Genomic DNA, 106,275 nt, shown 5'->3' on the forward strand with positions numbered 1-106,275 from the left:
CTTAACCACTGCGCCACCCGGAAAGGCGTTCTGATGCAATGTCAATGAAACGTTACAGACACAACATCATAAACAACTAGTCAAGCATCTGCAGACCAGTGAGGAGGAAAGACTATATAGAGAGCAATAACAACTATCTCGTTATTTTTTTTACATTGGCGTTTCAGTCATTTAGGGTTAAATAGGGTTAAGTGCCTTGCTCAATCAACAGAATTTTCTCCTAGTCAGCTCTGGCATTCGAACCAGCAACCTTTCGGTTACTGGTCCAACACTCTTAACCGCTAGGCTACCTTTGTGCCCCCGTTATATCAGATAGACATTTTCAAGAAAACCAGGGATAGAGCAGGCTATTAGTAGTAACATTATTAATTGAAACAATCACATGCTATACCTGTATTATATTCCATATTTTGTTTAAATCGACAGTTGAAGTCAGAGGTTTACATACACTTAGGTTGGAGTCATTAAAATGTGTTTTTCAACCACTCCACAAATTTCTTGTTGACATCATTTGAGTCAATTGGAGGTGTACAAGTGGATCTATTTCAAGCCCTACCTTCAAACTCAATTCCTCTTTGCTTGACATCATGGGAAAATCTGAAGAAATCAGCCAAGACCTCAGAAAACATACCTCCACAAGTCTAGTTCATCCTTAGGAGCAATTTCCAAATGCCTGAAGGTATCACGTTCATCTGTACAAACAATAGTACGCAACTAATCAGACAAAACTAAATGAAACAGAAAAGGGGATCGGTGGCAGCTAGTAGGCCGGCGACGACGACCGCCGAGCGCCGCCCAAACAGGAAGAGGCACCATCTTCGGCGGGATTCGTGACATATACAGCAGTATTGTTCTTTTCCATAGAAGATCTACGGTTGGGTAAGCTCCTTCCTGTTTGGCCCTGTCTCCCAACCCCTGTGTCTCGATCCCCTGTAATTATGCTGCAATAGCTTATGTGCCGGGGGCTAGGGTCAGCATTTCTTATCTGGTGTACTGTGTGTTCTTAGGCATGCTCCCACTAATCCCCCTCTCCGTGTCAACCCTCCCGGACGACCTGAGCCCCTGGTAGTGCTGCTGGTCCAACTGCAGCTGCTGACCCCTAGCCTCTGCATTCCTTGCTCTTTGGGTTGTTTTTTTGACTGGGTATTTGTAATGCAATTTGTGACAACTGCTGATGTGAAACAAAGGGCTTTACAAAAATACATTTGATTGATTAATAATGAAACCCCATCATTGGCTAAAAGGAGTTCACCAAACATTTACACCGTTTTCAGGCCTATGTACTACTTGCACCTGTCTTGATTAATGGGAGTTCCACTTCTCTCTTTTGTTGCAGCTTGGTGAGGAGCCCAGGAGCTTTTCTCTGTGCACAATGTACCTGTATAAGCTGCCCACATCTTGCCAGCCCATATCAGTGTACCTACCACCAAGTGTCATCATGAAACGATCACAATAGTCATGCATTTGTAACAAGAACAGTGAGTGTTACGTTGGGGTTGTATATCCTTGTTTTGCAAATATAAATGGTTAGCTGATCTGGACTTCATTCTAATGTAAATGATTCTCTTGGATGACTTAACATCCCTCATTATCAATAACTACCATCCACATGCAATCCACCACCTCTTTTCATTCCTCCTCAATCAGCATTTGTACATGGATCAACAAAGTTTTTTTTATGTATTTCCGATTAATATTTCCTTTTGTCAATAACCGCTTCTATACATCATGGCAACATGTTTGATTGAAAATCTTTAAACATGTCTATAGACTTTATGAAGGTTATGGGGGTGATGCTGTTGTCTATCAGATTACATATATTATGCCACTATATTATGAACTAGCACCACGGATGGAGGGGGAGGAAAACAGATGTCTTCTCTCTACCACACCTTCAGCAAGTCATCCAATGTTTGCTTCATAAACAATTGTTGCATCTAAAATAAATACATCATTCATTTTGTTTCTAATGTTGTTTTTTTTAATGCTAGATGCGAGTAATTTAGCAGTTATATAATCAAATCAAACTTTTTTGTTACATGCGCCCGAATAGAACAGGCCTTAACCAACAGTGCAGTTCAAGAAAGAGTTCAGAAAATATTTACCAAATAAAGTAAAAAAAAAATAGAAAAAGGTAACACAGTAAAATAACAATAACAAAGCTATATACAAGGGGTACTGGTACCGTGTCAATTTGCAGGGATACAGGTTAGTTTAGGTATTTTGTACAAGTAGGTAGGGGTGAAGTGACTATGCATAGATAATAAACAGCGAGTAGCAGCAATGTAAAAAAAATGGGGGGGAACAATGTAAATAGTCCGGGTGGTAAAATAGTATTTTTGTCCTAGACTTTGCGTTCCGGTACCGCTTGCCGTGCAGTAGCAGAGAGAACAGTCTATAACTTGGGTGACTGGAGTCTTTTGGGCTTTCCTCTGACACCGCCTATAGGTCTTGGATGGCAGGAAGCTTGGCCCCAGTGATGTACTGGGCCGTTCGCACTACCCTCTGTAATGCCTTATGGTCAGATGTCGAGCAGTTGCCATACCAAGCAGTGATGTAACCGCTCTTGATGATGCTTTTTAAAGATCTGGGGACCCATGCAAAATCTTTTCAGTCTCCTTCACGGCTGTCTTGGTGTGTTTGGACCATAATAGTTTGTTGGTGATGTGGATACCAAAGAACTTGAAACTCTCGACCCGCTCCACTACAGCCCCATCAATGTTAATGGCCCACCTTTTCCTGTAGTCCACAATCAGTTCCTTTGTCTTGCTCACATTGAGGGAGAGGTTGTTGTCCTGGCACCACACTGCCAGGTCTCTGACCTCCTCCTTATAGGCTGTCTCATCAGGCCTACCACTGTTGTGTCATCAGCAAACAATGATGGTGTTGTAGTCGTGTTTGGCCACGCAGTTGTGGGTGAACAGGGAGTACAGGAGGGGACTAAGCACACACCCCTGAGGTGCCCCAGTGTTGAGGATCAGTGTGGCAGACGTGTTGTTGCCTACCCTTACCACCTGGGGGTCAGGAAGTCCAGGATCCAGTTGCAGAGGAAGGTGTTTAGTCCCAGGGTCCTTAGCTTAGTGATGAGCTTTGTGGATACTAGGGTGTTGAACGCTGAGCTGTAGTCAATGAACAGCATTCTCACATAGGTTTTCCTTTGGTCCAGGTGGGAAAGAGCAATGTGGTGTGCGATTGAGATTGCATCATATGTGTATCTGTTGGGGCGGTATGTGAATTGGAGTGGGTCTAGGGTCTCCGGGATGATGCTGTTGGTGTTAGCCATGACCAGCCTTTCAAAGCACTTCATGGCTACCGACGTGAGTGCTACGGGGTGGTAATCATTTAGGCAGGTTACCTTTGCTTTCTTGGGCACAGGGACTATGGTGGTCTGCTTGAAACATGTAGGTATTACAGACTCGGTCAGGGAGAGGTTAAAAATGTCAGTGAAGACACTTGGCAGTTGGTACGCTTGCTTTGAGTACGCGTCCTGGTAATCTGTCTGGCCCCGCGGCTTTGTGAATGTTGACCTGTTTAAAGGTCTTGCTCACATCGGCTACCAAAAGCGTTATCACACAGTCGCCCAGAACAGCTGGTGCTCTCATGCATGCTTTAGTATTGGTTGCCTCGAAGCGAGCATAAAAGGAATTTAGCTCGTCTGGTAGGCTTGCGTCACTGGGCAGCTCGCGGCTGGTTTTCCCTTTATAGTCCGTAATAGTTTTCAAGGCCTGCCACATCCGACGTGCGTCAGAGCCGGTGTAGTAGGATTCAATCTTAATCCTGTATTGACGCCTTGCCTGTTTGATGGTTTGTCTGAGGGCATAGTGGGATTTCTTATAAGCGTCCGGAGTAGTGTCCCGCTCCTTGAAAGTGACAGCTCTAGCCTTTAGCTCGATGCGGATAATGCCTGTAATCCATGGCTACTGGGTGGGGTATGTATGTACGGTCACTGTGGGGACGACGTCGTCGATGCACTTGTTGATGAAGCCAATGACTGAGGTGGTGTACTCCTCAATGCCATTGGATGAATCCTGGAACACATTCCAGCCAATGGTAGCAAAACAATCCTGTAGTGCAGCATTTGCGTCTTCTTCCTGTTGGCAATGCCTGACAACGCACCGGAAACGGCTCCGCCAATATGAAGAAGGCTTGGAACGTTCACGTGTACAATATTGCTCAGAGAAAGAGATTTTTGTTTAACAAGTAATACAAACAAATCTAGATTATTGGATCCCCTGTTTTCAATATTTCAGCACCACAAGGATAATGACACAGCCTTTTTCTAAAATGTTTTATGAGATTGGATAACACATTGGGAGGGATCTTCGACCATTATTGTCTTGTTGGAAGATTCACTTGCGGCCAAGTTTCAGCCTCCTGGCAGAGACAACCAGGTTCTTGGCTATGATAATATGACACGAAAATACAGGTCTTGGGGAGCACACACAAGCGGTGGTTTTGGCCTTGGAAAGAACAAGGCATATGCAGGAAATACCCTAATCCCTAACTATAAAATATGGTGGTGGATCTTTGATGTTATGGGGCTATTTTGCTTCCACTGGTCCTGGGGCCCTTAAAGTCAACGGCATCATAAACTTTACCCAGTAGCAGGACATTTTAGCCCAAAACCTGGTTGCTTCTGACAGGAGTCTGAAACTTGGCCGCAAATGGATCTTCCAGCAAGACAATAAGCCCAAGCACACATCAAAATCCACAAAGAAAGTGTTAATTGACAACAAAATCAACATTTTGCAATGGCCGCAGCCTCTGGACTTGAACCCCATTGAAAGCCTTTGTTTTGATTTGAAAAGGGCATTCAATAAGCGCAGACGTAGGATATCAGGGATCTGAAAGAAATGTGTATGGTGGAATGGTCTAAGAACCCTCCCAATGTGTTATCCAATCTCATAAAACATTTTAGAAAAAGGCTATGTCATTATCCTCGCACGGGAAGGTTGTTGGAGTATTGAAAACATGGGACCCAATATTGTTCAACAAAATCTCTTTCTCTGAGCAATTGTATTAGTATAAAATAGTATTCTTTTTTGAGCATACAACCTACCACAGCATTTAAATGATTATTTTTATTGTATTTTTTGCTCATCTCTATCAAGGGATCCAATGATTCCAGACCCCATTGTATGTCAGTTAGCAACTTTACATTGCCCTTTTTGGGTGTACATTTGCAGCGCCTACAGGCAAAAAGTGACTGAAGTTGCAACATTTCTGGTAATTTACCCCCAAATTACCAGGTTTTCCAGAAATGCCAGTTGGAATATTCTCAGAATTAGGAGGGAATAAGAAGGAAATCTGGAATCCTCGAAACAGGATTTCTGGAAAACCTATACATTTTGGGAAAGTTACCCGAATTTTGCAACCCTGGTCCGGCAAGAGCAGAAGTAATATGCAGAAGAGTTCATTGTGGTTTCACAGACAACCAGACTATGCTACTGGAACCCATCAGCAGCCTTGTATTAATAGATCCCAGTGTTCATGAGCAGCATTGTTCCTGGTGTTTGCTCTAGTTCTACGCCTATTTTACTGTCAAGAGTATGTCGTAGGCGTTAGCCCGAGGGCAGCTCACACACTCCTCTCTATCTCTCCTCACTGACAGGGCTCCAAATCTCTCCTCTGTATATTCTCTTTCTCTTATAGTCTTTGAACCCTAAGAGCTTCCCTTGTTCTTGCACAAACAGACTACAAATGACCACTGGTTAGTGCGTACACACTCTCTCTCTCTCTCGTAGTGGTAGTGTTGCCGGCATATGAGAGTTTATAGTCATAATTGCAGTATTACTTTATTAGTCCCAGTTCCAGCAGGTAATCTCTGTCTATTTAGACTCTGATTGTATTCTCAGCATCATAAACTGTGTACATAGTGAGACTCAGGCTCTCTCCTGCCATTTAGATGCAATATGATCTACCCCCTGCACCCCCCCCCAGAGAGAGAGGAAGAGGGGAGGTGACAAAAGAAGGGAGCTAGGTGAAAGAGTGCACAGCAGAAGATGAGTGAACACAGAGTGGCCTCAGAGGCTTGGAACTGTGGGAGTCTTATAGGAGATTACTTCCATATTGCTCTGAGACTCTCTTCTCTGACATAAGCTGTGTTTCCATAAGAATGCCTGACCCTTCTCACACACACGCACGGACACACACATTCACGCAAGCACACAGACATACACATTCATGCATGCACACAAGCACACAGACACGTGCACGTAAGCACACTGGATGTCTTCACAGATCAACCTGTACCCGAATACCCAAGACCCAATAGTAGTCTCAGGTATGTGTAATTCTAACGGACTTGTCCAAAAGGGCCCGTACAGATCCGAACGTAACTGCTGCAGTAGACAGAGAGCGAGAGGTACATCTTATAATTTATGCTGCTGCTCTTGTTTTTCACAAGAGTGGGGCGTGGTGCGTTTAGCTTGTTGATGTTGTTGGCCAATCATAAGTCCTCAAAACCGCAATAGGCTACCGTCATAGAGCCTCTGTGTCTTGCAAAAGTTAGGAGATATCTAATCAATGGAAGATTTAATTCCGTCACTTAATTCAAAGTTAAAGGAGAAGGATAGGCTACAACAACCAAGAGCCAACAGGAGCCAACAGGGACTAAACAAGTCTATACAGAACAGGTCTAGTTGTCCTCGGGTCTAGTTGTCCTTGCATATCAGGTCCGGGTGGGAAAGCCCCAGGTCCATTTTAGAACGGGTATAACTTATGGCACCCACAGATAAACACACACACACCCACACACACTACAGTACAGAATCCTACCACACACAGTGTACTGGAACACACCTACACCCATACACACAGAGCACATTCCCGAAGAGGCAACAATAAATTGGTTCAAAAGATCGAGCACAAGTGGCAAAGAAAGAATAACAGGAAGTTTGAGGAAGAAAAGAAAAAAGAAAGGGAAAACACATTGGAACAGGGAGACAGTGAAGAAGCAAGAAAAGAAGCGACAGCAAGAAAAATCAGAGGGAAGCAGAGAAGATAAAAGCTGAAAGACTAAGAGGATTGATACAGCGAGAGCGCTTTGTATGTGTTCCTTGTGCTATGTGTGGGATCGGTGTAAGGCGTTAAGGAGGGGTGAGGAAGCGAGTGGGCATTGAGGGTTGGAGAGAGAACGGGAGCTCTGAGCAGCCTGGTGGGTGGAGGCGGCGGAGAAGAAAGGCCTTTCCCTCAACCACCGAGGAGAGTCACCGGAAACCTCCATCAGAGAGAGAGAAAGAGAGAGAAAGTGAGAGAGAAGGGAGGGGGAGGGAGAGAGAGAGAGAAATAAATAAATAAAAAGAGGTAGTCCCATCGCCCCCTCTAACAGTCAGAGAGAGAAGGAGAGAGACAGGAAGAGAGAAAAAGAGAGACGGAGAGAAAGAGGTAGCCCCATCGCCCCCTCAGACAGAGAGAGAGAGAGAAAGAGAGGTAGTGCCATCACCCCCTCAGACAGAGACAGCGAGAAAGAGAGAGCGAGAGAGAAAGAGAGGTAGCGCCATCGCCCCCTCAGAAGACAGAGAGGGAGAGAGAGAAAGAGAGAGAGGTAGGCCCACGTATCGCCCCCTCAGCGAACAGTATCAGGGCAGGAGAGCCTGCATAACTAGCCACCCACAGAGCAACAGTAACCAGGAGAACCCTGCTTCTATCCTCTCACTCTGCTGCTGCCAATACCATCACCATCCCATCCCTCCTACAGCAAATCAAACAAATCAAATCGCATTGGGTCACATACACGTGATTAGCAGTTATTGCGGGTGTAGCGAAATGCTTGCGCATCTAACTCCGACAGTGCAGTAATATCTAACAAGTAATATCTAACAAATTACACAGCATGTACCCAATACACACAAATCTAAAAGTAGAAATGAATTAAGACTATATACATATGGATGAGCGATGTCAGAGCGGAACGGACTAAAATACAGTAGAATAGTATAGAATACAGTATATACATATGAGATGAGTAATGCAAGATATGTAAACATTATTCAAGTGACTAGTGTTCCATTCCTTAAAGTGGCCAGTGATTTCTAGTCTATGCCTTTTGGCAGCAGCCTCTAATGTGCTAGTGATGGCTGTTTAACAGTCTGATGGCCTTGATATAGAAGCTGTTTTTCAGTCTCTCGGGTCCCAGCTTTGATGCACCTCTACTTACCTCACCTTCTGGATGATAGCTGGGTGAACAGGCAGTGGCTTGGGTGGTTGATGTCCTTGATGATCTTTTTGGCCTTCCTGTGACATCGGGTGTTGTAGGTGTCCTGGAAGGTGGGAACTTTGCCCCCGGTGGTGCGTTGGGCAGACCGCACCACCCTCTGCGGTTGCGGGCGGTGCAGTTGCCGTACCAGGCGGTGATACAGCCTGACAGGATGCTTTCAATTGTGCATCTCAACCCAACAGACACAGTTTCAAAACAGTACACTTTCTGCTTTCTACACTAACCCACATTAGATAACGGTTCCATACAGGCATTTGTTTTAAGGTGGGACGGGTATAGCACGAGTACTGTACTTTTCACAACGATGCATGCTCATTTTTAACCCATAGACATCCTCTAACTCATAGACAGCTAAAGTTCAGTGTTAATCATCATTGTGTCCTGGTGAATTGGGCTTTCTGCCATAACAGAGATACATTACCTCGCTGTAGCCAGACAACAGACTCCAAAGTGTTATCTTTGCCCTTGGATTAAAAATCACAATACATAGAGAGAGGAAGATAAGGAAACATAAAACTGATATTGACTGGGAAAAGACAGTGAGACATCAACAGATCTTACGTCTGAAGTGTGCTAGTGAGGACAAACACACACACACACACAGACATGCACACACACACACACACAAAGGGCTTCCCCCAGCAGTAGCAGCTGGAGGCGCCTGCTATCACGCAAAGGTATCAGAAGAAAAACACCTCAATAAAAAAAACACCTCAATAGCAGACCTCTATGTTTTTGTGTTTGTGGTCATGGAGAGGCGAAGATGAGGAGGAGTAGAAGAGGATAGGAGCGCCAGGCTGGATAACAGAGGGGTGGGGGGCATTAAGGTCATGGACTATTTATGAAGTCTTATCAAGAGATTCTTGTTACATTAGTTACAGGCAGGGGGGATACATGGAGGAGGGAAAGGGCAAGGGCGGATGAGGGCGAAGAAAAATCACTTCTGGTGATAATAGATTCCTGTAGAGCTGGGGGTGGGTTGAGAAGGGCTTCCCCGACTGACAATGTGCTAGCGTTACATAAACTAGGGTTTCACACACCTACACACTGACAAACAGACACACATACTCAATCACACTCGCTCATACACACACCTACACACTGATACACACACACACACACACACCTAAATAATAAAAGATGAATCTAAAGCACACCCACATAGAGAACCGTTATATAAACACAAAATAGGCATACAGTAACTTATGTACAGTACCAGTCAAAAGTTTGGACACACCTACTCAGTCAAAGGTTTTTCTTTATTTTTTTTACTGTTTTCTACATTGTAGAATAAACGTGAATACATCAAAACTATGAAATAACATCTGGAATCATCTAGTAACAAAAAAGTGTTAAACAAATCAAAATATAGTGGCTACTTTGAAGAATCTCAAATATAAAATATATTTTGATTTGTTCAACACTTTTTTGGTTACTACATGATTCCATATGTCATTTCATAGTTTTGATGTCTTCACTATTATTCTACAATGTAGAAACTAGTAAAAATACATCACACACACACACGATCACTCTCTCACACACACACACACACACACACTCTCACACACACACACACAGGGTTAATAGCAATGTTTGCTTGCAGTGTCTCCATGGGCCCTCCAGCTGAGGGTGGCATTCTCAGTTTGTTCTCTCTTCCTCCAACTTTGCTCTCCTTTATTATAGATGAACACTGCAGCCCCTGGTTCCTCTAGTCCTGGTAAAACACTGTGCACCAGTGTGTGTGTGTGTGGGGGGGGGGGGGGGGGGGGGGGGGGGGCTGGGTAAAGATCAACGTGTGTTCATTGCTCTGGAATGAGGAAACAAATTGGTTTGATTTCACTCCTCCGCTCCGTACCCTGTGAGATTTTCGAAAGCAACTGTCAGAACGCAGCTGTGTCACTCACACACCCTTAAGCAAGCATCCCTCGTGTGTGTGTGTGTTTGAGAGAGAGAGGTATGCTGGACTATTAATCCCCCAGACCACAGCTGGCAATGAGGAACGTCTGACACGACCTACAGAGAGAGCAAGAGAGGGATGGGGAGGAGGAAAAGGTGATCCATTTGGGAATCCCACCTACATTCTCAGTAAATAAGTGAGGACCAGATCTGTGAGGCTGTGTCCAGTCAGAACAGTAGGTTAAAGTCTACAGTAGCCTCCAGATTTCCTCTCTCTGAAACACCTTATATCTACTCTCTTTATGTGATGCTCAAAAGTTTTTTTTTACTACCAGCTATTGACATCGTATAGGTTTGTAGTTTGATTTAGCCTCTAACAATAATTATTGTTAGAGGATCAAGTGGAAACCTTTACCCTTTCCAGGCTTTTCCTTTCTCCTGCACGTGTTCCCATAGTGCTCAGCTCCTAGCCACAACATGGGGGAAACCTAGGTCTGCCCTCATTCCCAACCTCCCCTAGTGTGCGCACACACACACACACACACTCCTCCTCCCACCCATCCCTGTTTATCTGTGTCAGTTATGTAAAAAGCAGCGGTGAGGAGTATGGGAATGGTCCCTGGAGACGAACGTTGTCATCATACATTAAACAGCACCCCGGGTCTGACTAAACAACCGCTCATTAATAAACAATGAAGAGCTGTTAAAAATAGATTTCACCCCCTTCGAACTCTGGTTGCTTCCCCCTCCATCACATATGGAAAGCAGAGGAGGCCACTTCAGCACCCTGGAGAGCGTCAGTGTAAGGGGTGAGAGAGGGTACAGCGCAGCCGCACAGCACGGCCCAACTGGAAGCTTACAAGTGCATGTGCGCCGCGCGCGTGTGATGGCAGTACGCCAGGTGTCCTCTTAGTATGCGTTCCACAGTCAACATGGTGAGAACGGTCAACACAGCGGCTGATGATGGTAAGGATGTCAAACCCACAGCTGACCTTATCTCCTCTAAACACTCTCTCGTTCTCTCCATCCCATCTGCCTCTCCCTCTATCTTTCCATCCCCTCTTCCATCATTCACTTGATCTATCCTCTATCCTCTCCTTCAGAGAACTTTTCCTCACAATCTCTCCATCCATTTTCTCCACCCTCTCATGCCTCCCTTCTCTCTCATCCTCCATCACGCTCTCCCTTGCTCTTTCCATCCCACTTCCTCATTACTCTTTTCCCTTTTCTCTTCATCCATATCATGAACGGTAGCACTCCATCACTCTCTCCATCCTCTTCTCTACTAAACGTTCTTACATTTTTCTCTCAACTCTGTCCTTTCCTGAAATACCAGTCTCTCTCCATCACCTCCCTTTCCTTTCCCCTGGTCTTCTATCCATCCACCCCTCTCTCTGCAGCATTGTTTCACCTCTCCTTCCTAAAGGGCAAATAGATCTCTTTTCATGAGACCAGAGAGAGAGGGGAGGGCAGAGAGATAGAGGGAGAGAGAATCTGAGACAGAGTTAGGAGGATAGTGGAGGGATGGGAAAGATGAAGAGATGGATGCAGAGATGAGGTAATAAAGGAGCCAGATAGACATAGACAACAGACGAATTGACAGATTGAGAAATGGATTGACAGACAAATATATAGCGAGATTAATGGACATACAGGTCACTATTCCAGAGGCGCCACTGGGGGCATAATCCTTATTTAATTTTTTTATCCGGTCGGATAAACACTCCAAACAGCCTACCCAGCCATTCAGAGGTGTCCGCATGGTCCTAAAGCACACCGTTGCCTCATTTTGTATCATATTCCAATGATAGAACTGGGGGGGGGGACAAAAATGCAATTTCAGAATGTGGGGGGACATGTCTCCACTGAAAGTTGCACGCCTGCACTATTCTCTACAGTTATGTGAAGGTAAGGACACAGTAGATAAGGACACAGTGCACACGGATACAGTGCATTCTAAGACTGGGTCTCTATGTCAGGATTATCTTTCCATGCTGCTGAGAACACCTAGAGACTGTCAAGGTCAAAGCTCCACCACTGGGTGGCAGCCAGCTGTCTATCTGGCCAATCAGGTGGGTGAATGGGCCACGTTGTGTTCTCTCTTACCGTCAGGGATTCATAGAGATAAGATATAAGTAAGTATAGAGAAAGTATAAGGCTGAAGAAGGGAGTAAGAGATGGATAGGGGAGAGGGGGTGGGGTAAGGGGCAGAGGTGGAGTTATAGGCGCAGGGATGAGGAGGGAGAGAGGAACTGGAGAGAGGGTGGAGGCGGGGGCGGAGAGGAGGGGAGCCAATCGTCTCGCTCACTTGACCCGTCCAATTACCACGGTGACGGTTAACTAGCATGGAGGTAAGGTCTAGTAATTACAGAATTGTGTCTCGGACAAGAGGTCACAGACACGCACGCAAACATGCACGCACACACATACTCGCAGCTCACACACATGTTGCTATGGATACCTGCAATCCACTCTGCGTTGGCACTGGAAGACAGAAAGCGAGAGCGAGAGGGGAGAAGATAAAGAGATGAGAGGAGAGAGGAAAGCAAAACCAGAGCGTACAAAGGCGAGTGCGATGGAAACAACCAACATAAGCCTACATTAGCAGCGTGGTGTGTCTTTGGACATAGTGTCAGACACTTCAGAAGACAAACTTAAAATCTCTCTCTAAAAACAACATCTCTAAGGTTAGGAGAAAACACGGTGAACTAACCATCAGACATGAAAACAGTATGCTGTAACAGCTTTTAACTGTAATCCATAGCTATAATTTGCATTTACGTGCATGAGAAGAAAGAGAAAGTGTGGACACGATAACTCCATGAAATGTACTGTAAAGAACACACACACACAATTAAAGAGTGGCTGCCTCTGAAAAGCATCTAATCCCTTTGTAAACGGCCAATGTGGCATCGAAATGAGTCAGAAACATGTATTCTAGTGTCAAAATTGATTACAAAGTGTAAATAGGATCACTTTGGTCATAAAGTCAGTCTCGTCTCAAACAGAGTTTGGAACCTGAGTGTGTCACAATGAGCTAATTGAAGGTTGGGTTTGGATTACAATTACGTCAACAATTCATGCCCCCTTTTACCAAGCGCCACTCGACTCCTATGAAAAGGACACACCATCATGAGGCCTCTGATAGTGACCCGAGTTACTGCCCGGTTGACACAGACGGCTTCATCAACAACAACAGGTAATATATGCTATGTCAAATGTGAAAAGTTGTATAAAAAAAAAATACCCAGCTTGATAAACTAGTAAGCTAATTACCTAGCCAAGCAGATACGACTAGTAGAGTAATTTTGGTTGTGAAGTGCATTAGCAAAAATCTTGGTCCTTTCTTTAGAACAAAATGCAATTTACCACCCACTCTGTCAACACCACCTTATAAGATTGTCTGCTGCAGTTGATCGAGAGATGTCCCGTTTGCAGCCGAACATGCAGCATAGAGAATACCAGCAAGAGGGCCCTCATCAGCATCATCCAGACATGCCGTTGCTGTGAGCATTCCTATGAACGGAACAGTCAGCCACATGCTTGCAAGTATCCAGCCAGCAACCTTCACGTGACAGCAGCAACAGCTTTCACAGGCTCATAACTTGTACACATTTTTTTTATTGAACTTTTATTTAACTAGGCAAGTCAGTTAAGAACAAATTCTTATTTACAATGATGGCCACCCAGGGAACAGCGAGCTAACTGCCTCGTTTAGGGGCAAAACGACAGATTTTTACCAGCTCAAGGATTCGATGCAGTAAACTTTCAGTTACTGGCTCAACGCTCTAACCACTAGGCTACCTGCCACCCCAAATACAGAAGGCCACCCCAAATACAGAAGGTAACCCATTCATTTATGTAAACTGACATATTTTTAAAAAAATGTTCCTACTTTTTTGATGCATACAGATGTTGGATCTTAACTTGATCCCTTCACTGTCGCAGCGAATTTCTCTGCTGCATTAGGAAATTCAAATGAGCCTTGTGAGTGGCTGAAAATTAGCAGTTCTCTTTCTGTACCTATGGGGGCAGTAGAGTCATTGGGATAAGAGCTTGCTATTAAAATAATTTTCTAGGTCCTACTACTGCAACATTCAAATGTACAAAAATATATCTGAAATGCAGACATACAAATCAACAACCGTTGTTTTATATACACTACACTGTATATACAAAAATATGCGGACACCCCTTGAAATTAGTGGATTCAGCTCTTTCTGCCGCACCCGTTGCTGACACATGTTGCAACACCAGCACAATAACTGTTCGTCGGGAGTTTCATGAAATGGGTTTCCAAGGCCGAGCAGCTGCACACAAACCTAAGATCACCATACGCAATGCCAAGCGTCGGTCTAAGTAGTGTAAAACCCGCCACCATTTTACTCTGAAGCAGGAGAAATGCGTTCTCTGGAGTTAAAAAATCACGCTTCACCACCTGGCAGTCCGACGGACTAATCTGGTTTTGGTGGATGCCTGAAGAGCGCTACCTGCCCCAATGCATAGCGCAAACTATAAAGTTTAGTGGAGGAGGATTAATGGTCTGGGGCTGTTTTTGGTCTGGGGCTGTTTTTTTCACAGTGAAGGGAAATCTTAACACTACAGGATACAATGACATTCTAGACGATCCTGTGTTTCCAACTTTGTGGCAACAGTTTGGGGAAGGCCGTTTTTCCCCCATGCACAAAGCGAGGACCAAACAGAAACGGTTTGTCGAGAACGGTGGGGAAGAACTTGACTGGCCTGCACAGAACCCTAACCTCAACCCCATTGAATACCTTTGGGTTGAATTGGACCGCCGACTGCTAGCCAGGCCTGCTAATCGCCCAACATCAGTGCCTGACCTCACTAATGCTCTTTTGGCTGAATGGAAGTCCCCGCAGAAATCTTCCAACATCTAATGAAAGCCTTCCCAGAAGAGGAAGGAGGCTGTTATAGCAGTAAAGGGGAGGACCAACTTCATATTAAAGCCCATGATTTTGGAACCAGATGTTTGACAAGCAGGTGTCCACATACTTTTGGTCATGTAGTAAAGTTTAATAATACAAGATAGATATTGGTTTCCACTAGGCTATGACATACAAGTGTTAAGGGTATGGTAAGGTCAACATTGAGTTGAATTGTGGCCTGGGGTCATCTAGCAGTTAGGGCCACTATTTAGGGCCACTATATTCAGCATTAACATACAGTGCCTTGCGAAAGTATTCGGCCCCCTTGAACTTTGCGACCTTTTGCCACATTTCAGGCTTCAAACATAAAGATATAAAACTGTATTTTTTTGTGGAGAATCAACAACAAGTGGGACACAATCATGAAGTGGAACGACATTTATTGGATATTTCAAACTTTTTTAACAAATCAAAAACTGAAAAATTGGGCGTGCAAAATTATTCAGCCCCTTTACTTTCAGTGCAGCAAACTCTCTCCAGAAGTTCAGTGAGGATCTCTGAATGATCCAATGTTGACCTAAATGACTAATGATGATAAATACAATCCACCTGTGTGTAATCAAGTCTCCGTATAAATGCACCTGCACTGTGATAGTCTCAGAGGTCCGTTAAAAGCGCAGAGAGCATCATGAAGAACAAGGAACACACCAGGCAGGTCCGAGATACTGTTGTGAAGAAGTTTAAAGCCGGATTTGGATACACAAAGATTTCCCAAGCTTTAAACATCCCACTGTGAGCACTGTGCAAGCGATAATATTGAAATGGAAGGAGTATCAGACCACTGCAAATCTACCAAGACCTGGCCGTCCCTCTAAACTTTCAGCTCATACAAGGAGAAGACTGATCAGAGATGCAGCCAAGAGGGCCATGATCACTCTGGATGAACTGCAGAGATCTACAGCTGAGGTGGGAGACTCTGTCCATAGGACAACAATCAGTCGTATATTGCACAAATCTGGCCTTTATGGAAGAGTGGCAAGAAGAAAGCCATTTCTTAAAGATATCCATAAAAAGTGTTGTTTAAAGTTTGCCACAAGCCACCTGGGAGACACACCAAACATGTGGAAGAAGGTGCTCTGGTCAGATGAAACCAAAATTGAACTTTTTGGCAACAATGCAAAACGTTATGTTTGGCGTAAAAGCAACACAGCTGAACACACCATCCCCACTGTCAAACATGGTGGTGGCAGCATCATGATTTGGGCCTGCTTTTCTTCAGCAGGGACAGGGAAGATGGTTAAAATTGATGGGAAGATGGATGGAGCCAAATACAGGACCATTCTGGAAGAAAACCTGATGGAGTCTGCAAAAGACCTGAGACTGGGACAGAGATTTGTCTTCCAACAAGACAATGATCCAAAACATAAAGCAAAATCTACAATGGAATGGTTCAAAAATAAACATATCCAGGTGTTAGAATGGCCAAGTCAAAGTCCAGACCTGAATCCAATCGAGAATCTGTGGAAAGAACTGAAAACTGCTGTTCACAAATGCTCTCCATCCAACCTCACTGAGCTCGAGCTGTTTTACAAGGGGCAATGGGAAAAAATGTCAGTCTCTCGATGTGCAAAACTGATAGAGACATACCCCAAGCAACTTACAGCTGTAATCGCAGCAAAAGGTGGCGCTACAAAGTATTAACTTAAGGGGGCTGAATAATTATGCACGCCCAATTTTTCAGTTTTTGATTTGTTAAAAAAGTTTGAAATATCCAATAAATGTCGTTCCACTTCATGATTGTGTCCCACTTGTTGTAGATTCTTCACAAAAAAATACAGTTTTATATCTTTATGTTTGAAGCCTGAAATGTGGCAAAAGGTCGCAAAGTTCAAGGGGGCCGAATACTTTCGCAAGGCACTGTATAGGCCTAACATGTTGGCGTGAGTTTGAATCTGCCCCATGCCCTTCTGGCACAAATAACTCAATCCCCCCGATTGACTAGATTAATTACACCTTTTTCTCATGTTGACAGTCCAGGGATATTTTACCCCTGATCTTGATAAGAAATGACCATACCATACACTTTTAGATAGCATAAATAGTAAATTAATAAAATAATAACAATAGGCTACGCCAACATTAGTTTCCATTCATATAAATTGTCAGGTATAAGATGCCACAGTATACTTTATTTATATTGCACTAAATGATTGTCAAATAGATAAATCCCCCTTAGTCTGTTCAAAAAGGACAATCCCCCCAACCCCTCTTTTACGCTGCTGCTCCTCTGTTAGATCATCTACGCAAAGTCACTTTAACTAATCCTACATGTACATATTACCTGAAATAGCCCGACTAACCGGTGCACCCGCCATTGACTCTGTCCCACCTGTATATAGCCTCGCTACTGTTGTTTTTTTTTTACATTTCTTTTTATTTCTATTTCTTTACTTATCTATTGTTTACCTAATACCTTTTTTATTTCCTTCTTCTTTTTTTTTTTTTTACAAAAAACTGCACTGTTGGTTAAGGTCCTGAAAGTAAGCATTTCACTGTAAGGTCGACTACACCTGTTGTATTCGGCGCACGTGACAAATACACTTTGACTTGATTTGTTTGTTCCAATTATGATACCAACCAGACGGCGAACATATCTTGAAAGACTTTGGTTGCAAGCAGGACTACATTTAAGGGAACACCAATATCATATTTTAGGGAACGGTAATGAGGTGACCAATAATGGTTGCTATTGAGCTCAGCTGTGCGGGTGAATTTAGCATGTATTGATGGTTTAACAAGACCAGCTGGAGATAATCAAGTGCCATCGATGTTTGCAACAGGCTTCTTGTTTGTTATTTGATTAGATTCCAATCCGTTAGCCTTATCCATTGTCACTGTTTGTTTCCCTGGCTGAGTTGATGAGCTGATTTGGCCCATCAGATTGACATATGTAGGCCTACTGAAGAACGATCAACTCACCTCCAGTGTAGATGCTCACCAAAGGTTTTATAGTTAAAGCTATGTATACTTTGTCAATATAGTTATGGTCTTTAGTCTCACTTGAAAGCGTGTATTGTGTGACTTTAATATTTTACTTCATAAAGCTGTCAAGATGTTTATGCATTTGAGCCTATCCAAAGACGATTTCGTTGAGCTAAGACACTTCTTTGATATGTAAATGATCAGACTATTCTTTTCACTTCTTGAAAGCGTTTAAATAAACGCAATTAACCATTGGGCCTAATGTAGATTTAGACTGGTCACTAGATCACCCAGCACTCATGAGGTTCGGGGCCGGAGCGCACTGCTTAGACCACCGCGAGCACTAAAAATACTATGATACATCGTTTAAAAAAAAGCCTTCCCCAAACCACATCCCTACCCTTAAGCACACGGAATTAATGCCTACGCTGTTAACCTTTGAGTTGTTTCTGTCTTAAACTTGTAACCACAAGGAATTAATAGACATTCATCCATGAGTCAAAGGGCAGTGGGCCGAATTCAACCCATGCCGTCTCTGGCATTTGTGTGCTGGGGTCAGTGGCTGTAAGCGCAAGACCACACAGGCACTGAGGCAAACCAAAATAATGTATTCTTGCCTATTGCTTGCCTTCAACATAAAAGAAAACAATTCACAGATTTTCGGAAAATACATCTACAAATATGTCAATTTATTGTAATTCACAGAATTCACACGAGAAGCGCTGTAGCTTACATAAGGTAGCCTACAATGTAGGTACTGTACTGCATTGTATATAAATACCGCTTCAAGCTGCCCCTGGCGTCGATTCAAAATATTTCTTCAGATATTCGAATCCTCCTGAGCGAAAAGGAGTCAAATTAAGATCCGACATCTGTATAATGTACCGGGCATAACGTAGCCAGGTGGAACCAACCTGGTCACTGTGTTCACCATTCTATTTCACTTCACATTTTATATCTGATCATAACCACCATTGATAATGTAATCAGTGCGCTGTGTGTATGTATCTGACTGACTGACCAGTATCTTTGATGAAGGGCCAGAATCTGATCAACGCTGCTATGGGGCTCTGACAAAGACTTCACCTCTTGCCTGCTCACCAACTGTCGTTGATGGGGAGAACAGAATTAGGTCGGTTTAGTCTGACCTGTTCAAACTTCCACATAGTATCTGTTTTTGTGCCAGATGTCACCTAACAGTGACTATGTGTGTATGTGTTCACAGACACCTGTATGGAACCAGCACTTGGGGGACTTTCAAGATGACATGATAGAGTCCAGACTGACAGACGGGCTTGTTGCCGATGGCTCTGAATGGAGAGAGACCTTGCGCTCAACAATTATACAAGACACATCTATTATTTTTGATCGTGTTTTGTTATTATTGAATCAAATGGTATTATCAATGGTTGAATGGTACAGTATCTGTATTGACTGTGAATGACAAAAGTTGAAAGTCAGTGCCATCCTCCTGCCACTCATATCTGCCTGAAGTTATTGTACCCTGCCTGCTGGATCCATGAGACAAACTCTGTCATATGCAGGATGGAGTGTCCACCCCTCCTCCTGCCACCTGACTGCAGGTGTCCATAAACCTGTAAAACATTACCGACTGGAGACTTGAAGAGAGAACTTCACCCAGAACGCTGTTCATGTCAGTGTGTTAGACAGCCAAATCCTTAGATTTGGGCAAATTGACCATAGAAATCGAAATGCCAGTCTAGTTCTGGTTAGACAGCTGAAGTTGTATTATACACACAACTGATGTTGATTTGTTAGGGAAACCTGTAGGCACACTGTCTTTATAAGCACATCAATATATTTACAGCAAAATTGTTTTGTCTTTGCAACACGAACCCATCCAGCGATTTTCTTTTGCTGATGTATCTACACTCAAGCTGGGCGATGTTTGTTCAATGTACACATGTAGCTTACACCAATAGGTATATTAGTTCTGAGATTTGTCTCCCGGGAAAGATCTAACAGCGGACATAAGGCGAGACAAGACTAGCCAGTTATAGAATATTGCGTTGTAGAACAGCTGAGCTGACTGAAGACCATGGGCATTCAACTTGCAGTAGTTGATATCGTTTCCACGGTAACATGTATTTACATGATGTGAAACGTTGAAACTAATTTGCAAGCTACTTTCATAGCAAGGTGTTGTAAGACCGAGAGTCTTACGAAACACATTCCAGACACTGGCTCTTGCTAACTTGCCATAAATGATTTGACAGAGAAATATCAGATAGATTGGATAGCCAGCTTCAGCTATCACCAAACTATGCTAGCTAACTGCTGTGAGCTTGGCAAAACACAAGGTCAGCAAAGGCTTTAGCGCGGCTAGGGTGACCAGACGTCTCCGTTTTCCGGGGACAGTCCCCGTTTTTGGTGGCCTGTCCCCGGAAATGTCCCCGTTTTTAACTGTGCGTTAAAAACAGACTGCAAAGTGAAATAATATTATACGTGGCAAGACCGGGCAGCAGAGCCTACCGGTTAACGTCTCAGTCGCGTTGTGCTTGTTTCGTCCAGCAGAGGGGGCTGCTCGCTACAGCAGCTTCACTCACTCTTCCTCTACTAACTACTTGCTCACGCTAGTTTTAGAGAAAACTGCTGTGGAAAACTCGGCCAGAAGCTAGCAAGCTAGTGTCAAGTGAATCCACAAACAAACAAAGTTACACTCGTTTGAGATACTACCTAAGTATGTTATAATGTCACAATGTATTATATAGATCTGCTCTATAAGGTTTTAAATAGGTCATGCTAGCTAACATTAGCTATGTCGACTAAGTCATCTAGCTAGGTTAGCCAGATATTGTCATGGTAGCTAATTTAAAAAAACGTTCACATGTAAACATGCAGTGGACGGGCTATTTTGAAAATATGATTATATTAAATTAATGCACAATTAATTATGATAACATTTATTTGTAGATTACAATTTTAATGGTTTGGCATTATAAGTAGTGTGAAAATATATTTTGACATTTTCATAGATAACATTAGCATGCTGTTTTCTGTTGGAGAGTGGAGAGGGGGAAGACTGGATAGGAAGAAGAGTGAAAGAGATAGGAGGAAAGGTAAAGATATGATTACAGAGCCTGCCAATTTATTATTGCAAACCATTTTTTGTTTTAGATAAAATACAAAAATGAGGCAAGCAATGGGAATCTGTTAACCAAAGTATTTTATCTAATAGTGTACTATTTATAATTAAAGATTAGAGAGGAAGGAGAAGGGAAAATTAAGGGCGTAAAAAGAGTGAAGCGAGGATAGTGTGGAAGAGTGAGGTGGAAAGGCAAAGAGAAGGAAAGGAAGAGGAAGACGAGTGAAGAAAAGAGGAGAAGAAAAAGTTAAGAGAGTTAGAAGAGTGACACAAGGAGAGTAAAGAAGAGCAGACAGGAGGTACAATGGCTCTTTCCAAGAAACGGAAATGCCATTTTAATGACAACATGATGAGAGAATTTCCATTTATACACTCCGGTCAAGATGATAGAATGGTTAACTGCACCCTTTGTAATTCCTCTTTTTCAATTGGGAGCGGGGGAAGAACGGCAGTGGTAGAACATCAACAGAAGAAAAAGCATAAAGCCTCTCTGATTGGCCGTGTTGGTATGCCCTCTGTCACCACATTCTTCAAGAAGGTAGAGCCTTCCCAAGAAGAATATGATTTAGCTGTGCAGGAGGGTGTCTTTGCATACCACACTATGCAACACAATCATAGTTACAGATCTATGGGCTGCACAGCACAACTGACACAACAGTTTATGAGCCGAAGTTTACATGTGCTAGGACAAAATGTGAAGCCATAGTGAGTAATGTTTTAGCACCATGGGCAACTACTTTGGTAACAGAGGACCTAGACCAGGTTGAATTTGTGTCCCTGTCCATTGATGCTTCCAATGATGGACATGTAAAGCTGCTGCCAATAGTAGTCAGATATTGTAAAATATATGATGGCAGCACATCTGTGGAAACAAAACAGCTCGATTTTGTTGAATTGAAAGGAGAAACAGCAGAGGAGATTGCAGCTGAGGTCCTGGTGGTCATCCAAAAATGTAACCTGCAAAACAAAGTCGTGGCATTCTCTGCCGACAACACAAATACCAACTTTGGAGGACTGAATAGGCTGTGGAGGGTCAATGTCCATACCAAAGTTAAAAATGCTCTGCAGCGGGAGGTGATTGTCTTAGGTTGTCCTGCCCACATCATTCATAACACGGCCAGAACAGCTTTGGATATGATACTCTACACTGTCAGAGTAGAAAGACTGTAGAGCTTTTGTGAGTTTGTTGGCCAGGAGTACCATAACATTTTAGGACACAGCAATGTTTACTGGCTGTCCATGCTCCCTGCTCTAGAAAGAGTGCTGAAAATGTATGTGCCATTGAAATCCTTTTTTCTTTCTGAAGACAAATGCCCTGTTGTCCAGTGAGCAATGTTCGAAGATCCACTGACTGAACTTTGGCTGGCCTTTGTCCATGGAAACTTGACCATATTCAGTGACATGATCAAGATGCTTGAATGCCAGGACCGCTGTGCTGTGGAGTCAGCTGCAGTTCTGAGAAACATTGAGGCAAAATTGACTGCAAGATGTGATGCCAACTTCATTCCAATTTTGGTCAGAGGACTTCTGAGAGAGCTAGAGGGAAATGGAGCAATGTCTAAAGAGAGCTTTCTCAAAACATCCCAATCATTCTTCACTACGGATGTGAACTACTTGCAAGCATGGGGGAAAGCACACAGATAATCTAAAATATTTACATGGTCTCCTTTTAAAAAGGCAACCTCAGCGTGAAGAGATCCAGAAGGCAGCAGGCACACTGCAGGAAAAATGCCCCAATGTGACCATCAATGAGGATGCATTGTTTGACGAGGTTACTGGCCTGCAAGAGGTCCTAAAGGGGGGATTGCTTGAAGAATGGAAAACATCTGAGACACCGCTTAGTCAGAGTTGGAGCACGGTGGTTACCCACTTCGAAGAGAACGACACACTAACGTGGCTAGATTAGCATCTGTTGTCATGTGCTTCCCTGGAAGTAATGCACCAGTCGAGAGAGTGTTCTCCCAAACAAATGATATATGGACAGCAGCAAGAAATGGGTTCACTGTTCCTACCATCAAGGCCATGCTTATTGTGAAGACAAACTTAAACCTCCCCTGCCAGGAGTTCATGGAGTAGCTGGCTAAAGACATAGCAATCCTGAAGAAGATACATTCTTCTGAGAAATATACAGATTAGGTTGGTATATTATGTAGTTACCAACCTCATCACCGTCTTATTTCTTCATTAAGTTGTTAAGTATTTCACATATACTATTGTCAGTTTTTTTTTCAATTTTGCTCATGTTCTCTTCTGCTCTTATTCTACCCAGACTACCAGGACCACTGAATGGCTGTTCAGATCAGTTCTACCCAGACTACCAGGACCACTGAATGGCTGTTCAGATTGGACAGTTCTGTCTCGTCTGTAGTGTTTCTGTAATATAGTTGTTTTTTCTATCACAGTGTGCCTGTTAGACTAAATACATGTAACCGGAATTGTCCCCCTTTATTTATTTCATAGATAATAACATTGGATATTTTAATGATATATTGACTGCCGAACTGGAAATGTCCCCGGTTTTAATTAAAAAAATCTGGTCACCTTACTTTAGCCTACACATAGAACTGAATTAGCTGACCATCTTGAGATGTCAAGTCAAGTCCTCAACATCAAAACTTTGTTCTCTCCATAGAAAAGATAGCTCAGCTTACCTCGCTGTACTCACTACTGCACTTATTTGTTGTGATTGAATGGCAAAGACATACCCAAGAAACACCCACATTAAATCAAACCCCAAAGAGAACTCTTGTTTGCCAAATCAGAACCTTTAAACACTTTTCATTACCCCTTTTTTTCTCTGTCCCTTTTCTCTCACAGCCCTCTCTCTCTCTCTCTGACACACTGACTGATGTTAGTTGGCAGTAGGTGTTGCGTGGCCCTCCACAGCAGAGCCCAGTGGTTGATGGGATAGGACAGAGCAGACTACACTACCGTAACTCCACTACATGATGCCAAGAGCAACCAGAAGGACTTGTCTCGAAGTTTCCAGAAACAAAACTATTCAACCAGATACACCCTGGCATATTGACCTTACCCTGCAAACATCACTACTAACACCCAACGCACATATACACACGCAAACACCTCTGAACTTTAGACAAATAGCTCTTGACACTCTGACCCATCTCCTTAGCCCATTGCCAACACCCTTAAACACTAGTGAACACACGCGGTATGGAGCTTGACACGTTGCATAAGCCGTCACTGAGCATCTCTCTCCAATCCATAGTGTAATGGTAACACCACACCGCACTGAACAGGCATTAAGGTGCAGTTCTAGGAAGTATATGGCCTACTTAACATGGCTTTGCCATGTGATGCTTGTGGGGTATTTTTAAGGAATAAGAAACACAAGACATGGCTTAGATCTTAGTTGGTAGGTTGTGGACAATGTTTTGAGGGTAGAAATCTTTTAGGTAAATGTTAGTTAGATTAAGAAACAAAAGATGGTGCAACATAAAGTTCCCATTTACCCTGTTCTTGATCCAAACTTCCTGGTAATACAGAGAGTAGACTGTTTGAGGGGACTCGTTTCATCATTCCAGAGCAGACACTTGTTAGGGACTTTGTCCAACATACTGGATATGGGGATAGCACATGCCAGGGTATATACCGCCACCTAGAGTCGACATCACTTCCCTTCCAACTCGTCTCCATTTTCTCTCCCATTAGCAAAGTACGCCACCCAGAGTTCACTCCACAAACTGAGTGATGTGCCCCAGAACTGAGGCTTGGGTGATTCAGTCAGTACAAAACTGTATTTTTGCTCATTCACTCCTTTATGTTATTATAAGAGTTTGCATGAGTAATAAAGGACTACCAATGAAGTTTGCACTACTACCAATGGTCCTAGATTATGAGATGATTTTGAGCAAAACCACTGTACCGTAGAGCTGATATGTACAATTGAAGTCAGAAGTTTACATGCACCTTAGCTAACTACATTTGAACTCAGTTTTTCACAAATCCTGACATTTAATCCAAGTAACAATTCCCTGTCTTAGGTCAGTTAGGATCACCACTTTATTGTAAGAATGTGAAATGTCCGAATAATAGTAGAGAGAATGATTTATTTCAGCTTTGTCCATTGTCCATTTGGAAGACCCATTTGCGACCAAGCTTTAACTTCCTGACTGATGTCTTGAGATGCTGCTTCAATATATTCACATAATTTTCCAGTCTCATTGATGCCATCTATTTTGTGAAGTGCACCAGTCCCTCCTGCAGCGAGGCACCCCCACAACATGATGCTGCCACCCCTGTGCTTCACGGTTGGGATGGTGTTCTTCAGCTTCAAAGCCTCCCCCTTATTTCCTCCAAACATAACGATGGTCATTATGGCCAAACAGTTCTTTTTTTGTTTCATCAGACCAGAGGACATTTCTCAAAAAAGTACGATCTTTCTCCCCATTTGCAGTTGCAAACCGTAGTCAGACTTTTTTTATGGCGGTTTTGGAGCAGTGGCTTCTTCCTTGCTGAGCAGCCTTTCAGGTTATGTCGATATAGGACTCGTTTTACTGTGGATATAGATACTTTTGTACCTGTTTCTTCCAGCATCTTCACAAGGTCCTTTGCTGTTGTTCTGGGATTGATTTTCACTTTTCAAACCAAAGTACGTTCATCTCTAGGAGACAGAACACGTCTCCTTCCTGAGCAATATGACAGCTGCGTGGTCCCTTGGTGTTTATACTTGTGTATTATTGTTTGTACAGATGAACGTGGTACCTTCAGGCATTTGGAAATTGCTCCCAAGGATGAACCAAACTTTTTTCTGAGGTCTTGGCTGATTTCTTTTGATTTTCCCATGATGTCAAGCAAAGAGGCACTAAGTTTGAAGGTAGGCCTTGAAATACATCCACTGGTACACCTCCAATTGACTGAAATGATGTCAATTAGCCTATCAGAAGCTTCTAAAGCCATGAGATCATTTTCTGGAATTTTCCAAGCTGTTTAAAGGACCAGTCAACTTAGTGTATGTAAACTTCTGACCCACTGGAATTGTGATACAGTGAATTATAAGTGAAATAATCTGTCTGTAAACAATTGTTGGAAAAATGACTTGTGTCATGCACAAAGTAGATGCCCTAACCGACATGCCAAAACTATAGTTTGTTAACAAGAAATTTGTGGAGTGGTTGAAAAACGAGTTTTAAGGACTCTAACCTAAGTGTATGTAAACTTCTGACTTCAACTGTAGTTCTCTTTCAAACATACTCACACAAATTGGTTAAATCGTGTAAGCGTAATTTGTCAATGTATTTTACCTTGGAATCTACGTGGAAATCACATTGGATTTGAAAAAAGTAATCAACGTAATCTGTTGTTGTCAACCACGTAATTCAGTCATCATAGTAACCAAATTTCAACATAGACAAACCTTGTATAAAATATGTTGAATTTGTACCTTTAAAACAATGTCAGATCTTCAACGTTATATCCACTATTAAAAAATATTAATATAGGCTGGGCAGCAACTCCTACTGGAGAACTCATCCATCTACAGCTACCCTTTGGTCTCTCATACAGAGTTTTAACCAAGCCCTGCTTACAATGATATTTGTCACTTACTATTACCAATGTTCTATCATGAGAACGCTTGTCGCGAGACCTCTGCTTAAAAACTAAATAGATTCACTGTTGTTATCAAAGTCATTCCAAAGGGTAGGTTTAATAATCCACATACTATTGACTGTAGGTTATTTTGACCCCAGATGTATATTTTTGATCACAGCTCAAAGGTGGTATATAAAATTCTTAAATATTTTCATGACTTTGCCAACTAGTTCTTAATCTAAATCACTGTTTAGTGTTTCTGTACCAATAAAGACTTTAACCAAATTCATTACCTTTGGGGCCATTTAATAGATAGGACCTTTACCTGAATCTAGGTTTCTCTGGAGACATAATAACAAGCTATACATACCATCAGGGGGTCGAGGAGGATCTGTATCAGTGATTTGGACCAGATAGACAGATCATCTGCACATATATAGCTCCCGATTTACTCACCTAAGATTTTCTATACCATGTAATGTATGACTGTACAAAACCAAAATTACCTTATTTTTGTACAATCTGCCAATGGTATAAAACGTCTGCCAATGATAGAACTGCAATACAGAACTCAGATACACTCAGAATTGTTTTGATAAAATTATATAAATGTCAAATTATGTTTTGATAAGAAGTAGCTTGATATTTTACTATTATTAGTTGCTTTTTCCAATAGTTTATTTTTAGGATACAATTACCCCAGTGGATGTATGTAAATAAAGTACCAGTCAAAAGTTTGGACACACCTACTGATTCAAGGGTTTTTCTTTGATTTTACTATTTTCTACATTGTAGAATAATAGTGAAGACATCAAAACTATGAAATAACACATATGGAATAAAATAGTAACCAAAAAAGTGTTAAACAAATCAAAATATATTTTAGATTCTTCAAGGTAGTCAGCCTTTGCCTTGATGACAGCTTTGCACACTCTTGGCATTCTCTCAACATGCTTCAAGAGGAATGGTTTTCCAACAGTCTTGAGGGAGTTCCCACATATGCTGAGCACTTGTTGGCTGTTTTTCCTTCACTCTGCAGTCTAACTCATCCCAAACCATATCAAATTGGGTTTGGAGTCGGGTGATTGTGGAGGCCAGGTCATCTGATGCAGAACTCCATCACTCTACTTGGTCAAATAGTCCTTACACAGCCTGGAATTGTTTTTTGGGTCATTGTCCTGTTGAAAAACAAATTGATAGTCCCACAAAGCGCAACCCAGATGGGATGGTGTATCACTGCAGAATGCTGTGGTAGCCATGCTGGTTAAGTGTGCCTTGAATTCTAATAAATCACTGACAGTGTCACCAGTACAGCACCCCCAAACCATCACACCTCCTCCTCCATGCTTCACAGTGAGAACCACACATGCAGCGATCATCCGTTCACCTTCTGTGCGTCTCACAAAGACACAGCGGTTGGAACCAAAAATCTCAAAATTGGACTCATCAGACCAAAGGACAGATTTCCACCAGTGTAATGTCCATTGCTCATGTTTCTTGGCCCAAGCAAGTCTCTTCTTCTTACTGGTGTCCTTTAGTAGTGGTTTCTATGCAGAAATCTGACCATAAAGGCCTGATTCACGCAGTCTCCTCAGAACAGTTGATGTTGAGATGTCTCTGTTACTTGAACTCTGTGAAGCATTTATTTGGGCTGCAATCGGAGGTGCAGTTAACTCGAATGAACGTATCCTCTGCAGCAGAGGTAACTCAGGGGTCTTCCTTTCCTGTGGCGGTCCTCATGAGAGCCAGTTTCATTATAGCAATTGATGGTTTTTGCGACTGCACTTGAAGAAACTTTGAAAGTTCTTTATATTTTCCAGATTGACTGACCTTCATGTCTTAAAGTAATGATAAACTGTAATTTCTCTTTGCTTATTTGAGCTGCTCTTGCCATAATATGGACTTGGTCTTTTACCAAATGAGGCTATCTTCTGTATACCCCACTACCTTGTCACAAGGATTGGCTCAAACACATTAAAAAGGAAAGAAATTCCACAAATTAACTTTTAAGAAGGCACACCTGTTAATTGAAATGTATTCCAGGTGACTACCTCATGAAGCTGGTTGAGAGAATGCCAAGAGTGTGCAAACCTGTCATGAAGGCAAAGGGTGGCTACTTTGAAGAATCTCAAATATTTTTAGATTTGTTTAACACTTTTTTGGTTACTACACGATTCCTTAAGTGTTATTTCATAGTTTTGATGTCTTTACTATTGTTCTACAATGTATAAAATAGTCAAATAAAGAAAAACCCTTGAATGAATAGGTGTGTCCAAACTTTTGACTGGTACTGTATGTTGGTAGTATGAGGGCGAACAGAGCTAATGACATGTGACCCCTCATATATCATCAATAATGCTAAGTAGGCTTACAGTGCATTCGGAAAATATCCAGACTCCTTGACAATTTCCACATTTTTTTACATTATAGCCATATACTAAAATGTATGAAATTGTATCATTCCCATCAATCTACACACACTACCCCATAATTACAAAGAAAAAAAACAGTTGTATATTACATAAGTATTCAGACCCTTTACTCAATACTTGTTGAAGCACCTTTGGCAGCGATTAGTGTCTTCTTGGGTATGACGCTACAAGCTTGGCACACCTGTATTTCGGGAGTTTTTCTCATTCTTCTCTACAGATTCTCTCAAGCTCTGTCAGGTTGGATGGGGAGCGTTGCTGCACAGCTATTTTCAGGTCTCCCCACAGATGTTCGATCAAGTTCAAGTCCGGGCTCTGGCTGGGCCACTCAAGGACATTCAGAGACTTGTCCCGAAGCCACTCCTGCGTTGTCTTGGCTGTGTGCTTCGGGTTGTTGTCCAGAGTTTGAGGTCCTGGGCGCCCTGGAGCAGGATTTCATCAAGGATCTCTCTGTAATTTGCTCCGTTCATCTTTCCCTCGATTCTGACTAGTCTCCCAGTCGCTGTAAAAACATTCCCAGAGCATGAAGTTGCCACCACCATGTTTCACCGTAGCGATTGTGCCATGTTTTGTCCAGACGTAACGCTTGGCATTCAGGCCAAAGAGTTCAATCTTGGTTTCATCAGACCAGAGAATCTTGTTTCTCATGGTCTGAGAGTCCTTTAGGTGTCTTTTCACAAACTCCAAGCGGGCTGTCATGTGGCTTCCGTCTGGCCACTCTACCATAAAAGCCTGATGGACATGTTGTCAAGTCTGCAACGCACTCAAATGGGCTTCCATTAAGTTGGTGCAAACTTCTAATGCATTGAACAATATTGAGCAAGATGGCAAGGAATGGACAACATACAACAAACGCACGACATGATTGCTGTGTCCGGTGTGTGGTGAGTAGCAAGCTAGCCAGTTAGCTAACTATGATACCAAAGATTTTGATTAAACACAGACCACAATAGATACACACAGCGAGGCATGGCTTAACGTAACCCGAGGAGGCCAAAGGATACTCCCGTTACTACTATGTTAAATTGCCTACTTTGCTCATAACCCGACGACTGTATTATTTTTTTAATTATCTTATAAACTTTTTGATTGGTCATTTTTACCATACTTCCACGATGTCTTAAATCAACAAACTACATCATACCTAAAAACACTTTGTCTAAATGTAAAAATGTTAGCATGAACAGAGACTGTCGCATGGAATGTAGGTCATGATTATCAGCCAACGAAATGATTCCAACAGACTTTCATCAACTAGCTAGTTAACCCTGATTTTAAGATGCCGAAAAGTTGTGTATCATTTTGTTAGACAAACTTCATGGTTTCAGGCTATTACACCGCAATGATGATGGAAAGCAGTGAGCTCCAGTTACACGATTAATTTATGTGTGTTCGAAGCACTTTATCACCGGTAAGTCGCTAACACTTATTTGTATTTAACTAGCTATGCGTATTGATAAAGCTAGCTAGTTAGCTTGTAGTACGAACTAGTGAGCTGTATCTGTCCAAATAACGACTATAATATTCTTATGCAGTTGTATATTACGCAAACCTGGAGATTCTACCAAGCTGGCGCAAATATCACCAAAGCTGCTTTATTTGGTAGGGTTGTCTCCCCAGCTGGTTTACGGCAAGTTGAAAGGACATATAGGCAAGCCAACAATAATCAACTTTTCTAAATACCTAGACAGTTCAAGGGCAGGCAAAGACTGGAAGAAGTAATGCAACATATCTAAGACTAGCGAATTAGACTGAGATTAGCTAACCGGCAAAAAAGGTAGGGGTAAACAAACATACAGTCAATAATACAGTAGGAAAAAAAGTCTATATACATTGTGTGCAAATGAGGTAAGATAAGGGAGGTAAGGCAATAAATAGGCCATGGTGGCAAAGTAATTACAGTATAGCAATTCAACTCTGGAATGGTAGATGTGCAGAAGATGAATGTGCAAGTAGAGATACTGGGGTGCAAAGGTGCAAGATAAATAAATACAGTATGGGGATGAGGTAGTTGGATGGGCTATTTACAGATGGGCTATGTACAGGTGCAGTGATCTGTGAGCTGCTCTGACAGCAGGGGCTTAAAGCTAGTGAGAGAGATAAGTGTTTCCAGTTTCAGAGATTTTTGTAGTTCGTTCCAGTCATTGGCAGCAGAGAACTGGAAGGAGAGGCGGACAAAGGAAGAATTGGTTTTGAGGGTGACCAGAGAGATATATGTTGGAGCGCGTGCTACAGGTGGGTGCTGCTATGGTGACCAGCGAGCTGAGATAAGGGGGGACTTTACCTAGCAGGGTCTTGTAGATGACCTAGAGCCAGTGGGTTTGGTGACGAGTATGATGCGAGGGCCAGCCAACGAGAGCGCACAGGTTGCAATGGTGGGTAGTATATGGGGCTTTGGTGACAAAACGGATGGCACTGTGATAGACTGCATCCAATTTATTGAGTAGGGTATTAGAGGCTATTTTGTAAATTACATTGCCGAAGTCGAGGATCGGTAGGATGGTCAGTTTTACAAGGGTATGTTTGGCAGCATGAGTGAAGGATGCTTTGTTGTGAAATAGGAAGCCAATTCTAGATTTAACTTTGGATTGGAGATGTTTGATGTGAGTCTGGAAGGAGAGTTTACAGTCTAACCAGACACCTAGATATTTGTAGTTTGTAGACCACATATTTGTAGACCACATATTCTAAGTCAGAACCGTCCAGAGTACTGGCGGGCAGGTGCAGGCAGCGATCGGTTGAAGAGCATGCATTTAGTTTTAATTGTATTTAAGAGCAATTGGAGGCCACGGAAGGAGAGTTGTATGGCATTGAAGCTCGTCTGGAGGGTTATTAACAGTGTCCAAAGAAGGGCCAGAAGTATACCGAATGGTGTCGTCTGCATAGAGGTGGACCAGAGACTCACCAGCAGCAAGAGCGACGTCATTGGTGTATACAGAGAAGAGAGTCGGTCCAAGAATTGAACCCTGAGGCACCCCCATAGAGACTGACAGAGGCCCGGACAACAGGCCCTCTGATATGACACACTGAACTCTATCAGAGACTGCTTCAGAGACTGCTTGAATCAGGCCGTCATGGTCAAATTACTGCAAAGAAACCACTACTAAAAGGATACCAATAAGAAGAAGACTTGCTTGGGCCAAGAAACATGAGTAATGGACATTAGACCGGTGGAAATTGGTCCTTTGGTCTGATGAGTCCAACCGCAGTGTCCTTGTGAGATGCAGAGTAGGGGGATGGATGATTACTGCATGTGTGGTTCCCACCGTGAAGCATGGAGGAAGAGATGTGATGGTGCTTTGCTGGTGACACTGTCAGTGATTTATTTAGAATTCAAGGCACACTTAACCAGCATGGCTACCATAGCATTCTGCAGCGATATGACATCCCATCTTGATTTAGCTTAGAGGGAGTATAATTTGTTTTTCAACAGGACATTGACCCAACACACCTCCAGGGTATATAAAGGCTATTTGACCAAGGAAGAGGAGTGTGATGGAGTGCTGCATCAGATGACCTGGCCTCCACAATCACCTAACCTCAACCCAATTGAGATGGTTTGAGAGGAATTGGACTGCAGAGTGAAGGAAAAGCAGCCAACAAGTGCTCAGCATATGTGGGAACTCCCTCAAGACTGTTGGAAAAACATTACAGGTGAAGCTGGTTGAAGAATAACAAGTGTGCAAAGCTGTCAAGGCAAAGGGTGGCTACTTCAAAGAATTTTGGTTACTACATGATTCCATGTGTTATTTATAATTGATAGCTTCACTATTATTTTACAATGTAAAAACTTGAGTAGTTGTGTCCAAACTTTTGACTGGTACTATATTAGAATGGAATTAGCAGATCTTGAGATGGCTAGTCAGTCAGGAGGAGAGGCGTCCTGCACTTCAAACCTTCTCTCCATAGCAAAACTAGCTTAGTTTCTCACTGTCGCTAAGTTACTCACTACTATCCTTGTTTGTTGGTGATTGAATGGCAAAGACGCACCCAAGAAACACCCACATTAAACCCACAGTAATGGTCTCTCCATTTGTTATTAATCAGCACCGGAAGAAACAAACGCGGATTCGTGAGTGCAGTTCACCTTTAATCTTGGAACGCATGACGAGGTAATCTTTAAAGAGGGATGAAAGTAACATTAAACAAGGTGCAATATGCAGAAATCTCCATTTCCTGGTTGCTAAAATAGTTAGTGGGGCAAAAAAGTATTTAGTCAGCCAACAATTGTGCAAGTTCTCCCACTTATAAAGATGAGGCCTGTAATTTTCATCATAGGTACAATTCAACTAGGATTTTTTATGAATTTATTTGCAAATTATGGTGGAAAATAAAAGTATTTGGTCAATAACAAAAGTTTCTCAATAATTTGTTATATACCCTTTGTGGGCAATGACAGAGGTCAAATGTTTTCTGTAAGTCTTCACAAGGTTTTCACACACTGTTGCTGGTATTTTGGCACATTCCTCCATGCAGATCTCCTCTAGAGCAGTGATGTTTTGGGGCTGTTGCTGGGCAACACGGACTTTCAACTCCCTCCAAAGATTTTCTATGGGGTTGAGATCTGGAGACTGGCTAGGCCACTCCAGGACCTTGAAATGCTTCTTACAAAGCCACTCCTTCGTTGCCCGGGCGGTGTGTTTGGGATCATTGTCATGCTGAAAGACCCAGCCACATTTCATCTTCAATGCCCTTGCTGACGGTAGGCTTTGTTACTTTGGTCCCAGCTCTCTGCAGGTCATTCACTAGGTCCCCCCGTGTGGTTCAGGGATTTTTGCTCACTGTTCTTGTGATCGTTTTGACCCCACGGGGTGAGATCTTGCGTGGAGCCCCAGATCGAGGGAAATTATCAGTGGTCTTGTATGTCTTCCATTTCCTAATAAATTGCTCCCACAGTTGATTTCTTCAAACCAAGCTGCTTACCTATTGCAGATTCAGTCTTCCCAGCCTGGTGCAGGTCTACAATTTTGTTTCTGGTGTCCTTTGACAGCTCTTTGGTCTTGGCCATAGTGGAGTTTGGAGTGTGACAGTTTGAGGTTGTGGACAGGTGTCTTTTATACTGATAACAAGTTCAAACCGGTGCCATTAATACAGGTAACGAGTGGAGGACAGAGGAGCCTCTTAAAGAAGTTACATGTCTGAGAGCCAGAAATCTTGCTTGTTTGTAGGTGACCAAATGCTTATTTTCCACCATAATTTGCAAATTCATTTAAAAAAAAAAAAAATCATACAAATGTGATTTTCTGGATTTTTTTTTCTCATTATCTGTCATAGTTGAAGTGTACCTATGAAAATTACAGGCCTCTCATCTTTGTAAGTGGGAGAACTTGCACAATTGGTGGCTGACTAAATAATTTTTTGCCCCACTAACTTAATATTTCAGTTACCATCTAAACTGCTGCGAATTATAACCCAAAATATATTTTCAGCTGGTGTACAAAACTGAAAGTAAAACACATAAAAAATAAACTTAATGGGAAGCATAGAAAAAGCACCCATAGAACCGATCTACCGCTTCGTAGACTTGCTTTCAATGAGTGACAGATCTATAACTCACTCATGAATTTGGTAGTTACCCAAAAGGTTACATACCTTTTTAAATAGAATCACTTTTTTAAATGATCAGTTACAAGTTATTGGCAATAAGGTAAAATAATAGAAAACACAAGATAGATAAGGAGTGTAATATGTTTTCTTTATTAGTAGCAGTTATTGGTACATGACTGTCATCCTTAATTACAGTGGAGTATTGATAATTGGCACAAACAATATTCATATCCAGAATATTCTCACAATGAGACTTCCTGTACACAATAATACTGATTATTGATTACTGATTCCAAAAATAAATATCAAAAAAATGAAACATTAAAATGTCACGTAATGTTGTAATGACAACTAGAAAGCGTTCAATAGGGTGTGCCATCTTCTCTTCAGTGCAAACTGTAGCAAATTAAAACAGAATAGAAAAAAGTACACAATCGAATAGCCTTCGTGGAATATGCAGCCAGCCTGATAGAAAGGGGGGAGCAGACACTGTAAAAGACCGCTTCGGGCTACATGACTTCAAAACACAACATTTTCGGAATACCAGACTGAGAAATTCCCATTCTCTGAGCAAATTTCTACAGGACTGGGACAAGGAAAGCAACTGTTATTGGTCGTTCACTGACCAATTAAAATGCCTCTTCTTGAGACAGAAAAATCAAGAAGAGATTAAAAAAAAACACAAGTAGCACTCTTCACAGCATAAGACTTTACAGAGGGTTTGAGGTGCCTCCTCTTAAGGAAATCCAATATGATTTAATTTTAAAACCCAAAAATACAAATCAAGTCTTAAAAAAAAGAAAAGAAAAACATATGTATTCATGAAGAGTAAGGCAAGCAAACTATTTTATACAATCAGGAAATTACTTTTACATCGTGTGTACATGGAAGTAACTTCAAACACTTCAGTATCTCTAAAACGGTTGGAGTATGTCTCCCACTACTGGTTCAAATCAGTGTCACACTGCATACAGACAGCAGCAACACACAAGTGCAGTAGTCTCATGCTTTCAATTTAGACTCATTAAAACCTGCCCAAAGCAAAAAGGAACCCATAAAGCACACCCAGTCCAAAAATCAACTCCTTACGTTCGAATTAACCCAACACAGTCCTGGATATGAGAGGATCAGATAGGTGTAAGACAAAGCACAACATGGTGGAAACTCTAATCTACAAGGAAGCTAGGTGGTGCTCTTGTCACAGTTTTTTTTATTTTTTTTTTATAGCTAATCCCATGCAATCCTTTGCACTCTACCACAGTATCTAGGGGAGATTGACAAGAGGTGTCTGAGGGTAGGGACAAGGTTAGGGTTAGATTTCAGGCAATAGTTTAAAGGGCATTTGATTAGATGCCCTAAAGAACTCATCCAAAAACCCACCTGTATGCTATGGATGTATACATATTTTTTAAAGAAAAACACTAGCAGGGCACATCGTTTTAACAGTTTTAGACACTATTGGAAGATCATTTATCCACAGTATCCTTACATCTCTCTAACAGGGTAAGCCAGTTTCCACCATGTTTGAGGTGGCTACTGTCAGATGACGAGGTTAATGCTAGTTTAGCTGCCCTCTTTCAGAGAAACAACGATATGGTCGAGACCCTGGATTAACAGACATCTGGGCCCCGTGTCCTTAAAGCGCCTCAGCGTGGGAGTGCTGATCTAGGCCCTTCAGATTTGATTCCTTGATATGATTACACAGACAGGTAGGGTCCCGATCCTAGATCGGCACTCCTAATTGGAGACGCATCGTGGATACAGGCCCAGAAGTAGAGATATGTCATGCATAACTAACCTATTCGGGAATATAAGTAGTGTGTGACATTAGTCATATAGGCTACAATAGTTGACAACACCTAGTGTGACAATTTAGGACTATGATAGTAGTTGATCCCTCAGATATTTCACCAGTCAGACTGGGGTGCTCACCCAGGTAAGAGCCAGACAGCCTGAAGGTCTTCCTAATAGGGCACAACACCACCCTGACGCCGCTAACGGCAAAATGTCCACACGTCCTGTGTGTCCGCCCAACTTAGAGTATCCAAAAATAACCCTAAAGCACAAGTCTAACACAATTCAATTCAAATGTTTGGTTGTCAGACACAGGAGAGTACAGTATAGCTAGGCTAAGCGCTGGAGTGTAAGACATTGATGTTATTGATGGTTATAATATTATGATGATTATGCTTATTGGTTCTGTGGTTGCCATGGCATCATAACATAGCCTAGGCAAAGAGCTCTAAATTTTTGTATTTATTTTGTGGGTTTTGACTGCTCTATATCCTGTGGTCTTGACTCTCAGAGTTGCAGGATTGTGATGAAAAGTCCATCTTTTGGCTTGATAGCTAGCGGTTTGTCTGGATTCAAAATAATCCGTTTTTTTGTTTAATCCGTTTGGAAGGATTACAGCAAGAACTGCATTCTGTCGCCAGAGGAAATTCAGGGACCGTTCAGGGACCGTTCAGGGACCGTTCAGGGACCGTTCAGGGAATGCTCCTAACCACTGTCAAGATGTAGTGGCTTTTCAGCAGCTGTGGCCTCACCCAGGTGGGCGCTACATTCCTGACTCCAATCGAGTGACTGACCATTCAGAAAAACAGGTGGTGCACTGTTGTAGAGCTCTGGGCCCGTTTTTTTCCGGACTCTTCGTTTCTCCTTGGCTGTCCCGTCGATGCCCTCTCCTGTGAACCTACAATGACTTTCCAGCTCAAATTGCCTCAACTTCATCCCAAAAACAGCAGATTTTCAATCTCCATCATTTCAATGTTTCACTTTTTGTGTGCTTTGAAAAGCACTAAACAAATGTAAAAAAATAAAAATAAAACTTTTAACCCAAGTATGCTAGGTCTACTGTGTAGCAGAGGCCTACTATGTACTGTCTGTACATTTGAGTCATTTAATAGGACCATTAACGTCGTCATCCTCAATGATTTTAAACGCATTATCAACATGTTGTAAATGAGTTTTAAATGAATCAAATAAATGTTTGTGATTATAAGTGGTCATAGAATGCTAAATGTCATTCTGGCTCTATGCAGTTGGGTCAACAGAGAGGAGGGGGGGAAACAGAAGTGTGGTCACGTTCCAAAAATATAAACACGCATACACCAATGCAGAGACACAACACGCACAAAAAAGGTAATGACGCCTGAATCTGTGGGTCTTTCTGCTGGACTTTCTGTTCTGCACCGAGTGAGGATTGGTGGAGTTGTTCAGAGGGAGAACACACACACACCGCTCTGTTCATCGCTTTGCCTGCACGTGACCAAGTGTTTATCAGTCTCGATGGGCACTACTGCTCCACAACAGCAGAGTGAATGATATGAGAAACCTTGGCATGAGCTTAACACAGTTAAAGATCTAAGTGCTCCCAAAATGTCCTCCGCTTTCCAGAGATGACAAGACCGCCTCCATGTACAGACAGACTTCCCAAAGGGGATAGGAGCATGGCCCTATAGACTTCCACAGACAGCGGTGAGACTGATCTCTGTAGTAAGGACATGTTGAACAGAGCTAGTCTGTCCGGTCCACAACTCTTTTGCACCCCTCCCTCTCTCTCTCTCTCTTCCCTGGCCTCCCTGCTCTCTCCTCTCTTCCCTGGCCTCCCTGCTCTCTCCTCCAGACATGCCTAGTCCGCTATAGTACTTTCCTCTACATGGCAGCCTCAAACTACCTTCCAATAGAGAGTAGATAACATACTGATTGGAATGCTGCCCTTAAAACACTGATCTAAGGCCAGTTTAGCATTGGGTAACATAAGGACTCAGGCAGCTTAAGCTGATCCTGAGAAAGAATGCGTATCCAATAATCCAGCAGGAATCTCCTGGCAAGACGCAAAAGCCCTCGCACAGTGAGTGAGTTGAAGAGCCAGGGTGGATGCCCTATGCTCCTAAAGGGCCCAAGAGGATTAAGTCAAGTCAATCCAGTGTGAGGCCTTGGATAGACAACACAGAGAAGGCTGTAAACAGTACAGGAGGAAGGAAGCAACACATTTTCAGTTCAGTTAACAGGCCTTAGTTAATTACCTTACAGGCCACTGCCATTACCTCAAACAAAACATGCACTTACATACACTGATGTCAATGACTATACAACTTCAAATGTAAGCAGCAGGTTAAATAAAAAGTGCTGTTGACATGAAGCTGGCCATACATATATTAGAACTAAACCTGTGAGTTGAAATGAAGCTGGGCATACATATATTAGAACTAAACCTGTGAGTTGAAATGAAGCTGGGCATACATATATTAGAACTAAACCTGTGAGTTGAAATGAAGCTGGGCATATATAGTAGAACGAAACCTGTGAGTTGAAATGAAGCTGGGCATATATAATAGAACGAAACCTGTGAGTTGCGCTTAACTGGCAAGAGTGACTGTCCAGAGGTCCTTGGCTGTGTCTGTGTCTGTGTCTGTGTGTGTGTGTGTGTGTGTGTGTAGTAGCGTACAGTAGGGTGTAGATCGGGACAGTAGATTCAGGTATCATTGTGACTCGCCGTTGTTGCTGGCTATAGCTGTAGTGGCAGTCTTCTTCTTTGGCATCTTTTTCACCGTCTTAGTAGTAGTAGTCGTCTAACAGGAGGGAAGAGAGGCAAGGAGTTTACAGAAGAGAAAATTAGAATAAAGAAATGACAGAGCTCAAAAAAAAAAAAAAAAAAAAGTAGGTATTCAGAGAACTTGGACAAGGGCACAAGAGCCGTCTAACTCCACATTTTCAAAGTGAAAGAAAGTTAAAGATTTGCCAAATCCACCCCCCCTGGAGTTAATAGTTGGTGGAAGCACCTTTGGAAGCAATTACAGCTGTGAATCATTTATAACATTTTTACCAACTTTGCTCATGCTCAGTAAATTTGGTTGGGGATTATTGTTGGACAGCGACATCACATTTATTTCAGCACCCAAAGAATAGCTCGAAATGAAACAGAACAATGTCGTGTGTAATTGCGGGCTATTCTTCAGGTGCTGAAATCTCTAGTTTTTGAAACTTCATTTTGTGTGACGTCGACGCTCCAGTATGTCCACATTAGTCGCTGATAAATGCCATCGTAAATCGTGGAGGTGAATAATATATATATATTTTTAATTTAAGAGTAGAGTAGGATGAGGTTTCCCCTTAAGGCAAGTTTAGCATTTCCCTCCACTAAGATTAAAGACTCAGCTGATCGTAGAACTGTGTCCAGGGCAGCTTCTACACAGCTGCCGGAGAAGGCGAGAGCGAGGAGCCGATATTCATCCATGATAATATTTCTATTGGAGGATTATACAGTTATACTGTGGGTGACCCTGTGATTTGCACACACTTAAACACAGTTAAGAGCGGGGCGAGACTGAATTGGCTTCATCCTTCACTGAGGGTTGCGCTGTGACTCCTTAAAAAACAGAGTGGTATGTGCAATTTTCCTTTTTGATTTCCACATTTACACACTCAATACAGGCACGCACAGCCAGTGCACTTAAAACCATCACTTTTCTGACTCACCTCAGTGCAGAAGAAGCAGTCACTCAGTCAGAAATAATGCATAAGCCCCAATCCACTGTGTGTGATCCCCTACCTCTGTCTTGGCAGCGGCAGGTTTTTTGGTTGCCCTGATGCTGGCCGTGCGTTTCACGGGGGCCTTCTCTACGACGTCCTCGTCAGAATGCTCCGTGGTGATGCTCCTGGTGTCTGATTGGTCCGAGCTGTGCTGCGATGATTCGTCAAGATGAGGAACCATGGAGGAGCGAGCTGTGGGATTGGACAGAGGGATTGTGGACTGTCATGAGTGAAAATCATAATCATCATCATCACATTCCCTCTAGTGTGCCAGGGGTGTATTCATTAGTTGCACGCAGTAGCAAAATGTTTTGCAACGGAAACCGTTTACACCAAACAGAAAACGTTTTGCAATGAAAACAAGTTCAGGTAGGTCCCTCCCAGTTTCATGCTGTTTGCTTCATGGAGAATACATGGCAGGTTTCTAGGCTCTATCAGACATGTGGTTGGTGAATGAGACGAGAGTACATGCCTATAGCCACTAACAGGAGCTCACACGTTAAACCCTCCAGTTTTGGTTACGGACATATTCAATCTCTCCCTATCTCAGTCTGCTGTCCCCACTTGTGTCAAGATGTCCACCATTGATCCTACCCAATAAAGCAAAGGTTACTGAACTAAATGACTATGGCACCGTAGCACTCGCTTCTGTCATCATGAAGTGCTTTGAGAGGCTAGTTAAGGATCATATCACCTCTACCTTACCTGACACCCTAGAACCACTTCAATTTGCATACCACGCCAATAGATCCACAGACCATCTGTATGCTGCCCTATCCCATCTGGACAAGAAGAGTACCTATGTAAGAATGCTGTTCATTGACTACAGCTCAGCATTCAACACCATAGTACCCTCCAAGTGCATCATTAAGCTCGGGGCCCTGGGTCTGAACCCCGCCCTATGCAACTGGGTCCTGGACTTCCTGACTGGTAGAAAACAACACCACTTCACTGACCCTCAACACAGGAGCCCCACAAGAGTGCATGCTCAGACCCCTCCCTGTACTCCCTGTTCACCCATGAATGCGTGGCCATGCACACCGCCAACTCAATCAAGTTTGCAGACGACAACAGTAGTAGGCCTGTTTACCAACAATGACAAGAGCCTACAGGGAGAAGGTGAGGACCCTAGAGTGGTGGTGCCAGAATAATAACCCTCTCCCTCAACATCACCAAAACGAAGGAGCTGATCGTGGACTTCAGGAAACAGCAGAGCACGCCCATATCCATGTCAACGGGACCACAGTGGAGAAGGTGAAAAGCTTCAAGTTCCACGGCGTACACATCACTGACAATTTGAAAATGGTCCACCCACACAGACATGTGTGTGGAAGGCGGAACCACCTCAGTAGGCTGAAGAAATTCAGCTTGTCCCCTAAGACCCTCAAACTTTTACAGATACACAATTGAGCGCATCCTGGTATGGCAACTGCAACGCATGCAACCGCAGGGCTCTCCAGAGGGTGGTGCGGTCTGCACAACGCATCACCGGGGGCAAACTACCTGCCCTCCAGGACACCTACAGCACCCGATGTCACAGGAAGGCCAAAAAGATCCTCAAGGACATCAACCACCCGGGCCACTGCCTGTTCACCCCGTTATCATCCAGAAGGCGAGGTCAGTACAGGTGCATCAAAGCTGGGACCAAGAGACTGAAAAACAGCTTCTATCTCAAGGCCATCAGACTGTTAAATAGCCGTGACGAGCCGGCTACCACCCGGTTACTCAATCCTGCACCTTAGAGCCTGCTGCCCTATATACATAGACATAAATTCACTGGTCACTTTAATAAATGGTGCACTAACCACTTCATTAATGTGTACATACTGCTTTACTCATTTCATATGTATAGTGGCAAGTAAAAGTATGTGAACCCTTTGAATTACCTGGATTTCTGCATAAATTGTATCTTCATCTAAGTCACAACAATAGACAGTGTGCTTAAACTAATAACACACACGTAGTATTTTTCTTGTCTATTTTGAATACCTAATTTAAACAACCACAGTGTAGGTTGGAAAAGGTATGTTAACCCCCTAGGCTAATTACTTCTCCAAAAGCTAATTGGAGTCAGGAGTTAACTAACCTGAAGTCTAATCACTGAGACGAGATTGGAGATTTGTTTAGAGTTGCCCTGCCCCATTAAAAATCCTCACAAAATTTGAGTTTGCTATTCACAAGAAGCATTGCCTGATATGAACCATACCTCAAACAAAAGAGATCTCAGAATATTAAGAAAGGTTGCCTTGCATAAAGCTGGAAAGGATGACAAAAGTATCTCTAAAAGTCAGTCCACGGTAAGACAAATTGTCTATAAACAGACATTTCAGTACTGTTGCTACTCTCCCTGGGAGAGGCCGTCCTACAGAATGCTCAATGGGATTAAGAAAAATCCAAGTGTCAGATTTGACAGAAATCTCTGGAAGATGCTAACATCCCTGTTGACAAGTCTACAAAACGTACACCACGGAAGAAGCCACTGCTGTCCAAAAAAACAACATTGCTGAACATCTGAAATTTGCAAAAGTGCACCTGGATGTTCTACAGCGCTACTGGCAAAATATTCTGTGGACAAATTAAACTAAAGTCCTGTTTGTAGTGTTGCACATTTTGGGGGAATATTCAGGTGTATACTTTGTGGGAATTCACATTAACACCATTTAAAATGTATGTTTTTTGCATTGGATAGATTTACCATATATAGAGACAGAAACAAACCTTTATCCTTATCATGAGTAGACAATTGCAAATGATTAAATCCTTCCAATAGAAAATGTTTAGTTACGAATTGAACTTTAATTGAGTTGACTCTTCACATGGGATGATTTCACTGAACAAAATAAAATATGAAATGATCCATCTCCCAAAAACATTTAACATACATCTGTAAAATGATCTAGAAACTAAAGCTTTGGTGGTCTTCCTCTCAGGCATTCATGTATTCTCCCTGGACCTCCTCATTGGCCACCTCTTGAACATCCGACTGAGGCTTCATCTTCAATGTCCCTTTCCAACCTTGATGATGGTTCGTTGTCAGGCTCAAAAAGCCTCAAATTTGCCCAGATGGCCATCAATTTTTCAACCCTTGTATTGGTCAGCCTGTTGCGTGGTTTGGTGTGTGTTCCCAAACAAGGTGGCTGATGTTGGTGGGATTTGGAGGATGATGGAGGCAACAGGGGAACGAGCCTCAGATCAACAAAGTCCCTTTCACCAGGTGGATGATGAGATATGTTGGCATGACTGCCATATTGCATCTCCATCCCAAAGCCCTTGCTTGGAAGTTTACTTCACCAGACTGCCAAGAACCTTGCCCTCAACCAGGCCAAGGTGGCGCGAGACAGTAGTGATGACATCATAGGCCTTGTTGATCTCTACACCAGACAGGATACTCGTGCCAGTATACTTGGGGTCCAACATGTACGCTGAGGTGTGTATGGGCATTAGGCATAAGTCTTCATGCTTTTTGATGTATTTCAGAACTGCAGTTTCCTCTGCTTGGAGCAACAGTGAAGTGGGCAGGGCAGTATGGATTTATTCTCTTACATCTGCAATCTGTCTCTGAATATCAGACAGGATGTCATTCTCTCCCTCAATCTGTGCAATGGCTACTGCTATAGGTAAGTAGCATGAGTTTCAGGCTGCTTCCCACCCTCTCCCTAAATACATCATCCAGAAGGATCCTCTTGATGGGGCTGTCCATGATATGGCCATTTCTTGGAGCAACTCCTTCCCCTCCAGGAGACTGTCAAACATGACAACCCCAAAGGTGGTGTTGAGAGGAAGGCAGACATTTTCCGTATCCAACCTAGTGTTTTTTTGTTAGTTTATTTGCATTGTTTGTGACGTTTTTTTTTTTAAACGTATTTTGTATATAATGTTGCCGCTACCGTCTCTTATGATCGAACTTCTAGACATCAGGTCTGCGATTACTCACCACGGGCTAGCAGAATCCTTTTTTTCCCCTTTCACGACTGACGAGCCCGACGTGAAGGATATACTGCTTTCTCGGGAACGGGCCCAGATCCCCGCGATTTGCGTGTAGAGGATGTGGAGAAAAAGGGGTCAAAAGGCAGACTGCCTTCTGAGAATTCGTAGGCGATCGAATAAACTCCCACTTCCCTCCATTCTGCTAGCAAATGTGCAATATTTGGAGAATAAAATCGACGAGCTACCCGGAAGATTAAACTACCAACAGGACACTAAAAACTATCTTATGGACACTCATAACTATCTTATGCTTCAAAGAGTCGTGGCTGAACGATGACACTCAACATACAGCTGGCTGGTTACATGCTACATCGGGAGGATAGAACAGCGACATCTGGTAAGACAAGGGGCGGCGGACTATGTATTTTTGTAAATAACAGCTGGTGCACAATATCTAAGGGAGTCTTGAGATATTGCTCACCTGAGGTCGAGTATCTCATGATAAGCTGTAGACCACACTATCTACCAAGAAAGTTTGCATCTGTATTTTTCGTAGCCGTTTACATAGCGCCAGCCTGACTGTGGTGGTAAGACAGCATTGAATGAGTTATATTCCGCCATAAGCAAATGAGAAAACACTCACCCAGAGGCGGCACTCCTAGTAGCAGGGGACTTTAATGTAGGGAAAATTAAATCAGTTTTACCAAATTTCTATCAGCATATTAAAATGTTCAACCAGAAGAGAAGAAAAAAAAGAAAAAAAAACACTCGGGACCACCAATACTCCACACACAGAGGCATACAAAGCTCTACCTCGCACTCCATTTGGCAAAAATTAAAGCAGGAAGCACCAGTGACTAAGAGCAATAAAAAAAAGTGGTCAGATGAAGCAGACGCTAAGCTTCAGGACTGTTTTGTTAGCACAGACTGGAATATGTTCCAAAATTCCTCCGATGGCATTGAGGAGTACACCACATCAGTCACTGGCTTCATCAAAAAGTGCATCGATGACGTCGTCCCCACAGTGACCGTACGTACATACCCCAACCAGAAGCCATGGATTACAGGCAACATCCACACTGAGCTAAAGGCTAGAGCTGCCGCTTTCAAGGAGCGGGATTTGAACCTGGAAGCTTATAAGAAATCCCGCTATGCCCTCCGACGAACCATCAAACAGGCAAAGCATCAATACAGGACCAAGATCGAATCGTACAACACCAGCTCTGACGCTCGTCAGATATGGCAGGGCTTGCAAACCATTACAGCCTTTAAAGGGAAGCAAAGCCGAGAGCTGCCCAGTGACACGACATCAGATGAGCTAAACTACTTCTATACTCACGTCGAGGCAAATAACACTCAAACATGCATGAGAGTACCAGCTGTTCCAGACAACTGTGTGATCACGCTCTCCGCAGCTGATGGAAGACCTTCAAACAGGTCAACATTCACAAGGCCGCATGGCCAGACGGGTTACCAGGACGTGTCTTCACTGACATTTTCAACCACTCCCTATCCGAGTCTGTAATACCAACATGTTTCAAGCAGACCACCATAGTTCCTGTGCCCAAGATCCCTAAGGTAAACTGCCTAAATGACGAACGACCTGTAGCACTCACGTCTGTAGTCATGAAATGCTTTGAAAGGCTGGTCATGGCTCACATCAACACTATTATCCCAGAAACCCTAGACCCACTCCAATTTGCATACCGCCCCAACAGATGATCCAATCTCTATTGCACTCCACACTGCCCTCTCCCACCTTGACATTTCCACACCATATTGATGAGCTTTGAGGGCACTAAGGATCAAATGGATCCTTACTGGATCAAACTGGATCCTGACAGGCCGCCCCCAGGTGCTAAGGGTAGGTAACACATCCAACACGCTGATCCTCAACACTGGAGCCCCTCAGGGGTGTGTGCTCAGTCCCCTCCTGCACTCCCTGTTCACTCATGACTGCACGGCCAGGCACGACCCCAACACCATCATTAAGTTTGCAGATGACACAAGTGGTAGGCCTGATCACCGACAACGACGAGACAGCCTATAGGGAGGAGGTCAGGGACCTGGCCGTGTGGTGCCAGGACAACCTCTCCCTCAACGTGATCAAGACAAAGGAGATGATTGTGGACTACAGGAAAAAAAGGACCGAGCACGCCCCCATTCTCATTGACGAGGCTGCAGTGGAGCAGGTTGAGAGCTTCAAGTTCCTTGGTGTCCACATCACCAACACACTAACATGGTCCAAGCACACCAAGACAGTCATGCCCTCATGACAAAACCTATTCCCCCTCAGGAGACTGAAAAGATTTGGCATGGGTCCTCAGATCCTCAAAAGGTTCTACAGCTGCACCATTGAGAGCATCCTGACTGGTTGCATCACCACCTGGTATGGCAACAGCTCGGCCTCTGACTGCAAGGCACTACAGAGGGTAGTGCGAACGGCCCAGTATATCAATGGGGCCAAGCTTCCTGCCACCTAGGACCTCTATACCAGGCGGTGACAGAGGAAGGCCCTAAGAATTGTCAAAGACTCCAACCACCCTAGTCATAGACTGTTCTCTCTGCTACCACATGGCAAGCAGTACTGGTTTGCCAAGTCTAGGTCCAAGAGGCTTCTCAACAGCTTCTACCCCCAAGCCTTAAGACTCCTGAACATCTAATAAAATGGCTACCCAGAATATTTATTCACTTGAACTCTGCATCCTGCAAATGGAGTAGATAAAGCATGTCTGGTTGAAGGGGTGTTTGCTGGGCGAAGAACATTCAGAAATCTCTTCCAATACACATTGCCTGTGAGCATCAGATGTGAACCAGTTTGTATACACAGCTCGAGCAAGACATTCATCAGCATTTCCCTGACTACATTACTCCATTGAGTTAAAAAAAAACTGATTCCAGGAGGGCCATGAGCTGTTGCAATCGATGAGGTGTCGGATTCATCATTTTTACCTCGAATAGAAGTAGAAGGACTTTTGTCAGAGGTTGCTTGTTGTAAGCACGGAGGGAACTTTATGCACTTGGCCAGATGATTCTGCATCTTTGATGCATTCTTCACATAGGATTTGGCACAGTATTTGCAAGTGTACATAGCTTTTCCTTCTACATTAGCTGCAGTGAAATTTCTCCACAAATCAGATAGTGCCCGTGGCATTTTCCTGTAAAGATTAGGAAAACAATGAGTAAAAAAAATAATAAATACAATTTCATGTACAGATTAAACAACTCTTTTGTAAGATAAATGTTTTAAAATGAAACATATGGAAACAGGTGAATTAACACTCCTCAGTTAGCAGGCTCAAGCGAGCTAAAACTCACATGGTAGCAAAAACTAACTAGCAGAAATGATTTTAACACTTTGCTGTAGGCTACTATTTACTAGTTAAAAAAATATATAATTGTCGCAAAATATTTTCACCCCACCCAGTATTGTAATCATAACTTACCAGAAAGCATGTATTCCTTGACTCACAGTGTAGTAGTGTGGGCTCAATAGCATCTTATTAGTGTGTAAGATCTTGAGAATCAGCTGTACATGTGATGGAAGATTGCACTGTGCATGCAGAGGGTTGCAATTCCATTGAATTGGGGATAGTTTAACCAAAATATGCCACAAGACCTAGAATTGTCTTGTGTATCCCACAAAAAATGTCACTCTTATAAGCTAACTTTTTTTTGATGAATTTAAGCAAAATTCCCCAAATTCCCAGGCTTAACTTCCAAATGGAAAATTTCCAGAAAAATTCAGGCTATTTCCCGACCCTTTGCAAGCCTAGTTGTTTGTAAGGAACACAAAACACTGTGTGGAGAACAAAAAGGCACAGCACACCAACATCAAAACCTCATCCCAACTGTAAACTTTGGTGGAGAGAGCATCATGGTTTGGGGCTGCTTTGCTGCCTCAGCGCCTGGACAGCTTGCCATCATCGACGGAAAAATCAATTCCCAATTTATTCCCAGTTTATCAAGATATTTTGCAGGAGAATGTAAGGCTATCTGTCCGGCAATCGGAGCTCAACAGAAGTATGGTGACGCAACAGGACAACGACCCAAAAGACAGAAGTAAAAACAACATGGCTTGAACAGAAGAAAATACACCTTCTAGAGTGGCCCAGTCAGTCCTGACCTCAACCCAATTGAGCTGCTGTGGCATGACCTCAAGAGAGCGGTTCACACCAGACATCCTAAGAATATTGTGGACTTCAACAGTTTTGTAAAGTGGAATGGTCCAAAATTCCTCCTGACAGTTGTGCAGGTCTGATCTGTAACTACAGAAAATGTTTGGTTGAGGTTATTGCTGCCAAAGGAGGGTCAACCTGTTATTAAATCCAAGGGTTCACATACTTTCACCACCCTCCAAGTGTGAATGTTTACATAGTGTTCAATAAAGACATGAACAATTATAGTTGTGTGTTATTAGTTTAAGCAGACTAAGTGTCTATTGTGACTTGGATGAAGATCAGATAATATTTTATGACCAATTTATTCAGAAATCCAGGTAATTCTAAAAGGTTAATACTTTTTCTTCCCACTGTATTCTATTCAATGTCACTTCGATATTGCTCGTCCTAATATTTCCATTATTTTACTTTTAGATGTGTGTATTGTTAGACATTACTGCACTGTTGGAGCTTGGAACACAAGCATTGTGCCACACCCGCAATAACATCTGCTAAATGTGTATGTGACCAATAAAATTTGATTATATATTTTTTGATGTTACCGTTTCCTGTTCTGTCTCTTTTACATGGTCCGTCTCGTCGCTACACTAGTTCTCTTCTTTCCTGGCTTTCATGCCATACTGCCCATGAACTAGATTTATTCCCTTTCTCCATGCTCACTATCCTTTTCTCCCTCAGTGTTTCCCCCTGTATTCACAAACTGCCAGCCCCACAGAGACAGAGCTGTGCAGTCAGACACAAAGACGCCCCACTGACATCACATGCTATCTCCTCCCCTTCTGGAGTGTTTCCTCCCTGGCATCCTGCAGGTTTTTTTGTGTGTGTGATTTTTTACAAATGTTTAAATCACATGACTTCACCACCTCCCTCCCTGTACCGATAAGAGCTGTTCGACAACAGGCACAGAGTACAGACAGACAAGTCAACGTACTGTAATACTATGACTAAAATGGCTGTCATTTCTCGACAACCTTTTTGACCACTGATCTGACAGGGGTGATCAGTTCCACATACCCCAATATTCACAGTGATCTGTACGCATGCATTATATACTCTGCCGTATGGAAGAAGGAAGAGGACTGGCCACCCCACATAGCCTGGTTCCTCTCTAGGTTTCTTCCTAGGCTCTGTCCTTTCTAGGGAGTTTTTCCTAGCCACCGTGCGCTGCTACACCTGCATTGCTTGCTGTTCGGGATTTTAGGCTGGGTTTCTATACAGCACTTTGAGATATCAGCTGATCTAAGAAGGGCTATATAAATACATTTGATTTGATGGCGCAAGCCAGCATGTGTGAGAGTGTGTGTGTTACCCACTCTGGCGTGTGGCTTTGGCGCGGGGCAGTGTGTTAGATAGCGTACTACTTCCAGTAACTGTGTCGTCCATGGCGTCTCTTCTTATGCGCGGGTCAGAGGAACGCAGGCCCAGCTCCTCCCCATCGTTGATCAGAGTCAGGTCCTGCATGCTGAAACTACGCAGCTTCTCCGACAGCACACCCTGGCCCTGCACAGCACACACATAGCTCAAACACTGCAGACGCCCTACAGCATTCCAGTGCTAAGGCACATGAAGTGAGCATACAGTAAGAGCACACACACACACCTCAAAACGCCTTGGGGTGACAAACACACAGGATGGCATATGCACATTGTAAGTTTCGTCCTCTATCGCACACGGAAACACCATGTACACACAGACACACCCCCCGGTCGGGGCCCGGCGCCTTGCTTACCTTGCTAGCTGCGGTGACGGCGGCTGTAGCAGCCAAGTTCAGCCCCCTCTTTCCAAACCTCATCATAGTCTCATAACTACGGTCTTTGGCCTGGGTGATGTACTCGTCTATTTCCTACAGGACAGAAGAGATGAGGGAAACATTTTAATTAAAAAAAGAACAGGAGAGAAACAGGAATAGAAAGCAAAAGCGGGTGACAGTCACGGAAAACAAAGAGGAGACAAAGAAAGATGAGTCAGAGCATCTAACCAGTAGAGAATTGACAGGCAGACACAGCTGGATTTTATTGTGACCTCTAACCCTCTCATTGTCGGACAGGGTTCGAGTGCATGGTTAATTAAGAGTTACACATTACCTTCTCCTTGTTGGACAAGGTGGGGTGGACGAACTTGCGGTAGAGCACGCTGGAGCCCTTAGTGTACGGAGACAGGAGCCAGATCACAAAGGCTATCTTCAACTCAAAGTAGAAAGGAAACCTGCATGGACCACCACACCAGATACTTAACAGGCAGGAAAGGAGAATGAGCTAGGCCTCATTCAGAGACCAAAGGGTGTACCAAGCATTTGCTCTGATATCTTGGTACTTTTCAGAAGGCAATAGCCTACCTACACCATGACAAATGTAAACAAACCGAAGTTGATTTAAATATAGCAATCCTAGTGAGCACATCTTTTCAACCATGAATATGTATTGTCTAAGTATTTTGATCCACGGGACTAGTGTTGTATAGTGGCTGTAAGGGCACTGGTCAGAGATGACCCACCAGGACTCACCAGGACATGAACAAGTCAGTGAGGGTCTCCACTGTGGTGAATAACGCAAACACTATCCAGTACATCATCCATTTCACCTGGACACACAAACGACGGAGAGAGCGTCACAAATATAGCACATGAAAGCATAGTCTACAGTAAGCTGCCGTAAGAATGTGACAAGACACACGTAGAGCATTCACTGTCTCCCGCACACACACAAGCATGCACGTTACAGCCCTTATAGACCGAATCAGTATGCATGGTCTATCACTGCCAAAGGATGGGCATTGAAATAAATCCAGTCAGTGGGTGGAGAGTGTACCATCAATTATTGCAATATAAATAGCAAGATGGTATGGATGAATCCTAAAAGACACACTGACCAAGTGCAAACAAGTTAATACAGTGCCCTTCAGAACATATTCAGACCCCTTTCCCCCATTTTGATACGTTACAGCCTTATTCTAAATACGGATTATATTAATGTTTTTCCCTCAATCTACACACAATACTCCATAATAACAGTGAAAACAGGTTTAGAAATGGTTTGCAAATGTATTATTATTATTTTTTTAAAACACATTTACATAAGTATTCAGACCCTTTGCCATAAGACTCAAAATTGAGCTCGGGCGCATCCTGTTTCCATTTATCATCGGAGTCCATTTGTGGTAAATTCAATTGATTGGACATGACTTGGAAAGGCACAAACACCTGTCTATATAAGGTCCCACAGATGACAGTGCATGTGAGAGCAGAAATCAAGCCATGAGGTCAAAGTAATTGTCCATAGAGATCAGAGACAGGATTGTGTCGAGGCACAGATCTGGGGAAGGGTACCAAAACATTTCTGCAGCATTAAAGGACCCCAAGAACACAGTGGCCTCCATCATTCTTAAATGGGAGAAGTTTGGAACCACCAAGACTCTTTGTAGAGCTGGCAGCCCGACCAAAATGAGCAATCAGAGGAGAAGGGCCTTGGTCAGAGAGGTGACCAAGAACCCGATGGTCACTCTGACAGAGTTCCTCTATGGAGACGGGAGAAACTTCCAGAAGGACAACCATCTCTGCAGCACTCTACCAATCAGGCCGTTATGGTAGAGTGGCCAGACAGAAGCCACTCTTCAGTAAAACTGCACATGACAGCCAGGTTGGAGTTTGCCAAAAGGCACCTAAAGGACTCTCAGAACATGAGAACCAAGACTCTGGTCTGACGAAACCATGATTGAACTCTTTGGCCTGGATGCCAAGAGACACCAATAACGGACTGGCCATCTGGAGCACCGAGAGTTTTCCCGGTGAGCCGCTTAACAATTGGGGCCGATGCAACGCAAAATGTAAATAACCCCAGCCCCCGCTTAAATAAAAATAACCAAGTGCTGTGTGTCTGACTGGCCCAGGCGAGTGGGCTGCCGGGTATTGGTTGGGTATTACATCTGTCGGCCTCTCTCCCCCAGCCAATTACTTTTGGTCCAGTCCATTCTAACTTTACCTGGGCCCCGCCCCTTTCCCATCTCTGTTAAGTGGTGACATTTGGATAAATAGTGGAGCAAGATGGACGAACAAAAAGAAAAGAAACGTAAAAAAGGTGGTGCTGAAAAGCAAAGAGGTTGAAGTCCCTTGGAGCTGATGCAGCCAAATGTTTTAAAATGACAAATTATTTATTTGGCGCTGTTATCAGTCAATCATCTCAGCCTAGTGAGCCTGAAGGCACTGGCAGGAGAGAGAGCAGCCCATTGAGTCCAGCGATACCAGTTCAACTGTTAGTCAAGGTTTTGCAGTTGAAGTGGTAAGACAGAAGGGATAGGATAAGCAATGTTTGGGTTTGGCTAGCTGGCCTTTTGTTGAAACAAGCGCTTTGTCAATGTCACTTTTCTTGAACCGACCTATCACAGCCTGGATGGGGCAGGACAAAATAATTTTATACTACAACATATTTTTATACTAGCAGAATTTAGTATACTATTACATTAACATGAAATAAAAAGTTATAATATTCTACTAAATTATTCATCCAGGTTGAGGATACTGCATCTGCAGTGGACAGATGTAGATTGAGCCAGAATGCCACACCAAGTTTTGATTATATTAAGAGGCCGAAGTCAATGGACCTAGATATGTTTAGTTTCCACCCCCAACAAAAGTGGGAAAAGTGTGGTGTAGAAGGTGCTCTTTTGTAAAGATGGGACCAACAGGAAGTGGCTGTCATACAGTGAAGCGAACCATGCTTTAGTCAGCTTAATTTGTACGGCATTTGCAAAGCCCACAGAGAACAGCCCTTTCATGGATTGAATCGCAGAAGGGAAGCATATTCAGAGTGGAACAGCATTATACATAACCTCTAGGCTGAGGCCTACTTTCTAAGGTCCTCCAAAAGGTAACATTGAGAGCCTGTTCATCGGCAGTCAGATGTCTGCTCAGAAAGCAAGTGCGCAGTAGAAGGCAAGTGCTAGAGCGCATTATAGATGTTGTTAAAGTCATAGGGAAGAGAGGTCTGAGCTACAGAGGTGTGCAGTCTGAAGCAGCTTATACACTAGATGACAGCAGCATTGAACATGGCAACTTTTTAGAGATGATCATTCTGCTGAGTACGACCTGTGTATTTCTTTTTTATTTAACCAGGTAGGCCAGTTGAGAACAAGTTCTCATTTGCAACTGCGGCCTGGCCAAGATAAAGCAAAGCAGTGCAACAAAAACAACAGTTACACATGGGATAAACAAACATAGCTTTTTCTATTGTGTTGTTGACTATGTACAGTGTGTGCAAATGTAGTAAGATTAGGGAGGTAAGGTAATAAATAGGCCGTGGTGGCAAAGTAATTACAATTTAGCATTAACACTGGAGTGATAGATGTGCAGATGATAACGTGCAAGTAGATATACTGGGTTGCAGAGGATTAAAAAAAAAAATGTTTAAACAATATGGGGATGAGGTAGTTGGGTGTGCTATTTACAGATGGGCTGTGTACAGGTAGTGATCAATAAGCTGCTCTGACAGCTGATCCGTAAAGTTAGAGAGGAAGACATAAGTCTCCAGCTTCAGTGATTTTTGCAATTTGTTCCAGTCATTGGCAGCAGAAAACTGGAAGGATAGGCGGCCAAAGGGAGCTGTTGGCTTTAAGGGATGACCAGTGAAATATACCTGCTGGAGCGTGTGTTGCTATGGTGATCAGTGAGCTGAGATAAGGTGGGGCTTTACCTAGCAAAGACTTATGAATGTATGAAAGAGCATCTCACTGCCTGCATAGGGAAAAGCAAAACAAAATAAAACAAAAAGGTATTTTTTTTAAAACTCTGAACCGGGGTCAAGAAGGGACAGAAGCTCTAACCACACTTATCAAAGACTACCACCGATAACGTCATTACCACCATCCGGCGCAGGCCACCATAACAAGTGAAATCCAGGAAGCTTGTATGTTCAGTCCAGATTGACACTACAACACAAGATCAATGCTCTGTCATAGTCAAATGTGTGACGAACGTCATGAGAGGCTTGTGGCTGTGGTGAAATGCGAGGCATCCACTGGACAATACTTTGTCCAGGTACCAAGTGAAGTACTGGAAAACATGAAGCCTGACATCAGCAAGCGCATTGGCAATTCCACTAACGGAGCCTCCAGTATGCAAGGGCAGTATAAAAAGACTTCTCTGCCCTGCTCTCTGCAAAGTCCACCAATCAAGTGCATGGGTGGTGCTATGTACAGACATTGAACCTTGTTTTGGCAGACAGAGTGTGTCTTGGCAAGTGGGTCACTTTTTTTCTCTCTCAATAACAACATAGCTGTGTTCTTCAGTGAATCCTACTAGAGGATGAACACTTTGGAGAAGGAGAGCAAGATCCCAAGACACAGACGTCTTGCTCCAATCGGAGAGACAGGCTGGTGGGCTAAAGACGGTGCCTTAAAGAAGGTCTTAGGAGCTTTTGGAAATCCAGATGAGAGTCTGTATGTTGATGTCCTTCTCACTCTGTCAACCATACAAGATCAGAAAAACAACACTACTGCATGGGTCAAGGCACAAGGATACATAGAGGGGGTTGCTGAAGTATGAAACAATACTTAAAAATGCAGATATTCCAGGTCACCTCACCAGTCTCAATATATCTTCAAAACGAATGGACATCGTGCATCGTATTGTGTCAACAGAGGAGCAGCTGAAAGGAATGGCAAGAGATGTTGAAAAAGTCAAGGCAGCTGTAGGCACATTTGTTCAGTGGGCTAACAGGAAGTTGCAGGAACTGGATGAGGAAACAGAGCTGGAGTTAGAGACCACTCGGCCAACGAAAAGGGCTCGAAAGAAGAAAACCATGCCTGGAGAGATGGCACAAGATGACTTTTACTGGGGGTAGAGAGTGCATACAAGAGTGGGGTCCATAATCAAATTCTGGATACAGTTATAGATAGAAATCGCCGATGGATGCTGAGTAATGGCACTTTGTATGCCGACATTGCTCTTATATACCCTAAAAGCTTTAGTCAGCTAACATTCAGTGCCAGTGGCTTTCCACAGACAGCCCTTCAAGAACAAAGCAAATAATTTATCCCTATTTGTTATATTGTTCAGTAATCTTATTTACATTAAGTGTGGCGTGGGTTGTGGTGTATTGCTGGGGGGGATTTCTGGTGGGCCGGTCTGAGACAAAAAGTCCAGGTACATATTTTGTTCTCAGTTTGTCCCTGCCTGCACCATCCCTACGATAAAGCATGGTGGTGGCAGCATCATGCTGTGGGGGCGTTTTAAAACGGCAGGGACTGGGAGGATTGAGGGAAAGATAAACGGAGCAAAGTACAGAGAGATCCTTGACGAAAATCAGCTCCAGGGCACTCAGGACCTCAGATGGGGAGGTTCACCTTCCAACAGCACAACAACCCTAATGCAGGAGTGCCTTTGGGACAAGTCTCTGAATGTCCTTGAGCGGCACAGCCAGAGCACGGACTTGAATCCGATCTAACATCTCTGGAGAGACCTGAAAATAGCTGTGAAACAAAGCTCCCCATCCAACCCGAGAGCTTGAGAGGATCTGCAGAGAAGAATGGGAGAAACTCCACAAATGCAGATGTGCTAAGCTTGTAGCATCATACCCAAGGAGACTTGAGGCTTTAAAATCGCAGCCAAAAGCTGCTTCAGAGTAAAGGGTCTGAATACTTAAGGATAAAATAAATAAATCACATTTACATTCACAAAAATGTCTAAAAACCAGTTATGTCATTATGGGGTATTGTGTGTAGATTTGGGGGGGCAATTGAATGCATTTTAGAATAAGGCTGTAAAGTAAAAATGTAGAAAAAGTCAAGGTGTCTGAATACTTTACGAATGCACATAAACAATTCAAAGTACTCAACCCAGCTGAGAAGTTGAGCCACATTTGGGGGGGGGGGGGGGAGATACAGTGCCTTGAGAAAGTATTCGGCCCCCTTGAACTTTGCGACCTTTTGCCACATTTCAGGCTTCAAACAAAGATATAAAACTGTATTTTTTTGTGAAGAATCAACAACAAGTGGGACACAATCATGAAGTGGAACGACATTTATTGGATATTTCAAACTTTTTTAACAAATCAAAAACTGAAAAATTGGGCGTGCAAAATTATTCAGCCCCTTTACTTTCAGTGCAGCAAACTCTCTCCAGAAGTTCAGTGAGGATCTCTGAATGATCCAATGTTGAACTAAATTACTAATGAGGATAAATTCAATCCACCTGTGTGTAATCAAGTCTCCGTATAAATGCACCTGCACTGTGATAGTCTCAGGGGTCCGTTAAAAGCGCAGAGAGCATCATGAAGAACACACCAGGCAGGTCCGAGATACTGTTGTGAAGAAGTTTAAAGCCGGATTTGGATACACAAAGATTTCCCAAGCTTTAAACATCCCAAGGAGCACTGTGCAAGCGATAATATTGAAATGGAAGGAGTATCAGACCACTGCAAATCTACCAAGACCTGGCCGTCCCTCTAAACTTTCAGCTCATACAAGGAGAAGACTGATCAGAGATGCAGCCAAGAGGCCCATGATCACTCTGGATGAACTGCAGAGATCTACAGCTGAGGTGGGAGACTCTGTCCATAGGACAACAATCAGTTGTATATTGCACAAAGCTGGCCTTTATGGAAGAGTGGCAAGAAGAAAGCCATTTCTTAAAGATATCCATAAAAAGTGTCGTTTAAAGTTTGCCACAAGCCACCTGGGAGACACACCAAACGTGGAAGAAGGTGCTCTGGTCAGATGAAACCAAAATTGCACTTTTTGGCAACAATGCAAAATGTTATGTTTGGCGTAAAAGCAACACAGCTGAACACACACCATCCCCACTGTCAAACATGGTGGTGGCAGCATCATGGTTTGGGCCTGCTTTTCTTCAGCAGGGACAGGGAAGGTTAAAATTGGTGGGAAGATGGATGGAGCCAAATACAGGACCATTCTGGAAGAAAACCTGATGGAGTCTGCAAAAGACCTGAGACTGGGACGGAGATTTGTCTTCCAACAAGACAATGATCCAAAACATAAAGCAAAATCTACAATGGAATGGTTCAAAAATAAACATATCCAGGTGTTAGAATGGCCAAGTCAAAGTCCAGACCTGAATCCAATCGAGAATCTGTGGAAAGAACTGAAAACTGCTGTTCACAAATGCTCTCCATCCAACCTCACTGAGCTCGAGCTGTTTTGTAAGGAGGAATGGGAAAAAAATTCAGTCTCTCAATGTGCAAAACTGATAGACATACCCCAAGCGACTTACAGCTGTAATCGCAGCAAAAGGTGGCGCTACAAAGTATTAACTTAAGGGGGCTGAATAATTTTGCACGCCCAATTTTTCAGTTTTTGATTTGTTAAAAAAGTTTGAAATATCCAATAAATGTCGTTCCACTTCATGATTGTGTCCCACTTGTTGTTGATTCTTCACAAAAAAATACAGTTTTATATCTTCATGTTTGAAGCCTGAAATGTGGCAAAAGGTCGCAAAGTTCAAGGGGGCCGAATACTTTCGCAAGGCACTGTATAAAAACAACAAGGCTAAAAATGGCATCCTCCTCTGTATCTCCCTCCCACTCCCTCTGTCAGTCTGCATGTGCCCCCGCTCAGATATTGAGTGGGGTTTCTATAGCAACCAGAGGGAGGAGACTAAGGAGAGCGCTTGGCAGAGGACCCCTCTTCCTTCTCTTTCTCATCCCTCTGCTCGCTGACAGGGATGAGGTAAGCTGGGAGGTTCCCCTTTTAAACGGATACAGTTGAACTGCTCTCGCATCCTCAGAGACAATGGAAACTTGCAGCATCCCATTGGAGAGAGTAAAATCCCACACCCCATTTAAAAAAATAAATAAAAAAGTAATCACTTTTTCCATTAAGAATATGAGCTGGCTACAAAAAGAGACTTTAAAATGTTTATCCTACAATAATATACTGGAATAATAATTGTAAAATAAATAGGTACAGTACTCACATATTCCTTCACATTCTTCGTCTTGACAGCCTTGTATGAGGAGTAGGCCGGGTAGAGGGTCCCGAAGGCCAGGCTGAAGGATGAGGAGGAGACATGGGTCAGAGGTTAAGTAAGGTACAGTAAACATCACCCGGGCAACATGACCTCAAGATGCCAACACTGAACAAAAATGCCCCCTCTGTTTCAATATTTATCTAGTCAAATGTTGCTTAACACATGACTCGAGTCTAAAACCCATGATCTCAGTGTTAACATAAATAGGTTGTGTTCAAAGAAAGTAGGCCATATTCTGAACAGGCTCTAAAAATGTGCACTCATAAAAATAAAAAACACTGTTAGCCTACTTAGGGTACCAGCTGTATTGCAATAATACATGGTGACATTTAGACATTAAAAAGAGCAGTTTGTTGGAACAAATTCTCTCTCCAGGAAACAGAAGATTGGAAAACCATGGAGAGCGTTTCTGCTACTGTACTGATAGAGGGACAAAACACAAAAAGGGCTAACGACAGGTCACCCACCGTATGTGAACCTACCTGCAACACACACAAAAGGAAAAATAAATCCAGTCACACACACACACACACAATACTCTGTCCCGTCGGCCCGGCAATTACTGCTGATGTGACAGGAACTGAATGCTGAGCGAGGGGAGATCTAGGACGACCACGCCTTACTGTCTGTCTGCCACACACAGCCATCAGAGGCTGTCTGCTACCAGTGTATCTACATTATGTGCATTTCTACCACTGTAGGTTAAACTGTGATAAGGTGTACCACCCTTCGGTCAGTGATACTTTGTGTATTCCAAACTCTCTCTTAGGCTGTCTTGTGGAACTCTTCCTGCTATGGGATTTTCTTGTTCCATTGGTGTATGTCGTGTACACTGGGTCCATGCATCTGCCTAGGTCTGAGTGATATGCCCAGCCATACATGTTGGGCCAGGCCTGCACTGTGTTAGCTTTACATTGCAGTAAGAGGAGACGTTGGGCAGGGCAGGCCAGAGGACACCCATGTGTCACAAGTTTGGACAGCACAGTAGAGTAGAGAACACTATAATGTACATATCTACTTTACTGTACTCTGGTCTACTGTACTGGCTACAATGGGAAATTGTAGTAGTCACAAACTACAGTTGGGTCAAAACAACCACCTCATTGACACAACTCTGCAATAGAGTAAGGCTAGAGTAATTGGTGTTTATCTGTTGGGCTTAGGTTGTGGTTTGTCATGTTTGCTAGGTGCATATATTCATAGGCTATATATTGTCTCGTTTGTCTATTATTTGACCGCTTAGTTGTCGTATTAGAGTAGAAGATGCCTGCGCAGTGGAGCGCATATGAGTAGTTGGCTAATTGTTTACATTGCCAGCTAACAAGTTGCTTGTTTGTCCTGTTTCTACCGATGCAATTAATTTGGAAACTGTTCCAGCTTCGTAACTAATCAGCTAACATTGGCAAACTCTGTAGTTAGTGAGTGAGAAATGAGGAGCGTGTAACTATCACAATTCATTATGGAAACACCTTATTAGGAAGAGAGTATGTGTATGGTTGAGAACTAGAGGAAGGAAGAGAGACTATGTTCCAGACTACAATTGTATCCTATTTGTTTTGTTGCTCCTCTTTGTTACTCTCGGTCAGTGAAAAAAGTGATGTGGAGAGTCAAGGCTCAGCAGGAAAAGGCAGGGAGGAATATAAATTAGAGATTATTGGAGGGATAGAGATGCGGAGCGAAAGGAGAGAGGACACCCGCGAGGGGAGCCTACGTTTCCATGGCGTGTGTCTGCCCTAAGTCTCACCATTCACCCTTGAACCACAAACCACAGGGCTAAAGTGACAGTGGTAGGGGTTTTGGAATTGTTTTTCTTTAAAAATGGTAGGAACTTATCTGTTCCAGAGCTTGTAATGGATTACAACAAGAAAATGGGTGGGGTTGACCATCTTGACCAACTGAGGAGCTATTACAATGTTGGACGCACAGGCAAAAAATGGCAGAAGTATGTGTTTTGGGGGAGATGCTCAACATAGCCCTCAATTGCGTACATTGTGTGAGGGACCCTGCAAAGGCCTCTTCCCAGAAATCTCTCCTCTGAAGGCATTGAAAAATGCAGCTTGTGCATTCACTTTGTGATATGGCTACAGTGGCAGGAAGAGGGGAGACAATAATGTGACACCATGGCGTGTGGCCCGAGTTGTAACTCGTTTGAAGGGCACAAAAGGTGTGTGGTGTGCATCCGGAGTGGACAGATTAGGGCAAAGAGTGGGAGATGTGTAGAAACCTCCTTTGGGTGCTCTACGTGTTCTGTGCCACTTTGCAGGATGGGGCCGTGCTTCCAGGCGTTCCATGACATGTTGTAGGCTAAATGCAAACACTAAAGTGATGGTGTGAAATATCAAATTTGTCCTACAAATATTTTTGATATCTAATACTTGTTGCATTCACTGAATAGTTGTCAAAATAGGCTACTATTTCAACATTTTGTGTCAGGCCTGATCTGTACTAAATCTTGAGAGTAGTTACCTACACAGTTACAACTGTGACGTAGCTTCTTCCCATTTCCCGGCAACATCAAAGACAGTTCAACATGTATAAAGTCTCGGGACTTACTGTCTATATGCCAATTTTCACATCAATACATATATATTTAGTTAAGACGATCGGGTTTTAACACGCCCAGAATGGATTTGTTGTAGGAGAAATCGACCTTGGGCAATGATTTCTCTTGAAACAATGAGCCGTCTTTCGGCGCGGACATCCATTACATTTCTGAGATAGTCCATTTGCAAGCTGGCGAAGGGATTTAGTGTGTCGTCAAAGTGCTGCTTTTAACCAGGGCAAAGGTGACCGGAAACATGACCGAATACAAACAGTGTAGCTATTCCCTCCGCAAGGCAATCAAACAAGCTAAGCGTCAGAATAGAGAAAGTAGAGTCGCAATTCAACGGCTCAGACACAAGAGGTATGTGGCAGGGTCTACAGTCAATCACGGATTACAAAAAAGAAAACCAGCCCAGTCACGGACCAGGATGCCTTGCTCCCAGGCAGACTAAATAACTTTTTTGCCCGCTTTGTGAACAATACAGTGCCACTGACACGGCCCGACACCAAAACATGCGGACTCTCCTTCACTGCAGCCGACGTGAGTAAAACATTTAAACGTGTTAACCCTCGCAGGGCTGCAGGCCCAGACGGCATCCCCAGCCGCGCCCTCAGAGCATGCTCAGACCAGCTGGCTGGCTGGTGTTTACAGACATATTCAATCAATCCTTATCCCAGTCTGCTGTTCCCACATGCTTCAAGAGGGCCACCATTGTTCCTGTTCCCAAGAAAGCTAAGGTAACTGAGCTAAACGACTACCCCATAGCACTCACTTCCGTCATCATGAAGAGCTTTGAGAGACTAGTCAAGGACCATATCACCTCCACCCTACCTGACACCCTAGACCCACTCCAATTTGCTTACTGCCCCAATAGGTACACAGACGATGCAATCTCAACCACACTGCCCTAACCCATCTGGACAAGAGGAATACCTATGTGAGAATGCTGTTCATCGACTACAGCTCAGCATTTAACACCATAGTACCCTCCAAACTCGTCATCAAGCTCGAGACCCTTGGTCTCGACAGCGCCCTGTGCAACTGGGTCCTGGACTTCCTGACGGGCCGCCCTGGTGAGGGTAGGTAACAACATCTCCACCCCGCTGATCCTCAACACTGGGGCTCCACAGGGGTGCGTTCTGAGCCCTCTCCTGTACTCCCTGTTCACCCACGACTGCGTGGCCATGCACGCCTCCAACTCAATCATCAAGTTTGCGGACAACACTACAGTGGTAGGCTTCATTACCAACAACGACGAGACGGCCTACAGGGAGGAGGTGAGGGCCCTCGGAGTGTGGTGTCAGGAAAATAACCTCACACTCAAAGTCAACAAAACTGAGATGATGATTGTGGACTTCAGGAAACAGCAGAGGGAGCACCCCCCTATCCACATCGATGGGACATTAGTGGAGAGGGTAGTAAGTTAAAGTTTCTCGGCGTACACATCACAGACAAACTGAATTGGTCCACCCACACAGACAGCATCGTGAAGAAGGTGCAGCAGCGCCTCTTCAACCTCAGGAGGCTGAAGAAATTTGGCTTGTCACCAAAAGCACTCACAAACTTCTACAGATGCACAATCGAGAGCATCCTGTCGGGCTGCATCACCGCCTGGTACGGCAACTGCTCCGCCCACAACCGTAGGGCTCTCCAGAGGGTAGTGACGTCTGCACAACGCATCACCGGGGGCAAACTACCTGCCCTCCAGGACACCTACAGCACCCGATGTCACAGGAAGGCCATAAAGATCATCAAGGACATCAACCACCCGAGCCACTGCCTGTTCACCACGCTATCATCCAGAAGGCGAGGTCAGTACAGGTGCATCAAAGCTGGGACCGAGAGACAGAAGCTGTTTTTCAATCTCAAGGCCATCAGACTGTTATACAGCCACCACTAACATTGAGTGGCTGCTGCCAACACACTGACTCAACTCCAGCCACTTTAATAATGGGAATTGATGTAAAATATATCACTAGCCACTTTAAACAATGCTACTTAATATGTTTACATACCTTACATTATTCATCTCATATGTATATACTGTACTCAATACCATCTACTGCATCTTGCCTATGCCGTTCTGTACCGTCACTCATTCATATTTCTTTATCCCTTTACACCTGTGTGTATAAGGTAGTAGTTTTGGAATTGTTAGGTTAGATTTCTCGTTGGTTATTACTGCATTGTCGGAACTAGAAGCACAAGCATTTCGCTACACTCGCATTAACATCTGCTAACCATGTGTATGTGACAAATAAATTTGATACGGATCGGTAAAAGGGTCTAACATTGCCATGTTGCTCCATGATGTTGTTTGCTATGGGGAAAGCTCAGAGAAGCCGTTTGTAAACAAACAATGGATATTTCACTCACCCTTTTCGTGGAATTAGTTGTCTTTTTATAATGGAAGATTATATTACTGCATAAGATATCCCATGAGAATTTATACAACATGCCTGAACAAAAAATTGCTTGCTAACATATCTGCTTGTTTTCAGATGAGACCACGAGTGCTGCCTCAACCACCACAGCTGGACCCAAGACACCTGTTACACCTCCTATCCCAACCTTTACAAATAGTTACCTTTCTAACCATTTAACCTGATGTAAAAGTCTTAACTGTGCTAGATACATCATGGTTAAATAAATTCTCCTAACATTTTTTTTTATCAAAACCAAAAAAGTAGTAAACCAGAGTGAGTGGGGGGGGGGGGGGGACGTGTCGTCAGGGCATTAAATGTACTTTTTGAATGACCTCTGCCAATAAAAGAATAACTTTCATCCGTTCTAATTATTAGCTTTAGTCGAACAGGGCGAAAATGGTCTTCTCCATGCTGCAACCCGTCTTGAGTTTTAATTCAGAGAAAGATGTTGAATTGAAAAGTAATTCCGATGGAGTTTAAACTTCTCTTTCTTACCTAAAACACTCTTTCTACTCGTTCCCTTCTGAGTTCTTTCTTTCACAGCACCCCATTATTCAATATGACCCTCTAGTGACAACATGCTACCACATTCGCTAGGAAGACATTTCTTTCTTGGCCATGTTGCGTATGTGCAGTACCAGTCACAAGTTTGGTCACACCTACTCAGTTTGTCTTTATTTGTACTATTTTCTACATTGTAGAAAAATAGTGAAGACATCAAAATGATTAAATAACACATGGAATCATGTAGTAACCCCCAAAACAGTGTTAAACAAAGCACATGCGCATCAAGTACGGAAGATGCAGGCTAGACATCTGGCAAAAACAACATATGGTAAAATGCATGTGCAGCTGGTGGACATATGGCATTAATCGCTCTACACGCTAAAGGTAATAGTTGCCTTAGATGTTATTATTGGTTATGTAATACAATGCAAAGTCAAACAGTAGGCTACATCAATAGCCCTATTAGCATGGGACTAGTATTACTACAGATTGTTGGTTACGTAATTATTAACCCAGAATCTGTTTTTCCAGAAGACGATTCGAAGGGGATTTTTCTCAAAACCCCTTCAAATTAGTGGATTTGGCTATTTCAGCCACACCCATTGCTGCCAGGTGTATAGAATCGAGTAGACAGCTATGCAGTGTCCATAGACCAACAGTGGTAGTAGAACGGCCTTACTGAAGAGCTCAGTGACTCTCAACGCGGCACCGTCATAGGAGTCCACCTTTCCAACAAGTCAGTTGCCCTGGTCAACTAAGTGCTGTTACTGGGAAGTGGAAATGTCTAGGAGCAACAACGTCTCAGCCACAAAGTGGTAGGCCACACAAGCTCACAGAATGGTTCCGCTGAGTGCTGAAGCACCTAAAAGTAATCTGTCTTCGGTTGCAACACACACTACCGAGTTCCAAACTGCCTCTGGAAGCAACGTCATCACAATAACTGTTCGTCAGGAGCTTCATGAAACGGCTTTCCATGGCCGATCAGCCGCACAAAAGCTCACCATACACAATGCCAAACGTCGGCTGGAGTGGCGTAAAGCTGAATTGACAAATCATCCTTCACCATCTGGCAGTATGACTAGGTTTGGCGGATGCCAAGAGAATGCTACCGGCCCCAATGTATAATGCCAACTGTAAAGTTGGTTGGAGGAGGAATAACGGTCTGGGGCTGTTTTTCCATGGTTCGCCTCCCTCTTCATCTCACCAAAACATAATTGGTCTCACCCCTTATGAAACAGCACCACTGTCACAGTGACAGCTCCATGATAACACATTACACACGATTAAAGAGTGCTTTTTGTTTTGGCTGATGTTAGGCTGGACAATAGAACGAGTTAAAATTAACCCAAGGCTGAAAAACGGCTTTAGAACGTTGGCTAAACTGGAACACTAGCGCGAGCCAATAGCAAATGAATGGAATCGAACGTTCGCAGAGACAGTTTTGACTGGAGTGAAGCTTAATAATGTATCCCTTTTAATTTTACCACTACAATCTGTTCTTAGGACGAAACTGAAAAACAACTCGTGTAGAAAGTAAACATCCGCACCTCAATGGTGCCAAGTGTGCCTATGTCTGCATAACGAGGAAGTAGGGGGGAAATGGCAACTTCTGACTATTTCTGGTCTCGCGTTTGACGACAACGAGATACACATTGCGAGATATTTGGCGAAATATACCAGCATGCTTCTCCAGCGGAAAACAATGGGGGGAGCTCAGCGTTCCAAGGGCAAAAGGTATTTCGGGGTTAGCGTTTGATGACGAGATACACTACCCAGCCTTACACAATTAGAAAGAGGCGATTCTCATGATTAAAATGGGGCCCATTTAAAAAAAAAAAAATCTAAATATACACATTGCGAGATATTTGGCGAAACTACCATCGTGACTATACAACAAAATGGGATTAGAAAGTTCGGACGGCGAGTTGGTGCCACAGTGCTCAATATAACTAATAGGAGCTGGCAGGGTGAAACATTCCCTTAAAATAAGGCCTGTTTGTTTTCGTGATTACTTAAACTACGGCAGCAAGCTGGGTATATGGTAATATTATGAAACTGGGCTCCACCGCGGATGCAAAGAGCTACATTTTATTAGAAATAAAGCATTGTTAAAAATATCATGTGTCCAGCCTACTGATGTGTAGCCGACATTCTTCGGCACTTGACGCATATGCTTCGCTTTTCAACTACCTAAAAGCGAGCTGGTTGGAGTCTGTGTACTTCGGTTTGTAACATTGAAAACATTGTACGCATGCAGCACACAACGCACCACAGCCTTGTGTTGTGGACTGCTCCATTGACAATGAATGACTTCCGCCGGAATGCAAAGAGTGAAGCATCTGGTGGACATGAGGCGTTAAAGCTTCAATGTGTGACTTCTTTGAGCGACGGAACAAAATCACAGAAATAAATTCTAGATCTGTCGTTCTCATCGAAAGCAAGTCTAAGAAGCGGTAGATTTAAACTAAGAAATAATGTACAATGCTTCCTGTTAAGTTTCGGTTTTGTATACCAGCTTCAAAAAGCTGAAAATACAATATTTATGGCTATTGAAAAGATATTTAACAGCGGTTTACATGATACATGGATTCGCTACACAATGCTTGTTTTGTCAAAAACTGAAATTAGGCGAACTATTCGAATTTTAGCAACCAGGAAATTATGAGCTATTTCTGCATTTTGCACATTTAAGACAAATCATGAATGACAAAGCTCGATCATGTAAAATATTGACTTGATCTTGGTTGAGGTAACATTGGAATAGTGCATAATCCTGAATAGTGCAGGCCTGGCTTCTATAAATCATCAAAACATATGACCGCAACTGCACTGCTAGCATGACACACGACAGCCAGACAATTCATTAATGATGCTAAATTATTTGGCTGTCAGCGTCATGCTAGCAGTACAGTTGCTGCCATGTTTTGTTGATCATAGCAGCCGGGCCTGCATTATTCAAGATTGTGCACGATTAGCGATAGCCAAGACTAAAGCATTTTTGCATTACTAATTTAGTTACACAACCAATATATGAATTCGTAAATTAGCTTCAGTAGGTGGCATTAGCAAGCTTGTTAGCCATTTAATGTATTCCACCTTCACTTCAGTTGGCTAGCAGCGTTGTCATTTCAACTAACCACATTAGCTAGCTAACGTTACCTTGCCAATTTTGCACTGGCTAACGGAGTTGCTGTAACGGTGTTGAAATTTGCCTACCATCCTGGCTTTATGAAACACCAGTGGTCAAAATGTACATTTAGACACCATGGGCTACATATAAACCAACGACAATTTAATTGCTAGAAATTTGCTCGCTCGCTAGCAATCTGGCTATCAAGATAACTGTTCGCGTGTGCTCTGGGCACAAGCCATGGCAGCGAACAGATGACAGCGCGAACTAGCGTATGTAGCTATAGAACGCGATAACAAACAGACGCTGCAGAATGCATACTCACACTACCATCCTGGAGATAATCCACGACACCATCTTAATTGAGTGTAGTGAGCTTTTCCTTATCGGGAAATCTAACTAGCTGTACACCCCCCCCCATTCCTCCGTCCACGACCGTGTGGTTGTGTTGTGATGCAAGTGCAGTTAGTTGCCTGCTGCTCCTGCTCTTGAATGCTCTATTTTACTGGCAGGTAGGCTACTGTGGATTCTGAATCTGCAGCATTCAAATCGCTGGAACTCCTCTTCTCTTAAAGGGGCAGGTCCACACTGCTTTGTCTTGTCCGTAGAGAAGGCAAAAACAACTGGTTACTGCCACAATGAAATAGGTCCTATGAAGGCTGCCACTGACCCAATTAGCTGAATTATGTAGGCCTAGCTAGATAGACAATACCAAAAAGCTCTACAGTGAAACGTCAGATGCACTGATGTCCCAGACCATGTCTAGGCCAGGGCTCTCAAACCCTGTTCCTGGAGAGCTATGGTCCTGTATGTTTTCACTCCATCCTAATCTAGCACATCTGATTCTAATAATTAGCTGGTTGATAAACTGATTTAGATTAGTTATGACTGGGGTTGGAGCAAAAACCTACAGGGGTGGGTAGCTCTCCAGGAACAGGGTTGGCCTGCTGTAGGCACGAGGCAACTGCCACAAGTCTATCTTCATTCATTCCCTCCTAAAAAAATGGCAGGGTATTGTGTGCAATAATCTTTGCACGAGATAGTTCTATGGCATTATGTAATACAACAGCCGTTTGGGGTTTGGTAATTGAATTAGGACCACAACCTATAACTAGCATGTGAATACACAAGATTTGCCATTAAGTAGTGGCTGGTTCTCTAGACTTCAGTGGAAGGATATAAGAGACTGACTGCCTTATTGCTGTTATCACTTTCAAATTTAGACTCATGCAGGTGAGGCAGGAGGCATAAGAACACTGGGTAGTGGCCTAGGGTGGTCTAGCGATCTAAGCCGCTGCCTCCGATAACATATACTGCTGCAGCATGCGTAAAAATCCATCCAAAACATGTGGAGTGGAACTGCAAAATTGTTTTTTTTTTAATGAGCTAAATCATGCTGATGCGTTATATGGACATATTGTTTACATAATCTTTAGCACCTGATACATACAAGTTACAATGTGAAGACATGTAACAGTTGTTCAACAATTGAGTTCAATGACACACAAAGTTGTATAAATCACCTGAAATGACCAGTAGATTTTATTTGTTGTGAACTTTATTTTGAAAAATCAAACAGACTGCTACGATCATCAACATATATATTGATACACTGTTAACGGCCAGTAGTTTCTGTTCAGTTGGAATCGTGATTCTTTTACAACGTTTTGAAGTCTGCAGTTCATCCATGCAAACCTTGGGACAACAAAGATGACCAAATAAATGGAGACATTTCTCTAAGCCACTCTCTGTCAAGCATTCAAAAAGCCAATACTCTGAATTATCCTCCGGTGTATAAAAGAAAACATGTTTAAGAAGTCCTTGCTTTTAATTAAAAATAAGACAACTAAAAATAAAAAAAACTTTGGTCTAGTTCACTTCGATGCTTGTTACTTGCACAAGTCTCAATTCCACCACTAAAGATTAAAACTTCAACAAAAAAATATCTAAAAACAAGTGAACCCTCTCTTCTAAGGAAGAATAATAATATCAATGGTTGTCGCAAAAGGAAACATAGCCCAGTGCTCACATCTAGTCAGACGCTACACAGATGCTGAACCGCCTCACGTCACATGCTCTCCTCTTCCACACACACAAACAGGACACACTGACCTTAAATACAGAGTTAATCAGAAGTGAATTGGAAAACAACTAAGACGTGTAGAGCATGTCGTGTAACAGCGATGATGTAGTACTGCCTTTATCCAAGCGCTGACTATAGACCCCCCCTCCCCCACACACAAAATAAGAGAGTTGTGAGCACATCACCGTGCCTCTCTGCACACAGACCTCTACTCTATAACTGCAGCTTGTGTGTGTGTGTGTTTAGCGGGCACTAAGAGCGTGCTAGCTTGGGTTCGTGGGCCCTCAGTGTTCCCACAGCGTCCTTTACGGCATGGTAGATGATGTTCTTCACCTAGAGAACAGAGATCAAAATTCCCGTCAGAATTGCAATTGTACCACAATATATGTTACTGATTGTTTTAGCTGATTGATCAACCGATTCCACCCTTCTCTCAAATAATTGGCCTATACTATAGTGGAGTCAGTTATAAGTGCTCTACTTTTGACCAGAGTCAAAACTAGTGCACTACATAGTGAATAGGGTGCCATTTGGGAGGCGGCCGAAGTGTACCTGCAGCTTGTCCTCGTGGTTGGAGTGTGTGGTGGATAGGTGTCTGAACTCCTGGGTCAGTCTGAAACAGTGCTTCACATGCTCAGGGGACACAAAGTCCTCTGCCACCTTGATACAGCTGTACAGGTTATGCACCTTGGGGGCACATGAGAGAGGAGAAAGAGGCGAGTGTGTGATTTGTCTGTTTGAGAGTGCGAGTTGGCGAGAGAGAGAATGTGTGAATGAAAAGAAAAGCAAGAGTATAGACATCATATAGCTAAAAAGGGATAACATAAGGGTACGCTATGCCCCTATGTAACCATTAAACAACACAAAAAGTCTCATTCTCAATCTCGACTGGTACGTCCAGTGTTTCCCCTAGTACCTGGTGGGGAGCCCCGGCGGGGATGAAGACAGCATCTCCCAGGAACTGTACGATGGCCCAGCCCTGCACGCCGTACTCCTCGTACAGCCTCCTGCGCAGCACCCCGTCCAGGTACCAGCTCTGGTCATGGATAGGGTCGTGGTCCGGAGGGTTCTCCTGGCCCTGCTCCTCACCCACCTACCACAGTCAAAGGATAAGAAGATATGGTAAATCATAGTAACATGGTATGGTATATCAGAGAGACAATGTCTACATCCAAAATGGCACCCTAATACCTATATAGTGCACTACTTTTCATCAGAGCCCTATTGGCCCAAACGTAGCACACCTGTAATAGGTAATAGGGTGCCATTTGAGACTGATTTTATCGTGGGAACAGTAGAACTAAAGAAGTCCAGCCACCATTTTCAATTCTTTCCTGAAATAATGCATTGAAAGAAAATGAATGTGCATATTGACATTTCAAGGAATGTGGTGATGGTGAACCCTGACCTTGCGGAGCAGCTCCCGGATCTTCTCAGCGTCCTTGGCGGCGTAGATGTGCCACAGTGCCCCGGGCTTCTCCTTGGCCTCGTACACCCTCCTCTTGGTCATCTCGTCTACGTCACCCTCCTCGATGGTGCTCATCACCTCTGCGGGACCACACACAGAGAGAGACAGGGATGAGCAAACTCCAGCACCGGTCAGTCACTGACAGAGTCCATGTTCAAAGGGAATGATGTAGGAAAGAAGAAGTGCAACACTAAACATCAACAAAGCACATAAGTACCGCACACCTTCACATCCTACAGTTGTAGACACAGGAGGGAAAACACTACAATCCTTCTAATCTATACAAGTGCTCATTCACTACGTCGGAATCACGAGGCGCCATCTCAAACGACACCCGTTACCTATTCCCCTATGCAGTACACCATCTTCTGACCATAACCTTGTGGCCCCTAGTCAAAAGTAGCACACTACAGGAGGAACAGGAGGGATAGGGTGTAATTTGAGACACAAGCCTAGGTGAAGTGCTGATTCATCATCAGTCCTCCACAATCAGAGGGGCGCTCGGCTGGCAGGGGCAAATTGAATCTCCCTGTTATGACATCATTGTTGGCCAGTGGCAGCTCTGGGTTCAACCACAGAGGTTCCAAATGGCACCCTATTCCTTCTGCAATACACTACTTTTGTCAAAATGGGTACCATTTGGGATGCAATCAGAGTTGCTCATCATTTACTAATCAAGCAAACATTTAGGTGGCTAGTGATGAACAGGACTAAACAACACTAACGGAGCTACATGTTTTATTCAAATTCCGGTCAATTGGACAAATTATCCAGAGATTGCCATAGATCAAGTTGCCTGCGTGGAAGAGAGAGTGTGTGAGTGTGTGTATGTGTGTGTTCAATTGCTCTGACTTTGATCTCGGTTAGGCATAGAGTCCGGTACAGCTACATATGCTTGTCAAGGTGATGTGTGTTTACTTTATAATCTCTCCCCCCGCATCTCTCCTCTAGGAAGAGATCAGTCAGGGGGGAATGTGACTCCAAAAGATGGGTAGCTAGCAAGTTGCTGCTCTTTTCTCTCCTTGAGAGTCAGTGAACCTGTGCAAGGATACAGACAGTACCTACACCTTCATACATCTGGCCTTCCCAACAGTCAAGGCCAGAACACCAGTTGTCCCAGATAAACAGAAGATGTAATGCAAGGAAAGACTTACTAACATCTAACAGCATGAAAATAAAAAACAGCATAAAAGTTGTTGTGTTAAAAGGTTTTAAAAAACAGAGTTTGGCTGACTGACTATCAGAGCATTACTGAAGGTCAGCTCTACACTGGAGGGAAGAACGCAGGCAGACTCCACTCAGACCACAAATAAACCACAAACAGACAGATGAGCCACAGTAGTGTTCTGGCCCCAACCGCACAGGGAGAGGACATGAGGATGGGGGAGTGGGAGAAAGAGAGAAGGGAGAAGTTAGTCAAGAAAAAAAGGCATGCTAAGGAGGTGATGTCATAAAAATGCACAGACCTTTACATCCAGCGATATCCGTCTCTGTGAATGAGAAATTTGACCACAATCAACACGTGAGACCCATTAAAGAGCCTTTCCAGGGTCCTGTCCATTGATGCATGGGGAGGGGGGCTGGGTTAGCCTCGTTGGGCTTGTTTCACCAGAGTAGGACAGAAAACAGCATTTACCTTTTTTTTAATTTTATTAATAGGTCTCTACTAAGGTGCAGGTGCCTTAATATGCATTTATAATGTGTATGTCGTTGTTCCTCGTCTAGTCCTTCTAATCATTAATGATGCTAGTGTTGATATAATGTCCCAAGTTGGGATGAATAAAGTTATACTCTAGTCAGAGGCCTCTAGTAATATACAGCAAGGTGGGAATCCTAGGAAAGTCTATAGGAGTGACTGAAGACAGGCTTAAATTTAACATTTACACCATTATTTTGTCTCAATGCTGATGAATGGCTTCCTGTCCTTAGTTTCCAGAAACTGGAAATGCTGAATGGGACAGTAGAGGGCGTTTGATCTTTGTGTGAACCTATCCACTTTCCTATACAATACTTTGGAGCGCCTTTCAATTCCAATTGTACATGAGTGGGTCATTTCGGAGCCCATGTGGTTTTAACAGTTAACATATTTTTTGAAAGATTTTGCAAATTTTTTTTTGGGCCGTGCTTGCTGGGACTTGTAGTGCAGCGCGGACGGAATGGAAATGGGCCAAAATGAATTAAAAACCCAAATCATTGTGCGTGCCGGATTGAAATGTGTCACGGGCCTTGTGTTTGACACGTGGTTGAGTGGGATGTACGTCAACGCTGGAATGAGTCAGCTGTGCGAGTCAGTGTTGCTGTGAGTGTGTGTGTATTAAGTTCTGCTTCACTGTGCGAGTGTGTGTGTCGGTCCTACTCACCCTTGACGTGTTCCCCCTCTCCCTCGGGAATGCCCACGTACACCATGACGTTGACGGCATCAGACACGTCCAGATGCAGGTTGGTAGTGCCAACACTCCGGTCTTCGGTCTCGATCAGACCTGAGAGTGGGAGGGACGGAGAGAGAGATGGAAGGTGTGAGAGAAAGGGGGGGGGGGTGAAAAAGGTGTAATAGAAGGAAGCATGGAAAGTATCAAGAGGGAAGAGGTGAAAAAGAGAATATAAAAGGAGGAAATAGAAACAGAGATCAGAGACTGACATCCCTTTAAAAGAGTAAATGGGCTCATTCCTAATCTTGCATATTCTCCATCTCTGCCGTCTCTCTCACCGTAGGCATTGTACATCTTAGGCCCCAGGTCTGGCCTGACAAAGAAGTTGGGCAGGCGGGAGGCCAGGTTCAGACGGCCGTCTCGCTTCGTGTACTCTGGGAGGGGCAGGTTCTCCATCAGATCATCAAAGCGTGTAGGCATCATGTCTCTGAAGTCTTCTCCGGGAGGCCAGTCCTTCAGCTTCAGAACCATGGGCTGACCATCACTACCCTTCAGACGCTCTGGGGAGAGAGAGAGAGATAAGGCAAGATGAACGAATGAAAGAACAAATAAATGGTTGAATGAACGAACGGCTGAATGAACGATCCCGTTACTTACTGGAGATGACCTGGAAGCCGTCCCAGAAGTCACGGACCTTGACGTCAGAAATGATGGCACAGTTCCGACAGTTGACCAGGTCAACATCCTGGTCCCCAAACTCCTCACTGAAGGCCTCAGGTCGCCACAGACCCCCCTTCAGACGCTTATGGATACCAGACACCAGCACCGGCTGGAGAGAGGAGGGAAAGAGTTCAAACAGAATCATCATCACCTCATCTCTCACATTACACATCTCCCTCTTCCAAACTTCATCCCCAAATACTCTCACAGTCCATTTCCATCTTCCACACCACCAATTTACTCACACCGCCTTTGAACTACTCTTGGTGAGCACATATTTTTTTATTAAAAATCTGTATTTAAAAAAAGTATTTATCGCCTTTCTACCCCACAGAGAGGTCTCTCTCACCTGGCCCTGTTTCCAGCACTCTCTGAAGATCTTCCAGTTGTTGGTGTTGGAGGGATCCTGCAGGCAGAGCAGGCGTCCGTCACAGAGCCAGGAGTGGGAGGTGTGGGGGTCCAGCACGCTGAGGCCCATCACCCCGTCCCTGCGGCCCACCCCGCCCAGCTCGCTGCCCCCCTCGCCCGTACGACGGCCCTCCGCCTTCTTGGTCTCCACCACCGAGGCGATGATATGGTCCAGGAAGTTAGGCAGGCTGCCCTTCATCTTGTCCCCCTGAGAGAGGGAGGAGGGGTTATTCCTGCAGTCTAGGGCTCCCATAGGGCTCTGGTCAAAAGCAGTGCACTATGTAGGGAACAGGGTGTCATTTGGGACACATACTAGAACTGTGTGGAATCTAAGAATTCTGGAATGGTCCCCTGTAATGTAACGACATAATGACATATGTAAGCATTATGGCAGGATCCATATCTGGGCACTCTGACATTCTACATTTGAGCATTCTGAAAGTATCTAAATTCTCCTAGCTAACTGAGGAAAGCTGAGAGACACTCACAGCGGCTGAGGTGGAGAAGACTGAGGGGAAGGGTATTCCAGTGTCTCCGGGGGCCTGGGGGAGCCTCCCGGGGCCAGAGTTGAGCAGGTCTCGGAGGCTGGAGCCCTCTGGTTTGGGCTGGGTGTTGCTGGAGCCCAGCAGCAGGCTGTTGAACAGTTTAGGACTGGAGGAGGAAGAGGAGGAGGACGAAGGCTTGGACAGGGCGCTGAACGAGTCAAGGCCGAAGGGAGAACGCGTGTCCCGGCCCATCGCCGAGCGCAGCAACCCAGAGTCTAGAGGTGTGGAGAGGAGACGATGGTTAGAGATGGTCAAATCTAAACACATGTACGATACATTTAGAGAGTATCATTGAGAATATAAGTTAGGATTGAGACAAGAAGATGAAGTGAAAGAGACCTTTAGTCCTCACCTTTAGTGTCCTCCACCTTGGCTTTCTGAGTGGCCAGGTCTGCCAGCCAGTGCAGGGCGGTGGAGTTGCCCTCAACTGTGGAAGGGCGGGGGTCCTTGGGGGTGGTGGTCTGGGCAGAGTTAGGGGGGGCACTGGTACTGTTGGTGGAGTTAGTATCAACCCCTCCTCCTGCCGCCTCGGATGACATTGTGCTGGATGTAGGCTGTGTTTTGACCACTGTTGTCTCCCCCCCTTCGGGTTTAGGAGTGGTTGAACCCGCTGGCCCCCCACCACCTGTGATTGGTCCACTACCACTGCTCCCTATGCTGGAGGACACTGCAGACTGCTGGGACAACAATAAGGAACATTTTACTGCATTCTAATGAAGCCCTTGACAAGCAATATGTAAAACAAGTGAAAACCATATGTGGATGGTAGAAATGTAAAATATTGATCTTGGTCACAAAAAAGTGGTGGTGCAGTACCTGTGAGATGCCGTTGGGGGCACTATGGCGCACTAGGGGCCTGTGGTGCCGGCTGGTGCAGGGGCAGTTTGCCTTGATGCCCCATTTGCCCCGGGCTGAGTGCACCATATCCCCTATGTTATAGAGAGCTGAGGGAGAGGGACTGAAATGTCAATATGGGACACTCTTATGGAAATACACAACATAATAATTGGATGGTGTAGTTAGGGCTGGGAGTTTGTCCAGACCATGTGACATGAGCAGGAAAGACTCCAGGCCCCAGTTCTAGGCCCAATCCTATGAGGATTTGATTGGTATAAGGAATGTGGTGAAAGTTCTACTTAGCCTATCAGAGGGCAAGGTGGAGCTGTTACCATATTGCTTACAACTGTCAAATCCTCTCTGACATCCACAAGTGCTTAAGGGTCCATTTGGCCCCTAGGCTTCTACAGGTATCCTGCTCCATGTTACCTGTTCCAGGTATGATCTGTGTGGGCATGAGGCTCTGGGGCTCGTGTCTCTGGCCTTTGACACACTTCAACCAGGAGAACACCTCGTCATCAGGCCCCTCGTCCACCTCTGAGAGACAAAAACAGGAAGGGTCATTTATAAGGGGCTCTGCACTGCAGCAGACCCATTGCTTCCAGCCACTCTGGGTATACAGTGGGGGTTGGGTTGTTCATAAATACAAAAATGTCCATTCCCTGTAAGTTAATGGACAATAAAGTACATTTTATACCGATTCTTTAACAATTTAGCAGCAGCTATATCTTTACTACTTCAAAACAAACATCACTGAAAGACCACTCAATGTTACCCCAGCCCGTCCCTGTGTGTTGAGTCTATGGTGGCAAAATTCCGGTAACTTCCCCCAACGTTCCCCAGCATTTCAGAAATCCTAGTTGGAATATTCTCAGATTTGCTGCTTATTCCCTTGGAATTCCAGGAATCTTCCATCCAGGATATGTGGAAAACCAGAGAATTTCGGGAAAGTGACCGGAATTTTGCCACCCTAGTTGAATCTCACACATTCTGTATGTTCTCTGGATTCTATATGGAATTCTATGACTCTCACCCTCCAGAGGGCGGTTCCTCCGTTGCCGGTAGCAGTCCAGACACACTCCGAAGCCACACTTCCTGCAGACCCAGTGGATGTTGAAGAGAGTGGTCTCACACACATCACACATCTCCCTGACGCCGCGCACCGCCCGCTTCCACGCCACTTTCTCTGTAGGACACAGACAGATTAGGCCCGGGTCAAAAGTATTGCACTATTAAGGGAACAGGGTGCCATTTTGGACGCAGACTAAGAGCACTCACGGTGAGGCTCGACCATCATCATGGCCTCCTTCTCAGACATGACGAGCTGACAGAACTGGTCTCCCACGTTGGCCAGGATGTACTTTGAGGTGTCCAGGTCCAAGCCCTCCTGTACGGACGGCGAGGGAAGCCACAGCCCCATGGCCATGGCGTCGCTCTGCTGGGGGCTCAGGAAGCCCTCCACACGCAGGATGCCCTTACGCGTGAACGCCAGCCTGGTTAGGAGGCAAAGGTCAGAGGTTGGAGGACAGAGTAGTGGAGGACGCGTGGAAGAGTAGAACATGTTGGATTCTAATTGAGGTTGATGAAATGACCAATATTCGCCTTCGCATTCCTTGTAAGAGGATACACACCATCGCCATTTCTCACTCACACACACACAGTGCTTGGACAAGCACACACGTGAGAAAACACAGTCTTTGGTACACAGACAAGCACACAGACGGTACCTGCGAAAGTGGAAGAAGCGGCAGGCCACGTTGGGGTCGTCGTCGTCAGGCTCCTGCTCCCGGTACTTCCTGTAGCGCTCCATGCGACACTCGCGACACTTGTGGAGGTGGGGCGCCACGTTGATACAGGAGCCGTCCTGCAGGAACGACTCTCCTGATTGCTTCAGACGACGCACCTTGGTCACGTCCTTCAGCACTGACTGGCCCACTGGAAAAAAGACCGAAGAGTTATAATTAGGATATGAAGCGATTACAAAACAATGCAATGACAACCTATTCATCAAAGAGTGTAGGAAAGGATAATGGAATCATTAGGGAAGAGTTGGTCAGCAACTTTTCTTTACCATCAATCTTGCTAATGTTTCATGACCCTGACCACAATCTAACTTGCCTCAACATTGACGAATAAAATGTTGTGAATGATTGGGAAACGCATTGACGTACTGTAGGAATACTTTATTATCAGAGCCCTATCCCGAGGCTCCAGGTCTTACCTTTGAAGGGCTTGTTGCGTGGCCGGCTCTTGGCTACCCCGGGGCCTTTACCCTTCTGCAGTAGCATGGCTCCCTCCTTGACAGGCCCCGGGAGGCCCCCAGGGACCTGCCCTCTCTCCAGCCCCTCCTCAGTCTCACTCAGGTCTGACAGGTCGCTGTTATCGCTGGAGTCAGAGTCACGTTTAGATATCTGGCCTCGCTCCTCCAGGGCAAACTTCTGGGCCTGGACCTGGTCAAATGGCATGGGCGCATCCTCACCACTCCCCCCAGGGACAGCGCTCCCAAACATGGGGTAGCCCGAGGTGGAGCTAGGCCGGTCATCCAGAGACCCACCCTCAGCTGAGGAGCCCTGTTCCCCTGTGGAGGCGCCCTCCCTGGGCTTGGAGGGGGCATCAGACTGGGGCCTCTGTATGAAGGCAGGTCCTGGGGCTGGGGAGGAAGAACTGGAGGCAGCAGCGCCTGAGAGGGAGGCAAAGGGGGAAGACAGGATGCCCTTGGGCGGCTCGGACATTGTAAATAGGTTGGGTTTGCTCTCCGAGGCAGTGGCAGGGCCCAGGGTCTCAGGCTCCAGAGGGGATGGTTTGCCACTGAAGGGACTGTGGGAGAGCTTCTCTCCATAGGCCAGGAAGGGGTTGGAAGGCTCCTTGGAGCCCTGGAGGAACAGGTTCTGGTGGCTTTCTGTCTTGGTGCTGAAGCCACCCACCGCGCCACCGTTAGTGCCACTCCTGTTAGCACCACCCAGAGATCCAGAAGCCGGAGCCAGGGGGGTGCCGATCGCAGCCATTCCCAGAACAGAGCTCCTCATCCCCCCAGAGCCGCCGCTGAAAGAAGACGAGAGCTTGTCCGCTCCGAAAGGCTTGTTGAGCACTCCGTTGCCTGCCGGCTGGGTCTCAGGCACTTTGGACTGCTCTTTGAGATGAGCTGTAGCTGAGCCAAACAGGCCAGTTGAAGCGGGGGTTAGAACAGTCTTTTTGAGTCCCTCTGTGGAGGCGGAGGGCTTGAACAGGCTAGGAGGCTCCATACTCAAGCTCTCTGACACTGCTGTGAAGTAGTTGGTGTCTTTAGCCTGGCTCTGACCCAGGCCTGAAGTCTGGTTCTGATTAGAACCACCAGGGTTCTGGCCAGTCTTCTGACTCATACACTGGAAGAATAAGTTCTGGTCTTGCTGCTGCGGTTGGGCTTCGTTGTTCTTGGCGCCTCTGAAGGAAAAGCCGAAGGGTCCAGGGGTGTCCTGGGAGACTGACGCTGTGTTGGAGGAACCGTTGGTCTGGGAGCTTACCTCTCCGAACACAGAAGCACCAGCAGGCTTGGACTGAGGCAGCCGGAACCCAGCCGCAGCCAGGATGGGCTTAGAGCCCTAAAGAAGCAGGATAAGGAAATAGCATATTAGTGAAAACAATTATAGTTTGTAATTACAGTGTTACTACACAGGTTAAGAGTAAAGTCACGTTAAGTGTTACTAATTCACCTCCGTCTGGTTGGGTGGTCCTGTCCAGGCGGTTAGTTTGGGGCTGAAGCACAGGGGGGCAGCGAGGGCCACGCTGGGGGCACTGCCCTGCGATGGGGACGAGATGGTCACCGGGCCGGGGGACACCAGGGCAGCCGTCTTGGGGTAGGTAGACTGGGATGGCTCCTCGCTCTCTGTGGTCAGGGCTACTGGGGAAGGCTTGGAGGCCGGAGCTCCAGGGACCAGGCTGGGCATCTGGCCCAGAGAGGGGAAGGAAGTGTTGGAGAATGGGGAGGGGGCTGGTTTGAGGGGGGGTGGGGTGGGGGTGACTGTAGTGGTCGAGTCAGCAGACCCCTGTCTGTCCTGTGTGGAGAGGGAGCGTCCGTTTTCCTTGGGGTACCGCGGCGGAGCTTTTGATTGGTCCATGTGGGAGGAAATGCTGTTCGGGGTGGCGTGACCTTGTGTGACTTCAGAGGAACTGCTGTTATTGTTGATAGTGCTGTTCACTCTGCCTCCTCCACCCACTCCGTCTTCTCCTCCGGTTGCTACCTCCTCACCCCACGTCACCATCCCCTTGGTGGAGCTGCTCCCGTTCTGTCCCTCCGCTGCTCCCTCTCCCGCCCCCTTAAAACGCTTCAGAGTCACGTCCTCCTCGCCTTCCGACGATGTCCTCCGTCTACGGCCGCTCTCGCCCTTCACGCCATCGCTCTCCTTCCTCCGCCGAGCATTCCTCCCGTTCTGACCACGGAGAGGAAGGAGCCATGTAAAAAGGATGAGGAAAATGCACACTCAAACAAGTCGACCAACAAAAGCACAAGTATTTTGGGAAAAAAAGCAAGGGAGGGAGGAATAGGAGTGCATACTTTATCCAACTTACCTCATCAAAGTGATCTTCAGCTAGTATTACGTGCATTACCCGAGGATCCACCACCTGGGTTTCCTCTCCCTAGAACACAATAATAACACTTAGCTAACAGCTGTCAACACCTCCGCCATATTACCTAACATCTAAAAAGGTACTACGAAAGGCACATCCAGGCAGTGTGTGTGTGTGTGTGTGTGTACCTGGTCCATGGTGATCTCCATGATGTGCGAGTTGGGGTCGTGCCGAGAGACCAGGCCCAGGGCCCAGTGCTCGTCAAACTCACACTGGTAAACCTGAACCCTCCTGCCCTGGATTGTGTAGGAGCCTGGAGAGACAACACAACCAACAGGACAAGGCTCAAAGACCCGTGGAGTAGCGCACCAGAAGGATATTATGGAAGGAGTGAAAAGTGAGAAGACGGTAAGAGAAGAGGTTTGAGAAGGCCAGTATTGAGAACTGCAGTGTAGGAAAACATGGGTGAGCAATGAAAAGGCAGGAGGAAAGTCAAAGTACACAGCACAATAGGTTTCCATTCATTCCAGAGATAAGTCTAACAAAGACTCACCCTTCCTGAGGATCTCCTGCAGCTCAAAGTCACTGTGCCAGCTGGACACCGCAGCCTGCAGAGATGGCTGCTCCAGCAGGAGAGAGTGTCCCACGTCTTTCTCTACCTACAGAGCAAGACAAAATTCACAGAGTGATACCACACACACACTTCAAATGAAAGTTGACACACACACACAACCTTGAGTAAACCCACCTCAAATCTCTGGAGTGAATTCCCGTCAGGGAGGAAGTCGAGGGTTCGGTTCCCAAAGAATTCCACAGGGACCAGGGAACCCAAACCCACACGGTCCACTAGAGACCGGAACGCCTAGCGGGCGAAGAGGAACATCGTTAGGTAAAGAACCACTAACTGAGCGATATTACGTAGGCGAGCATTCCTATCTTTTTTATTATTTTCCCCCCCACCTTTAGTTAACTAGGCAAGTCAGTTAAGAACAAATTCTTATTTTCAGTGACGGCCCTAGGAACAGCGGGTTAACTGTTCAGGGGCAGAACAACAGATTGTTGCCTTGTCGGCTCAGGGATTCGATCGTGCAACCTTTCGTTTACTAGTCCAACGCTCTAACCACTAGGCTACTCTGCCGCCTCTGTTAATTGGTGGAGTGGCCGGAGAATGATCTCTAATCTTATCCTCTGGCAAAGCATGAGGGAGCCCGTTGAGCTGTTTTTCTACTGAGAGGAGCAGCAGGTTGCTGCGTGTGTTCTTCTTATGTAACGGTAACAGGTCCTCCAGACATCCCTTGCTGGGACAATTGCATTTCCACAAGCTGGCCTGGCCTCACTTCAAGATGCAGGTGTGCCTCAGGGAGTGTGAGAGGAGAGTCACATACATCATACATGCACCCTCTGAACTAACCTTAAAAGGAGAGTGTAGTACCTATTTCTCCATGCCAGACACGCATACAATAGTAGCTAAGAGCACCCCAAGAAAACATTCCCAAATTACAACTACTAAAATCAATCGTTATAATATTATGTTGTTCTAAAAGTTAGGTTTGAGGTTCTCCAAATCAGCTCTTACTTCGGGAAACAATGCCACTTCGGAACCAATGTATATTAGTTAATATACAGCACCAACTACATAAATATCTGTTATGGTCCATTATTTGCTACCAGGACTTTAACCCTATTTTACAGCCCATGACCTAATAGTCTCCCCCAATAGATGTGTTTGTAGGTGACCTCCCAGTATGCTGTTGGCAACTGGTTCAGATTAGTTGCTCAGCTGTGGTTCAATGTATTTTAACGATCCCAGAGCTAGCACACCTGATTACATTTGTCAACAAATCATCAAGTCCTTCAATTGATGAATCAGGGGAGGTAGTTCAGGGCTACAACAAAATTGTGAAACTTCTGCAGGGTCAGAGAGGAGAGGATTGAAAACCCCTGGCGTGGCTCAGTGTTACAGTCCAAACATTATTTGGTAAACCCTAAGCCAGAGGTGGCTACTCACCAGGGCAGGCCAGGCTGTCCCAGGGGCTCCTCCAGCTGCAGGGTGGTTCTGGTTGGGGTCGCTGCTGCGGTTAGCCCAGACGATGGAGGACTCGACCAGTACAGCTCTCACCTCCTCCCCGTACACCTGTACCCAGGACCGCCTGCGCCACGCACAGTCCTCAAACTCCACAAACACCTACAGGACAGGGGGGGGGGGGAGTGGTGCCATTTCTGTAAGACTAGCTATATTAACGTAGGCTCAGTGTCGTGTTAGGAGTATATTTTCAAAAGAACAGAGGTAAGACAAAACACTGACAACATTGGACTGATGGGAGAAAAGCAGCCACGGACAGAGTCAGCAGGATAGGCCTTGTTAGGATCATACACAGTCAGCAGAGCCCGGGCAGCACTAATGACTCAAACACAGCACGTCTACTCCTCAAAGTCTGGGCAAGGCACCATCTCTCTCGGGAAGAGCAGTCAATTATTAGAAATAGGCAAGACAATTCAAAAACGGTCTGACTTTCTCATTTACCCCTCAATGTCAATAAGTAGCCTAGTGCGACATTATTGATGAGAGGATTACAGTGAGTATAGTTAAATGCACACAATGCGATTGTGAATAGTCAGACTAATATAATAGTTTGATTTAAACATTTCGATGCTTTGCAAGAACAATTCTCTAATAATCCTGTTTACATGGACACATCTGAAATCAAATCAAAGTTTATTGGTTGCGGCGTTATAGCAGTGCAGCGAAATGCAGCGAAATGCTTACAATGAAAATGTAAAGAAAAATATTGTAAAAAACAAAAACAGCAAGTAATCAAGAATGAACAACCCAAATAGCACTGTAGCAGTATCAACATGCAATCTATATATAGTGCATATATAGTGCCCCCCCCCCCCCCGTCTACACACAATACCCCATAATGACAAAGCAAAAACAGGGGTTTAGACATTTTTGCAAATTTATACAGAACCAGTCAAAAGTTGACACAGCGCTAAAGTTGACACAGTGGTCTAAGGCGCTGCATCGCAGTGCTAGCTGTGCCACCAGAGACTCTGCGTTTGAGCCCAGGCTCTGTCACAGCCAGCCACGACCGGGAGGTCCATGGGGCGATGCACAATTGGCCTAGCGTCGTCCGGGTTAGGGAGGGTTTGGCCAGTAGGGATATCCTTGTCTCATCGCGCACCAGCAACTCCTGTGGTGGGCCGGGCGCAGTGCACACTAACCAGGTCGCCAGGTGCACGGTGTTTCCTCAAAACTACTACATGATTCCATTTCATTTGTGTTATTTCATAGTTGATGTCTTCACTAGTATTCTACAAATATAGAAAATAGTCAAAATAAAAACCCTGGAATGAGTTGGTGTCCAAACTTGTGACTGGTACTGTATCTCTGCAGATGCTCTCAAGCCCTGTCAGGTTGGATGTGGAGCGTCGCTTCACATCTATTTTCAGGTCTCTCCAGAGATGTTCGATTGGGTTCCCGTCCGGGCTTTGGCTGGGCCACTCAAGGACATTCAGAGACTTGTCCTGAAGCCAAGACAACGCAGGGGTGGCTATGTGCTTAGGGTCGTGAAAAAAGTCAAGGGGTCTGAATACTTTCCAACTGAACTGTGTATGTACACCAGGCAAATTTACACAAGACAAACTAAAAAAATGATATGTACACCAGTAGATATATTAGTGAGCTATATCACGAATCCAGTATAAATAAATAAGCGGTGTGTATAAACAGAAACTAAAATACAAATGTACGTAACAGAAATATTAGAATAGACTGTCAGGGATATTCAAATACACAATGTGAAACATTAAGTGACCAGTGGTTCAATGTCTCTAACATGGGACAGCAGCATTGGTTGCATGTGTGTGTTCATGGGGTGTGTGTTGTGTGAGTGAGTGTGCGTTGCCTGGTGGACAGCTAGTGAATAGAAGGTGTTTAGTCTCTCGGTCTTGGCTTTGATGCACCCGTACTGTCTGTCTGTTGGATGGCAGCCGAGTGAACAGTCGAGGAACAGTCTTCTTTGCCTTAGACACTGGGTGTAGTCAATGTCCTGGAGGGCAGGCAGCGTGGCCCCGGTGATGTTTTGTCAACAACACTCTCTGGAGAGCCATGTGGTTGAGGGCGGAGCAGTTACCGTACCTGGTGTTGATGCAGCCCAAAAGAATGCTCTCAATGGTGCATCTGTTGAACTTTGCGAGGGTTTTAAGGCGTCAGCATACTTTGGTTCAGCTGGCGCCTAGCTGAACTTGGCTAGGTGAACCCGAACGAGTGTGCTCGCAAGACCTTCAAGTGAGAAACTAGAAAAAATAAGCAATAGTACTTTGTCCAACTTGAGACGATATAGCCAGAATACACTTCTTCAAAAGTCATAATTAATCTAGACAACGCAAGAAATCTGCCATTCATTTTGATGTTTTTCCAGAGGAGACCTTAGTCGCGCAATTTTACATCTAACTAAGATGTTTGGTGCAGTATTTCTCAACAAAAAAAAAAATGAATGAGAACAAACACCTCATTGAAGAATCCCTTCTGTCGACCAATCCCAGACGAAAGGAGCGTAGCCCCATAATACTACCCACCACTGAGACCTGTATGCTCTCGTTGGTTGGCCCTCGCTTCATATTCGTCGCCAAACCCACTGGCTCCAGGTCATCTATAAGTCTTTGCTAGGTAAAGCTCCACCTTATCTCAGCTCACTGGTCACCATAGCAGCACCCACCCTCCAGCAGGTATATTTTACTGGTCACCCCAAAAGCCAATTCCTACTTTGGCCGCCGTTAATTCCAGTTCTCTGCTGCCAATGACTGGAACGAATTGCAAAAATCACTGAAGCTGGAGACTCATACCTCTCTCACTAACTTTAAGTATCAGCTGTCAGAGCAGCTCACAGATCACTGGACCTGTACATAGCCCATCTGTAAATAGCCCAGCCAACTACCTCATCCCCATATTGCAAATATATATATATTTTTTCACTTCTTTGCACCCCAGTATCTCTACTTGCACATTCACCTTCTGCACATCTATCGCTCCAGTGTTTAATTGCTAAATTGTAATTACTTCGGCACTACGGGCTATTTATTGCATTACCTCCCTAATCTTACCTCATTTGCACACACTGTATACAGATTTTTCTATTGTGTTATTGACTGTACGTTTGTTTATTCCATGTGTAACTCTGTGTTGTTGTTTGTCGCACTGCTTTGCTTTATCTTGGCCAGGTCGCAGTTGTAAATGAGAACTTGTTCTTAACTGGCCGGCCTACCTGGTTAAATAAAGGTAAAATAAAAAGATGTCTGCTTGCCTCGAGAGAAAAATGCTGCGCAAGAACAGCCCCCCAAAAAAACTTGCCTAAGACCAAAAACATTGGCACAATATATCCATGAACTGTTCCGGATGGAAAGCATGCTGAATTTGAGCCATTTAAAGTTGTAGAAACTCTGTTGCACCTTCTTCACCACAATGTTGGTGTGGCAAGACCACTTCAGGTCCTGAGGGATGTGGAACTTGAAGCTTTTGACCTGATCTACTGCAGCCATGGTCGATGAGGATGGGGGGCACGCTCCCTCTTCGGTCTCCTGTAGTCCACAATAAGCTCTTTCGTTTTGTTGATATTGAGGGAGAGGTTATCAGGCTACTTGATCTGACTTTGATAAATGCAGAAAATCACCATTCAAATAAATATTCTACCACAGACCATGTTATTTTTGTGAAGACTATTTGATTGAGTTCAAAAACATAGTTTAGATGTCAAAACTATTTCTAAGATAAATACTTTGAGTTTATCTGAACTCACATCACTCGTGTAAAAGCAGGAAGCCTGCGCTGCTTGTGCTAGCACGTGCTGAGCAAATACTCCATGGTAACTTGGATTAAGGCATTTAAATGCCCTTATTATTCTAAAGATTGCGCAGAACACCAAGTGGTTTAATCGGAGTATGCTTACTTCGATTATAACCTTAGTACACCGATTAAGATAAGCAGAGTAAGGTGTTAACATGACTAATGCCATACTCTGCCTACAACCATAATCAGTTTAATATCAAATTATTAGTGTGCATGTAAACATACTCGGTGTGACAATGGATTGCATTTATATGGGCTAATGCTCTACTCTAGGTCTCAAGGCAGGGGCAAGATATATTTGTCAGCAGAAGTCCATTTTAAATGTGAAACTTGCTGACTCACTCAGCATACAAGCCCAACTTGGACAGCCTTGTGAATTTGAACTGTATGGTTCTGTGAGAGGAGAAACAAGTGCTGTGATTTGAAGAATGCCCTCCTACCAAGACCAGATAACCTGCACATAAGACATTGCATATAGACATTATGATGATCAACACATAGTCCATGCAAAAGCAAAATCATACAGACATATTTACATACAGTAACATATCTCCTCCCAAGAGAAACAAGAACAGGAGTGGAGAGCACTGAGCGGTGTCTGTAGTTACTATTGGCACGAGTTTAAAAGCCTATTTCCCAAAAATGGTCCTGGAGACTTCTTTGAAAGCTGAATAAACTACTCCAACCAACACCTGTCCCTTTCTAAAAATCTGGATTTGACCATTGCTTTGGTACAACAACCAAAAAAGACACCTGACATCATTTATCCTCTGTAATTCTAGTTATGGATTGCATGCCTTGTAATCAATCATAGGATGCATCATCAAGTCAGACAGCTTTTTCAGATGTATTTATACTCTCAACCGCAGAATCTTCTAGCTACATCATCCACATTGATCAGTGGAATGATAGGAACACATAAGGGGTCACGCAATTACGAAAAATGCCTTGTGAAAAATATGCACTTGGTATCATGACGTTGAAGATAATGCACGCAACAAATTACACCTAACTATGTAGGCCTAACGTTAGCTGTATCACCATCAATATCTACATTCAGTCATTTGAGGCTAACAAATCTAATACACCGAAGTTCACATTTTAATGAGGCTATGCCTATTGCACATGAATTTCATTCTGGAGACTACGCTAAAGTTGGCTAGCAAGCTAACTAAGTTAAAAAATCTGTCGAAGGCCCAAAATCCCCGGGCTAAATTACGGGGATAGTGGCTATCTGGCAAGCGCAACACAGCGGCACGGTTGGCTAGCTTTCGCTATTCACAATGTGTTAGTTGGCTCACATAACTTAAACGGACCATTAATTATTTGTATGCTTTCTCTTTTCAGTTTCGTTAAATACGTAGCTAGCTAGTTAAATCATGCGTTTAGCTTGTTAGCTAGCTAACGGTAGTTTTTATTCACATGAAAACACTGACCGTCAGCCCCGCAGCTGCTGCTGTTGTTGTTGTCGCCTCTCCTCCGCTCACCTCTACCCCTGGGCTGGCCAACCCTATGACGCTGACCGCCCGGACGGTCCCCCGGAGCCAGTCACGAGTCCAGGCGGCCTGTTCCACTTCGGATCCGGCTGCGGACCTGCCATCGTTGAGGAGCAGCAGAAGTCGCTTCCCAATCAGTTCAAGAGAGTCTCCCATATTTAGTTAGCCACTGTGAATTGCAGGAGCAACTTCCTTCGCATATATTTCTGTTGGGAACTCCGATGCACTTAGCTAACGTTAGCTAGCCAGCCAGTTAGCCAGGTTAAATCGGCCTAAAATAAGTGACAGATTTAAACCTCAACTACCGCAACTTTGCTGCATGCACCGGAGTCCCCTCTTCCGTAGGATGCACGGGAAAATACGGCGGACCAAGTCACGCCACAAATAGAGAAGTACCGAGATGTTATTGTCCGCAAAACCGCTATCCCGCTCTATCCGCCATTGAGGCTTGCAATTGCAAAAATCAAACACACTCCTCCTCGAACGAGCTACAAGGCTCCACTGCGGAGATAGCTAGCGGGCGTGTGAATTGCAACAGCGACTTATGCTGGCTCATCGGTGTACTACACAGAACCCGTTCAATCTGGAATGCCAAATAACAGTGTCTGGATATCTGAAAAAAATACAGTTGGCCTAAATGGAAATCCATTTAGGGCAAAAACGACTTTTGCTCGGACACCACAGATATGCTGTATACTCAGCACAATGCAGATACACACATCATTTAGTAGCAGTAGCCAATTCTTCCCCATATGCTCTCCTTCATACAAACGGTATCTAACCATTTTGTTCACAGTCTATCTACTGCATGCATTTTAGTCTTGGATTTGAATCATACCGGTTGGAGATGATATGACTTTGAAACTGTATTAATTCACTGAGCTGTATGGACCTCCCAGTCTGCTGACGTCATCATTTAGGGGCCCCATAAATCTGTGAGACCAGAACAAACCATAGAACTAGTTCTACTACCATGAAGCACCTCTTGTGTGCACTCTGGTAAAGCATACATTTTCTTCCTTCTTCTTTTATATTTTATTCCCATGTCCTGTTGGACAGTGATTACTTTGCACACTTTGGCTCTTGCATTACATTGATTGAGCTTGACTACATTGATTGAAAAAATAATGAGATTGTCGTCAACTCGCAAATTCGCGTGTCCCTATGTTAACCACAAGGTGGTGCCACAGCATTTCAAAACGCACTGTATGTCCAAACACCACACAACAGCATAGCAGGATGGAAATAATAAAAGCAAGATATTATTGCATAATTCAGGAATATATGCTTGAGAATTAATTATTGGACTATGAAGAGTGTTTATTATGTACAAGGTTTTTCTAACTTTTTCAAACGTTTACAGCCAGCACTATTTGGATCAATTATTGAGCTTTGAATAGCGCTACAGATTAGCATCCTATCCAGTGGTTGTATTTGTACATCATCTGGCTTGGACAAGGCTTAGGCCTACTTACTTGAATAATGCTACAAATGCATTTATTTCTTCATTCAACATTAAGAGTGTAGTGATTTGCCCTCTTGTATTTCTGTTGATATGACATAGCCTTCACGGTATCAATGTCCATGTCGTTTAATGATATTTATGAGTGACTCCATGTCTTTATTTAGTAGCCAAAGGCCTTGGCCAGACCAATAAAGAGGTTTCAATATTGTTAAAATTACACTCTGGCATACAAGACACAAATAAGTTAATGTCGTTGTGGATTACTGGAACTCCTATTAGACATAATTCAAGGGCGTTCTTCAGTGTGACAGCAGTTTCACATTTGGACAAGGCTTTTACATGACTAGCATGTTAAGACTGTTTGGCTCCATTTGGCTCTCCACATAACACAGGAGTTTCTATTTACAGAAAACACCTCCATATTTATTTCATGAGTTACACAAGATACAACGATACAACAGAACATACAGTATATACAAAATATGTCCTACATATTAAGAGAGACAACAGATATAACTGCTCTTGTTTTTTTTGTGTTTTTTTTAAACCTGTATCCCTTTTTCTTTTATGAAACCGCCTCGCTCCATATTGGCTAGGGTTTTCTGACATGGGGTACTGGGATACAGTGAGCCATCATCAGTTGTGTCTTGTGAAAGGGGTATTTATAAATCTGTCTGTGTGGTTATGTTGAATGATGGCTGAGCATCGTATAGGATTCCCATGTAAATCAATGTCCCAGTTTACACAAAGTAAGAGTGTATTATTTGTGTACAAGGGCATGTGTGTGTGTGTGTGTGCCAGTGAAGATCCTCTACATAGTTGTCTGTCTCTCATGTCCACTGATAATGTCATTGTGCTCTTTTGTCATGTGGGTACTTGTCAATCAGTCAACAACAGTGTTTCTCAATACAAGTCAGGACTAGTTGGTCTTTAGATTGCCAGAGTACTCCATAAAGACCACACCAACAAGTCACCACCACTTAAGACTTATCTGGGTCTAGAGATTGTGCGTTTTGCAGTGAAAGAGTCCATTGCTTACATTATTGTGGTCTGTGTATGTTTGAGTCCCAGTGTTACCATGGAGACTGCCAGGGGTGTGGCTCCAATTAGAAGTTCCCCCTAAGCACAGATCTATGATCAGCTTACAGTCCCGAATCCTAACCTTACTGGCCTAAACCTAAAACTGACTTTAAATCAGTGTCTTGGGGCAACTTCACCCTATTCTGTCGGGGGTCACTGGCGCTTCAGACAGTTGTGTGGTGTGCACTCGGTCTGTTCCTCCAGCTCGGGGCAGGGTGTTCCGGCGTTAGCCGGCCGCAGGAGGATGTAGCGGGTACGATGGCGGACCCCTCCCCTGGAGCAGGGCCCCAAACACAGACCCCAGGATGACCACATAGACACCTCACAGTCTAACGGTGTCTCTGAGATAGGGAGGGAGAGGGAAAGAGATGTGGTGAATGAATAACACAGAAATTAAATGAATCAATATAATCACAGAGAGAGAGGGAGAAAGAAAGAGAAAGTGAGGGAAAGAGACCTACCTGAGAAGCGTTGAGGGTGGATAGGGTGAGGCAGAATGTGATTGGACATGGGAGTTTGACGGGCAGATGAACGGCTCTGTCTGGTCAGCCGTATGGAGGCTATGGGCGGGAGCTCTGTGAGACGGGGGTAGAAGAAGGAGTTGGCTGGGTGGTTGGGCATCTGGGAAGTTATCTGAAGGGGGACAACAACATATAGAAAACGGTCAACAACAAACCCTAAGACACACACTAAAACACACACTAAAACATACACTAAAACACACACTAAAACATACACTAATCTCAGATTATTACCGGTACTTCTTAATAATTCAAAGCTGTGTGCTTTACCTGTGACTTTGTGTTAGTGGAAAAAGTTCAATTACACTTTCAAGTCTTCCTTGTTAGGGGAATGTTAGTAGCATGCCTACACCATAGTCATTATAAAGCAAGGGGCTACCTCCGTGGCCCTCTTTCCCCCTTTAGGTGAAAGTGAAACGAGGGGAGAAGTCGTCTGTCTCACCCGTGTGATGTTTTCCTGAGGGACGGTGGGATAGTTGGGTGAAGAGAAAGTGAAGCCGCTGTCCGTCCCAGAGTCCAAGGGTTGGAGGTCAAGGGTCATTTCCTGTTTCCACTGGCCGCCCTCACAGAGGTTAAGACTGTCCACTCCCACAAACCAATCAGGGCTAGGGATCACCTTCACCATCAGAGAGAGCTGTGTCCATAGAAGGGGGGAGGAGAGGAAAGGGGAGGAATGAAATGAGGTAGAGAAATGAAATGCGATAATTTAGTTACAGTACAGTATTCAGATCATGTGTGTGTAATATTGGCTGTGGTAATAAGACAGGATTATAGCTGAAGCTAACACATGCATGGACAAAATCGGTCATTGGCTTTACACATCCTGGTTGTGTAATAGCCTGACGTGTGTGTCCACCCGTTCCAGCACACCCGCTGTTTCCTGTGTGGGGTTCAACTCTATGCTCCTCTACTCCCCTCTCTCCTCTGTGATGGATGTTTCCTGAAAGACAGTGACCTCATGCAGGAAGCGTCCTGGGAACCGGCTCCGGGGTGGCAGGCGCCCAGAAAACAGCACATTAAAGACCAGGAAGGGAGCACAGCCTCCCTCGGGAAAGGACGCCTGCTATTTGTGGATCTGGGCTGAGGTGGGACAGGATGGGGTAGAGTGGACAGGCTTGTATGGGGTGGGATGGGGCAGGCATCAAAGTGCACTAGGTGCATTAGGGTGGAGTGGTGTGGAGAGTTTGGACTCTGGGAAGCAGCAGCAGCAAGCAAATGAGGATGACATCAGTGTTGCGTTTCTATCCTGTGACACACAGTGAGGGATGAGGAGTTAACAGAGACTAGAGAGACTACCGACTAGCCCAGGGGCATCTATACTATTCCATCCGCTTTGACAATTATCCTTCACTGACCTCCTCCTTCCTTCGCTCACATCCCTCCTTCCTTCCCTCCCTCCCTCCCTCACTCCCTCGCTCCCTCCCTCCATCCTTCCTCTCATCTTTCTAAACCTTCTCTCAAACGGTGGTTTTTCCAGGAATCCCTCCTGCTATATCCATTTCATTGGCCTGTGCAGCGAGTGGGAAGGCGGCGTATCTATCCTAACATGTTCTGGCTTGATCTGTCCACCGCGGGGGCAGCGCTTTTTACTTGAAGGCCAGAGACACTCGCTGACACACACTGATACCCACTTATAGTCCCATAATCACACTCACACTCCATTTAGGCATGCTCTCCCCAGGGCCCACAGAGGAGTCCCAGGCCCAGAGAATGAAAAAATCCCCAACCGCAACCCGTCCAAACCTGGCAGTACCAGAAGCTTAAAGAAATATGCATAACTGGTCGCACTAATCTGTCGAAGTGCGGTGGTTTCCTAGTGTAGAGTAGACTCGATTGGTTCTGGTAGTTGGTGAATTGTTTGTTATCTGTCTGGTTCCAATTATGTGCTTGACAGAAATAGAATGGGGTTTTATGAATATGGAGATGAGAATCATGTGGGGATGTTTGGAGCATTGCAAATGTGTTTGCTTTGTGGAAAAGAGAGAGTGTGTGTGTGTGTGTGTGCGTGTGTGCGTGTGTGTGTGTGTGTGTGTGTGTGTGTGTGTGTGTGTGTGTGTGTGTGTGTGTGTGTGTGTGTGTGTGTGTGTGTGTGTGTGTGTGTGTGTGTGCGTGCGTGCGTAATAAGCATAAGCCTACGTGTGTATCTCTTTGTGTATTTCCAGAGAAGGACAATTTGAGCCATCATTGTCACGTTCCACACAAAGACACACACATCTCCATGCCCCCATTCTCCGCCTTGCTACCCACTGATCTAAAAACAGATTGGCCAGGCCAGCACAAACACACACACCACATACCTCACATTTAGATCAGAGAATGCCAGACAAACTCCAGCCTTCAGTATGGGGCAGGCAGCAGTGGAGAGAGATGCCTTTCGTGGGGGTTGTTTGCACAACGGGCTCCAGGTGTGGAATTACTAATAAACAAAATGTAGATCACCAGCTCCACTCTGTGGCCCTTCTATTTCCAAACCCCCAGGAGCTACCCTCCCTCCCTCTCTCTCTCTCTGCCCCTTTCTCCCCCTCTCTCCACTTCAGTCATCAGCTAAGTGCGAGGGCAAAGATAAACAAACAGACACAGGCCCCAGGCAGCCTAGAATCCACCTAGAATGGCTAGCCTCCTGCCCAGCCTCAGTCCCAAACCCAGCCCCAGCCTAAGCCACAAGCTCCAGCCCCAGCCTATCGTTCCAGCCTCACTCCCATATCCAGCCCCAGCCCCAACCCCAACCCCAACCCCAGCCCCTGCTCAACCCCAACCCCAACCCCCAGCCAAAGCCCTAGTCTAAGCCCCAGCCCTTGCCTATTGTTACAGCCTCACTCCCAGCTCCAGCATCAGCCCCATGAAGCCCCCTCCTGGGCCCTGAGTTCAGCGGGGGAGACAGCAGACATAGTCCAGACCAGGCAGGACGGATGTGGGCGTTTGTGGCCGTAGGGCTGGATGCTAAACTTAGTCTGATTGGAGCACTGTAGAAGAGTGTTTAAGTGTTTGGCCAGGCTGGGTGGAGTGAGTCAAGGGATTTGCCTGTGGTGGGATCGGGTCATGAGTTGACAATGGATTGAGTTAAGGAGTGTTGGTAAGGATTTGTGGTTGGAGCGGAGAGCAGAACGGATGGTGGAAAGGTTGTGAAGAGGTTTATGTAAAGCAACAAAGTGTGTGTGTGTGTGTGTGTGCATGCATTGCGTGCCTGCGTGGGTGTGTGTGATGCCTACCAGTGGGCTCCGAGGTTGCAGCAGCAGTTCTGTGGAGCTGTGTCCGATGCCAGTGGGGATGCCCGCTGTTCTGTACATGGCACCGACCTCCCGTCTCTTCCTGGCATCCTTCGCCCCCTTCACCAGCTCCACAGTTACCCCCACCTCAGCAAAGTTCTGCACCCCTATACTCGCCAGCGCCCCCTCCTGAAACAGCCGATGCTGCCCATTGTGAGTGATAGCTGTTGGGAGAAGACAGGGAGGCAGTGAAAGGCACTGAAAATGCATCTTTTCTTCCATTCTCCTTGCCTTGATGCCATCACTCTCATCTAGATTGAGTTAATCTCACTGCATTCATGATCTCTTTACACACACATGACTTGCCTAAATAAAGGTTAATAATTTATATAAAACTACAAATTCATCTTGTTGTCTCTGTTTCTTCACTCCCCATACCGTTTACCTCCTTCCCCCCTTTCTGATGTCTCACATTTCTGCTGTTTTCTTTACTAGGGATTGTTGCCTTTGTTCTCACTTTGTCCTTATTAAGAACTGATTCTGAGTCAGATGTCTGTTCTTTGTCCTGTCACTCTCATTATAAGCCACACTTGGCCCGGGATCAGTGGTTATAAGGCTAGCAGAGGGTCAGTCAGACAAACTAACAACCACACAGTCTCAGTCTCTTTTATAACATCTCTGCCTTAGCCAACCGCAGGATCCACACACGCGCGCGCACACACACACACACACGCGCACGCACACGCACACACACGCACACACGGGTACGTGCATACACACGCACACTCCCGACGCACCCACAAAAACACACTTCACACACTATCCTGTTTCTCCTCAACCCCCGTCACTTATGCACTTAATTGAATTTCCATACTAGCAGGTTTCCCACAAGCGTCAAGTTCCTGAAACCCAATAATACAGATTAAGATTCAGATTCACGTAACGTTTCAATTTCTTGCCGCAAATTAACGACCGCCCTCCTCAACTCCCAGACCCAAAATGAGTCATGTTTTTCTTCTTCAGTGACTAATAACTATCTTATATAACTGTCTTCCCTGGGCTCATTGTCCCTGGCCCCCTCCAGTCTAAGTCATCAGAGGCGTGTCCATGTCCCCAGGGCCTATGTGCAACGTTACTGTCTCTATATGCAGCAACAGGCCATCACCCACTGGCAGGCTGATAGGGCATGGCTGGAAGTTCTGGAAGCCAGACAAACCCACAGCGGCCACATACAGTGATGCAGAGATCAAGTCTGGCACACGCACACCTCTGCCATCCATCCACGCTGGCAAGGCAGGGCAGAGCCAAGTAGAGCCTGATGCCACTTTCCTCCCTCCTTTAGTGAGGGAAGACATCTGACCCCACCACATTCTAAAAACCACCATAGCCCCTAGTTGCCTCCAGGACCCCAGCAGCCCCAAAATTGAGAGGAGGAGGGTGAGGGCGAGGGAGAGTGAGCTAGAGTGAAGGAGAGAGAGTAAGTAAGAGAGAGAACCTGTGGGGTACCCGCCCTGTATCATCTGGTAGCATTTAGCCTCTCTCTCTCTCTCCCCCTTGTGTGTGTGGAGGTGGACTGGGAGCGCAGGGCCGGGCCATGGGGGGAAGGGGAGGCCCAGAACAGGTTAACTGGCCAGCTGTGAGCCCTCAAACCTCCAGCACATGATCAGGTGAAGAAAGGAGCAGGCCGAGCCAGTATCCCTGTCAGGCCTACTATCCCTGATCTGCTCCCTGACCGCAGGGGGGAGAGGATGAGGGAGGAAGTCAGCAAGAGAAGGGAGGTGACCACAAATAGAGACATGCCACTCTTAAGACTGCTGAGTACAAGGCAGCCTTTGTATTTTACCTGGTCTGTCAACTCACCACAAGAGTTCCTTGAGCATCTCTCTCTCCCCATCTCTCTCTGTAACATGGTTTTCTCTAGAGAGTATGGGGAACTGTGGGTGGTCTACTCTCTCTCTCTCTCGCGCGCGCTTTTTATCGATCAATGTCTCTGTCTCTGTTGTTTAAAATAGCCTCGCTCCTTCACCCTTTTTCCCTTGTGAGCCCTGATGTGAAAGGGCTTTATGGGTGAAAAGTGATGTGTCCTTTCCATTCCACCAACCAGTTGTCATGAGGGGAAAAGGCAAAGAGAGGAGGCCATTATAGGTAATTGAGACGACTATAAGGAGTATACGCTGTGTCTGTATTCTGATCATCAAGGGGGTATCATGAAGTGTCTAGAGGTAGTGGTTAGGGCCTGATTTTGGACTGAGCAAAATCAGTGGTTCATCTCACCTATGAGTTTGGACCACTGTGCAGGGGGTCGGAACAGTGGGTACTGTTTAGGGAAAGTCTGGGGGCTCCAGTGACCCGTAAATACCAGGATGTAGGAGGCAGGACCTCTGGCCGTACACTCTGTCCCATTGGTCGGTCCAGCAAAGGATAGGGTGAGCTTCAGAAGCACCACCAGCAGCTGCTGCAGCCAACCGCAGGATAGGAGCTTCGATGACATCATCTAAACTGGACACAGAGGGAAGAGAAGAAATGTCAATTACAAGTGTTCGCAAAAGAGTAGGATGGAGTTTCATCAAGACGCTGACACTAAGAGTCCAGGTCAGGATGTGTGACAGCTAGTTAAACTAGTTTCCTTGTACTCTACTCTATACTGTATCATCCCAGTATGTCGGGTCAGGGCAGGGGCAGTCAGAGGGCAGGGTAGAGGGTAGAGGCCATCGAACTGTTAGCATTCATCAATGTCACTGTATTGTCTGGATAAGACCCTGGTCCAAAATAAACATGGCCGACATTCTAAGGATAGACATAAAGCCTGCTGACTGACCTCACTGACTGACCATCCTCAAAACATCCCTGACCCTGACCTGACCACTGCTGAGTCATACTGTATGTGCTAATGGGAGAGTGGACCATCCATACCGTATATGCACATGTTGGTTGTCTATAAAGACATCTGTGTATCTGCAGGTGTACATGCGTGTGCGTGTGCGTGTGCGTGTGCGCGCGCGCGCGTGTGTGTGTGTGTGTGTGTGTGTGTGCATGCGTGCGTGTGTGTGAGCGTGTGTGCGTGAGCCCCGGTTCCCTGTACTCTGCCACTGTACATCAGGGCTTAAGGGGGATTTACAATGCTCCCGGAGATGAGTGTAAATCAGCCGTACTGCCAGAGCCACGCTGCCTGTTCTGTGTCCCACGCCCCTCAGTCCCCTGCCCCCTATCCTGATTTACCGCCCTGTTTATGAGGCTGGTAGAATTAAAATAACAGAACAACAGCCTGGCAAGGCTATTTTCAGTGTGCGCGTGCGTGCGCGTGTGCGTGCGTGCGTGTGTGCGTGCGTGCGTGTGTGCGTGCGTGCACGTGCGTGCCTGCGTGCGTTTGTGTGTGTGTGTGTTCATATGCCTTCTGTCCCCACTAAGGTGTGTGTGTGCAGACAACATGGTTTCCGCTCTGAACAGAGAGGGAATAGACTATGACTGCATTGGCGTTTCTTTTTTTCGGTTATAGTCTGAACACTGAACGTCCTGGACCAAAAAGGGACGAAGAGGGTACAGTGGTTTTGCAGCTTATTCTCAGACTGCCCTCAGAATGTGCGGGTGTGTGTGTAGGTGTGTGTGTCGCCAGTGTGACCCGTCCCTTCTTCCTGCAAAATGGGTACAGCAGACCTGCAGCCGCTGAGATGATCAGATGACAGAGCTGGCTCCTCTCTGCCTCCATACTCATGGTATTTTTACCATGCCTGTTAAACTTTGCGGTTGTAAATATAAGTGTAGAGGAGAAAGTAAATGGGTAACATGCACACTGACATATACAGCTGCAGACAGTAAACTATCGCGGCAGCCTACTCGTGATATGCCATCAGTGATGTAGTGGTAAAAAAAAGAAGAAGAATTGGTGTGATTGCCGATCGGGGTAAAAAAAAATACTTTAAATGCATTTCTCCGCGAAAGGTGGATAACTGTCAAGCAAAAAAAACTAGGTTAACTTGCGTTCACCCTCCACTACAACACAGTACGCCATGAGAATAGACTTTGAGTAGAGTTTTGGAGCAGCCTATATTGGAGAGGTAACAGTATCCACAACTGAAAATAGGCTTCAGGGACAATGTGTTGTGTGATGTGTGTGTGTGTGTTCGTGCGTGCGTGCGTGCGATCACGCGCGTGTGTGTGTGTGTGTGTGTGTGTGTGTGTGCGTGAGTGCGCGTGCGTGTGTGTGTGTGTTCGTGCGTGTGTGTGCTGTTCGACTGGCCCTGTCTGCATCATGTGCCTGCTGGCTGGATAAGGGCACAGAAACTGTATCTTAACCTATAGAAACATCATATGCAACAACCTCTCAACATCACTCGCCCCTTTCCCTCTAGAATCTAGACAGACAGTGTCAATGGAAAGCTGTTTGGTGCTAATCTCTCGACAATCTTTGGCTGCCCAATTCTGGTATTTATTTCACTAATTGGTCTTTTGACCAATCAGTTCAGCTCTGAAAAAGAGTTGACTTGGAAAGACCTGACATGATTGGTCAAAACACCAATTAGTGTAAAAAACATGATAATTGGGCTGCCTGTGTAAACATAGCAGGTATGTCAAGGTATGGGGCGGCAGGTAGCCTAGTGGTTAGAGCATTGGGCCAGTAACCGAGCTGACAAGGTAAAAAATCTGCCGTTCTGCCCCTGAACAAGGCAGTTAACCCACTGTTCCCTGGTAAGCCGTAATTGCCGGGTTAAATAAAAAAACATAATGAATCTCTTTTAATCCAAGGTTAGACATGTAAGGGCTGGAAGTGCGTCAGGGCAGTGGGGTACAGTCAGTACTCAGTGGAGAGGATGAACAATACCACTGACTGACACGCTGAGATTAACACGGCACTGACTACTCACTGTCAATCTCCATCAGTCACATAGACACAGAGAAACACAGGCACAGCATATTGTAGGCACGTTCATTCTCATCAGCGTAGAGACAGCACAGGCTGGAAACACACAGCACGTTAAGTATCATCAGTCGACACAGACATAGCCCAGACGCAGCCTCATACATAGACACACAGCTAAATGCACACGTTAGGATTCATCAGTCCGCACAGACATAGCCCAGACGCAGCCTCATACATAGACACAGCTAAACACACGTTAGGATTCATCAGTCGACCCACTAGCAGACTTAGACAAAGCAGTTTTTCTGGATTTCTCTGGTGCACGAGACACAATAAAACAAGGGGATGTGGAGTGATGCCAAACATGTTGCATGTGGACCTACGCTGTGTAATTACACCAACCTCATGCAGTGCAGGACTCACACGCACACACACACACACACACACACACACACACACACACACACACACACAACACACACATACACACACACACACACACACACACACACACACACACACACACACACACACACACACACACACACACACACACACACACACACACACACACACACACACACAAACTAGCATACACATTAAGACACACACACACACCATGAAAGGAGGTCAGATGATTCCTCTCTTCCAAATGCAAGCTGAAGACAAACCACAGCGATGCCAGTGTAGGCAGGAGTTAAGAGAAGGAGAGAAACATGCAGATGAATGCAGGGTTTGAGAGAAGGACATAATGCTGAAGCATTCACCAGATACCCGGCTTTGTTATTTTATTCCAAACCCTCAGCAGAAAGAGAAAGAGTAGAGAGGAGGGAGAGAAGAGAGAGAGGCAGACAGCACTATCACCTTTGCCTTTTTGGTAACAGTAGCATACACACAAATACATACCAACTCACACATCATGTAAAAACAAACTTACACACTAAGGAATGCACAAATAGAGATGTACAGTAGGGACCAGTACATACACATACACATACACATACACACATACTAAACCCAGACTTGGGTTGAAATACTATTTTAAATATCTCAATTACTTTGACATACATTCAAAGTAACTATTTAGATATATTTATTTTGAAAAGACAAGTAGTTGAATATTTTCATGTATTTGGAAATACACTTAGAAAGTATTTGAACAATTCTAATACACTGACTCAAATACACTCCCAGGCATTTAACCCAGGTACTTGAAAATAGTATTTGAAATAAGTATTTGAATATACTGTCAAAGAAAAAGTATTTGAAATACCAAATACACATTTATTTGAACCCGGGTCTGACAGAACCACACACTCATGCACACTAATACTCATGCACATACTCAGAGTGTCTGAATCGAACCTTCAGGGTTGTAGATTGAGTTTCTTACCTGGGAAGGACGACTCAGTAAATGACAGAGGATATATCAGCAGGACAGAAAGACAGCACGACAGCAAGGAATACTCAGCTCCAGTCACTCGCTCTCTTTCTTTTTCTTTCTCTTTCTCTCCCTCTCTCTCTCTCTCTCTCTCTCTCTCTCTCTCTCTCTCTCTCTTTCTCTCTCTCTCTCTCTCTCTCTCCACTGGCACAGTCCGTCTGGTTGCAGGAGGCAGGGAGCCTTATCACAGTCTTCCTTCCTCACTCTACTCTATCTCTCTCCAAATCTCCCTTTCTTCCACCCTCCTCCCTCATTGTATCCCCTTCTACCCCCCCCCCCCCCCCCCTCTCTCTAGCTTTCTCTCTCCCTCCCCTTCTTTTCTCCCCTTACCTCTCCTTGTATGGGAAGGCAGTGCACAGCACCCCCCCTTCTCCTCTATAGTATCTCTCCCTCTTTCTTCCGCCCTTTTCCTCATTCTCTCTCTGTGTGTACACACACAACTTCTCCCGCCGTCTCCGTGTTGCTGTGAAAACCCCTAACCTCATATTGCTGACAAGGTCATCAAACACCATGTTGCCCACAACTTAATAGATCTTACTTGGCAGTCGGTACATTCCGATTGTACAGTGTTAACGTTTTCCCTGAACTTTTTTAATTATTACATTTGGGGCGGAGAAATCCCAAAAGTCTGGTTGTTGAATGATGACAGATCAGCAGTCTGGCTCTGGAAAAGGGAAGTGCTTCCATCCAATAATGAATAGAACAGGGTTAAGCCTTAGTGGTCAATCCAGCTAATGATTCCACTGGAGAAACTTCCTCTGGTCAGTGAAGTGAAGGAAGGAGGGTGTATTAAAGCACTGTCTGTCTGTCTGTCTGTCTGTGTCTTGACATAACTATTCCCCCACAGCCACAGCTGCTAAACACATGGGCAACTTAGGAGGGGCTCCATTACCGAGCTGGCTATTGATCCAGGTGTTGGGCTGCAGTGTGACTGAGTGTATGTGTGCTTGATTTTACTAGGACTTCTGGTCCTCACAAGGATAGTAAAACAACGAAGTGGGGACATTTCGTTGGTCCCCGCAAGGAACAAGTCTATTTTAGGCTCAGGGGTTAGGTTTAGGAGTTAAAATTAGGGTACACACACACACACACACACACACACACACACACACACACACACACACACACACAAACAAGCACACACACTCAAAAGCATCTCTGAACAATCATGTAATCTCGAAATATTTAAGCCTTGAGCTATCCTCCTCTCAAAGCAGACCGTGGAGTCCATTTAAGATCCTCCATCCTCCAGACCATAGGTGTGGGCTACCACAAAGGTCAGGGTCTCAGACCAGGCTTATCCCAAAGCTAAGGACGTTCCTTCCCTTATGCTGTTCTGTGAAGGGATGACAAGAAGAATGAGGTAGCATGCAGACGCAGCCTGGGTTACCTGGCCACTATGGCCTCACCGTGAACCCTCTACAAACCTTTCAGGCAATTCAGATTGTTGGTAGAGGACCTCTTTCACGGAGGAAGGCACTTGTTTTTTCAGATGTATTGTTTGGGGTGTGCTCCTGCCTTGACTGTAGTATATGTTGTAGCATTTTATTGTGTAATTTGCTGCTGGTCTTGTCATGCAGAGCTCCCTTGGAAAAGTGACCTTGGTCTCAATGGGACTCCCTGCCTAAATAAAGGTTAGCATAAATAAATAACATAAATGAATAACTAACTGGAAGGGAAGAACGGTTGAAGAAAGAAGAAGAAGAAATATGAGTGACTTCGTTCCAACAGCTTCTTGCCCCTTATCTTCCTTACCTCCTTGTTTCTCTCCCTCTCTATTTCAACTTCCGCTCCCCTTCCCTCCCTCCTTCCCTCTCTCTCGCTTTATCCTCTCTTTCCACCATTCACTTATCTAGCCCTCTCTCACCCGGTCTCGGTCTAGTAGCGTTTCCATGAAATGTGTCTAGAACATTAAGATCTTATTTTCTGAGAACATGGCAACCATGTTCTGTGTATGTTTGGTGTGACGTTGATGGAATATTATCGTAAACCGTACACAGGAATGTTCTTGCAATGTTCCCATGAAACGTGTCTACCACATTAATATTAGAATGTATGGAATGTTCTCCTAACTGAACGCCAGAACATGCTAAATAGTAACAAAGAGGTTTTTGCTAACATACAAGGAATATTATTCTAACAAATGGAAAACTGGACCCTTAAGCATCCCGGAAACATTACTGGGAAACATTACAAAAACGCTCTCTCTCCCTAGAATTGTTTGCTGTGTTCGGTTTGACAAGACACGTTCTCTTGGAATCTGTTCTTGCACATCACTGGAACATTCACATGGAAACAAAAAGGTAATGACCCAATGAGACTCTTAACCCCTAGAGCAGTGGTATTCAAAGTCGGGGTTGCACTGCAGTGCGGTTGCAAAATATATATATATATATATATATGTATATATATTTTTAAATATATAATGAACAAAAATATAAATGCAGCACAACAATTTTACTGAGTTACAGTTCATGTAAGGAAATCAGTCAATTGAAAGAAATTCATTAGGTCCTAATCTATGGATTTCACATGACTGGGCAGGGGCGCAGCCACGGATGGGCCTATGCCCTCCCAGCCAATCAGAATAAGTTTTTCTGCACAAAAGGCCTTTATTACAGACAGAAATACTCCTCAGTTCCATCAGCTGTCCAGGTGGCTGGTCTCAGATGATCCCTCAGATGAAGAAGCCGCAAGTGGAGGTCCTGGGCTGGCGTGGTTACACATGGACTGCGGATGTGAGACCGCCAAATTCTCTAAAAATGACGTTGAAGGCTTATGGTAGAGAAATGAACATTCAATTATCTGTCAACAGCTCTGGTGGACATTCCTGCAGTCAGCATGCCAATTGCACACATCCTCAAAACTTAAGACATCTGTGGCATTGTGTTGTGTGACAAAACTGCACATTTTAGAGTGATAGAGTGCACCTGTGTAATGACCATGCTGTTTAATCAGCTTCTTGATTTGCCACACCTGTCAAGTGGATGGATTATCTTGGCAAAGGAGAAATGCCTACTAACAGCGATCCAAACAAATGTGTGCAAAACATTTGAGAGAAATACGATTTTTGTGCATATGGAACATTTCTGGGATCTTTTACTTCAGCTCATGAAACACTTTACATGTTGCGTTTATATTTTTGTTCAATATATTTTTTAGGAACAAAAAATTAAGAGTACAGATTTTTGTATAGTACAATATACAAACGTTTAAAATATATAGAGATTTTTTTGTAAAAACCTTGGGGAAGTAAATGTTGGTAAATGTTGGAAGTAAAAATTGGTTCCTTTCATTTTGATAAGAGATGAAAATGTAGTGAATTGAAGGTTATTTGATGATGTAAAATATTTTATGTACTGATTTTAACTTTGTGTCATTAGATTTTGTGTGGGATGGGGTAGTGAGAAGTTCTCGTGAAAAAATGGGGTCCCCAGAAATTGTGGCGGAAAAAATGGGGTTCCCACCGAAAAAGTTTGAATACGGGGGGGGGGTCTGGGGCAGGGGCTGGGTTTCTCCTAAGCTAACATATGGCATTGTTTGAAGATGGTCATAGCAAGGATCATTTGGCTATTTGATTTGGAATTGTATGACTCATGTAGGTATTCATATTTTTTTTATCTATATAGCCTTACTGCTATTAGCCCAAAGAAACACATTGAATAAAATATTCATACATGAAAATACATCAAAAGGAAGTATGTTTTGAAGTGTCTGTTCTATATCTGAGAGATTCAAGAAAGTTCAGGATTTTTTTTATTTTTTTAATTACAGTGGAATGACCCGTATACCTTTGACATGGACATGCCCCATTCACTTCCATTCATTTTTCGGCCCTGTACCGGATCACCTTCAGACGAGTTCTGTGACACTTGTGGGGGTCGTAGAGCAAAACAGAGAACACCATCTGAGAACGGAGAACACCGTGAACATCGACTCTAGGGGGATGGGCGTTCTCTAAAGTTGTGGGAGCTTTTGTTGTTTGCTGGGAGGTTACAGGGAAAACCTAGACTTCCCCTGCCTGCTGATTAATGACAGAGAGCTGGGCGTCAACACTGGCTGGCTCGCATTGGCCTAGAGGAAAACGCCTCACACACACACACACACTTAGATTTACACATTGAGACACATACACATAATACTGAGACATACAGACCACGAGTGGAACATCACACTGGCCTGCCCTGAATTTGAGTCACTGCAGAGTGCACACATCTGCAGAGCAGACAACTAGAGCGCTAGTCGATAGGAGTCAACCACACATGATCAATGTAGAACCCACACACAGATAAGCATACATAGTCCCCTCGTCAAACACCCGCTCACACTTGCCAAGTAAACAGTGGCAAAAGCCAATAGCGAGAATAATATTGACAAACAATGGCTGGTACCATAACCACGATAGCTGGGTTTGTGCCATACTAGCCACAGCTGGAGTTCAGGGTTTATAACTCCATTATTGAGACACCCTCATAAGGGATACCAGGGATGGAAAAAGTAGGCCCAATAAATACTGTTCTTTCTATTCAGACACTGTAAACAACATTTATTGACCATCCACTTGTAATGTGTCAAATTGATCCATTGATCTAATAGGCTACACACACACGGCACAGAGTGAACAGACAGTACGTACCGTACTCAGGACTATCGGGAATAAACAGGGAACTCTACCAATGTCACCCCTTATGATGCAATCTCCAAGCCGTCCATTCATTGTCAAGACTAATATTTAGATGGGAATGAGAGCATGGGTAAATATTTGTTCGCTTGTCTTTGGGTTGCTAACACAAACCTTTGATTGAGCATGAGGGCCTGTGGAGTCTCTTGTCGCGGTTAATTAATTCCACATATACATGCACAGAGATTACGTGAGCTCGTCTTCTGTCGTGTCAACAAGAAACACTTTTAATCCCACTTAAGTACCACACCACACTGAATGTTGATCTGCCGCTTGTCTGCCGATCAATTGGCGCACTGGGTTTCAGGGACCGCCCTCCCTGGTGGATGTCTGACTGCCAACATTCTCAAGTGATTCTAAATGTAAAATCGGTTTGCACTCGGTTGTAAAATTACAGCCGGAACTCTGTTCAGAGGTGCTAAGTACTCTCGGGCGGCAAGCTCTATTGGTGTGTCCGAGCCAAGACCAGCGTTTCCCCAACTCCAGTCCTCGAGTATAACTTCATTGTGCGAATGTTTTATTGTCGCCCTGGACAGGCACACCTGATTCAACTTGCTCTCGATGAGTTGAACCAGGTATGTTTGTCCGGGGCTTCAACAGAAATGTGTACCGTTGGGGGGGGGGGTACTCCAAGACCGGAGAAACACCGCTTTAGACCATACAACCTTCCCTAGTTACCTCATCCACGGGGCCTGGAGTTTTCCTGACCAGGAAAAACTCCCGTCACCAAACTACACCCGCGAATCCCCAAAAGTCTATTACGCTGACCTACCTAAGGGTTTTGCAATTAACTAAGCTTGCAAGTTTTTTACAAGTAAAGCTTAGTCAACAGAACAGACGTTTGTAGCCAGCAGGATCTAGTCCGGTCTTCAGCGATGACCCCAAAACAAAACACCCCATTCCCCATCGTATGACCTCAACCCACCATGGCAGTAACCAACAAGCTTCCCTCTAAACTACATTTTTTCAGGTCCACCTGTGTATTCCCAGGTTGTATTGATCCCCCTTCCCCGTCTAACATAAACGAGGGACAGATAAATATCTCCGTCCAGGGCCAGTGTGGGGTCTGACAGGGGAATGCACCACAGCAGCCCAGCCTGTTGCACAACAACCAGCCCCGAGTAGGAAACAGTGGAACACAGAGACCAGTGAATCAGCCTGGTAAAAAGCTGGTTTCTGCTGAGGAAAGTATTTTCCCTTCTAGAATCTGCAATATGCTGTATATTTAAATAGGCTGTACATGTGCCTAACGGTAACTGACTTGAGTTGACTAAATTGTTTTTGTCTACCGGTCTATGGAAAATGCAGTTCCTCGTGAGGAAGGAAAACAATACCACTGTAGGAAAACAAACTCTCTACTCTTAAGTGTTGGTCCAAGGTCAAAGGACTCGGAGGGAAATTTCTTCAAAAGGGAGTAGGGAGTGCAAATTCAATTAAAAACAGCATCAAGTGCATCATGTTAATCTAAGGTGGCATTGCATCCTATAAAGTAGCCTCCATGCAAGTGTGCACCCACGATAGAGTAGTCTTAAGGGTGCCTTAGCTCAGCTTAGATGGGCAGAGTACCTCCATGCAAGTGTGCACCCACGATAGAGTAGTCTTAAGGGTGCCTTAGCTCAGCTTAGATGGGCAGAGTACCTCCATGCAAGTGTGCACCCACGATAGAGTAGTCTTAAGGGTGCCTTAGCTCAGCTTAGATGGGCAGAGTACCTCCATGCAAGTGTGCACCCACGATAGAGTAGTCTTAAGGGTGCCTTAGCTCAGCTTAGATGGGCAGACTACCTCCATGGGGGGGGGGGGGGGGGGCGGGGGGGGGGACCAAAAGGTTTAGACTGCTTTTTAATGAAGAACAGT

At 44.6% G+C, this 106,275-nt stretch overlaps 3 protein-coding genes across 6 annotated transcripts; all 3 read right to left on the reverse strand.

Annotated features, from left to right (window-relative positions):
- Positions 1 to 34,750: 34,750 nt before the first annotated feature.
- On the reverse strand, positions 34,751 to 67,644 carry reep2 (receptor accessory protein 2). The gene is made up of 8 exons (XM_036942716.1): positions 67,176 to 67,644; positions 58,189 to 58,261; positions 50,770 to 50,846; positions 50,351 to 50,471; positions 49,996 to 50,109; positions 49,580 to 49,766; positions 40,178 to 40,350; positions 34,751 to 39,197 (listed from the first exon to the last, which is right to left on the reverse strand). The coding sequence occupies exons 1-8, from the start codon at positions 67,205 to 67,207 to the stop codon at positions 39,108 to 39,110; spliced, it is 867 nt and encodes a 288-aa protein (XP_036798611.1). The 5' UTR covers positions 67,208 to 67,644; the 3' UTR covers positions 34,751 to 39,107.
- Positions 67,645 to 68,363: 719 nt separating this feature from the next.
- LOC110488590 (lysine-specific demethylase 3B) lies at positions 68,364 to 87,725 on the reverse strand. Of its 3 annotated transcripts, none has more exons than XM_021560855.2 (24): positions 87,110 to 87,724; positions 81,834 to 82,010; positions 80,574 to 80,687; positions 80,379 to 80,484; positions 80,014 to 80,138; positions 79,826 to 79,894; positions 78,970 to 79,686; positions 77,502 to 78,858; positions 77,008 to 77,215; positions 76,559 to 76,773; positions 76,314 to 76,466; positions 75,710 to 75,817; positions 75,260 to 75,387; positions 74,796 to 75,120; positions 74,387 to 74,658; positions 73,840 to 74,106; positions 73,428 to 73,599; positions 73,109 to 73,330; positions 72,762 to 72,881; positions 71,868 to 71,891; positions 70,342 to 70,481; positions 69,850 to 70,026; positions 69,486 to 69,620; positions 68,364 to 69,266 (listed from the first exon to the last, which is right to left on the reverse strand). In XM_021560855.2, the coding sequence occupies exons 1-24, from the start codon at positions 87,323 to 87,325 to the stop codon at positions 69,186 to 69,188; spliced, it is 5,628 nt and encodes a 1,875-aa protein (XP_021416530.2). In that variant the 5' UTR covers positions 87,326 to 87,724; the 3' UTR covers positions 68,364 to 69,185. The 3 variants fall into 3 exon arrangements, with proteins under 3 accessions (XP_021416530.2, XP_021416531.2, XP_021416532.2); XM_021560856.2 differs by having other exon boundaries at positions 74,796 to 75,117; positions 87,110 to 87,723; XM_021560857.2 differs by lacking the exon at positions 71,868 to 71,891 and having other exon boundaries at positions 87,110 to 87,725.
- A 1,304-nt stretch (positions 87,726 to 89,029) lies between these two features.
- On the reverse strand, positions 89,030 to 99,982 carry LOC110488591 (spondin-2). 2 transcript variants are annotated; one of them, XM_036942718.1, is made up of 6 exons: positions 99,693 to 99,982; positions 95,716 to 95,935; positions 93,445 to 93,665; positions 90,678 to 90,869; positions 90,176 to 90,347; positions 89,030 to 90,055 (listed from the first exon to the last, which is right to left on the reverse strand). In XM_036942718.1, exons 2-6 carry the CDS (start codon positions 95,933 to 95,935, stop codon positions 89,868 to 89,870), a joined length of 993 nt encoding a protein of 330 aa, XP_036798613.1. In that variant the 5' UTR covers positions 99,693 to 99,982; the 3' UTR covers positions 89,030 to 89,867. The 2 variants fall into 2 exon arrangements, with proteins under 2 accessions (XP_036798613.1, XP_036798612.1); XM_036942717.1 differs by having other exon boundaries at positions 95,716 to 95,940; positions 99,693 to 99,980.
- Positions 99,983 to 106,275: the final 6,293 nt, after the last annotated feature.

Source organism: Oncorhynchus mykiss, chromosome 14 (assembly GCF_013265735.2).
Source record: "Oncorhynchus mykiss isolate Arlee chromosome 14, USDA_OmykA_1.1, whole genome shotgun sequence".
Taxonomy (NCBI): Eukaryota; Metazoa; Chordata; class Actinopteri; order Salmoniformes; family Salmonidae; genus Oncorhynchus; species Oncorhynchus mykiss.

Bases quoted from the DNA above. Each gene is read 5' to 3' on its own strand.
- LOC110488591 (XM_036942718.1), bottom strand. From the start codon at position 95,935: ATGATGTCATCGAAGCTCCTATCCTGCGGTTGGCTGCAGCAGCTGCTG. The intron at 93,666-95,715 runs GTGAGATGAACC...TTCTCCCAACAG, and splicing joins ACAGTGGTCCAAACTCATAG to CTATCACTCACAATGGGCAG. The intron at 90,348-90,677 runs GTGAGACAGACG...GTCCCCCTTCAG, and splicing joins CTCAGGAAAACATCACACGG to ATAACTTCCCAGATGCCCAA.
- reep2 (XM_036942716.1), bottom strand. From the start codon at position 67,207: ATGGTGTCGTGGATTATCTCCAGGATGGTAGT. The intron at 50,110-50,350 runs GTAATGTGTAAC...TCTGTCCTGTAG, and splicing joins CCTTGTCCAACAAGGAGAAG to GAAATAGACGAGTACATCAC. The intron at 40,351-49,579 runs GTGGGTAACACA...CCAATCCCACAG, and splicing joins CGCCAAAGCCACACGCCAGA to CTCGCTCCTCCATGGTTCCT.
- LOC110488590 (XM_021560855.2), bottom strand. From the start codon at position 87,325: ATGGGAGACTCTCTTGAACTGATTGGGAAGCGACTTCTGCTGCTCCTC. The intron at 78,859-78,969 runs GTGAATTAGTAA...CTGCTTCTTTAG, and splicing joins GACCACCCAACCAGACGGAG to GGCTCTAAGCCCATCCTGGC. The intron at 74,659-74,795 runs GTGAGGACTAAA...CCACACCTCTAG, and splicing joins CAAGGTGGAGGACACTAAAG to ACTCTGGGTTGCTGCGCTCG.